This window comes from Electrophorus electricus, chromosome 20 (assembly GCF_013358815.1).
Source record: "Electrophorus electricus isolate fEleEle1 chromosome 20, fEleEle1.pri, whole genome shotgun sequence".
NCBI classification, from domain to species: domain Eukaryota; kingdom Metazoa; phylum Chordata; class Actinopteri; order Gymnotiformes; family Gymnotidae; genus Electrophorus; species Electrophorus electricus.
The window spans coordinates 15,763,267-15,893,337 of NC_049554.1; the positions used below are offsets into that span (position 1 = coordinate 15,763,267).

At 39.1% G+C, this 130,071-nt stretch overlaps 4 protein-coding genes, 1 long non-coding RNA gene and 9 other non-coding genes across 18 annotated transcripts; 2 read left to right on the forward strand and 12 right to left on the reverse strand.

Moving 5' to 3' along the window:
• Nucleotides 1-8,042: 8,042 nt before the first annotated feature.
• On the reverse strand, nt 8,043-8,824 carry LOC113582013. Its single transcript, XM_027017539.2, has 2 exons — nt 8,240-8,824; nt 8,043-8,142 (listed from the first exon to the last, which is right to left on the reverse strand). Exons 1-2 carry the CDS (start codon nt 8,804-8,806, stop codon nt 8,062-8,064), a joined length of 648 nt encoding a protein of 215 aa, XP_026873340.2. The 5' UTR covers nt 8,807-8,824; the 3' UTR covers nt 8,043-8,061.
• A 9,398-nt stretch (nt 8,825-18,222) lies between these two features.
• Nucleotides 18,223-57,648, forward strand: LOC113582002 (RNA-binding motif, single-stranded-interacting protein 2-like). Of its 2 annotated transcripts, XM_027017523.2 has the most exons (14): nt 18,224-18,429; nt 29,913-30,079; nt 39,954-40,012; nt 40,163-40,254; nt 43,051-43,208; nt 45,605-45,684; nt 45,957-46,066; nt 46,335-46,378; nt 46,843-46,936; nt 48,895-48,945; nt 51,897-52,007; nt 52,176-52,256; nt 52,358-52,445; nt 53,023-57,648. In XM_027017523.2, the coding sequence occupies exons 1-13, from the start codon at nt 18,358-18,360 to the stop codon at nt 52,436-52,438; spliced, it is 1,200 nt and encodes a 399-aa protein (XP_026873324.1). In that variant the 5' UTR covers nt 18,224-18,357; the 3' UTR covers nt 52,439-52,445; nt 53,023-57,648. The 2 variants fall into 2 exon arrangements, with proteins under 2 accessions (XP_026873325.1, XP_026873324.1); XM_027017524.2 differs by lacking the exon at nt 52,176-52,256 and having other exon boundaries at nt 18,223-18,429.
• A 564-nt stretch (nt 57,649-58,212) lies between these two features.
• On the reverse strand, nt 58,213-62,696 carry LOC113582018 (protein lifeguard 2-like). Its single transcript, XM_035520487.1, is given in 12 exon segments — nt 58,213-58,862; nt 58,864-58,893; nt 59,029-59,082; nt 59,274-59,369; nt 60,489-60,576; nt 61,021-61,058; nt 61,186-61,225; nt 61,507-61,557; nt 61,660-61,713; nt 61,850-61,914; nt 62,029-62,105; nt 62,337-62,696. Coding segments are annotated over 12 exon segments (741 nt in total). The 5' UTR covers nt 62,365-62,696; the 3' UTR covers nt 58,213-58,742.
• A 6,646-nt stretch (nt 62,697-69,342) lies between these two features.
• Nucleotides 69,343-83,623, reverse strand: nr1d4b (nuclear receptor subfamily 1, group D, member 4b). 3 transcript variants are annotated; one of them, XR_004775393.1, is made up of 9 exons: nt 82,350-83,623; nt 76,804-77,145; nt 76,458-76,546; nt 75,759-75,903; nt 71,908-72,455; nt 71,606-71,791; nt 71,038-71,248; nt 69,854-70,428; nt 69,343-69,766 (listed from the first exon to the last, which is right to left on the reverse strand). XR_004775393.1 is itself a non-coding variant. In XM_027017547.2 (8 exons), the coding sequence occupies exons 1-8, from the start codon at nt 82,447-82,449 to the stop codon at nt 70,232-70,234; spliced, it is 1,818 nt and encodes a 605-aa protein (XP_026873348.2). In that variant the 5' UTR covers nt 82,450-83,623; the 3' UTR covers nt 69,343-70,231. The 3 variants fall into 3 exon arrangements, 2 of the variants coding, with proteins under 2 accessions (XP_026873348.2, XP_026873349.2); XM_027017547.2 differs by having other exon boundaries at nt 69,343-70,428; XM_027017548.2 differs by lacking the exon at nt 76,804-77,145 and having other exon boundaries at nt 69,343-70,428.
• LOC118240393 lies at nt 81,475-84,273 on the forward strand. 2 transcript variants are annotated; one of them, XR_004775394.1, is made up of 2 exons: nt 81,475-81,863; nt 83,630-84,273. It is a non-coding gene; the product is annotated as an uncharacterized LOC118240393 (long non-coding RNA). The 2 variants fall into 2 exon arrangements; XR_004775395.1 differs by having other exon boundaries at nt 81,475-81,646.
• A 4,589-nt stretch (nt 84,274-88,862) lies between these two features.
• On the reverse strand, nt 88,863-88,935 carry trnar-ucg. The gene has a single exon. It is a non-coding gene; the product is annotated as a tRNA-Arg (tRNA).
• A 3,885-nt stretch (nt 88,936-92,820) lies between these two features.
• Nucleotides 92,821-92,893, reverse strand: trnar-ucg. The gene has a single exon. It is a non-coding gene; the product is annotated as a tRNA-Arg (tRNA).
• A 3,886-nt stretch (nt 92,894-96,779) lies between these two features.
• On the reverse strand, nt 96,780-96,852 carry trnar-ucg. Its single transcript has one exon. It is a non-coding gene; the product is annotated as a tRNA-Arg (tRNA).
• A 5,833-nt stretch (nt 96,853-102,685) lies between these two features.
• Nucleotides 102,686-102,758, reverse strand: trnar-ucg. Its single transcript has one exon. It is a non-coding gene; the product is annotated as a tRNA-Arg (tRNA).
• Nucleotides 102,759-104,690: 1,932 nt separating this feature from the next.
• On the reverse strand, nt 104,691-104,763 carry trnar-ucg. Its single transcript has one exon. It is a non-coding gene; the product is annotated as a tRNA-Arg (tRNA).
• Nucleotides 104,764-106,696: 1,933 nt separating this feature from the next.
• trnar-ucg lies at nt 106,697-106,769 on the reverse strand. Its single transcript has one exon. It is a non-coding gene; the product is annotated as a tRNA-Arg (tRNA).
• Nucleotides 106,770-108,701: 1,932 nt separating this feature from the next.
• On the reverse strand, nt 108,702-108,774 carry trnar-ucg. The gene has a single exon. It is a non-coding gene; the product is annotated as a tRNA-Arg (tRNA).
• A 1,933-nt stretch (nt 108,775-110,707) lies between these two features.
• Nucleotides 110,708-110,780, reverse strand: trnar-ucg. Its single transcript has one exon. It is a non-coding gene; the product is annotated as a tRNA-Arg (tRNA).
• Nucleotides 110,781-112,713: 1,933 nt separating this feature from the next.
• On the reverse strand, nt 112,714-112,786 carry trnar-ucg. Its single transcript has one exon. It is a non-coding gene; the product is annotated as a tRNA-Arg (tRNA).
• Nucleotides 112,787-130,071: the final 17,285 nt, after the last annotated feature.

Sequence of the window (130,071 nt, forward strand, 5' to 3'; positions counted from 1 at the left end):
TTGGAGATGGTTTCAGTCCTATCTGGATGGACGGTCCTATCAGGTGACATGGAGAGGATCCACATCCAAACCATGTAGACTCTCCACTGGTGTTCCACAAGGCTCAGTATTGGGCCCCCTTCTCTTTGTATACTCGTTCTCTTGGTGATGTAATATTTTCTTATGGTTTCTCCTACCACTGCTATGCCGATGACGCTCAATTATTTCTTTCTTTTCCACCCTCTGTCCATCCCAGGTACTCCCAACCCTTACCATGACCTCACAGTTTTCTTTGAGAACTCCCTGGTATCACCATCCAAAGCTGCCCGTAGCCTGGGCGTAACTTTGGACAACCAATTGTCGTTCTCAACTCATGTTTCTAATCTAACCCGATCTTTCAGATTCCTCCTTTGTAACATACAAAGGATTTAACCCTTTCTTTCGCAGGAAGCTACCCAGCTGCTTGTGCAGTCTCTTGTGATCTCAAAGCTAGACTACTGCAACTCGCTACTTGCTGGTCTTCCTCTAAGATCCATCAAACCTCTACAACTTGTCCAGAATGCAGCAGTATGACTGGTCTTCAATCTTCTGAAGTTCACACATTACTCCACTGCTGCGCTCCCTTCATTCGCTCCCTGTAGCTGCACACATCAGATTTAAAACCTTGATGCTTGCCTACAAAGCCAAAATGGACCAGCCCCTTCATACATGAGGTCAATGGTCAAAGCCTGATCCGTACCTTGAGTACTTCGAACCTCAAGTACGGCTCGGCTTGAAGTACCTTGCTTCAGGTCTCATGGATGACAAGCATCGAGACTTTTTCTGTCCTGGCTCCAAGGTGGTGGAATGAACTCCCACTTGTTGTCTGGACAGCAGAGTCCCTTGCAGTCTTCAAATGCAGACTGAAGACCCATCTATTTCCAGAATATTTAAAGGACAACTGACCCTGCTCCCTTATTGACTGACTAATTTAGTACTTATTATAGGGCATTGTTTATATTGTTTAACAAACTCTAGCACTTATTGTTTATAGCACTTATCATTGTTTAAGATAGACCTTATGTATTTTGCACTTCTAGGTATCAGCATTCATCCCTGTATTTTAGTTCATTGGTATGTTTGTTTAATTCTGACCTACTGTACTTGGATGTATTCTATAAGTAAATGACACAGCACTTTTGTAAGTCGCTCTGGATAAGCGCGTCTGCTAAATGCCATAAATGTCATCGTTTTGGGGAAAGTGTCATATTTCTCAGTCTATATTGCAGCAAATACATCTTTACAAAAATGACTGATTAATTATGGTAAGTGTTTTAGCATCCCCATAAGAAGCGTGTCTGCTGCTCTTATAATTTAACAGTATTATATAGTCTAATTATTTAACATTTTCCAAAATAAATGGTTGCGTGACAATCTGAAGTGGTGCATTTTTTGACATTTGTAATATTTAATGGTATTACATTTAAGATCAAATAGCCTGTTCATGTATATATCATAATATGTATAAATCAGGCCAGGTTTTAAACCAAACCCATTTAATTTAATAAGCCATCATTTAGTACATTAAACATATTGTTCTATACATGTATGAATATAATCAATAATTTTCTCCACCTACAATGACAATCTAAGTCAGCCTGCCTAGTACATCAAATACAAACCTAATAGTTTACTGAAACAACAGTGCTCGAGCCACCACATCTGTTAATTTTTATTTTTTTTTTACAGTTTACTTCAAACTCTCAAAGTTCCCACAGCCTTGCCATGTGAAACAAATGACACAACGCCAGTACAATTCAACAGTGCTTCTTTACCTAAGTTGTGGAAAATTAACAGTTTTGGGGAGCCAAAATCATGGGTGCAGTCATACATTAGTAAACACTCAAAATGATCATAAGATGAACATGCCCATTAAGAAACAGCTATCATAATTATCATTCTACCCACCCTCAAATATATCAAACTACTGACTCTGTAGAAAACACATGCCATTAATTGTGCCTGGGCTCCCGTCACAATGATCCCATATGGTGGTTAGGGTTTTGTACATGGGATTGTTAGACCACCAGACAAGCAGGAATCTCACTGTTTGTATGAAGTTCATTCCCAGAACATGAGGGCCAACTCATCTTGTAACATATCCACCTACATGTGCCTTACTTTTTGTTTCATGAGTTTATCTCATAAATCTCAGACAGCAGAGCTTCATGGCTTCTGCAGGAACCAGCGGAGAACACCCTTGATGAGTTATGGATATGGTTGATAATTTTTTTCATCTAGAAGCCACAGTGTATCAGCATAAACAAAGGCATAATCCCCTGAAAAACTGCATGAAAACTCTGCAAGTACTTATATAGAAAAAGATAAACTTGTAAATGAAGTACTCCAGTAAGAGAGGAATGAATAAAGTCTTTATTTTCAGAACAACACTGTATTCCAGGTTGAGGCTGCCTCTCAGGGACCAATGCTCAGAGTCTGATGAGATTGTGTTGTTGTTTTTGTTTTATTTATTTATTTATTTTTAATGAAATGAGCTTTGGGTTTTTGTGAGTTAATACTGGCAGACACAGTCTAAAATAAAATCCCCTATGACTGGATTTCCATGTTTTTACAGAGGAATATCATACATACAGTCTATTACACAATTTTGAGCAATGTATTTTTATTTTTACACTGGTACATGTAACATTTGATAAACAAAACAAAACAGTATCTTGTTACCTAGGCACCCAGGGAGAAATAAACATTTGTATGTTTCTTTTTAATGATTTATTCTATTGTGTTATAAACTTACATTATACTGCTTATCATTCTGCTCTGGACTGCTTAGAGCTACTGTATAGTATAGAATATAATCATGAAGCCAGTTGTTTTAATGTACTGGAAATCAGTTTGTGTTGTTCCATGCCTGCCTACCTGCTGCTATATTAAGTTCATCAATATGCTCACTGAGCCATTAATTCTTACATAAAGCTAGATGGTCCTATTAGTGAGGAAAACAGTAAAGTCTACGTAACTTTTTGCTCTATGCTTCTTCCTCTTTTTTTGTAATTCAAACCATCAATAGAAAATCAAGCATGAAAATGCACAATGCTGTCATTGTCTCCATACAGCATGGAAAGAAAAATACTGGATTCAAACAACCTAACATTTAGATCCTCTTGATGGGTGTTGTTGGTTTTGGAAAGAGCCTGTATCAAGATTTTATGACTTCCTGTCAAAACAGGACAGACACTCAATGAGATGTAACAAAAGCCAGTCAGTATCTTTGAAGTCAGTTCAATATAAAGGACTCGCTTTTGAATTTCTCAGACTAAGGAAGTCTCTGCTAGAGGTTTAAGCATTCAAGCTTATGCAACGGTCTGGGTAGAAAACCTTTCCTGTATGTTCATTTTTAATCCAAGTTCAAGGAAAAAAGTCTGAATTATGATAGTCTACATAATGAAAGAATACTGACAGTTCACTTGATGATGGTAACCTTTTGAAACTTTGAATTTAACAAAACATGGTTTTGTTCCTACTGCCACCCAGTGGAAGGGAGAGGTAAACAAGAACTTTAAACGTTTTGCATGTAATTATTTGATTATGTATTTATTTATGTGGAACAAGTAAAAGCAGTCATGAAACAGGCACACATACTCGTGAATATATTAATATATTTCATGAAAAAGAAGAATAGTGTCTCCATATTTGTACAATGAAACCAATTATTTCTGCACAGTTATTGTGATGGTTGGATCACCGTGCTTGGATACGATAGGCTTAATTTATGCTGGGGACACTGGGGACATGTTCCCACCACTTTGTCAAATGACTGATTTTGTTCCCATCGCATTTTGAAATCGCACTCTGAAAATATTAGCGTTTCCTCTGCAAGGTGTGTTTGCTTCATTTATTAAATGATAATATTGTGCAATATGATAGTTTTTGTCAATATGTGTCTAATGAAGGTTTTCTAAGAATCATAAAACCTTTTATTAAACTGTTTATATTTTGTGGGAGGTAGAAGACTTAATTGAAAGGGTCCCTTTTCTTTCCATCTGACCTCACTGCTGTCCAGTAGAGACTATGCACACATTAAGATTTTCAGTTCCTCTTCCTATGGGTGATTATCTAGAAAGCAGTGAATTTGGCCACAATGTTTCCACTAGGCTTTGAGGATGCTGGCTAACAGTAGTTGTAGTTTTCACCCTTAGTGTACTTTAACACTAACCCTAACTATAAATCTATCCATAACTCTAACCCTATCCCTAAATCTAATCCTAACTTTAATCCTATATCTAAATCTAATCCTAACTTTAACCCTATACCTAAATCTAATCCTAACTTAAACCCTATCTACTCCAAACAGCAGCATGGAAGGTCTGTTGCTAGACAAGGCAGGGTATAGGTTGGTAAGATGAGGTCAAATCTTAGGCAAGGTTAACTTCACACACACACACAATGTAATTGCACTTATCTGGCCCTTGAGCTGTTGGTTCAGCAGGCTGCATGCTAAAAAGATCTCATAAGATCTCATCTTGAAATCACAATTCATACATTGTCAGTATTAAATGGCAGTATAAAACCTCAAAAGCACAAACTGCCAAACCTTCTCTTCCTGTACCTTCTACAGGATTCCCGTAAATAGTTGTTCCACAGCTGGTCCAGTCATGTGTCTAACCAAGTCTAGACACAGTGCTCACCTGGTCTGTCCATAAACAAGCAGTTTAAACACACCGAGAGACAGAGTGACGCACTCAAGACACTTCCAACGTCCCTCACATAGTTGTTATCTGATGAGGTGTGAGTTGCGGTCAGCTGTTTTTATCCCACTTCAGTTTGGAGAGTTCATCCTGAATCAGGAAAACAGGGATGAAAATAGCCACTACCCTTTGATGGCTATCTCCAAGAACAAAGTGCTTCCTGTCTCCCTTGCTTGGCCACAAGACGCTTTCACTTTGTTCTTATAATTTGGCTGCACATTACTAGATTGAAGCAGAGGGGACAGGCCTCAGCAGACATGTAATTTTCCAACATTTATCAAATAGTTCTCAAACTGGAGAATCATCAGAACAATAGTAGGAGCATAACATAATTGCTGTTCATTTTATAACTTAGGTTGTGTCTGACCAATGTGCAGTAATAGCACATCATAGAATCTAAACAAAGCACTCATTGTGTCAGTTTTGTATAAAATAACTTGTGTAAATAAAATAACTAGAAGGTTAATATTTCACTAGTATATACTCACTCACACAGAAACACACCTTGCACAGATACAGAAGTAAATCAGTAACCTGATACAGATATATGGAGTGATTCCCAAAGTTCTACATTAATAGCCAATAAACCTGTCAATGCATTCTTTCTCCAACACAAGGTGGCACCATCTAACTTTTCATCATAGCATAAAACTGTTGGCATGTTGAATGCATAGGTTGGGGCCACAATCTCTACCAAACTGAAAATGTTGGCATGTGTTCTTGTTAGACAAAAATACGTCATACCCAGGTTTGTGGTCTCCAGGTTGTTAGAAAACTGCTTCTACAGTCAGTGGCTTGTTTCATTTCTTGTATGGGGAACACATTTAAACTGCATCAGTCATTGTAGTTGATGCCTGGTCAGTGGTGAAGTTTGGCCAGACATACTGCCTAGCAATGAGAGAAAAAGCATAGCTGGGAGAAGTTTGTGTGGGTGTGTGGACTGACATTAAGGTTGTTTAAATCCAGTTTATTAGGAAAAACAGTACATGGCATTTGATTCATTACAAGGACATGTCACCTGTGGAAAGTTAACACTAAAAACATTTTAAGTATTAAAGAATCCCATGTCAACAGCTAAAGAGCCAATAACATTTCTCTTCCTCACCCTCACTTCCATGGACACAGAGTCCAGAATGACCTAAAACTACCTGCAAAGAGTGGCCAACCCCAATTCATTCTAACAGGGGAATGACATCAATTATAATCCACTGTAATCCCCCCCCAAATGTGTTATGGTATCTAAGGGCATATGGTCTGGCATACATTTACAACAGTATAGAACAGATGTAATTTCTTACCAGCATATTTCATCCCTTTGTTATGCTTTTATAATACCAGTTATTTGAAGCAATTTCATAGCAAATCCTAAAAGTGATGGGTGGGGTCCAAGAGTTTGATTCGTTCTGGAATTTACCAAACAATTTTTTTTTTTTTTTTATTTAATTGAATCGTTAAAGAAAAGCATGGGGGGGGGGTGTGGATGGATGGAGATATCCATCTATATCTCAGTTTTATTTTAGCAATCAAACCAATCCATGGAATCACAGGCAAGTGTGGTCAGGGTCACATGCAGGTGTTATCCAAGGGTCAGGCAGGAGATGAGGTCTAGAAAGCAGGCAGGAATAAGTAACCAGGAAAAGACATAGGATAAGGAAATGCTCGGTAGAGCACACAGGTAAAGCAATATTTCATGACTAGTAGATAGGGAGGAGAAATGGGAATCCGGTCACACAGACACAGAGAGAGAGAACAGGGAGTCGTGGGACTACCATGGCTCCTAGGGCCCAGACGATCTGGATGAGCAGCATGGAAGTCCGCAAGCAAAGAGGGGTCCAGGTCATCAGCCCTGAGAACCCACAATTGACTGGTAGGGCTATGGACTTGAGGAGCAATGAGCTACTGAAGGGTTCTCCACAGGGGCAGGAGGGTTGATGGGGGTTGTGGCTGCAGACACAGGACTATAGTGCACAGGTTAACAGACACATGGAAGGTGGGATTTATTCTATACCCACAGGAGGAGGGCTGGCTGATAACCGTAGACACATTGGAGTGAGCCAAGTGGAGGAGTGTACGAGTTGTGGGCATATTCTGCCCATGGGAGGAATTTGTGGCAGTCAGTTTGTGAGGTACAGTACTGGTGGCAGAACCTTCCAACCTCTTGATTTACACATTCGACCTTCCCGTTGGACTGAGGACGGTGACCAGAGGAGGTTGGAAAGGGGGAGCAGCCATGTCACCAAACCCCCAAATTAACCTTCTGTAGAAGTTTGCAAAACCCAAGAATTGTTGCAACTCCTTGACAGTGGTGGGTTTAGGCCAATTTTGGATTGCAGTCACCTTATCCGGGTCCATGGAGAGGACTCCAGGTTTGACGGTACACCCTAGAGAAGTGATGCAGCTCTTGGACTTCGCTTATATGCCATGTCGGAGACGTGTCAGGACGGCCGTTACGTGATCCGCATGCTCCACTTCGGATTGGGAAAACACAAGGATGTCGTCTACGTATGTGATCAGGAACTCAATGCTCATTATCTCGAAGTTATCCATAAAAGCTTGGAAAACTGAGGGACTATTAGATAACCCATACAGCATTACTAAGTGCTCATAGTGGCCTCACTTCATGATGAAGGCCGTATTCCCCCTCATCCTCACATATGCATATGTGGTTGTAAGCGCTACCGAGTCCAATTTCATGATGGTTGCTCCTAGCAGTCATTCATGGGTTAAAGAGATGAGGGGAAGAGGGTAGGAATACTTTACTGTCACCTTGTTAAGAGCCCAATAATCTATGCATGGCCTTAAACCTCCTTTCTTCCCCATGTAGAAGAATCCAGCAGCAACTGGAGAAGTGGAGGGCCAAATGAAACCATGTTGTAGTGCCTCAGCAACATACACCTCCATAGCAGCCCCCTCTGGCCAGGAAAGAGGGCAAGGCTTAGCCCTTCGGGGTAGGGGAGCCCCAGGAAGGGAGTTCTACAGCAGTCACAAGGCCGATGAGGTGGGAGTTTAGTCGGTCCAACCTTCGAGAACACGTCCGAGAAGGGTCTATAGAGTGGAGGAATAGACTGGAGTGCTAGCATCTCTGGGCTCTTGACAGTAGTGGAGAAGACTGGCAAAGACATGCAGTTCTGAAAGCAGTGTTTACGCCATGATAGTAGTTCAGCCTTGGACCAAGAGATAATAGGGTCATGGGTAGACAGCCAGGGAAAGCCCAGTATAATGGAGTCACAGTACATGGGTAAAAGCATAAACTGAATTGACTCTCAATGAAACAAGCCGGTCTTTAGTGTGACCGAGACAGTTGTGTAGGACTACACCCTCACCTATAGGTTGGCCATTAACACGCCGCGGGGGATCTAAGGCGAGTGTAAGGATTCCTAGTCGTGTAGCGAAGCAAAAAAAAAATTCCCTGCTGCACCTGAATCCACACAGAGCGAGAGAGACTTGCCGTCGGCCCTAAGGACTACAGGGAGTGTAAGCGGACGATTAACATAAGATAACGAAGACGTTCTTACGTGTCTGCCGAACGTAGAAGTCCTCTCGTTCTCTTCACGGGGCCGGACTGGGCAGTAGTCGCGGAAGTGACCGTTAGCGCCACAGCACAGGCACAACCCACGGGCGAATCGTCTGGCACGTTCTTGCGTGTGAGGCGCGAGCGACCCACTTGCATCGGCTCGGGGATTCACCGTTAGAGTTCTCCAGAACGAAAGCACTGGGCGAGATGCGCGCTGTAAGGGCTGATGCGTCCATCGAAGGAATTCCACGGTAATAGCGAGTTGGATCAGTTCAGACAGCGTAGTTGACTCCCCTCGGCACAACACCGTTTTGCTCCAGCCACTGCCAGCGGCGACTCCACGGAACTCGTATCTCTTCCACTTGCAGGATGATCGAAAACAGCCTTGAAAAGATTGTAGAATTCCGTCTCTGACTGTACTGCAGGGTCCTGGCCATCCCAGAGGGCGGTTCCCCACGCACCTGCCTCGCCAGTCAGTAGTGATGAGACGAATTGTACACGGTCCTTGTCGGTGATAAACTGCATAGCATAATGGGAGAAGTACAGGGAACACTACAAGTTTTTGCATCGATCCGGAGAGCCATTAAACCACTCAGGGACGGCGACGGGAATGCAATGAGCAACCGCGGGAGACGGTGAGGGAGTCACAGTAGTCATGGTAAGAACCACCTGTGAAAGTCTTTGAACGGTTTCACGTAGCTCGGCCATGGAGACCTCCTGCTGGATCCATGAGTGGCGAAGTATTCTGTAATGTTTGCACACACACAGAAGAGGGTCCAATTGCTAGAGGTTTTATTTTAGCAAACAAACTAATTCGTGGAATCAGACAGGGAAGCGTGGTCTTGTCGGTCTGGTGCTAAAACACGGGGTACTGTCCGAGGGTCAGGCAGGAGTCAATAACCGGGAAACCGCTTAGTACGTTACATACGTAAAGCAATACTTCGCGATGTGTACACAGGGAAGTTTATAAAGCGGGGTGGTAATGAGGGGAATGGAAATCAGGTGTGTGCTAGAATGAGGTGAGTCAGATGGGGTGATGGGGATGGGGGGTGCAAGTGGGCGTGGCTGTGCGGGACTGAGGGTTGTTCCTGGGGTTCGTAAAAGTATATGGGGAGGGGTATATATGGGGAGGGGTATATGTGGGGGGTGTATATGGGCAGGGGTATATATGGGGAGGAGTATATGGGGAGGGGTATATGTGGGGGGGTATATGTGGGGGGTGTATATATTGGGAGGGGTATATGTGGGGGGTGTATATATAGGGAGGAGTATATGTGAGGGTGTATATGTGGGGGTGTATATGTGGTGGTATATGTGGGGATGGGCAGTTCTACTTATAAAACAGTGACTCGGGCATCTGATAACAGGTTGCATGTTTGATACTAACATGTAATCCAAGCACATTTCACAGAGCATAACACTGGTTATTTTGGCCAGAGAAGGACATACACCACACAGCCTATCAGAGTGTATATTATTACCTAAGCTCATAATGGTAATATAGGACATATAATATAAATATAGGACATCATTTAAAATACTGAAAATATGTTTGCGCAATGTATTTACCACAGAAAATATCAAGAGATAAAACAACAGTTATCAAATGGATAAGTGTAGCAGTTTTAACACTTTTAATACATTATCAGTTACAGTTGATAAAATTAATTAACAGAGAGAAATGATTAACAGAGAAATATGTATTCATTACTCAACTCATGAAAGACACCAATTCGATATGTGATTATTTCTCGTCTGCCAAACATTAGAATATCACTCTCGACTCACAGACGTAATAAGTAAGGTATGTTTATTGAATAAGTATAGAGAAGAAAACAGTCCTTGACTAAAATTCTACTAATGACCAGGAGTGTCGGGTTCAACAGAATAACAATCCTAACTTTGCAACCAAACAAAATTTATCACAAATAATTTGTGGTGGAGAAAGGTATATAACTAGGCTAATAAAGGAAAGAGAGAAACAAAAAAAAAAAACCCAAAGAAACAAAAAGAAAAAAGAAACTCTTTTGAGCAGCCTATGAGACTGATCAACCGGGTAATCTACTTATCACCCAAACAAGATCAACAAAGAAAATGTATTAACCAAATAAAGTTTGTAATGAACGCATACAGTATGGTAGGAGGATCAGGAGAGAAAGTGAACCGTTGTGACACAGTAGAAGGGGGAAACTAATTATAGGGCTGAGGAGAATGTATCACAGATGAGAGGAGAGGGTTAACTAATCGAATCTGATTAATAAACAATAAAGTTACTGTTGATACTAACTGGTAACGTAAAAGGAAATGCCAGTTCTTACAACTCAGAACCATCTGGGGGACAAAGGAGAAGCATGTGTCTCACTGGAGTCATCCTGATGGCGCTAGGAGAACGAGAGGGTATCAATCAATAAACTTTGGACCACCAGGTTGTCATACTAAGAGAGAGGGTCAGTCTTTCATCTGAACGCAGGAATGGCACTGAAAAATAGCATCCTTTCCTTGAAATTGTCTGATGGCTCTGAGAGAGAGAGTCTGCTTTTCTTTGAAATCGTTCTGGATGGCAGTGCATGAGTGATGAAGACCAATAACAGCGAGAAGACCAGGATTCTTGGACTGAGGGATTGGCTCTTCTGAGCTGACTCAGACAGAGAGCCATAGGCCTTCATAGGCAGGTCTTTCTGAAGCAGGAGTTTGGGTTCATCACTTGCAGTACAATGGAACTCCTGTCTTAATCAGCCCACCCAGACGGGTTTGCTTGATATAAGCTGTGATGAGCAACACACACTAATGATAAGAAACTAGTAAACTAATAAACAAAGAGGAAGAAAACATTAAAAATTCAAATATTGTAAAACATACTAAGACAACCTGAGATTCGAATCTTTCTAGCTGCTTAGCGAGAGGTTATTGACTTTATAAGATGAAAAGGTGAAGTCTTTGTCTTCCCCCATAGACATTCTGTGGGGAAGGGGGTCATGCCTAAGTCATGCATATTCAGTAGCCTTTGTTTTGTGATGGGAGGAAGAGTTTCCTTAGGACATAGGAATACATAGTATCCAGCACAAATCACCACAAATCAAGCACGAATCATACATTTACTACCAATTTCTACCTCCTGGTTTTAGAATGAAGTTTGTAAATCAAACCCTGGAATGGGTAGAGCAATCGGATAATCAACTTAATTACTTAAGTTACAAACTACTAGTTTTAATATATTGTCTAATTTGTTTATATAAGATTTCTTGTAAACATAACTAGGAGTGATTTAACAATTGGTTTACAACATGAGGTAAGCAACATACAAATTAGGTTATCTAGGAGAATAATGGAAATTAATAATGGGATTTGCACAAACTCACATGAAGAGTTTCATAGTGCTGTAGGCAGAAATCAGCGGGAGAGGCAGACATAATCATCATGCTTTATCATGCTTTCCTTACTTTGTTGTATGCAGAAAGTCTAACAATCATCCTTGCAAGTTATAATAATTTAGATTTGTTTTTTCATGAAACTGCATTGTCTGAAAGCATATTTATCCAAAAAATAAGCCCAAAATGGTTACTGAAGATTTATTTCATCTAATTGTTTTTAGTTGCATGTAGTTATTAGTTATCATGATTACTTAAACATACTGTAGCCCACTAAATTCTCTTGGGAAGGGGAAATCTCAAAGGAGCATATTTATGTTCAAATTCATTGTAGCTAGTTTTGTGACTGGATTAATTTTTCTTGAATTATAAGAAGTCAGCATATTTTTCTTATTTTGCCACTGGTACGCTGGTTCAGTAAAATGCTATTTCTCTTTTTTCTCTCTGAAAGGGCAATCACAAAACTGGCTATGCAGATAAGGCCTAAGGAATGGTCAGCATGTACAAACACCCTCCTCCCCTCCTCCCTCTCCCCACTCCTCCTCCTCCCTCTCCCCCTCACACTCCCCCTCCTCCTTTCTCCCCCACTCTCTCTCCCTTCTGCTCTCTCCTCTCTCTGTCTCCTTGTTCCTATTTTGCTCTCTCTCTCTCTCTCTCTCTCTCTCTCTCTCTCTCTCTCTCTCCCCTGACAGGAATCTATTTCTCCAAATGACTCCCAGCTGGAATGTGAAGTCCATATTCTTTTAGTGTAATACTCCAGCTGGTCTCCTGTGTTCACCAATCTGCTGCCTTTGGTCTTGCTTCACCTGTAGTGTGATACCAAGCTAATGCACCAAAGTGAAATAAAAAGTAACATTTTCTGTGATTTTTAACAAAGTATTATGGTTTGGAGAAATGCCTATGGAGAAATCACTGTGTATCACAGAAATTGTTTAGTTGGTCTAATATAAAGTAGCAACTCAATGCTGCTTTGTCAACAAATTTCCAAGATGAACTAAGAGAACCTTTTTAATAATAGCACAACACAGTTGTGAGCTCAAAGCATAAGATTTAATTTGTGCCACAAATCTTGACCATGGACATCCAGCTTTTCTGTTAATTACACATTTAATGAGTGGTTCTATTTGAATATACATTCTAATTTCATGAAGCCTGATGCTCATATGAATTGCTAACATTCACACTATAACTCTTTGTGGGCCACTGTGTAAAATTTTCAAACTGCTGTAAAACATAACAATGGCCTTTACAAAGTACAACATATATTCATAGAATAAATATAAAATAGAAATAGGCTTGTAAATATTTGTAATAAATTGATATATATATGCTTAAGTATTAAACATGTGTCAAGTTGAAAATAAATTTGTCTGCATTCTTTGTGCATTCTATTCTATGTAAGACTTTACTTTCATAAACAAATTATTCAAAAGATGAATTTAGTGGCTGACTTTACATGCTATCAATTCAAAATATATTTGTCTTTATTCCTTTATAACCCACTCTCTGTTTCTTAATGAGACTCCAGGATTAGCACATCTATATCACCCTTTGGGGTTCTTTGAGGCTAGTGCCTGTATGCCATACACAGAGACACTCAGACTGGTCCTTACATCTGAACATTTACAAGGGCAAAAACTGACCAACACTATTTACTACACATTTAATTATTTACAAATATCTTTATATTTTAAGTTGACAAGCAGTAAGCATAAATAACAAGACAATCTAAAATTATTGACATGTTTGTTTTATTAATTCCTTTTTTTATGTGCTGTATCTTATGTGCATAGATTTCCTCCTTATTTAAAATGAAAGGAAACCCTTTTGCCAAGGCTTTGTCACTGTATTTAATACATCATGCATGAGCATATATCATAATATTTTGTATTATACCCTAATAACCCTTTAAATGCTATGTATTTAATATTTATAGTTATATTCTAGAAGCTATTTTGTTGCATATGTTTGTTGTTATTATCATTATTATTATTAATACACAGTACAGAGTCATGATTAGTCCCTCCCAGCTTCCGTGTGCCATGTTTTCCCTGTCTTGTGTATTTTAGTACCATGTCATAGTTTCATTTTCTCCACCCCACCTGTTCATTGTTTGGTTGTATTGTTTATTTGAATGGTTGTGTTTATTTGAATCTGTGCGTTTATGTGTTTAGTAAATGTTTTTGAAAGCCTGTCTCGGTATACCTGTAAGTTTGTACTCCGTGTATCCTAGCCTTCGTGTTTCTTAGCCCCGAGTTTTCTCTAGTCTTTGTTATAGCCTGCTACCCCTGTTTGCCTTTGTGTGTTTTGTTTGTTTGCTCATGTATGCACATACTCTCCATGTTGGCTCTATGACCCTGGACTACTACAACAACTCTGATTTTGGATTTGCCCCTAATCTTGCTGTTCTCCGCATATGGGTCCACCTCCTTATCTCTCACCGTTACACCGCTTTTTAGTTTATTTGTACTTTTGGTTATCCATTGGGAAGGCCTCAGAAATAGGATGTGTAGAGTATCAGAAAAATCAGAATTTAACTGTTCAACTTTTGATCAGTTGAAGTGGTAGCAAAGTGGTAGCAAATGTTCCACCAACCATTTATATGGTCCATGAATTACATGTGCAGGATAATCACTAACTTAAAGGCTCCTAGTGGCATTGCCAATTGCTCACTGGGTTATACCACTGAACTTGGTATAGGAGATCACAGGTTCAAATCCTGACCTGGAGTTGTCTCCAGTTAAAGATGTTAATGCTACCTGCCTGCCTCCCTAACAATGAGAGTTGGAAATCAAGCTGGTTGTGGAGAGTTGTTGACCTGGACATGAATATCACCAAGGTCTGTGTCAGATGCTGGCAGACAGGATAATCTACTGGAACAAATGCAAGACAATATTAGAGGACTATTGGAATGCTGGTGCTCCATTGCTGATCTTGCTCCATCTTCTTGTCTCTAGCAGTTTGGTCCTATATGTGCTCCTGGAGCATCTTTTTACCTCTTTGAGTGATATATCTACAGAATAAACAGGGTGTTCTTACATGAGCCATTGGCAGGTTAATATAGCAGAGCAATAGTATAAGAACTGACGCACCAAAGCTGGAGACTGAACAATACTGAAAAACATATGGGAGAAGGAGGCATCACACAACGATGCCAGGACCCAGTAACCATCTTGTTAGCAGATGTCCAGGGAATTGTGAAGTAACTGAAGGCTAGACAGTCCTGAGCCTGAAGGACCCCCAGAAAGTGGCAAGTACCAGCTGATAACCTGTCTCTACACAGCATCAAAGCTCCCTGTCAGAAATAATTGTGGCTATGATGAGTAGGAACATGGCTCAGTACATGAGCTGGGCCCAGAAAGACATTGGCAAGAACACGAGCAGCCTAACACCAGTTGAGACCGTAAGACTAGACAGACCAACCGGTGCACTGCCTGGACTGATTACAATAAAGTCTATGATTCATTGCCCACACATGGATCCTGGAATGCTTGAGGCTGTATAACATCAACAGACTCTAAGAGCCTTCATCAAGAACTCAGTGGGTCTGTGGAAGATGACCCCAGGGGCCAACTTTACACCAAAAGCACAATTTACCAAGCAGATGCCCTGTCCCCACTGCTGTTCTGCATAAACTCCCTTAGTGAAATCATCACCAAAAGTGGCTTTGGATACCAGCTACAAAACAGAACAACTACCAGCCACTTCCTGTACATGAATGACATCAAGCTGTATGCCAGAAGTTAACGGGCCATTGACTCACTAATCCATCTCACCAGGATATCCAACAATGACATTGTAATGTCATTTGGACTGGTTTTGTGTAGTTGGATAGCTACAAAGTGATGGAAGGTGGCTAGAACAGAGGGGATCACACTACCAGAAGGTAACGTAACAGATGTTTATGGCAGCTAAAAGAACCTTGGAATCCCATATGGAAAGGGTATCATGAAGAGGACACAATGAAAGCAGCTACAGATGAACACCAAATCCTGAGAAGTCAGCTTAATGGAGAGCTTGAGTTTTGGGCTATCAAGACCTACGCTGTACCAGCCATCAGATACCCCACTGGCATAATCAGCTGGCCAAAGGAGGAGGTAGAAACCACTGACATAAAGACAAGGAAACTCCTCACAATGCACAGTGTTTCATCCCAAATCTGGCACTCTGAGACTGTACCAAGATCCAGGAGTACACCAGGATGATGACATTACGGAGTGCTTAATGAGTACCTCAGATAGTAGAAACCCAAGGACATTAGGAATGAGGAGGAACAGGAACCAAGGGAGGAAAATGGGACAAAAATCCCCTGCAAGGTATGTACCACCAGCAGATAGTGAAGGTGACTAATATGGAGAAATCCTACCAAAGGCTGGACTGAAAAACAGCACAGACGCACTAATCATGGCAGCAAAGGAACAAACTCTGAATACAAGATCAGGCTGGAATCTACCACATTAGACAGGACCCCAGATGCAAGCTGTGCAAAGATGTCCTTGAGACAATCCGGCACATAACAGTAGAATGCAAGATGCTAGCATACAGAGTGTACATGGCACAACGTAACCAAGTGGCTGGAATAGTATATAGAAATATCTGTGCCAAGTACGGGCTGGAGGTTCAGAGGTCAAAGTGAGATATACCTGCGAAGGTGGTGGAAAATGGCCAAGCTAAGATTCTGTGTGACTTCCAGATCCAGACTGACAAAATGGTAATGGCTAACCGACTGGACATAGTAATGATGGACAAACAGCAGAAGAGGGCTATAGTGATAGATGTGGCAATACAGAGTGATAGTAACAGGAAGAAGGAAAATGAAAATACCAAGGGCTGAAAGAAGAGCTAGAAAAGATGTGGAAGGAGAAAGCAACAGTGGTTCCTGTGGTAATTGGAGCACTAGGGCTGTGACCCCCAAACGGGGAGAGTGATTCCCAGGAACACCATCCATGATCTCCGTCCACAAGAGAGCAATGCTGGGAAAAGCTAAGATTCTACGCAGGACCCTCAAGCTCCCAGGCCTCTGATAGATGACCCGAGGTTGTAGGAAGAAGAGACCATCTGGAGGAGGGAGAGTGGGGAATTTACATACCCCCCCCCACACACATATATACAGTACATTGAGAGTAGAGAGAGGAGGCCACCATTAGATTTGTTGTTTTATTAAAAATATAATGATTTAATGACCATATGCAATTATTTATCTTTATTAGAATACAACCAGAAAATATAGGAAATGTGTATGCAGTGTATGCTTCTTAATATCTTATTGAAACAGATCAAGAATTAATCTGAAGACAGTAGTGGAACTGTTGTCCAAGCTTAGCTTGACAGGAAACATTATTTGTGCTTCTTTACTTTTTATTTTATTTATTATTGTCTCTGTGTTTTGGGCCATATATTCATTCTTTAAGGTGCTAAAAGCAAACCTAGCAGTGTTTAGAAAGAGGTATCCAACTAGAATAACCCCTCACAGTCACACACAAGCAGATACATATAAACATAATGCCCTGGCACGCAACTAATCGGTGTAGATTTACGAATCAAAATGCCTTAGACAGACAGAGTATGTTGCCTGACAACAGACCTGTTGCTATCCAAACAGTATTACAGTAGCCACAATGATGGGCCAATAGACTGGGTTCCATACAGTATTACAGTAGCCACGGTGACGGGCTGATAGAGTGGGTTCCATACAACATTATAGTAGCCACGGTTATGGGCCGATAGAGTTGGTTCCATCATGTTATGGCACAATGTCACTTTGTGTCTCAGGCTGCAGGCCATTTTAGTAGCTGCTCCAAGATGTCTAAGCTCATATTTGTTTACTAGATAACTATCTCATATCTGTTTACCAGATATCTATCTCACATCTGTTTCATGCCCAATTACTAAGTAATTCTAAAGGTAATAAATAACACAAACGTCACTTTAGCAAGATTAGATAAGCAGCTCTAAATGAAAGTAGTACTCTAATTATTTTGCTGACCTTAATAAGGAATGTAATGGTGCACAAACTATAAAAAATGGGTCACAGGGTGGACACAGAGGTGCAGACCTAACCCTGACCCTAATCCTAACCCTTGATAAAAGAAATAGATAATAAAAGCTTAATAACAATTTAATAACAATTAAATTGAAGCATGATAGTCAAATTTTATTATCTTAGATTATAATAGATTACAATAGACTATAGACTTCAATTTTATTCTTAAAAAAAATCTAAATTCTTCTCACTGAAAATTAAAATATTCGAAGTAAGAATGTCAGATTTAAACACAAGAAGAAATATAAGAGCATGAATTAAGTATTAGGTCGAATGTTCGTGCCCAAACCGCGCTCGGTTTAGTCTGTTGGCTATTGCATACTTACCATTTTTAAAACTGTATACCATACTTATTTAAAATAATGACCACTAGATGTGGTTAAGCATTTCAAAAAGAATGATACATCTGGGTAAGACATGATTGTTTTGTTTGTTACATCAGACTCAAGCTTCAGTTTTCAATATTGGAAAGATGCGCACACGTATTGTTTATTTTACAATGGAAATTCATAAACTGCTCGTTTCTAGGTTGTGTAAAGACTGTAATCGTCGGCGCTAGGATCCAGAGGAGCTAAAGCGACTCAACGCAAGCAGCAGTTCGGGCGGCGGGACTCGACTCGCTCCCCTCGGGTCCAAGCTTAACTTCCCCAGCTGACGTCAGCTGGCAGCCTTGGCACTACTCGCCGCTCCGGACATAGCGTTGAGAAAATGCTCCTCTCCGTACCGCCAAGGACAGGAATCAATCCATACAACGGATACAACAGCAGAAACAGTAAAAAGGTAATGCTAATGCGAGCTTTTAACTTACACCGGACGGGGTTGCCCATATGAGCGTTTTCTTATCTTTCGCGATAGAAACCAATTTTATGCTTGACAATAAGCTGCAGTGTCCTTGAGGGCGAAGCGTTCAAAAACGGAGAAGTTGAGCTTTCCTGAACAAACCTCCTGTGTTCTTCTTCATCTATCTCGTTATGTGTGTAAAAAGTCACCGTTTCTCTGTAGGTTGGATTTATCAGCAACAACCCTCTCAAAGGCCTTAAGTTTTAAGAGCGCTTGTGTTGTTGGACTCGACAAAGAGGCATTGGAAGGCAGAAACTTTGCTAGGAACGCTGGAAAACGACGTGAGAGAGAGAGAGAGAGAGAGAGAGAGAGAGAGAGAGAGAGAGAGAGAGAGTGTGTGTGTGTGTGAGAGAGAGAGAGAGAGAGAGGGGGGGGGAGAGAGAGAGAGTGTGCGTGCGCGTTTCTGCACCTCGGATATAGTAGAAAGGAAGGTGAAGTAGAAGATAGAGATGTTCTATTAGTTATTATAAAGTTACCTTTACTCAAATTTAGGGCGGTAAAGACAACCATAAATTGGATCGCCCGAATCATTTTTATATTACTGGAATCCGCCGAGTTTGGCAGACTTTTCTGCGAGGGCAGATTGCCCCACCCCTTGAAAGAGCACACTGTGTCGGCGCTGCCTCTGTGGCAACATGAGGAAACGGGCTGCGCTAGCGTTCGACTAAATCCGGAGGTGTTACGATGGCTCTGTATTGTCCTCATTTCTACCTTTTTTGCGGCACTGTTCACGCCTGCTTTACACGATTTACATAATGCAGGATGTGAGTTGTGCCACACATTTCGAGGCTAAAATGTATATCTGAGATCATGACTCACGAACACTTAGTTTCGAAATGTCCGTCCTTACACATCCGTGACACATCTGTAGCGAAGACAAAGTTACACTCGAGAGTTCGTTGTGAATGTTGGTCGAGAGTATAATAAATGCTGTGATTGAGAAGATTTAAAGTAGGACCAATGAAAATGAACATTTTAGTTTTTTTGTAAATATAGGTGCTGTTTAAATATGTAAAAACCTTTGCGCATCAGTGCATGACCAAACTGATTGTCTTAACATCTGCGATCCGTATTGTTTTGACGTGTTGGTTTGGGCTGCAGGAGTGTGTACGATGGATTAAAATGTGTCCGTCCTTAATCACGCAACTGTCCAGGACTAACGAGGCTTTTGAACGTCATGGGTAAATAAAGCTTCTCTGGAAACGGTGGTTACAGTCATTTATTTCTCTGCACAGCCAAAGCTATTTGTGTAAGGAAAGTTAATCTCGTAGAAGTCTTTACGTGAAACTTATCTGACAGCTGTATGGACATTTTTATTAGTCGTACGAAATCCGAAGCCAACTTTGTACTTTTAAAGCAATAGGCTGAGGGTGTAATTCAGAGCTCATTTTATTTATTATTTTACACTGATATTATATTCCTATTCTGTTAAAATCAAAACGCCAGTGAATTGTACTGCTAGTTTTTCTCAAGAACAAACATTCATCACTCAGTAAAAAGGGCTGGATTCTGAGGCTCTGATGTGCTGTTAATTTCCCCATAACAGGAAGGCCTTAAAACACCAATGGAAGCCTAGCTGAAAGAATTAGACAGCAGACAATAACAGCCATCTAATCAAGCACTATAGTTATTTTATTTATTTAGATTTTACAAAATAATGAAGAACTGTTTAGGAAGCGGTTAATGTAACTTGTGGAAAGCTGAGTGTAATTTTTCTCCCACCCTGTTTCTTACCAACTGTGGTGGTGATCACTGGCTTCCTGGTTTTTAAATAACAAGCTTTAAACATGGTCTCCCTTATGATTTCATAATTGTCAATATATTAATATATTATCATTTCTTTAAATCATATAGTTACATGTTTTTAAGTTGATATGAGCAATGACCAAATAATTCACTAACAACCTAAAGCCACAAACAGGATGTTTTCAAAGAAAGTATACTATATTTGATTGTAAAATTTTGGAAGTCCATCCATGTATACTATGTGTCTGCTTAAGTTATCCAATATAAGTAAAAGGAGACCAAGATGAACTATTTCAATAATATTGATTATATAGCAAAAGAAAATACTGTTGCACTTATCAATCTTGCTATATACAACTTGCCCATGACACTAAAAACCTCACTCCATAAGTGATAATGGAGCTATGAGTGTGGTATGCATGTCAACACAGGTTAAAATCTGAAAAAGTAGTTTATATAGGAACCTCACCACAGTGTTACCAGGTTAATATTACTGACCAGAATAAAAATGTAACTATTATGTTAAAACATGGCATATATAAGAATGAAGAATTTAAATTATTCTTGTAGTTTTTTTGAGATTACGTTTGTAGTATTTACCTGTCTCTATACTGAGTATATGTTTAACACCTATAATACTCTAGCAGTGCTATTATTCACAGAATGATTCTGATGAAGTATGGTCCCCTGTGTGCATGAAAAACAAACCGAAACCTGCTCATTCCAACCCAGCTGCCACAACCCGACATGTGACGGGGTTCACAGTGACACACAGGGCACACATAGAGCGTTCATCTGTTAGCCCTCATGATTTATAGAGGCTGATCTGAAGAATCAGCAATCCATAAATGTATCAGTTATATGTTGCATCACATTACCATTGTCAAAAAGATTGGCTTGCAGCTTTAAACCATTACTGGACGTATAAAACTACAGAAGGAGTGATAGGGCTGTGTTATGCTTCACAAAGAGAAAATCCTAGAACAATGTAAAACCTAGAACACTGATCACAGAAATAGAAGACGTGATTATGTCTGCGATGATGGTATTGCTCACGCTGTGTACCTAAATATTTTCAAGAGATGAACACTGAAGAGGATGTTATAATATGATATTACATCTCTCTTTGCTAGAGAAAAGGGGTGTCCTTGACCAAATATCCAAAGCTACATTTTTACATTAATGGCACTGAAAAAGTATCCTCCATGGCGGTGTAAAGTTTGGCTGTGGTGTGGAGTTCATCTAGAGGTCAAGTGCACATGTGGAGAATTCCGGACATATCTCTGTTGCCATCTCTCTTTTCTCTCCTTCCTTTTGACCTGCTGCCTAGTTTCTGTACCTGGGCCATGAGGATAAACAAAGGCACGAACACAAAATAAATGAAGGGTGATGGATGAAAAAAGGCCCTTTGTGAGCGGGTGGCGATTGTAGAACCAGATGGCACAGGGTTTTGGGTTACCACATTGCCTTCAAAATGACGTTACTTAATACTACACTTCCCAGACATCCTGGCTATAATTCCCTAACTGCTGTGCCATGTTAAAGATAGCTTAGGCTCTATAACCTAAAGAAAATATTGTTTTGTAGCCTTCCTGAGAATCCAAGAAAGATAGTAAAATGTGTGATTTTTAATTTACTGATGCAAAAAGTAATGAGGTACTTGAATATAGAGAAATATTAATTTCCAATTTCTCTGACATGATTGTTTTATTTGCTGTACCTAATTTCATTCTTCATGTATTTATGGGTTTCCCACTATGGCACTGCTTGTGCACCCAGCAGTCTACAGTACTATTGTTTTCTTTACTAGTTTGGTTTTGGAAAGAACCCTTTCTGCCACTTGAAACTCATGGTTTAATAGTGGAACTATCATTAGTGCTAGTTCATTCATGTTTAAGTCTCTGTCTCTCTCTTTCTATGCATTCTAGTATTACTGTTAGAGGATGGATCTTGTTTGGTCACTTGTAAATGTTTCTTTTTGATTCAGCAAATTAAAGTGTGTGGCTATTTGGTATTTTAGACTAATGGCTCGGACTAATCATAGACTAATGACAAATATCATTCTGGCCAGGTCTTTGTGAATGTTTGTACGAGTGTGAAGAGCGCGAGTCTCTGAGTGTTCTGTCCGAAGAGTGTTTTGTCCGAATACTCTCATAGAACACTTGTCATAGCTGCAGTTCTTGGCAGCATGTTGTACAGTTATTTCACTCATTACCAATAGACAGCAAACAATACCACATTTGACTTTTCTGTACTCTGAACAGCAACCTAGCGAGCACAGGCTGAAGGCAGAAGTTACATAGAAATGACAGAGAAGGGACGTGAGGGACGGAGCAAGTCTGTACTAGATCCTGATGTCGCCCGTCATCCAGCAGGAATGTGGCAAGGTTCGCAAAAATAGCTCTCTGGCATAATATCACACATTGACATTGGGAGGAAAAAAGAGGGAAGTCCTATGATCCTTTGCTCTACTGCAGTGATCTTGCGTTGCAGTCATCAGCACGGGGTCCCTCTTCATACCAAAAATAAACCAAATAATCTAGACTGAAGCTGGGAAGTGATGTATGTGACAGAGATGAGCATGGTTTAGATGGGTTTTGTTTTCTTTCTATGATCTGTTTCCATTTCTGAACCCTTTATAGCACTTATACAAATTATCAAAATCCAAATGTATTTATATAGCACTTTTTACAATAGATGTTGTCACAAAGCAGCTTTACAAATGTCCAAGTCCAAGCCCCCAGTGAGCAAGCCAAGGGCAGCAGTGGCAAGGAAAAACTCCCCAGAGCCTGAGGAAGAAACCTTGAGAGGAACCGACACTCAAAGGGGGGGGGGGGGGGGCATCCTCCTCTTGTTGACAACAGACACCTTAATAATAACATCTTAAAGAGAAAAATAAATACAAAATTAAATTCATGTCTAGTCTAACTTTCTAGAGGTCCTATTCTTCTTCCAATAATGTGCATGTGTCCGAGACCCATCCCGCAAGAGAACGTCTGTTAAAAGCAATGGAGAAGCAGTTGGCTAGGGTGGAGGTGTGGTGGGCTATAGCAGGGGACATCAGGGGGTGGGGACACTTATGTGGATGTCTAGAGATTTTATGCGCCCCATGTGAACTCTAAGACTTACACTGATCAATTTTAGCTACCCAGTTATAAGAAGCTATGATCCTACGTGCTTAACCTCTTGCATTATAAGAACAAGCAAAGAAAAGGTACAGCTCCTGTTTAAAGCTTTAGATTAACTTTAGATTTACTTTAGATTGCCTCCAAATATATGTAGCTTTAAACTGCATTGTGCCCACACGTTAAAAACAAAACAACAATAAAAACACATGATTCTAACAGGAATGACCCATAGCATGGGGCAACAACATTTTAATATTTTTTTGGCCAACCAACTAAAATAGGTGAACCAATGTACTTTGTATGCTAAATTTAATTCTGTTTTTAGTATTTTTTTAGTATATTTAGTATTTTTAATCAGGTATGGTTTTTAAGTGACAGTGCCTTTAAACTCTATAGACATATAATAAATATTATATGTCTATAATATTTATTCAGAAATAATGCTGTTATTACACTTATGATATGTGCAAACTTACTTCTAAATGTACAGGTGAGTTTTGTCTATATTTGGCCTCAGGAAGGTCCCTCTTCAGTGTCCAGCAGTAGTTTGCCAACACAGAGGGGATCCACTTTCCTTGGTATCACTTTTCCATACTGTACATAATGACATATGAGTATTTTGGAACAAAAAAGTTGGTTCTAGAACTCACCTTTTCCCTCTCAAGTCAGGCTTTTAGTCTGCGTTCCAGAGCCTTATATGCTGTGTAGTAAGCCACTATTTATTGTCACTGTCAAACCAGTACAAAGTGGGTCAGATATGGGTTTGCATAGCTATAGAAATGTTCTGTCTGCTTTCTTCATCTATCATCAAGTTGCAGGATTGTCAGCCACTGTGTCAGTCTGTCTTTCAGTTTGGAAGTTTCCCAAATAGTGAGTCTCCATGCTTGTCCTTCTGTCTGCTTTCTTTTGGGCTCATTTACATTTTCTTCCAACAATGTATTTTTGCGTGTGCGACTATATGTGACCTATACATATTACTATAGGCACCCTTTTCTTTATTTCTTGTTTATTGCTGTTTTCAAATGATTTTTAATGACACTTTTGATTGTAATAGTGAGAGGCCTTGAAGTGAAGAGCCATGGTTAGATTTAGGGCTAGAGGTAGAGGTAGGCTTTACTTGAGCCTGTTTCTGTCCTCTTAGATCTGTTATCAAGTTAGAAACAGCTGCAGAGTAGGTGTTGTCTACAAAGTTCAGCAAAGACAAGTCAAAGAGAAGTCCTTTAAGAACATCCAGGAAATCTTCGAACTATAGGGTTCCTCATGGTCTCCTCAGATTAAAGAACATATATGGAGATGTGTAGATGTTTAATTGAACGCTCTGCTCTTTGCTATCCACAGTCTTAAATAAGACCAGAGGAGCCATTGATGCACTTTATAGGAAATGCCTTATTCATTCATTCACAGGTATGCTGGTGAATCAATAATTGTGTTGCACAGAGAGGTTCCAGGTCTGACGGCTCACTGAACTGTGAAATTGAGGGAAAACAGCCATTTTGAATTCTCTGACTTAGTTAGGGAATCTGGATTAGGGTTAGGGTTGTTTGAACTGTGATTATTTGGGGAAACTGGGTTAGGGTAGTTTGAACTGTATGATTTAGTTGGGAAAATTGGGTTAGGATAAATTGAACTGTTTGATATAGTGGGGGAAACTGGGTTAGTATGGTTTGAACAGTCTGATTTAGTTGGGGAAACTGGGTTAAGGTAAGTTGAACTGTCTGATATAGCTGGGGAAATTGCTCCACTGCTGCACTTTTCACCAGGATCATGTTGTCAGTTTAGTTCTCCCTCATCCTGTTCAACTTAATGGACATCTGAAGTGGAAATAGTAATGTGGAAACAAGTAGAACTAATAATGAAGTGGAAATCAAAAGCAATAGAAATAATGCTTGTGGCCTTTTATTCATTTTTTACAATGACAGGGTTAAGGTTAGGGTTAGTGAGCCACAGATTAACGACAGCCACTGATTAGAGTGGTTAGGGTTAGGGTTAGTTGGCTACAGATTAATGTGGTTTTCAAATGTTCAAGCACATTTGGATGGCTGCCAAAGTTTTCATGTTACTGAGTACTCTGATTGAATCACCAATAGTCCTGCATCATACACTGCTACACCTTTACATGTACATAATACATGCACATGATCTTTACTCATTCTACATCATTCTACATTCATGCTGTGATTGTTAGAGACCTGTCCTTGCTTAATCTTCATCTAAGAATATCATAAGATCTTGCCTGCATGTGAAAGCAAGATTCTGCCTGTGTGTGTGTGTGTGTGTGTGTGTGTGTGTGTGTGTGTGTGTGTGTGTGTGTGTAAAAATGTGCGCCACTGTGCACTCTGGACATTGTCAGTGAGTGTGAACGGTGTAAATATAAATTGTTTTTCCATCATGAGCTACCATCATAAAGAAATGACGACTCCTCACTTCAAATGTCTTTCAGGCTTAAATGCCGTTTGAATGTGCAACGTCCTTGTACACCTGAAAGAGACTAGCTGGATCTTGTAATAGTATACAAAATAAATACTGTGATACTGTGCCTTCTGGATGCACTTGTATTTAGTGAGATTGGACCTGTTTTCTGGTGCGTCCCTGCTGAGGGCATCACTACACTAGCAGAGTGACACTTGACACCTTACGCCACCTGTCTTGGAAGAGATTTATATATTGTCCACCAGAGGTCTGATCACCTGCCCTAACTTGATATTTCATCCTTCCCTGAACCTCTTTAAGAGCCTAAATAAGGAGCAGGAGGTTCCCTCAGAAACAAAAAAGAAGGAGTCTTATTATAAGGTTAAAGTAGAAAAGCAAAATTCGATCTGCTTAATGTTTTGCTCTTTGTCAGTTGTTTTCATGATGCTAACATTAATATGTGCAGGTCAAAAGGCAAGCAATGCTACATCACATTACTTGTCATAGTAAATATCACAGTTTAAGACTTTTTTGTTGATCAGAAATTTTTCATTCATTATGTTCTTGGGAGTTAAAATCCAATATAAGAACTATATGGGTTAAACAGTACATTTTCTTCATTTTTTATTGCCTCTGCAAATACATTAAATTTGAATTGGGCAGTTGTACTTGTTTTTATACAAATGCTGAGTAATCATGATTATAAATATTTGTTTTAGAAATGAAGAATTTGCTGAGGCTATGCAGAAGCCTTGCTTAAATTGAGAACTTTGTCACAAAGAGAAAAATGTGTTCCCTTTAGTCAAGAAACGTTCCTTACAAAAAATAAAAGGTTTTAAAACCCGAATTTGCTGTGTGCTTCTAATATTCATAGCTTTTCATGTATAATATTCTTAATATAATAGCTTTGTTAAATAATGTTGTACCCGTCCCAGTCACTGTCTGTCCCCGTCACGTTGTTTGTACCAGTCGTTTTGTCCCCTTTGGTGTCCGTCCCTGTGCCTGTTAGCGTGTCCGTCCCTGTGCCTGTTAGCGTGTCCGTCCCTGTGTCTTGTGTCTGTTGTCGTCTTGGTGCCTGTCCTTCCCCCTCTGTCTTGCTTGCGCTGGCCCGTGTCTGGTCGTTCGGTCCTCTGGCCTCACCGTTGGGGGCCGCGGCCCAATAGGCTGGCGTGCTGGGAGTCACGCTGTTGGGGAGGGGCTCTGTCACGGTACAGCCCCTCCCCCCAAACGCCTCCGTGTGTGTGTGTGTGTGTTTGTCAAAGTGGCCACGCCCCCCTGTGTCTCACACCTGCTCCTCATTGTGTCATTAGCATACGTGAATAAAAGTCTATCATTTTACGCGTTTGTGTTGTCGGTGTTTAACCCCATTAGCCTGCGTGCTAAGTGTTATATGTTATGTGTGAAAATAAACGTATATTCTTGTGTCTGCCACTTGTCCCCGCATCCTGCTTTAACCTCCACGTTACAGTAAATGATTTTTCTGTTTATCCTGCACATACCCATTTCCACACATGGAGAGAGGGAAGGCTGAAACAAAAACAAGCAGCCAGTTTGGAATATAAGGATCTGGATCTTGTAGACATCTCTTCATCAATCCATTATAATTTAAATAGATTTTTTAATCTGTGCTTTTGTTACTGAAAGTGTGATTTTTGCTGGTGTTAAAAAAACTAATGAGAGAGGGTCAACGTCATTCTTATGGTTAGGGTCAGTGTTAAGGTTAACCTCACCATTTCGGCATGTTTAACCAGAAGATTACTCATTATACTCCAACATTTTCAGTCTGCTGAGCACTAACATGATGAGGATGTGGCAGTCTGTTATTGGCCATCTGTACAATGGTAGTGGGAATCTCAGATGCATAGTCAACACCTTCTCATCTTCACCCTTCTAGCCCACTGAGCATCAGGTGCATATCAGACGCTAGAAAGGTACTCTCCACATTGCTATCAATATTTCAATAATGGCAAATTTTATTTATTCATTCATTCATTCATTCATTTATTTTGCAAATAAACACTACATAGTACATAACTTGTTTGTTCTTATTTTCCATTCTTAAAAATATTTTTCATGTTTTATTCACATAGCATCCTTCTGACATCCAAGGTCTCTTTAAAACGTACGTTCTAGAAAAATAAATACTTTATAAAAAAAAAGGGAAGGAAGCTTTTGAAAGAAGGAGATGAATAACTCTACATGAATAGGATCAACTTAGGTTTGAAAGCAGAAATAGAGACATTGGGGTAATATTTAGGCCTTTGGCACTGAAAGACCTGCCATCCAATTACACAGCCTGGTGTGTGGCACCACAAGTGGTCTGCTGCCTGAGGACCTAAAGGATGCAAGATGGGATGTAAGGGTGGAAAGGTTCAGAAAGAACCAAAACAAGACCATGGGTGGGGCTTGCTATATTTAAGGGAGGTAGAGAGAGTGCTCTCCTTTATTGATTGTCTGCAGATGTCCTACTATCAACCTGATTTTGGAATGGCACTGAAGTTAAATACCGTGGTTATAGTTAAGACTGCTTACTAATGCTTACTAAACATGTTTATTTTCCTTTTCAGTTTATTTTCACCTTTATATTAATAAATTGAGCATGTTGAACTTACCTGGAGTCATCCCTTGTGACGGTGTTGCAAACCCCGGATTCCGTCCTTGCCACAAAACCACATGTAAATCTGTAAGTTCCTGGGGATTCTATCATCTTCCAACAGGGGATGTTCACACCTTACCAGCAGATTTTAATTGTTATGGTATGCTTACCATGTGTCTGAAATAAGTGTTTCTCTCATCCAAGTGTTCAACGATGGAGTGAAAAACTAGTGTGCATGTGATTAGAAGTCACTAAGGATGGCTTGGATATTAAGAGTGCTAAAGATGCAATACAACACCAGAGTCTCAAAGTGCTTTATGCTTTGATGCATTCGTGAAAGCTTCAGGAGTGGCTTCTGAAAATGTTTCCCAGAAAAAAAGCCTGCAACAAATTGTCCGTATATTTGGACTCTTTATATAAAGACATTTAAAGGAAGGATCTTTGAAAGTAATTTACTATCACGTATAGGATAAAATTGGTTCTACTTTAGAGAAATAAATGGTACTTAAGTGTGAGTATAACTTCACTGTGATATGTATCTTGACGTAACCTATTTGATGCATGGTGTATGTGGTGGTGTTAGTGGGTGGGTTGTCAGAGAGTGCTTTGGTACTTAGGACTGTGTATCCCTTCATTTCCCATTGTGCAGCAATGATTCACACTGCCACCAAACAGCTGACAAATAACCCTGGAATATTTCTTTACATTTCAATGAGGTTTCTCTATTATGCATGCTTGAAGGTTGTACAGTGTTATTATTAGAAAACAAAGACAATGGACTGAACCATTGAAGCGAGGAAGTGGGGTGGAGTTGATTCTAAGAGCTTTGGGTGGTATTAATGATAGCAAAGCTCCATACAGCTCCATATAGCCCCTTTCTGGTATTTCGTAGTATAACCCTTACCACAGAGAGTTATTTAAATTTCATACCAGCTTTATGTTTACATGTTTACAGTCATCAGCTTTCACTATATACAGTCCAGGTTTCACTGTTTATAATCACATGCTTTCAGTGTTTACAATCACCAGGATTTACTGTTTATAGTTCAGGTTTCACTGTTTACAGCAACAAGCCTTTTCTGATTACAATCACCAGCTTTCACTGTTTACAGTGCAGGATGAATACAGTCCAGTAATGCAGCTTCATTCTAATTTTAAAGACTCTATTGTTAATTATGTCTATATAATCAGAACTCTAGAAGACTACTTTGAGATAATTACTTTGAAAAAAAATACATACAGTTAGAGGTTTGACAGCTCTTGTTTGACAGTTCTTTTACTGGCTGATTGAATTGATTGGTTTTATTATTTTTTTCAGTGATTTAATGACACAATTCATGCTTCAATAAATAATAATATAGGTGATTTGGTATGTACAGATACTAAAATTCTATACAAGTAACCTTAGAGGAAGCTGGTTTGTTAGATAAGTATGAATGCATTGATGTGGGAGATACTTGATTATTATTATGGTAATAATGATGAGAAATGAAATGTTTTTATCCACTTCCTGACCTTATATGGGTTTTCTTTGTGTTTTGCAGCAGGCATATGTGTCCTCCAGCCACCAGATGGCTCCCCCGAGTCCCAACACCAACAGCAGCAGTGCCAGTAGTGCAGCGGGTGGAGAACAGCTGAGCAAAACGAATCTCTATATTCGAGGCCTCCACCCAGGAACCACTGACCAGGACTTGGTCAAGCTCTGTCAGCCGTAAGTCAATGTGATGCTTGTGCTTTGTAGTGATGAATGATTTGTTCCTTTTGACTGACCCTTGTGTAGATTGAAGTGCAAAGACAGATAAAGCAAAAGGGGTTTTGTTCTAACATTACCTAAAATCTGCCTTGATAATTTAGTTTTTTTAATTCTGTCATACACAGTATAACTCGCAGTGAAATGGTTGAGAGTGCTCTGTCCAAACTGAGGAAAAACAAAAACCGGGATGCATAGAGAAAAAAATAAAAAAATAAATTATTATTATATATATATATATATATATATATATATATATATATATATATATATATATATACACACAAAATATATTAACAATGTATGTACAATATATGTATATTATTAATATATACACAATGTACAATGTATATGGTTGTGTGTGTATATATATGTACACAATGTACAGAATGTACAGATCCATTCTTCTAGACAAGAGGCTTTTTTTAGTCTAGTCTAAATAGCCAGTCTAAATAGAATTACATAGAATAACAAAGTTGGACCTTACTGCCAGAGGAAATGTTAATATTGTGTTGGGCACAGGTTTAAAAATGGTTATATGCACACTACCACCAGTGTACACATACATTTATAAACTGGCAGACTTCAAGGTAAATGTAGTAAATGTAGCAATAGAATGCACTTGCAGGTTAGCTTTAAGTCTAAGCAAAAGGGACACATTCTCTTCCCATATTTACTTAATACAGACAATTTTCAAGGTGATATTGGGCAAGCTGTTGTTTCGTTACAAGTTATGTGTGCTTGAATTTTGTTAACTTACCACTAGCTAAAGTAGCTAATGGCTAACTGTCTGTACCTTGGATCAGGCACAGGTAACCCTAACCTTTCCCTCTCATACAGGTGGAAATGAGCAGCTAAAAATGAGACTGTGGAAAGACAAATTGTCCATAGTGTTCAATGAATCACCAGTAAAACTGTTAAGGGCATACACATTAACAAAACATTTGGCCTAATCAGTGTTCATATGTGCTTTCATCAGTTGCCAGCACAAGCCAAAGAAACAAAGAGGAAAGTGACAGTAGCAAGAATAAATTCAGGGTGTGTGGGTAACTTAGACCCTACTGCTGCTTCTCAGTGACGATTGAAGACTACTGTGTTACTTTTCCACTGGCTAGATTCCCAGACCCAGATGAATCAGAGGTCTAGATTTAAAAAAAGAAAACTGTATTGGTACTCAGATTTGGTTCAGTAGGTTTAATGCATGTCCAGGAAATGGGTGTGTTTGAAGGTATTGGGGGAGGTCTTCAGGGCTTAATCCCCAAGTGTTTTGAAGCTCCAAATGATGTTTTCAGTTTCAGATTTATTGCTTTAGTGCTTTAGAACTACTGACACTTTGAGTTACGGTTCAGTACCTGCCAGTCCCAGGTGACTACTGACACTTTGAGTTACGGTTCAGTACCTGCCAGTCCCAGGTGACTACTGACACTTTGAGTTATGGTTCAGTACCTGCCAGTCCCAGGTGTCCCCCCCCCGCCAACAGTCATGAAGACCGAAGATCAACCAGATGGACATACATGCTGTCTTATGGAAGCAGGATCAAGAGGAGGGTGTGGTGCAGATATTACACATTTCAGGTTAATGAAGGATGAGCAAAGCAGCTAATTTATAGATAGGTAACTTGGATAAAATTATTTTTTACTGTTAGACAATGTAAAGACATGAACCCTTACCATTATTATGCTGCCGGCTCACAGCCTCAGCTAACTAGCTAAATGTACTGATATACTTTTTTTTATAATTAAATTTATATATATATATATATATATATATATATATATATATATATATATATATATATATATATATATATATTGGTATAATGTTACCCCAAAAATGGTGTAGGGGTGTGGAAAAAACTGATTTAGTGACAAATCACTATTCTTGAGCAGTAAGATTCTTAGTAATGTAACGAGTGCCGAAGGGTGTGGAGCAGGACGCACAGACTCTCTCGACGGAGTGAAACATTTAATGACACAAAAACATAGACGATGGTGGCACTCACAAGTAACATTAACGATGTACACACGACACACTTAACACTAAAGCATTTAACATTTAACACAGGCTAGACAAATATGATTATGGGTATTACATTCAGACGCAAACAAACAAACAATGACCAACGGTGAGGCACACACTGACGGGGGTTTAAATAGACACACACACACTAACACTTAACCCCGTACAGGTGCGTGCCTTCACGGAGGTGTGGCTACAAACACGAGTGAACCCCCCTGCATGCGGCAGGCCGTACGACATGACTCGTGGGGGGGTGCATCCCGTGACAAGTAATTTTAGATCTCCAATCACCACCTGACACAGAACAGCTTAAAGAAACATTTCTAAGCACGGTTTCTGTGTAAAAAGTCCCCAAAAATATCACATCATTCATCATTACACAGTCCAGTGCTTTAAAACTCACAACCTATATCAAATCAGCAACCAAATATAAATGTAATATTGAATCAGGGGGTAATATTGTAATACTGAATCATTAATCTCTAATTAAATGAATATGACAAATTATTGTGGTGATACTTTTTAGGCTGCAGGACTGATGTCAGAAATAGCTAGCTGTACTTATAATAGCTAGCTTATTAAAGTCTGGGCTAAGCATAGTGATAGCAGCTTTATATAGTGACCTGCACTGTTGTAACAATAGCTCATACAGATAGGAGTGCCAATATCATGTGAATGCCTTTATCTGGACATTTTTAGCAGGCTCTCTGACCAGTTAGTGTGCTCACTGGTTTAATATTGCTCATGTAGCTATGTTAATGTTGTCTTTAGCAGTGAACGGTATTGCTTTCATTAGCAATGCCATCTGGTTGCTGAGTATACATTTCAACAGAGTGAAATTGATTTTCACTGTGTTGTTGTACTTGACATCACTTTTCTTGTGCTGTATCCTACAGTTGACCCTGTGGAGCGTTGCTAGCAGCCATTTTATAAATAATTCACCAAATGCTATTAACACAAAGGATAAATACAACTGTTAGAATGTAAAAGAAGGTATAATATTGTTTTAGTCTTTATATTTAAGTTTGTAGGTTGATAGAGATGTGCTCCATTTGCTTTTAAGACCGTAAACTTTGTGCTATATTTACATTATAACAAGCTATGCATTGCTGTGCATTGTAATGAGCTGATTCCAAGCTACAGTAAACATTAACATAAACAAGTGGATTTCCTCTGTGCCACAGGATTGCTCCCCACCCCATATATACACACCCCTCCCTCCAAACAAATGGAAGTGTACAACCTTCTGAGCATGTGCAGTCCACGTAGGGCAGTGCAGTACAAATGTAATGCAATGCAGTACAAATTTTTTATTTTTAATGAGCACCCAGACACAAATAAATGCTGAGGCTATTATTGGATGCTTTAAGGTAACTTCAAGTTATCTTAGCTATCGTTATCCCTTTTGGCTCTTAGCCCAAGAATAGGATAATAAACATTTATCACGATAGTGATAGTTTAATGAGACACCTTGTTAAATGTTTCAGTGATATTGAAAACGGGAGCAGTCCTTAGCCTCTTGGAGCTCTCTGTACAGGTCACCTGCTCCTTCAGATGTTTGGCCACATATGATGTGTTAGTACCCTTAAGCCCATAACTGGTTATTCAACAACAATAATGGAAACCTCCACAAAAGTCTAGACTTTAACTCATTTTTTTTTTTACTATTCATCAGTATTTGTAACTTTTTGAAGGAAAAATATGACAAAAAAACAATTAAAGAACAAAAGCCATTTTAGATTAAACCATGCAGGTAAAATGCAGTCATCTTTACTGAGATGTCAGCAGATATTTTATCATCGTTACCACGAGGACGAGGCTAAGATAAAGCTAACACACAATCCGATTGTCACTGCAGGAATAGTTTTTATTGTGTGCATTGTGTCCGGTGTAAAAGTGTTGCAGAGGCACTTCTGGTGTAAAATGGGCTTTAGCCGGAGATGTGCTGAAGTTCCATTTACATATTGGCTTGTTCATGTCCTTTGCCTTTCCATCCTTATTCGCTTCAAAGCCAAAGTATATCACAGCACTCTTGCTGTTTCCTTTTTGAAACCATGTCTCCAAACATGTATGAAGGAAAATGTAGTTCTCATCATGTAGCCTACTCAAAAGACACATGAAATAAGACAGAAAAGAGTTTAGACACAGAGCAAAAAGGTGTGTAGAAAGTAAAGAGCTGTCAGAAACAGAGCCATGGGAAAGAGTTACAGAGAAAACACAAGGGCAAATGAGGTAAGGAGCACATGAGAGACTGAAAGCAAAAGGAGAAGAGGCCACAGGGCTGGAAAAAGGTTGAGCACCCCATGTCCTCAGGTAAACTTCCCCAAGGAGAAAAGCATCGAAAACTCTCTCTGCAAGTCATACCAAGTTCTGTTACTTGTGTTGTTTCACATAAACATATTATTAAAAAGATTATAATAATGATTCTTTCATTATTTTATTATTTTCATTATTTTCATTATTATGTATGTGTGAAAAATAATGTGGCGTTGTTTCATGTTCCATGTCCCATATATAATCCAGCATAAGTGTCACCGTAAATGTTGTATACTTCAGTCCTACATGGGGTATGACCCCACAGTACCAAATTTGATATTTTTCTGTAGATTCATAGAAACAGGGAAGTCATTTAACACTTGCAAGTGCAGGCTCAGTTACCACTAATCATTTATTTTTAAACAAAACCCTGGGAGTCCATCTTAAAGTGGCGAGCACCTCCACATGGTGGCAGTCCTCGGGACAGCAAGATGCAAGTGGCTTGAGCTCTTTTTAATCTGGAATGGAAATTGTAATTGTAAGGCTTTTATAATCTTTCTAAATAATTTGTATGGCAGTGATTCTGCTATTTCCACAGACACCAAGCAGATGCAATTGAAAGACTCAACCTAATGGTATTTAATATATAGAAAGACTCAACATGATGTTAGTTAACATATGGAAAGACCACCTGATGTCTATTCTTGGCAGCAGCTATATCATACAGTCCCTCATAGACATAAGTCTGGAATGTCTGCTGTGGAAAAAATTGCTCTGCAAATAACATGCTAACAAGCTGTAGAGTAGGATTTGTCCAGATGTGTTTCACCTGCATATGTAGAGAGCACTAAACAATATTCATGCTAATATTATATCTACCTTCTTATTAAAGCATCTCCACCCTAGCCAACTACTTCTCCGTTGCCCTTAACGGACGTTCTCTTGCGGGTTGGGTCTTGGACACATGCGCACCTCGGGACAAGACTAGGACCTCTAGAAAGTTGGACTAAACATTAATTGCTTATTTCATTTATTTATTTGTTTTTCTCTTTAAACTGTTATTATTGTGCCCGTTGTTGGCCAGAGGAGGTTAGGCCCCCCCTTTGAGTCTTGGTTACTCTCAAGGTTTCTCCCTCATGCTCTAGAGAGTTTTTCCTTGCCACTGTCACCCTTGGCTTGCTCACTGGGTGCTTGGACTTGGACATTTGTAAAGATGCTTTGTGACATCTGTTGTAAAAAGCACTATATAAATAAATTTTGAATTGAATTTTTGAATCTACATCACTAGTAATGTTCTCACAGCCAAGACAGTGGTGGAAGTGTTTCCTGGTGTCACACATCCACCCATGGCATCCATGCATAGCTTGACCCTCAGGTGTATTCGCACAGGCCTCTTCCATCTCCTGGTGAAGGGGCATGTGTCTGTAGGGCTGGTGATCATCCACCTCCATGATGAAATAAACTCTTCACTGGGGTTTAGGAATGTTGAGTACGGTGGAAGATACAGAACAAAATATCATGGATGGTTTTGATGAACCAAGTTCAGACAAGAGCAGCTTGGTTGAAAATTCTGTTCTCCCATATGATGACAAACCTGAAGTGTTCTTGTCTGTTCCAATAGTCTTCAGGATTCAATATGTGTAGGGTGTCAGGAATTGTGATGATGTGAGCAGAATTTTATGAGACAAGGATGGCATGGTGATGCAAGTTGACGAAGCTGGTTTAGTGATTGTTGATATGAACCTGTGCAGTGATGCTAAGTAATTATTGAGATGAAGCTGTGTAGCAATGCTAACTGATTGTTGATATGAAGTAATTTACCATTTGCTACTTTCCCTAATCTTTACAGTGCACTCAGTGGACCGCAACATTTTACGTGAAAGCAGAGATTTTGAAAACAGTAGCTAGATTTCTCAGAACACAGAGCAGGTTATTACTTCCCAAGTGTACAAAAGGTGATTTCCCACCAGTATATTTGTTCATTCATTCAGTTCATTAATTCATGTGAAATATGATTGTATGTAACAGCTTACTTGAGATAGTACTGGTCCTCATTCAGACAGAATTGGTCCTATCCTACATTACCATCATTGAGTCAGTGCTTAATGCTACATTGTCTGAAATGGTATGGTTTCGAGATGCTTATACTCAATCTGTATCATACATTTTGAGAAGATCAGTAGGAGCCTTTGATCATGAAGGGAAGATCACTGTAGAGCCTTTTTATCCAGGCCATCACCTTTGTGAGTGATTACACTCTGGAAAAATGCTTCAGAGCAGCCAAAATTAAGACATCTTGACCAAGGAAAGGTTTTTCCTACAACCAGCTCTAATCTAATCTACAACCAGCTCTAATCTACTTTCTCCTCAGTGTGTATCTGCAATGTGCATTTTAGATATTCCTAAACAAGGTGAATATGTAATTCCATATTGTATTTCTTACATTCATTCAGTTAGTTTAGCAATCTACCTTATATATTTTACACATGTGTGTGCATGTGTCTTATTTGGAGAAAAACATTAGAGATATTCATCATGAAATAGCCTACTGCAAACATAAAAGTTCATTGATGTACTTTGTTGGTTTGTTTAATATTTGTTTAACACCTATTAGGAAAATGCGAAATATTATAATTAATTAATAGTTAATAAAAAATAATTATCCATTAATTATAATTAAGAATATTTTAAAAATCTGCTACTGTGTCCATGAAACGACTAACTTCTAATATGATATTTCTTTTAACGAAAATTAAAATATTAAATGCTGAATATGTTTTACAGGTTAAAATACAAAATATTGTAGTTTTTGTTTTTCATACTTCATACTTGTTTGTTCATATCCCACTAATAAGACCTAGGATTCCTGTAATGCGTAATCCTAAAATACAATGTTAAAGGTCATGTCAAGTTGGAGTTGTAGCAGCTAAATAGTCTGCACTGTTAACAGTTATACTTCTGTAACATAATAAAGTTCTGCTTCACATAAATACTTCCACCACTCACTGGTGCCAAATGGCCTACAGACAGACTTATACGTGTCAGTTTGAGTGGAAATCAGCAGGACACACACAGGAATGTCGGTACATGCTCACAGCCAGGTCTGTAGAGGTTAGTTACTAGCATGGAGCAAGGATGTAAGGTGGGCTTGAATGCAGGTCAGCTAGGTGATGACACTGACAGCCTACTGGGTGAGCAACCACACTCTAATAATGGCAGGCCTGTGTGCAGAACAGTTAGATCTCGGATCAGGTAAAACAAAAGGAAAAACTAAACACCATGCCGAGCATGGAAAAAAGGTAGAACAAAGGACGCCATGGGAAGAATGGCAATCCCTATGCACTGGGGAAACAAAACTAAAACTTCCCAAACAAAACCAGAAAATGGAGCGGAACTTGAATGGCTAAGGGAAGCCTTGGGAGAGAGACAGAGAGGAAAGCTGGAGAGGAGAGGGGACGTGTAAAAACACTGACACCCTCACAGGGAAGAAATGAGGTGTAGCACACAGGCTCGCAGATCTCAATACCTGAAGTTACTGGCTAGGCACCTGGCTCACTGAATGACCGGGTCACTGGGCTTTTATAGAGCTAGCCCAACTGTTGGGCATCAAGTCTGATTAGTAGTGTTGTGTTGACTCGAGGCCTCCCTCTGGTGGCCAGAGGGGACCTCGGCCTGGTGCCAACCCTTACAAGGGATCTCTTTGATCTGTATATCTCCCTATTTTTGTGACAATTTGTAGACAAATGGCAAAAATGCTCTTTTGATGTGAAAACATAAAAATATCAAACTTTAATGAAATTATGCCTGCAGCAACTTTCATGGCTAAATTTCTGCAAGTTAACACCATTACCAGTTCAGTACTATCATATAGTATTCAGTCGTTGTTTATTATGTACCCAGCCCTCTCGATTATTCATAACTACAAAATTGTAACATGTAGTCATGTAATAGGGCTTTTCTCAGGTTGAAACCTGTATGTTTCTGATAATGTACATAAAGCTTTCCACATCTTTTGGATCTAACGTACTAGCCACTCAACAAAACATTTCTGCAAATGTTTCAAGTGCTCAAATTTACCATAGCACAGAGAGAGGGATCCTGCCTTTCCTACTTATGATCTGTGTTCTTAGTGACATCACAGCTGAGATTCAAAGCTGACATAGAGTTTACTGAGTGTGCCACTTGGTAGCCCAAACTAGATGGGCAAATACATCACCAGATATAATTACATCATCAGGTCTGAAGTGCTGTAAAGTGCAATAGATACCCCTCCTGTTGCTGCTTAGACAGACACAGTGCACTAGGACCCTGAAGAGAAAGGCCATGTAAGAAACAGAGGGAGGAGTGAGGACAGGAACAGAGGGCAGGGGAATCGGGTTACATCGCCTGCCCTTACAGGAGCAGCAGTGAGGAAGAGTTCACACAGGAGCAGCAGTGAGGGAGAGTTCACTCCTGTGCAGAACAAGAACACACAAAGAGTCATTTAGAGAGGGAGACTGAATCCCACCTTACAACACCTATACACGTGCGCTTTATAGAATATTTCAGCAACACATCATTGTACTTGCTAATTACCATGTATAATAATAAATAAAAATGTTTTTTTGCACTGAGCTGACAGCATGTCTTTAATATAGTTATTGCCCTCTAATTAAAACACTTTCTCACATTGTGAATTATAGATGAAAAAGTTTTGGGACAGTTGGCTTTATTTAAATAAGACTGTGGTAGCTTTATTTAAATAAGACTGTGGTAATTTACCTGTTGGCTTTCATTCCTTGTGAATTTGAATAACATTTTCCAATAATACCATAGATTCAGTTATTAGATTGTGTGAATGTCAGGATATGCCATTAACATGAAATAATTAATGCATCAGTAGATGCATACTCATCATAATGACTAAGTGCACCTATACATTACAATAATTATTGAGTCCTTTCTGAGTATTGCAAGACACATATTGAATAGTTTTATTGACATCTTCATCAGGGACTGTTCATAGGTACTTTATATAAATAATTTTGCAGATTATGTCCAAAATAGAATAGAATGACTGAAGCAAGGCATTTTTAAACTTTGGGGCATTTGGCTATTTTTAGAGACAGAACAGACAGACAGACAGAAAGACAGGTGGGAAAAACAAATAACTTTTGTCACTGGGCGGTTAGGGGTTAGGGTTATGGTAGGGTTACGGTTAGGGTTGGGTTAAGGTTAGGGTTAGGTTAGGATTAGGGTCTCAACCTGTCTAAAAACAACACTGCAGAGGCCAGATGCTGTATTGAGACAGGGACACCTGTGCGCACACACGCACATGCACACACACACACACACACACACACACACATACACACACACACAGACGTGCACATAAAACAACAAAATGGTGAGTACATGGATATCAGAAGTGCTTGGCATTTGAATAGTGTGTGTGTGTGTGTGTGTGTGTGTGTGTGTGTGTGTGTGTGTGTGTGTGTGTGTGTGTGTGTGTGCATGTGTGTGTGGTGTGTGTGTGAAAGTGGTTCACATTGCACATTACCTTTCTGTGCTGTTTTTAAAGGTATGGGAAGATTGTGTCCACCAAGGCCATTCTGGACAAAACTACTAATAAATGCAAAGGTAAGATGCTAAAAGAATTATTTTATTCTACCTACTTTTCACATTATTATTATTATTATTATTATTAGTAGTAGTAGTAGTAGTAATAATATCATCACCATCGTTCACATAATAAATCCGACGTGTGTGTGTGTGTGTGTGTGTGTGTAGGCTATGGCTTTGTTGACTTTGACAGTCCTGCAGCTGCACAAAAAGCTGTAACTGCCCTAAAGTCTAATGGGGTTCAAGCTCAGATGGCTAAGGTAACTCATTTTCAACTATAATCCATTTTATAAAAATAAACATATTTCCAGTGTAAGGCATGATCACTGTGTCCCCATTATAATGTCAGTACTCGCAGACCACACACACACACACACAAACACACGTGCACAAATAATCACAAACCTTGTTCTGACAGTGATGTAATACATGCCTCATATTTTATGATAGGGTTTCATCAGCTTGGTTGTATAATCACTGGCACACCCAAAGACATGCAGGCAAATCCATGCACCCTGTGTTTCTGTGTGTGTGTGTGTGTGTGTGTGTGTGTGTGTGTGTGTGTGTGTGTGTGTGTGTGTGTGTGTGTGTGTGTGCGTGCACATGTATGTGTGCGTATGTGTGTGCATGTGTATGTGTGTTTATATGTGTGTATGTGTGTGTTTGTGTATGTGAGTGTATTTATATGTATGTGTGTGTGTGCATGTATATATGTGTTTATATGTGTGTATGTGTATGTTTGTGTGAGTTTTGTATGTGCATGTATGTGTATGTGTGTTTATATGTGTGTATGTGTGTGTTTGTGTGAGTTTTGTATGTGCATGTATGTGTATGTGTGTTTATAAGTGTGTATGTGTGTGTTTGTGTGAGTTTTGTATGTGCATGTATGTGTATGTGTGTTTATATGTGTGTATGTGTGTGTTTGTGTGAGTTTTGTATGTGCATGTATGTGTATGTGTGTCTATATGTGTATGTGTGTGTTTGTTGGGGAGGTTGGGGTAGGGCAGAAAAAGCAAGACAACAGGCTGTGCAATCACACTTGTAACCCCCCAGTTCCACATTTTGTGATTTCTTTGGATCTGCTGCGTCCTTTGTCTGTGTGTGTGTGTGTGTGTGTCTGTCTGTGTGTGTGTGTGTGTGTGTGTGTGTGTGTGTGTGTGTGTGTGTGTGTGTCTGTGTGTGTGTGTGTGTGTGTGTGTGTGTGTGTGTGTGTGTGTGTGTGTGTGTGTGTTGTTTATACCTTTGCTAGCTTGTGTGTCTGGGTGCACTCCATTGCTACACACGTGTCTGTCTTTTGTGTGCCTGTGTGCTTGGTGAATAGTTCTGTTGTAGTCCTATTAAGCTGATCCCTCTGTGCCCTTCAGACATCCCACTGTGAGACTCCCAGAGAGTATGCTGAAGACAGTGCTCAGCGACACACCTGCCCACACACAATCAGATTAGCAGATACGACTTGTGCATACATTCAGGCATAGCACACAGTGTGGTCTAATACTGAATTGTAACTGAGGCATGGTACTTACATGGACGTTACATCAACCAAAATAAGTAAAGAAATAAATAAGTAAAGAAAATAAATAAAAGTTGCTATCCAGGCAGTCTTATTCTTTTCTTACATGTGCATTTTAAGTTCAGTCCTATTCAACTGCAGTCTCCCTTGTGTGCTTGTGTAGGGCCAATTAGCGAAAAAAAAACCTTGCATGGTCGTTGGTCTCTCTCTCCCTCTCTCTCTCTCTCTCTCTCTCTCTCTCTCTCTCTATCTATCCCTGTCTCTGTCTCTCTCCCTCTGTCTCTCTTTGTGTGTCTCTGTCTCTGTCTCTCTCTAAAGGGTCCTACCGTCTGTGGAGCTGTGCTCTGCAGGACCCACATGATTACGGGCTTTCACTGGCTCGCCATGTCTCTCTTTGAATCTGACTTTGATTCTGCCAAATAAATCTGTCAAAAAAACCCAGTCTGCCCAGTGCAGAAAGAACTCACTCTTACACTGTTACCTCTCACTCTCAAAGGGCAAAATAAAGTATAATCAACAGAGCAGTCACCCTTTCGTTATATTTAAAGTCAGCCATGTATGATTCAGTTGTTTCCACTTTCCTTGTTTGTCCATATATGTGGCACACTTAAATTTGTTATCTTGAGATGTAAAAGGGGTGTTAAGTATGGCAGTTGATTGATAAGGTGTGTGAAACTTTGAAGAATGAGCAGAATTTAGTGTGTTGACTCTATAATGGGCCATTTATATTGCATGGTCACTGGTATTTTGATATTTTCTGGGCCATGATAATTAAATGATCAATTCTCCCATTTGCCATTAACAACTGTGTTATTCTTCAATATTGCTACATTATTAAACATGTTTATACTTATGGATAAGAATGGTGAGACAGTTGATGAGCTTATTGTAACTCAGCATGTAGAAAAGGATATGTGTGTTTTCCTATTGAAAATGTAAAAAAGTTTTCTTTGGACATATGGTACAAGACACAATATAATTCCACCAATTTAACATATAAAGTACATATCAGATAAATGATCAGTGTTAGAATAGTTATTTAGCAATAATAGTAATATCTTAAATATTACTAATTACTTTAATTCAAAGTAATGATTTAGTATATTTTAATGGCTGATCAATGATATATTACTCTTAGTAATATATTAATTAAAAAAATACTAAGAAATGCAGTTTATATAGCACCTTTCACAACTCCAGTGATATTCATTATGAGAAAAAACAACAAAAGAAACACAAAAAACAACTTACGAAGAGGAAAAATGTGCAGCCTTTATTAAGCTTTAAGAGAGAGTAGAGCAGTTACGAAGCGATTGAGGGATGGAGTTCCAAAGCTTAGGAGCAGGAGACCTCTATCTGACGAAAGTCTTGCATTTGGGATTGCAAGAAGTAGTAATAGAACTTTTGCATTATGCCTAGAAAATCAAAGTATGCAGACCTTAAAGTTTATACTCTGATGTGTAACTATCATTTCACCATTTTTAAAAACTTTGTATTTTACATTCCCAGTAATTTTCTCTCCTCTCCTCAACTATCATCCTTACAGCAACAGGAACAGGACCCCACGAACCTCTACATCTCCAACCTCCCCGTGTCAATGGATGAGCAGGAACTGGAGGCCATGCTGAAGTCCTTTGGCCAGGTCATTTCCACACGTATCCTCCGCGATGCCAGCGGTACTAGCCGAGGTGTGGGTTTTGCAAGGTACGCTCTCCGGTCCTCTCTGCTGTTACTAAGACTGAGCACTTGCAGATCACGACAGATTTTGACTTTATTTGTAAGATGGAAAAATGAATCATTGGATGTGCATAAGTCAAGTGATGTATATAACATTTCAAAATAAATAAATTTTCCACTTTCACTATCATCTTCATTATGTCTTGCCTTAGTGAAAAGTCACTATACATGCAGAGGAAAACGGGTTACAGTGTTCATTTTCCTCAAAATCCTAAAACTAAATTCAAATGCTATTTACAACAATAATTCTAATCTTTTAATAATAATAAGTTTAATTTATATAGCGCCTTTCTCAAACTCAAGTTTGCTTTGCAGTAACAATACACATGGAGAGAAAATAAACAAACACATGAATTAACACATTTAACACATGTAACACATTTAACATCGTTATTAACACATTTAACACATTAATTAACAATTTAATTATTAATGAAGGTGATTTATTAATTAATTAATGAAGGTGATGAAAATTGTTGAGAGAAGAGTTATGTTTTAAGTTGGGATTTGAAAGGAAAGTGAAGATCAGAGAAGGAGAGATTGAGGTTGACTGTTGCAGAGTTTTGGAGCCATGACACTAAGTGATAAAAGATCTGCCTCCTACAGAGAACTTCTGTTTTGTCAGGATTTAATTTTAGAAAGTTTATGTTCATCCACCGTTTGAAATATTGGATACAAGAGAGTAAAGGAAGAGGTTTAGTAGCCTTGGTGCTATTATAAATCCGACTGTCATCAGCATAACAGTGCTAGAGACCATGCCTGTGGAAATGGAGACCATGCCTGTGGATAATCTGACCAAGGGGTAGCATATAGATGAACAGTAGAGGACCAAGGACTGATCCCTGGAGAACACTTTGAGTGACTGTATCAGTGTATGATTTGTCTTTACCAAAGTTGACAAAATGTGATCTATTAGAAATATAGGAGATGAACCACTCAAGAACCATATTAGTGATTCCTATGATGTTGAGAGGCTCAACTTTTCTAATACCTTGGCTAAAAAGGGGAGATTGGAAATAGGCTGGGAATTATCAAGAAGTACAGCATTTAGTGCAGCATTTTAAGAATGGGAATGATAGCTGAGGTTTGAGAGCTGAAGTAACATATTCTGAAGTAAGGGATGCATTAATGAGATGACAGATGGGAGCAGAAATAGCAGAGGAACACTTCTTAAGAAGGGGAGAGGGTGTAGGATCAAGTTGGCAGGTAGAGGAGCTAGATTTAGTTATAAGCTCAGAAATTAAGGAAGTTTGGGTAAGAGAGAAGGCACAGAATTGTTCACCAGCAGGAGTGAGAAGGGTGACCTGGTAAGATGGGACTTGAGAAGGCATGTATGGGGACAGGGGGGCCTGAGTAATCATTCTGTTTGGGGCGATGTTGTAGGGAGATGAATAAAACCTGCGAAGGAAAACAATACAATCACAAAACCCACTGGAACATTTGCACAATTACAAAACTGTGGCATATAATAAATAGGATAATAAATTTAATCTAGATCTTTTTGCTTATTTTTTTCTTTAAAGAAATGTTAATATACCTAATGCTAAAATGCTAATATTCCTATTAAAGCTGCAGTTAGTAGGATTGAGAAGAGAGTGGATTTAGCATGAAAATTCAAACAAGTACAACTACCAGGCCCCTCCCCCTCCCTCTCCTCTGTGGTTCAGCTCTGCCTCCAAAGGCCTTCACCACAGAGGAAGCTTGAGTGCACATTGTGAAATGTCAACATTGCTGGCCAGCAAATAAGCAGAAATGAATCTTTTAGACACAGATGAACCATTACAGCAGTATCTGTTTGGTAAAAGCACTTACACACACTTATTTCAGTGCTTAGATGTTTGTTTGATAACAGAAACAGTCATGAATAGTGATGAGTAAGAAGTAAATAACGTTTGAGAATTTAGCTGTGAGAGCACAGGCACAGATAAAATATCAGGACAAGCAACAAACTGATCTGATTACCTGGGCACTTCACAAAGAGATTTTCAGCAACATCCAAACAGAACAAAGCTACGCAGTATCCTTAACATCAGAAACAAGCTAACGTTAGCCACCAAAAAAAACCCAAAAAACCACGCATTATGGAGTGTTACTGTAACCACTATCATCTTAGCTTTGTGGCTAAATTTTTGAAAACTCAAGTCAAAAAGAACTCAAGCAGGGTAATTAGCTATCTGTCAAACAGAACTGTGGCTAAATCAGCATTGGGTTTGAATCCTTTCAGGTCTCGAAGCTAGCTCTCTATGTCTGACAAGCTGCTCTGATGTTTATCCTTGTTTTATCTCATGCTTGCTCTTTGTTCAGCTATGTTAAACATGTGTAGTAAATCACTACATTTAGTAAGTAAAGACTTTGTTTTACAGGATGGAATCAACAGAAAAATGTGAATCCATCATTCAACATTTTAATGGCAAATATATAAAAACTCCACCAGGAGTACCAGGTATGTTTACTTTCAGTGTCTGTGCATCTGAAATTCAGGTGACTGATTCGTCTTTTTCTCATGACCAATAAATTTTGGTTCTGTTTTCATGTCTGTCTAAGCCCCTATTAAACTCAAGTCAAAAGAAAATAAGGTGTTGCAGAGACTGGCCTTAAGAATGCAGGTTTAGTTAGTTCTTTCTGCTGGTTTGTCACACTTTCACTTCTGTGTGTTCAGGTGCCTTAAGCCTCAGCTGGCCACAGGGCTTTAATACTTTTCCATCTCAATTTCAGTGCCGACGGAACCATTGTTATGCAAGTTTGCAGACGGGGGACAAAAAAAGCGGCAGAACCAGGGAAAGTACCTGCAAAATGGTCGACCTTGGGCAAGAGACCCTGACACGGTAATTTGTTTGGTGCTTCCAAACTCTTAGTCGACTGCATGTTCTTGTACCTATTAAGGGGAATTACAGGGTAATGTGTGTGGGTGTTTTACTTGCCTCAGTTTCATATTTGATATGATAGTTCAGGAACTACAGTTGTTCAGTTAAAAATAATTCTGCCTTGGAAAGCATTTAGTATCATTATTCATGATTTAATGAGTGCATGACATGTACATGGTAATTCTAATTCACATGAGAGTCTGAGCAACATGCTATCATTTCCTATTAGGGAGGAATGACACTAACATATGACCCAACAGCCTTACAGAATGGGTGAGTCAAAAGGACAGAAGCATTGTACAGACATCTTTTAAAAATACTTAAGGAACAGTCTTTTTCTGATAACAAGTTAGCAGTTATTAATAATGTGTTGTTAATATACAGAGTAGAATGTACATCCAGTTCTCATTTGTAGTATCTCTTATATCACATTTCATTTCTACCTGCATTTAATTAACTGGACATGGTTACTTTGAAGATTAGGTAAAAGCACATACTGAAATTGAACATATATAAGCAATGGCTGTCAACTGAAACAGGAAGCACTCAATTACACAATACTGTGAAACATTACAACAGATCTGAGGGACTTCAGTCATAATGAGACATTTATGTGATTCTGATTTAAAGATCTACATTCAATTTTTTATCCTACTTATTATATGCCACAGTTCTGTAATTGTGCAAATGTTCCAGTGTATTCATGAGTTTTGTGATTGTATTGTTTTCCTTCACAGGTTTTATTCATCTCCCTACAGCATTGCCCCAAACAGAATGATTACTCAGGCCTCCCTGTCCCCATACATGCCTTCTCAAGTCCCATCTTACCAGGTCAATGACCAGCTCCCTCTGGCCTCATGGGTTCAGGTGTCTAAAGTGGGTTTAACATTTTCATGTCTTCTAAAAAGACTTCTTACTTAGCACTGAAATTTCAGACCTGACACTCAGAGCTCATCAATTTAAAAAAAAAAATGCACAAAAGGTTTCAGGATCTTTTTAAAATACAGAACTTTATTAAATGTTGCAGTAAAGGACAATAGGTTCATTAGAGTCCAATTCTAGCCTGCATATGCAACATAACAATAAACTCACTCAACGTGTTCTCAGGCTATTAATATGCTTGTTTGTATGATGACAACCTTTAAGTAACCTCCATAGTAATTTAGATCAAGAAATTTCATTCAAATGTTTACATAGGTATCTGTTCCTCAAATGGAAAAACCAGAGACTCCACAAGATTGATAAACTTATACTAGGTGAATTGCATGCAGTTGTTAGGTATGGTAGACAAATTTTATACACATAAAATAGTCCAGTTTACTTCATAGTAACTTAACAGTCGGCATTTCTGAAGTTAGTAATTTTGTAACTGAACTTTCTTTAAGTGCATTTACATTACCAGAAATACATAGACCCAGATGTATTGCATTGCTATGAATGATTCATAGACCAGGTTGGCCATAGAACATCTTAAGACCATGATGGAAGGAGTTTAGAGACAGAGAAGCTCTGAGTTCAGAGGAATTTAGTTCCTCCACTGAGGTGCAAGGCTACTAATACATAGCTTTACTTAATTAAAGCTGCTCCTAGCATCTCCACATGGAGCTACAGCACCAGCGTATGTTTAAACCATAAGGCATCATAGAGCTAAGTCCTACTGAGGCTTCAAAAGCAAGGACAAGAATGTTGCTTTTCTTCCAGCTATGGGGGTGATCTCACTGAGAGAGTCGTGTGAGAGAACCTGGGAGGTTATTAGTCTAGGTGCCTTTTAGAAGAGTCGTGTGAGAGAACCAGGGATGTTGTTAATCTAGGTGCCTTTTAGAAGAGTCGTGTGAGAGAACCTGGGAGGTTATTAGTCTAGGTGCCTTTTAGAAGAGTCTTGTGAGAGAACCTGGGAGGTTATTAGTCTAGGTGCCTTTTAGAGGAGTCATGTGAGAGAACTTCGGAGGTTGGTAGTCTAAGTGCCTTTTAGAAGAATGGTAGCATATGAAGGAAGAGTAGATGTCCAGTCTAGAAATGACAAAAACTTAACCAAGAACTCTTGTCAGGAAAAGCTGTTGAGTAGGAATCTGCAGAATGCAGCAGTGTGTGTACATGTGCATGTGTTTGCGTGTGCATATGTGTGTGTGTGTGTGTGTGTGTGTGTGTGTGTGTGTGTGTGTGTGTGTGTGTGCATATGTCTGTACATGCATGTGTGTGTATGAATGTGTACTGCTTGTATATACATGTGTGTGCATGTTTGTGTGTGTGTTCAGTACAGTATAGGTGACCCCTCCCTATTGAGCTACAGGATCTATTTTACATTCAGACTGTCTGCTATTTCAAGTGTCTCGTGTTGCATGTTACAGTGTACACAGTCTAGTGCATGCATTCGGTGGCTATAAAGACCACATATTCTCAAAGCAATAAAACATTTATTTTGTTTTTTTTGGGGGGGGGTTTATTTGTAATTGTTTTTCTGTACCAGTAGTTATTGGTTATGGTTAGATTTGGGGTTAGCTCTATGAATATTTATCTTTATCTATGTGTGTCTTTGAAACATGCATAGAATCCACCTTTGCTCCATAATAGAGTTTCTAAACCAAGATAAATTTGTTACAGTTTTTGGAGGAGAGCATTGCTTTACAATACTTCAAAAACTGTTAAACCATAAGTGCAAATAAATTCAAATTTTCAGAAAAAATGACAAATTGGTAGTAACCTGTATAAGAAACCTGTCACAGGCACTTGAAATGTTATATTTTATTTTAATGATTTTGTAATTTAACGATTTTTCTCTCTGTCTGCAGGTGCACAGTCCCTCTTGGATGCATCATCAGTCATACCTCATGCAGCCAACAGTAAGTGTTAAATCATTTCCATTAATTACATTAGAAGATGTTAGTTGTTCTTAGGGTTGGACAATATGGTAAATAATATCACAATATTTTGGGATTCTTTTTGTATGCTGAGATTCACTAAAATATCATGAGGTCCATCATCAGGTTTCATGTACAGACTCCAGTTAATGCATTTCAATACATTAATACATTAATACATATTAATATTATTTACTGGACACGGTCTTGATGGGGCTCATGATATTGTGTAAATGTGTTGACCAATCTGTTTTGATTTTTAAAAAAACTTTGAACTTTGAAAATGAAATAAAACATTAACTGTTAAAGAAGGTCTTAGTTAAGTCACTGTGGTGAACTTGGGGTTAATAAAAATCCAGAGGATGAAAACATTATTTTATTGTACCTGAACACCGAAGCAAAGATGAGCAAAGCTGAAACTTAGCTCCTACGCATGGGTGACTCCAGCCTCTCACAGCCTAACAACTTCACCAGAATGGTATCGGTTGTCCAGAGTTGAGGCTGGAGGGCAGCTGGGTCAGCCCTCGAAAACTGAAAGTGACATATAGAAGAAAATCCCTGGGAACCCGCAGCACCTGGCCATAGATGAGTGCAGCTGAGGAGGCCTGGACATCTTCTAAAGGGCCGATCTAAAGCCCAGTAGATCCTGTCAACCCAGTCCTTGTCACAGAGCGATGGAACCATTCACACAGCCTGTTGGCCTAGGGGTTAGGTGTAACCAAAACCTATAGCCATGCTGTTCCTAAATGAACTGAGGGCCGTTGTCAAAGGAGATGTTCAGTGGTACACTGAACCGAGCAACCCATGACCTGGTGAATGCCTGGGCTACTTCCGAGGATGTCAATGAAAGTGGAATGGCCTGCAGCCACCATGTGGTTCTGTTGATGAGTGTGAGGAGGTGAGTTAACCTCCTGGATGTTAGAATGGGTTCCAACAGATCCACATGCAGGTCATCAAAGGTAGAGGAAAAATGCCAGAGGGGCTTTGACATGCACTGATGCATCTTGTCTGACCCATGAGTGGCCACACATGCATTAGTGCAATCATGAACATCCTTTTTAAGGCCATGCCAGATGAACGTAGTGGCCATCAGCCTTCTGTCTGCTGAGAGAAGTATGGTGTTAAAAGCATGTCAGGACAATAGGCTTGGCCTGGCCTGTGGAGACATCAGTGTAGAGTGTCTTCCCAGGATTGCTGAATGGGATATCCAGGCCAGAGATTGCGGTCCTGCAGTCTTGGAGCTCTAGGTCAGAAACCTCATCAGCTGCCATCCATAAGTTGTTGATGGCCAGGTGCTCAGCTGCCATGACTGAGCATTACTGCCACTGGATTGTCCTTCCTGGCAGCATGCTGACTGACTGTGGTGAACTCGGATTAAGTCCAGCTGGCATTGTTGGCAAGCAGACCACAGCACAGAAATCTTGGCCGTGGTGAAAACTAACAGTTTTGGTTCATGGGCTCCATGAATGGATGGCCCTCCAGAAGGAATCGGAAGTGTCAGATCACCAAGGAGGAGTAGTTAATGATCAAAGGTGCTATAATTGTGTTCATTAGAGTGGAGTTGGTGATTGAAGAAGGCAAGAGGATGCCATGTGCTTTTGGCCTATTGTTCACACACCACCCCCACTACATAGTCTGACAAATCTGTGGTGATCGCGATGTGCATGTCAGGTGAGGGGTGCACAAGCGTGGCATCAGCATGGCACAAGCATGGCATCAGCCAGCATGCGCTTTGCAGCATCAAACGCAAGGAATCTCTCACTGGTCTACTCCTGCTACTTTGGTAGCTTTGCCCTTTAGCACCTCATAGAGGGACACATAGAGGTACACATACGGTAGAAGTACACATAAAGGGCACACATAGAGGTACACATAGAAGGCACACAGAATGTTCAGTTAGACGGGGCACACAGAGGTTTACATAGAGGTTCACCAACATGGGTGCCAACGACCACCCGGTTTCTTGTCAGTGTGCAGTGGTGGGGCCCATGAAGTGTGGGACCTCTGCACAATGCCAAGGAGTTCTTGTCAAACTCAGTCTTAGCGACAGTGAGCTTGGCAGGGTCTGGGTACCTTGAGCAAGCGTGGATATATGGGCTGGTAGTAGTTATGTCGTGTTCGACCCCATGCTTGACACTGTCCAACAAGAACATAGTTTTTTTATAACCTGGGAAGTCCATGAAGAGGCATGAAAAGACATCAGAGCCAGAGGGTGCAATGGACAACTTGGAAGAGCCAGAGCATCTGAGCTCACGAGTGTCTGTCTCTCTGGATTGACAAGGCATCTGTTATTAACATCAAACATTATTGGCACACAAGTAGTTGGTACCCAGAGGGGGTTGGACACCTTCACTAGCACAAAGTTCCACTTCTACTGTTGGATAAATGTAACCAGTATATGTTCTTATCAAGTCTGAGGTGGCCACCCCACCTCTTCTGTGACCATAATGTGTTGTCGGCCATGTTGCATTTTGGACCATACTTATTACTTATTTATTGCTATGTGCCATGAAATACCGGTATTATACTTTAATTATGCTTACCTGAGTTTTCTAAAAGTGTTCATCCTCATAAGATGATTGAAAGATGGTGTTACTTCGATCACCCTGTTTGAAGTTTAAGAATGAAACTTTCATACTCTTTGGTGACAGGGCCCAGATTGTTAGAGACATGTATTGGGAAACTAACTGAGATAAAACAACCAACCAACCTCTCTCTCTCTCTCTCTCTCTCTCTCTCTCTCTCTCTATATATATATATATATATATATATATATATATATATATATATATATATAGAGAGAGAGAGAGAGAGAGAGAGAGAGAGAGAGAGAGAGCAAAATATATAGCACAAATAAAAATGCTATTTGACATGTGATGCATTGAAAACAAACACCTTAAGTCCCCCTCTAACCTATTGCTCTGACTCTTTAGGGGACCGTTCTGACCCCAGCTATGGACCACACCATGTCCATTCAGCCCACCTCCATGATGGGCCCTCTAACCCAGCAGCTCGGACACCTTTCCCTGGGGAGCACTGGCACGGTATCCCACTCCTTCCTCCTTACTTTTGTGTCTACACTGGAAAACTGTAACTCAGTCCACACTGGTAATGCCAACAACTACTAATAACTAATAACTGGATGTGTCGTTCAAGTAGGGAGAGTGAGAAAATACAACTGTCTGAAAACAAAAATTGTCTGATGTTCACAGTATATGCCTGCAAGTACAACTATGCAAGGGACTTACATCCCACAATACACCCCAGTGTCTCCCTCTAGTGTCCCACTAGAGGTAAGACATACATGTCAGCCTTGTAGGAAAACATGCATTCTTCATTCTCTTGCTCATTCACTGCTCGATTGTTTTGTTAAATGCTTTTTGTTTATTTGCAGGAAAACAGTGGACAACAACAACAGGTTCCCATGGAAACTCCCTCAGAACACACAAATTACTCGTACCAGCATAGCAAATGAAGCTAAGGTATAAAAAAAATATGCGTGTGTGAGAATTTGTCTTTGAGTAATAACAATATTTTTTGTAATTTCAAATGAAATGAAAAGAATACATCCAGAATTGTCTTTTGAAATGAAACTCCTGCACTTCAGAACTGAAAGGCACATTCCATAGTTGGAGAGCTTGTGAACAACCTAAAAAAAAAAATTCTTTGGCTTTGATGGATACTGATTAGTTTTTTTTGTCTCATTTTGATTAGCTTTAGTGGTATTGATACTTTTTTGGTTTTCACTTTGACAGCAGCAACACGCTTTGTCAAATGTGTGCCCTCTATATGTACATCTATGTGTACCTCTATGTGTGACCTCTATGTGTACCTCTATGTGTGACCTCTGTGCGTGACCTCTGTGTGATTCACATGACACATACAGAATAATTCATCTCTAGATCCATTATCAGCGCTCCTGTACATAAACTAATGATGCTACCACATTCAGCTGGACAAGACACATTTGATCAATCTATGGTTCCTTCAAATTGGGCAGGCTGTAAATGTTCACGCTGCCTATAACTGTGATACAGAACGTTTGGTCTTGTTTTTCAGGAAATGGAAAGATTGATACATGTGGCCTTGGATAATGGAAATGCCACAGAGATTGTAGGGTTTCCATTGAAGAGCAGTACCCAGAGATATACATGGATGACAAACGGAAAACATCTTTTTTTTTTTTGCAGAATAGAAAGTAAAATCACTCATCATTTGCTTGGCTCTTCAAGAGCCACTCAACCAAAGGTGGGAGATGTTGCAGAAAGAGCTTTAATCTATTTTGATAACAAAAAGTGAAAAAAATAAATAAAAATAGTAATGATAATTCATAAAAGGGTAAAGAAAGACACAGTGTGTTATATTTGGGCATGCAACAGAAATTCTTATTTTTAAGAAATAATTTTGACTACCAGTAGAACCGAGGTAAAGAAAGTTAAAACACAATGTGTCTTTATTTTATTTTATTTTTGGTAAAATATGCAAGCTTTGGTTTTCTATTTTTTGTTAATTTGTTTTCTTTCAATCAGAAGCAGTAAGGCATTTTTGTACAGATTAGGGTTAGGGTTCAGATTAGGGTTCAGACTTGAACAATGCATTTTATTTTGAATTTGATATTTTAATATTTTTGACAATATATCTTGAGCAAACCATTTAAAGCCACTTCTTCATCATCCCAGTTTTTCTAAAAACAGAATTTTAGAAAATGTGACTATATAACTAGTATCACAATTTTATTTATTATTTTTTAATTGCAAAAGACAATCATTATTTATTTATAATATTTGGTCGTTTTAATACAAATGATAGAATAATTTAATTGGCATTAAGTCTTCAGGTTGTCTTATATAATAAAGATTCCGAAGAGATAAACACATTCTCAGTCTGAAGCAGTCATCAGGTCAACAAACTAGAAAAATTCTGCAAACAAAAAATTAGCTCATATGATGAAGTAAATATATTAATTCCAATGTTTGAACCAACCTGCCCTACATTATAATTCACAAATACATACTTGCAATATAATTACACATTTAATTATCTGGAAAAACGTACCACATGATGCAAAACAGGTGTTTAAAGTTATTGAAAACAGCTGTGACTTGCTGTCACTCTAAATCAAAGTTGTTTATTTTGCAGAAAAGCAATATGAGCAGTGAATGATTGTCAGTAGACTCTTGGAGTGTGTGTTGTAACTGCAATACTAACACATTGTTTAATTAAACAAATTTGAATTAAAAATGCACAAACTCAAAAAGCTAAACAGAGGATCTAAAATCACTTTTATTCTCTGTTTAGAAGTGACTTTAAGTGGTTTTAATTTTTCTAGCTGCCCAAATGTCTCATAAAAGGTTCTGTTAACATATTATGATGAGGCCTTCACATCACCTTACTAGTACCATCATAGTGTTATATAAAATGTGTGTCACAATACGCTGCAACAGCAATGTGTTTGATTCTGATATATATGAGCCGACTGAGTTGTATTAGGCTTTTTGTGATTTTAGTATGCATAGGACAAATGGCCTCTGCAGGTAATGTGTTATCTGGACTTTATTTGTGTACATTATAGAAACGGAACTAGACATGTCTAAGATTTCGGTGCTGGGTTTTTCATTAATTGTGTGCAGAAAAAGAAACTTGGTTCAGGAAAAAAAGACCGTTAAGATATAGGAGGAGCTTTCCTTCAAAGCAAAACAGGGATATGACGGGATGGGAGTTAGCTTTCTTCACAGTGCTGCTGTTTTCTGTATTTTTGTACTGTTTTCTGGTGATTTTTAATATGTCTAGTATGTTTTTGTTTTCCAGTTGAAAATTTGGCTGTAATGTCACATTTGGGCAGACCTTTTAATTGTTTTTATCCTCTCTATTTTTAATAGATAATATTAACCTTAGAAAAGGAACTTCTAGGGCAGCGTTCCGTTTTCCTGAATGAATATGAATCTTTAAGAAATGTGTTTTCATTTGCATTATTTTTTGCCACCCAGACACATTTTGTTTATGTTCACTGGTCTTCCTGTGCTGTTATATTTGGCTGATTAGTCCCAGGTTTCCCTCAAAAGCTATGAAAAATAAAAGGCATCTATGATAATCAAAATTATGTGATATAATGCCTTCATAATGGCATCTAAATATGATGTAAGGGCTTACTGTATAAAACACTAAGAGCCACAGTATGTAGGTTCCCTTCAGAGCAGTGTCTTCAAAGTAACATCAAAGGCCATGCCTCTGTGTTACTGTTTATGAATGTAAATACCAATTATTTGCTTCTAAAAGCGAATCTAAGAAGTTTTGTATACAAAAAATAACTGTCAGCGGTCATCAGTAGTAGTAATAGTAACCCTTTCTTTTAGAACCAACTGAAAATTAAGCTCATAGAACAAAGTGTTTGGCATTAAAATTACACTGAAAACACAATGCTATAATTTGAATATTTGAACTCTCAGTGGTTGTGTGAGGAAAATGTTTTTGTTGTAGTTAACTATATTTCCTCTAGAATTTTATTTATATCTGTTACCAAAGATAAAGCCATCCACTAGAAAGCTGTATAGTGATTTCAGACAAGATTCTTTTGAAGAAAGCAGGACATAAGTTTTTAAAGTCAGTAGCTGATTTTAATCCAGTTAGAATTAAGCAGCCATTTGAATTTTTTAATGTGAGCCTGGTTTTCCAAAAGTACTACAAGTGGATCTTAACCTTATAACCCTTCTGGGAAATCTGTGTGTAACCTCAGACAGTGATCTTGGGTTGAAATCACCGCACAAGATCAGGCAGACCCCCCCTAATCTTGTTTTTGCGCTGTTTTACTTTTTTTTTCTTCTTTCTATTTCTATTCTTATTTTTATATTATTTGTCAATGTGACTTAGTTGTTTGTTCTGTGTGGAAAATACTAAACATATTCACAGGTTAAAACAAGGAGTTCACCTCATGAAGGAATGAATATGGGTTTTATCATATAAAAGCTGAAATGTATAAGTTGTCACTACAAATCCAAAACATAAAATATGGTTTTGAAACTATGAAATGACAAATTCTTACATTACAGTGTTGTTTTTAAATCATGTTTTTACATTTTTATACAAATTGTTATTTATTGTTTTCCACTTTGAAATAAGATATTAAAATATGTAAATTATCTGAGATTATAACTCATTTTTAATCTTTTTAAAAAGATAGATGTGCTTTGTAGGGTATATATTGTGTTCGCACAGAAGGCCTAGAAGCATAACGAAACATTTTTCCAAAGTTAAATTCTCTATGTTTAAAAGGAAATGTAAAAATACCATCATTTTAGTTTTTAGCCTCTAATGATCTTTTGCCCTGATCATTAGCCTCTTTTTTGTATGCATTTCCTGAGCAACAGTACCAAAATATTGTGTTGGTGAATGGTCAGATATAGACTTATAGAATTATAAATTTTCTTTAATTTAACTCAATACATCAGGAAAAGCCATGAGGCAGCACATATTATTTACAATTGAATACAGCTAAATTAAGCTATTTTTATTCTAGGTAACAGTGCATAGGATAGTATTGTTTAATTCAGTGTAGATTGAAACAAGTTTGTCCATTTATTAAGAATAGAAATCAGAAGTTTTTGTTTTGTTTAAACTATAAAATCACTGACATGTTATTTTTGTTCTTGCCTTGTACAGCTTATTTCATAGTTTCAAAACATTTGGCTGCTATAATGGGAGCAGTTCATTAGATAAAAGCCATGCAGTCCAGAACACCTAAAAGAATACTAACAAAATTATAATTCAAACCTGCAGAATTCAGAGTTTTAAAAATGTGCCTCAGAATAAATATATGGTGTATGACCTCCAAATCTATAAAACAAGGGTTAGGGTTAGGGTTAATGTGTATTTGTTTAAAGGGTTAGGTTAGGATTAGGATAAAGGTTAGATTAGGGTCAGGGTTAGGGTTAGGGTTAAAGTGTATTTCTGCAAGTTTTGTACTAGTATACTATTGCCTTTTTAGAGTTATAAAACAAGTTATAGAAAACAGACCAGTGTGAGTAAAATACATGCCTTAAGTTACTAGTCTTATAATGTCATGTCCTGTAGATCTCAATTTTTTAAATCATAAAAGTAATTTCCATATTAAAATTAAGTAAAATATTAGAATAAAGATAACATGTTTGTATTAAGATTGAATTCGGACATGTTTTGATTATGTATACAAATATGCAATTTCTGTGAAATCTCTAATCAATATATTTTCATAGCATAACTCACAAGTCTCTTCAGCTTAGTTGTATTGGGTTGGGAGATTTAAAAATGATTAAACACTTTCCCAAACCTTGGTAGCTGCCCATAAACTCAGAATTCATCAGGTTTGATTTATCTATCAATCCAGCATTTTGATTATTGAACAAATATTTGGCTTGTCTCTTGAACTGCTTTTTAACATATTCCTTATTTATAAATTAATTCATTTTGTACAGTTAGCGGGAGCAGAGGCGTTTTCACATATTGGTTTTGTAGGATGTTAGCTGGTGTAGCTAGCCAGCAAGTTTGTCTTCCTGTGCCACAATTGATGGTTTTCTGTTACTCAGTTTTTTATGAAAACTTCTTTCTTGGTTTTTCTCTTTTTTTGAATTTCATCTGTTAATTTTTCCCTTTTTTAATAAAAATGTTTCACTATGTAGATCTCAATCCATGACTTGTCAGCATAGATCTAGAACAGAGCAAGTAGTTTTAAAATATACTTTATTTGTATTTATTTGACTTATTTATTTGATTTATTTACTTGAATTTTGAAACAATATCTAGTTTCTTGACACAATATCTACAACAAAGCATAACAAAGTTGTTTACAAAGCTAAAAGCTAACTTATAATAATTTAGTGGAATTCTCTTACTACCAAAAATTATAATCTTGATGTGTTTCCTTGTACTTAGAAAAGAGCAGAGAATTTTTACATATAAAATGGGAGTCTAAAGCACATTTTATACCAGGCAGTGTATCTGGCCCGCTTACCATGTTGTGGCATGTTATGAGTAATGCGCTGCTGTGATCATCGTAACCTTACACCAGACATGCACTGTTCATGGTCACAGCAAGCAAAAAAATACAATTTGCCTCTGTTTTGGTCACTTGAGTTTTCTTAATTTTTTTTTTACTATTTGTCAGCATTTTAACTTTTCAAAGGAAACTATGACAAAACTCCTCAGAACAGAAGCTGTTTTAGAATAAGAAGAAGAGGAAATGTAGTCACTGTTATCAGGTTATTAACAGATATTTTATTAGTGGTCCAGGGGAGTAGGCCTTAAGGCACAACCCCCTTACCAATGACACCACTGGAATATGTTTCATTGTGTTCCAATACACATGGATTAATGCGGTGAGTCAGATCATCATTTTGAAGTACATTTCACAATATTCAAAGTGTTAGCACATTTTCAGAACTATATTACACAAAATATGGAGAATAACTGGGATAAAAAGGTGACAGTACAGAAATAATAATCAGATTAAAATACCGTCAGGATGAACTAGTAACGAATGCACAAATGGTTTGCAATTATTTAATTTTAAACAACAGCAATTATCTGTAGGATATTTATATTGATTGCAGTGGCTTTAATGTTGCATGATTGAAAGAAGGCTTTGAACATTCAGAGTAAATGCTATCAGCCTTTTCTTATATTTTCTTATCTGAAAGAATGAGGTGAGAATTATTCTCTTACCAATCGTTCCCCAGCATATTATAGGATTAACTTCAGTATGAGTGCAGAATGAGAACATTGATTTAGTATACAAAACTGTATTTGGCTTATTCCACATTGTCACCAAAAAGATGTAGAAGGAAGGAGAACAATTGGACAATATCCATGTACAGACTCAGGGTGGCAAAAATGTACTCCTCAGGGCTTATGGCATTATGCTTGTTTCCCCATCAAGAGTTGAGTGTCAAATGCCAGAAACTGTTGTGAGAGACCAAAAGAGAAGTAAGGCAAGTGGAGGAAGCCAAGCAAAGACAAAAGATAACACAGCAGTCACATCTTAAATGTTGGCTATTTAACATTTTAATCCCTTCTGGAAAGTTTTACATTTCATACCATAGTAAAGACGATTGCTCCTACACTGCCATAGAGTCCATGTAACCAGGGAACCTATGAAACGGTAAGATTACTAAAGATTCCTGAGGAGCAAGTATACTGTAATAAGAGTGGTTTTACCATGATAAGTCTAAATCTTTTGTTCTACTCAATCATGTTAAGGAGCTGGCCTTAAGGTATCTCTATAGCCTAAAGGGATATAAAGGGATTTACATTTTGTGGCCTAGTTATTACTAGAAACTTACATATCCAAATGGGACTACAAAACCCATAAGCACTGCACAGAAGAGCAGAACCATGCAAAGGATGATCAGAAGTCCCTGGTAAGAGGACACATCAATCTAGGAAATCATAAGAAAAAGAGTAAGAAAAGTTCTAAAAGATCTAAAAGAATGATCTAATATACCTGATCTGATGCATTTCAAGGAGAACAGATGTTATTGTAGGTTACTTGCAAAGGATACACAGTAATATGATGTTTTATGGAAATTATATGTATAATTATTCACTTTAAATGATGGAAATACTATATAGTCTGTAGGGGGGAAGTACATAAATCTATAATGTAAAATAAAAAATGCATTCTGAAAAAGATGTAGAAGGAAGGAGAACAGGTGGACAATATCCAGGTACAGACACAGAGTGACAAAAATGTGGCAAAATGCAGATTCATTTCAAATGTGTGGAAACACACCGACAAAACCATTTTTGTTATTTTGTCTGTGCATGGACCACACTGTATACTATAATATATATTTTGTTTAAATAAAATCTACTCAGTGATGCACTTTCAAAGTAACATAAGTAATATAAAACCCAAACCCTAACCCTAGTAATATAAAACCTTAAACTTAAACCTAATCCTAACCCTGCTAATATAAAACTTTAACCCTAACCCTAATCCTAGCCCTAGTAATATAAAACCTTAAATTTATCCCTAATCCTATTCCTAGTAATATAAAAGTGTAACCCTAACCCTAGTAATATAAAACCTTAATGTCATCTAAAACCTACGGGTTGACAAGGCATGCATCACCCACCATTATGAGGAGGGTGATCATGCTTTTAAAAACATAATGCAAAAAAAGCATAAAACAACTGAAAAAGTCACAATTTTAATGTCTAAATACATGGACAACACAATGTAAAATAATGCAGAAATGAATAGGTGAAAGTACAGCATTAACATGGTAATTACTTTTATTGTCTTTTTTTTTATTATCCCACTTGGTTATGTTGCCGTGCACACTAGCAAATTCAGCCATTCTGTTTTAGGATAAGGGAAAGAAATTGTGATTACAGACTACTCTCATCATTCATATGTATTAAGAGAATCAACAGTGAAATGAATATACCACACGTTCATTTACCAGTTCTTTTTTAGCTTGTGTTAAATCTTATTATTATCATTCATAGTGTAAGCCAGACATTTAGAGGTGGTTACCAGATCCTTTACTCACCTTACTTTGAAAGCTGAAGACAGTGACACAGAAGCACACCGTGGCAGTGATGACAAGGCAGAGCAATACAGACTTGGTGTTGTAGTAGCTGTGGATACACACAAGAGAATGTGGATACACACAAGAGAATGTGGATACACACAAGAGAATGTGTACACACACTATAGAAGCAACCTATGTGGTGCATTGGACAATACACAAATACAGGACACATATTAAAAAGTGAAATATATATGTTATGCTTTCTTCAGATTTAGAAAGAATGATTAGAAAGATTTTAGACATTGTATGAAACTGTCTTACATTAGTCGTTATTGAAGTTATTGACATGCTAACTAGTGCTAACCCTAACCTTAGGCCTAACCCTAACTCTAACCCTAACCCTAGGTCTAACCTTAACTCTAACCCTAACCCTAGGCCTAACTCTAAACCTAGTCCTAACCCTAAATCTAGACATGACCATAATAGTGTGTAATTTAGAAGGTGGTGTAATGCTAGGAGCAAAACAAGGCATGGATAAGCAGTCCTGTACCTGGACACAAAGCCTAAAGTCCCAGCCATGCACAGCGTCTTTTTGATCAGGTGGAAGGAAATTGTGCATGCAAAACCAATATAATGAACACACACCAAAAAATATAAAGTCAAATATAAAATCAAAAGGTAAACATACATAAACGTACATTTTCTAGATACTCACAAAGATAGTCAGCAGAATGAGATTCCAAGGGAACTGCCTCCTATAATGGAGATTGTTTATTTTTAAATGTAATACAGATCAAGTATATGTTAGAAACAGTTTATAAATCTTGCTTGCGTCAATGGTAAGCAAACTTTAGGCAGAGTCTAAGATTGTGAATTAATGCTGATGCCAGGCTGTGATCATCCTATCCTTACACAACTTCATATATATCCTGTCATATGTAATTTTGTAACAGCTCTATTGTTTAGCTCAACAAGAGTGTTGAAGTGTTGAAGATGTGTCAGTACTGGAGATATCAACATCAGACAAACAAGTTACCTCACATCTCCACAGCAAGCCAAGGTCAAATATGTCCCAAGGAACAGAAGACTGAAATAAAAAAAATAAAAAAATAGATTAGTTTGTAAATTTTTAACTACCAAGTGGCTGTCATATTGAGCATACTTTACGAATGTACAGTGACTTACTCACGTGCAGGCAGAGTATAACACAGGATGAGTTTGAATATAAAACTTCACAGGCGCACTGAAGAGCGAGAGAAACAGAACGTTACATATGGAGAAAATTCACAAACACCAAAATGAAGAAATACAAAAGTCTATCAAAAACACTGCTAAAATACTCCAGTAAGATACTATTTGAGGAAACAGGAATTACTTACTAAAATGTGCAAAGAGTCACAACAGCCACAGTCACAAACAGTTGAAGCATCAGAATAAAATACACCTTGCAAAGTAAAGACATTTGTTCAGAATAAGTTTATGATCTGTTGTTTAATTTTTAATGTTCTTTTTTTCTTGAGGTTTTCCCTGTTCTTGAGTGCTGTGTTAGAATCACTACCTTATGGACAAAGACACATCTGATGTTCTTGTCATCCCAGGTGAATGCTTTATCAGTATAACAGTAGGCAGGACATCCTGGTCAAAAGAGCAAAAAACTGAAAACCTGACCAGACTAACTTACTGTTTGAACACGTTATAATGGAGACTAACAACTTTCAATTACATGCAGATTTTCTTTGATATGTAAATTTTGGGAGGTTTACAAGGAAAATCGAGATATTGAGCCATTTGTCAAAATATTTCTCTAATAGTTGCCAAAATTAATAGAAGGTCTTTAGAGACAGAATAATGGTTAATTGTTATTACCTGCATGTACCTCCACAGTGTCGACCATTGGGGTGACCTGTAACCAAAAATGTATGCTATGATTTTATTTCAAGTAGAAGTCCATTAAGACACCTTTCTTTTTTCATGAACAAATGGAGGAATGAACAACCTGTAGCTCACCTGGCAGTGAAGGTAAACATTCTCATTGGGAACTGGGAGGGAGTGTAACAAAGGTTATGGGCTCAATTCCCAATGAGAACATTCACTTTGTGCTCTATACTCATGAACATATGCAGGGCCCTATGTTTAAGATTATTTGCCAAGTTCCATAAATGGTAGCTCAGTGGTTAAGGTATTTGAGTAGTAAGTAGAAGGTTGTCTTTTCAAGCCCCACCACTGCTAAGCTCTTAACCCTCAATTGCTTAGATTGTGTTCAGTCTGAATTGTAAATTGCTTTGGATAAAAGTGTCAGGTGAATGCAATGTTGAATTGTGTGTACACTCTAATCTAATTTTCTACAAAATTCTTCTAATACACATTTATCAAAAAGATTTAAACTCATCTTGCCCAGTGAGGTTTTAGCCTCCCCATTAAACAAGTAATTAGAATACTTTCAAAATTTAATCCAATTATAGATAAAAACCCACCAAAAAACTATGATTACTGTTACTATTAAAAAATATTCTGACCACAGAATCTCTCTCTCTCTCTCTCTCTCTCTCTCTCTCTCTCTCTCTCTCTCTCTCTCTCTCTCTATATATATATATATATATATATATATATATATATATATATATATATATATATATATATATATATCCAGCAAAATAACTTATATTTATCTGACACTTTTATCCAAAGCAACTTACAGTCATGACTGAGTACAACTTGAGAGTTAAGGGTTTTGCACAGGGGCCCAACAGTGGCAACTTGGCAGTGGTGGGGCTTGAAACCTTCCAATTACAATAAATACTTTAACCACTGAGCTACCACTGAACACTTTCACTGATAATTAAAGGCAAATTCTCAAACTCTGTATCACATGGCTGAATTTTTTCCACAGAATTATTCACCTACTTCACTTACTCCCTTTTTTGGTGTTTTATCTTGCATATTATCTTCCTTTACATGATATTTACATTAAAAGACCCATACCTTGTTTTGTGTCATGTTTCCTTGGTTATTTTCCTTCTTAGGGTCCTTTTCCTTTCTTAGATTTTCCAATAATTCCTCAAAGCAAATTAGTAAATGTCCTAATGTCCAAAGAAGTGTAAGTTGTGCTGTTTAGTATGTCTGAAGGCAGTCTAATGTTTATGGTTCCAAAACATAGTGTGAGTGTGTGACTGTCATTCGAGTGTGAGATTGTCCTTTGTGTGTTCTTGCCCTGCCAGATTACACTAACTGCTTGGTCTTCTGCCTCCAGGTTAATCTCTCAGTCACTCATTATTACTCTCCTCCCCATTCTAGCAGCTTCCCAGCCCTGGATAAAGCACTGGTAGCTGTAAGAGAAACATACTGCCTACACTAATAGATTGTTTCTCTATCAGTCTTGGAATACAACCTGAATTTCCTAATGTATTGAATGCATGTAAGTATAATTGTGAAGTAAGTATCTTAATTTTTGTTAGTGTTGGAAAAATACCCAGAATATTGTGGAGTTATATATTGCCTGTCTTGGGAAAAGAAATGTCAAACAAATAACACTATATTGTTTTGTAATATAAGAGATGGCTCGCAGGTGGGAAGATGCTTTAATTGATAATGGTTCTAAACAAATGTTTGTATTTCGTTATGATTATTTAATCTTGCATAATACACAGAGTTCATAAATGTGTCTGTATATTAAGACCAGACTATTTTCAATTAAGGTCTGGATTTGGCCAGTAGAGGGCAGCAATGTGCTACTAAGACGGTAATAAATGGACTAGCATTCACTGTACAATATATTAAACTTCTAAGAAGTGTTAAACCCAGATCCTAAAAATCTTACATGCACTGTAAACATGCAAAATGGGTAAAAAACATAAAACAACATAGGCATCAATTTTGCATCTGGCTATTTTCTTTATATATATATATATATATATATATATATATATATATATATATATATATATATATGTATTGCTCATATATGAAATTTTGTCTGGTATAGATTATCACAACTACTGTCACAATGAGCAACATGACAACACTAGTACTTTCCAGAAACTTTGTCACCTTTGGTAAGCATGAGCAAGTATGACCCTGAAAAAATGTTTTCATTGTTTATTGAAGACGATCCCTGAGCCCAATCCTCCTTACAAAATCTCTCCATGACCTTCACACTTGGTTATCCTTATCTTAGCTCACAGGTTGAAGTCAAGAGAAATGGCTGACCACAGTGAAACCTTATTTCAGTCAGGGAACCTTTGTTGTTTTGGAAGTATGCTTTGGATCTCTGAACTGTTGTATGACCCAGTAATGACCTAGTCTTAGCCTTTTACCTCATATGTATATGTGCATTACTTCATATGTATATAAGACCTTGTGAGATATTCTATATGCTTGGGTCTGCAAAAATGTTTAAATATGACTGAAATCAGTGTCAGATTTGTTTAATTAAAATGCTTATAATTATGATATATTTATAACAAATTCTGATGTACTTAGGGTTAGGGTAATATGTAATTTTGTCAGTGAACAGAGTTCTATCATATTTTCTCAGTGATTCTACTTTAAAGAATTATTTTAAAAGAATTATTGTATTTATTAATGAAGTGGCTTTTGGGTCCAGATAAAACCTTTGAATTAATACAACTGATATTATGCAGTGGTAACTCCTAAAAGAAACCACTAATACTAACATTAATACTAATTAATACTAACATTAATTTTTGTTAGAATGTAGAATTTTTGTTGTTCTGTACTGTAGGGGATCATCAAAATAATAAGAGGAGGAGGAAAAAGAAGAATATAGAATAAACATTTGATGGCTTTTTTTGTTATCATACCTGTCTGTATCATTGATGAGCTGTTTTTAGTATTTGCCCTAAAATGCAATGGTGGATAACTAGAAATCCTATCAATGTGCCCCTTCCTTTGTCTTTCATATAATTTTCGCTAACCCTCCTTACCCTGGTTGCCAGCAGCAGAAAGAGTAAGCTTTCCTTATTTGCTGTGCATAGACCTCTGGGTACGAGAGGATATACAGACCAAGTTGGCTTCTTGAGATCAATCCTGTTCCATTCTATCTCTGTCTTCTCTATGACTGAATAATGTCTTGTAAAAAAGACAAAAACACTTCTCTAATTACTGCAGTTGAGTGTATTTGGAACTTCTGTGTATGGCAAGATCTCTAAATAAGTAAATGAGAAGGACTCTATTTCCTGCCATGAGTGAAAATGACACAGTATAAGGTCCTAGGCAGCCTTTGGCCACAAGGAGGAGCCACAGAGTTGCTCTCAAGTAATTATGTGCAATCAGTCAAACCTGTGCTCCCAGCTTCTTAAATCCCAGTTTCTCAGATGTTGGGATATCTCTGTATAGCTCTCTCTAAGAGATCTGTTTATCTTTCTCCTTTGAAAATGTTTGCAAACTAAAATAGGTGTGCCTTATAGTACTTTTATGCTGAATTTGAATCTGTTTTTAGAATTTTCTTATAACATAAGATTTTTAAGTGATAGTAATTAAAATTTATATTAAATATATATTATGTATTCATAAAAAGTACAATTATATGATTGTACAAAAATGTATCTCTGCAGCAGTAGTCTGCCAACGTGGAGGGGCTGCGCCTTCCTTGATACCAATTTTCCAAACTATACATAAAGACATATGAGTATATTGGAACCAAAAACTATGGCTATGAAACTATAAAAAAAAATATCAGAATTTGGATTCACCGTGCAAAAAATACATAATTAATACATAATAAATACTGTACATAATAAACTGTATTTTTGTTTGTGTTTGTTTTTTTGAATGAAGCAAATTAACAGTGTAATTAGTCTCATAAACTACTTTATTTTACTATAATAAAATTAATATAATTTTAATTAATAATTAAATTAAGACCAATTTAAATTAATCCTAGTTTCTAATTGAAAATGATAGTAATGACTCACCAAGTTCTGAAAGTTAAGAATTCAATGATGATTCGATTTGATTAACAAAACAAAAAATAGGATCAACAAAATTACAATTACAGTAGGAATAAAAGGAAGGGAAAAAAATCAATAAAAAAATGGCTAAACAGGTTAAGTTGATAAGGTGGAATGGGACCATATATGCTTGTGTGATGTGTGACACAGATTTGTCATCTGGATGGCAGTACAAATAACAAAAACACACTGAATCTGATATTTTCTGAATCTGTTTTCGTATTTGGTACTGAAATCCTATATGTATACTCTCATATTGTTCTCATAACTCCAACCCTAACTCTCCTCACACTCACTAACCATAACCCTTCTCACAGTCACTAACCCTAACCTTAACCCTCCTCACACTCACTTACCCTAACCCTTCGCACACTCACTAACCCTAACCATTCTCACACTAACCCTAACCCTTCTCACACTCACTAACCCTAACCCTAACCTCTCACACTCACTAACCCTAACCTTCCTCACACTCTCTTACCCTAACCCTAACCATTCTCACACTCACTAACCCTAACCATAACCTCACTCACTAACCCTAACCCTTCTCACACTAACCCTAACCCTTCTCACAGTCACTAACCCTAACCCTCCTCACACTCACTAACCCTAACCATAACCTCTCACACACTAGCCCTAACCATAATCATTCTCACACTCATTAACCCTAATCCCTAATCATTCTCACACTCATTAACCCTAATCCCTAATCATTCTCACACTCACTAACCCTAACCATAACCTCTCACACTCACTAACCCTAACCCTTCTCACACTCACTAACCCTAAGACTAACCCTTCTCACCCTCACTAACCCTAACCATAACCCTCCTCATACTCTCTTACCCTAACCCTAACCATTCTCACTCACTAACCCTAACCATAACCTCTCACACTCACTAACCCTAACCCTTCTCACACTCACTAACCCTAACCCTAACCCTTCTCACACTAACCCTAACCCTCCTCACACTTACTAACCTTAACCATAACCTCTCACACTCACTAATCCTAACCTCTCACACTCACTAACCCTAACCCTTCTCACACTAACCCTAACCCTTCTCACAGTCACTAACCCTAACCCTCCTCACACTCACTAATCCTAACCATAACCTCTCACACTCACTAATCCTAACCATAACCTCTCACACTCACTAACCCTAACCATAACCTCTCACACTCACCAACCCTAACCATAATCTCTCACTCACTAACCCTAACCATAACCTCTCACACTCACTAACCCTAACCCTTCTCACACTCATTAACCCTAACCATAACCTCTCACACTAACTAACCCTAACACTCCTCACACTCACTAACCCTAACCTCTCACACTCACTAACCCTAACCCTTCTCACACTCATTAACCCTAACCATAATCTCTCACTCACTAACCATAACCTCTCACACTCACTAACCCTAACCATAACCTCTCACACTCACTAACCCTAACCCTTCTCACACTCACTAACCCTAACCCTAACCATTCTCACACTCACTAACCCTAACCATAACCTCTCACACTCACTAACCCTAACCATAACCTCTCACACTCACTAACCCTAACCCTTCTCACACTAACCCTAACCCTTCTCACAGTCACTAACCCTAACCCTCCTCACACTCACTAACCCTACTGACTGTACTTGAGTCACTTTTTAGCCAACTCGGTGACTGCAGTGGTTTGTTTCCTACCTGAGGCAATATTAGGCCACAATCACCTCATTGACTAGTTTATTTGTTTAGCTTCCTCTTCCTTGTTCAAAGTTCAAGTAAAAGAAATCCTATTGCTTCTCTTCTCCTAACCTTAAAATAAAAATATGACCTATGCAAGAGGGAATGTTCACTGTTTACATTTTATATTTTACTGCAGGCTGTACCAACTACCTCAGGGAGGATTATACAACAGTACATGGAACCAACTGTAACTTGCACTACCCTCTGTTCAAAATAAATGAAAACAAAATGTAGCCTTATGCATCTGGGGTTTTTGTTGCTTTTTTTCCAAACCACAATGTCCAAACTGTGGTGTGAAACAAACCGATACTTCCCTGTACTGTTACACCCCGTGTTTATAGATATAGTTCAGTCGCACTGCCGGTGTATGGGCAGAACACACATTGTTCTGCATGCTGGCGGTGCCAATTTTCCAGTGCATGAGCGATGGTTGCCAGGCAACCACTGTGCACCGGCAGCATGAAGAACAATTGAGCATGGCGAGCTGCAACAGCAATAGTCCACTGTTGAAATATGCAGCGCCTAACACAGAAGGAAAGCCACCCATATGTGATCTCCCTTTATTAGATTAGAATGACACCCATACGTGATCTCCCTTTATTAGATTAGAATGACACCCATACGTGATCTCCCTTTATTAGATTAGAATGACACCCATACGTGATCTCCCTTTATTAGATTAGAATGACACCCATACGTGATCTCCCTTTATTAGATTAGAATGACACCCATACGTGATCTCCCTTTATTAGATTAGAATGACACCCATACGTGATCTCCCTTTATTAGATTAGAATGACACCCATACGTGATCTCCCTTTATTAGATTAGAATGACACCCATACGTGATCTCCCTTTATTAGATTAGAATGACACCCATACGTGATCTCCCTTTATTAGATTTCATTTCTATGGTATATGATAAACATTATACGTTTACAAAATATACATTAGAAAGGTGTGTCACTGGTACATACATGGTGTATCACTGATGAAATACACCATGTGTGTACCATTTAATACATGATTTGCTTTTTGATATGCTGATTTTATATATATATATATATATATATATATATATATATATATATATATATATATATATATATATATATATATATATATATATATAGAATAAATATGGAAATAGTGTAGTTCAATTAAAGGAAGAACTGTACCCCACTTACTCTTCTCTCCCCCACAAAAGAGACTCCTAAGAAAATTAGGATTTTTTTGTGATTTTATAACTGCAAATTATATCACAAACTATTGTATATCCATTCAGAGTAGTTGAAAATAACATAATTACAACATGTACAATATGAGAACATCTTCAAACACACTTAACTGTGCCTGGTGCAGAACCATTGTCCTGGTAAAAAAAGTCCTATAGTAATATTAAGTGATAAACAATCAAGCAAACTGATAATAATACACTTCCTAATACTTGAACTGACAGACTACTATCATGACTTCAATCAATAACTATATCTGTAATAATGTATACATAGATTGTATCTAAGTACAGTATGTATGAAACCCCATCATGGCTGCAGGGTTGGGAGCCAGCTGAAGACTGCATATCTGTGATAACAGAACACATTTTTCATTCAGGTATGATGTGAAGACATCAAATCTCAAGTCTTTTCTCAAAAGTCAAACTAATGTTACCTGTAATATCCTGTCTGGGTCCACTAAGGGTTTATTCCCATCATTATAACACCTCCTTCTACTCACTTAGATCCCGTTTACCGTTTCCACAGTTCCAGCTATATTCTCTTCAGAAGAGTCCAAAACTGTATTTTCTGAAAATTTGCTCTCCAGAGCCAGTGCTGTCACTCTAAAAGTGGAATGATGTCTTGCAGTCTTCGCTGGGCAAGTTTCAAGTGCCCAATGTAATTCGACTTAAGAATCAGCACTCCTCTCTTAAGCTTTTCAAAGTTAGCTTTATGCATGACTGATACTGTGTGCTTACCCTTATCAAGGCAAGAGTATTATGGGTTTTTTTTTTTTTTACATAAAATCCAGCTCTTGCTTCCTGTCCCTCATTCAGGGGTCAATGCGGAAGGCTATCAGCTTGTCGGAGTGCAGGCTGTTGAGTGTACGGAGGTCAGGCAGACGCAGGAGCAGTTTGGGAAAGAGTGTAATGTCGTCTGGCCGCCTGTGATTGAGGAGATTCCTCAGAGCACTGATCAGGCCCTCCTGCAGCTGTTCCACGGCTGCCACATTGGAGATCCCCCAGCGGTCTGTTAGGAGGGGGAATTAAGCAGTTGATTATGTTTGAACCAGCCAACCAATCATGCCTGAATTGGTTTGACTGTTTATTACTATATTCCTTAGGGTTTTTTTTATTATTATTATTTGGCATATATCTGTGTGCTCCTGGAGGCTAAAATCATAAATCTGAGAAGCTTCATATTTAAAACTCCTTCTGCTTTAGCATGCTTGCTGGTGAGTATTTATAATAATTATTTACAGAAAGAAAGAGAGCTTAGAGGTCTCCCTGTGTGGATGGAGATAATATGTTCTGAAACCACAGTGTTCAAAAGATGGGCTCCACTTTTCACTGTTAAACAGAACAATTATTGTCTAGTCAGCAAGCATTAGCAGCACACACCAGCAGACACCAGCACTACAGCCATGAAGAGTGCGCACACCAGCACTACAGCCATGAAGAGTGCGCACACCAGCACTACAGCCATGAAGAGTGCACACACCAGCACTATAGCCATGGAGTGCACACACCAGCAGACACCAGCACTACAGCCATGAAGAGTGCACACACCAGCACTACAGCCATGAAGAGTGCACACACCTGCAGACACCAGCACTACAGCCATGAAGAGTGCACACACCTGCAGACACCAGCACTACAGCCATGAAGAGTGCCATTTCATCAGGCTCCAGACCCATGTTCCCCAGCTTCTCGCTAAACTCAAACATGGCATCCAAGAGACAGCCCATGCCCAGACCGCGCAATGAATCCAGGGTGTACGTCTGTCCATTCAGGAAGGTCAACGTCCGTTCTTTTGCATCAAACAGTGAACAGAAACGCACCATCAGGACCTGCAGACAACACAGTCAACTGGGTTAGAAAATATTTAAACAAAGCTCAGTAAAGAAACTGACATCAGTCTATGCACACTGTTAAAAATAACAGTAAGGATATTTTTCCATGGTCAAGTTCCATTTGTAATATTTTTAACACCATGTTAAGGAGTCATGGCACCTAACACATACAAGTAGTTAAACCTAACCCTAACCCCACCCCTAACCCTAATCCCAACCCCAACCATAACCTTAACCCCAACCCTAGCCATAACTATAACCTGAACACAGGTAGCACACAAAGGCATGTTCAGAACATAATGAGATAGCTGCCTGATTCTGCGTTGATCTTAAGTGCATCACCAGGTTCCCTACCTGAAAAGTGCCTGCCTTCAGAAGCATGACCTGGTCATGCTGGCTGAGAGCACAGAATCCTGGAATGCTTTTGGCAAACTCAACCACTTCTTTAACAGCAGGAGTGAAGCACTGAGAGAAAGCCTCCCACACCTGCTGGCTGGAGCGACCAGCTGGAGACACAGGACATGCGTTCAGAGGACACGCCTGTAGAACACAGACAGAGAGAGACAGAAAAATTAGGAAAGTCAAACTAAGAAATGTTACAAAACAAATTTAAAGTTACTGGGTGAATACAAATTGCATAAATAAAAAACACATACCAGAACTTTAGCCCCAGTGTGCAATAACCAGGGGCAGGACATCTGACCTCTTGTTTCACTGTCAGAATAGCTGCTGTTATTGGCAGGGTAGCTCTGAGAATGCTGGGGTTCCTGTGTGCAATGGTAGCAGCTGTTGTCAGTGGCTTGGGTTGTTGGGTTACTACCATGATCCGTAACCAGGGAACTGGTCTGGGTATTGTGGTTTACTGTGGATGTGGAGTGAGCGAGGTACACTTGCGGTGTGACTTGGACAATAGACTGAGAAAAGCCAGAGTCCTTAGGCTGCATATTCCGGAAGGAAGAGGGATTGCAGTCCTTATTTATCTTCACCACTTTCTCCTTCCCACTGACAAAGAAGTTGCAATAGGCTCCAGACATGGCACCAATGGCTTCATCTGAATGGGCCTCTTGAGGACTCGGTGGGACCTCGGTGGGTGTGATAGAGTCAATGTCTATGGATGCTGATTTGCTGAGTCTGTTTATATAGCTCTGCATCTCATCCAATAGTCGTTGCTTCTCCCGCTTAGGAATGCGGCCAAAACGCACAGCTAGGAAAAGTGCAAAAAATAACAGCACAAATGTGAAATGTCACTTTACATAAACAACACATTAAATCCTTAGTCTAATGTTAATGTTTATGGATAAATACTGCAGGATTTCACTGTGTAATGTTCTGAACAGTGTATAGTCTACTGTATTATGCCCAAATAACACTCCACAAAGCAAAATCTCTTAAAATTGCAAAAGATGTAATTTAAAAAAAGGAACAGAGTGGTTAACTTTAGTTCACTCTGGAGGATACATCTCCAGCCTTTCCTATTCCCCACTGCTCTCTCTCTCCACTGCTTTACCTCCACTGGCATTGCTATTTATACTGCCTGCACATGCATACTTCATATCCACCTCCTCTCCTACTCTCTCCCTCTCCTTTGGGGAAATACATCACTGGGTCAGTAAGAGTTAAGGTAACATCCCTGAGGAGGATGAGCAACAGGCTGAGAGAAACATCTAATTCAAGGCAAAAAGACAAGGGACTGGTGCCTACAACATTTACATTTATGGTATTTGGCAGATGCTCTTATCCAGAGCAACTTACAAAAGTGCTTTGTCATTTACTCATAGAACACATCCTAGTACAGTACAGTAGGTTAGAGTCCAACATACCAATGAACTAGAATACCGTTGAAATACAGGGATCACTGCTGATGCCTAGAAGTGCAAAATACATAAGCGCCATCTCAGGCAACAATCAGTGCAATAAGCAATAAGTACTAGAGTTTTAGTTAGTCAACACCCTACAGAAGGGTAAAGATGACAGATTAGGTGTTAGTTTAGGGTTAGGTTAAAAAAGCAAGTATGGAGAAGGAGCTGGTGAATTGTGCGGAATAGGCAGGAGGCTGATTAGGACTTGGGGGACAGATGATTCACATAAAGAACATGAACATGGTGCCAATGCAAAGTTGTGCAAATGTATGAATACCTTTGTACACAGATTATCTACATCTCAGTGGTATACAATTGTTATACAGGCTCACATCAAGACCTTGTTGTACACAAGGAGATTTTGTACATCTCCCTTGTGTCACAATTGTCTGCAGATCAGATCACTTTGTGAATATATGTTTCAGGAGTCACACAGATGTAGATTTTGCAATAATTATATGCTTTCAGAAAAGCATCTCAAGTGTTTTTATTTATCTATTTTATATATTTTTTGGAAAATATAAAGAAACTCCACATAATGGTATCAAATGCAAGGAATGAGATGGCAGGGTGCATGAGTCATGGAGCAGCTGCCTGCCAGGGAAGAGAAACAAGGTTATGAGCTTAGTTGATATCAGCAGAAGAGGAATCTCCACTATGCAAGTTTGAGACTCAAGTATACTCACTGGGCTGCAATAGGTGGCAATAGCTTTGAGAACAGGGTTGGTAATAATATATTACTATGTATTAATATAGTATTAATATCTGCACGTACTTAAATGTAAGTTAAACACTTTTGTACACTGCAATGAGACACACTAGAAACATCTGTAAAATGGTAAACCCAGCTTTAATGTTGACATAGAAGACTGCAGAAAACAGATATGGGTCCTGTGATGTTGATAAATGATTGTACACATCATTCCCCACTTTTTTAGTGACCCAAATGTGTGTGCAAACTCTTGAAAAAAATGATTTATTACCAGCACACTTTACATTACTATCAGGAGACTGCATGTCCTAGAGGGACTGGAAGACATAATGAAGAAAGCAAACAACCACTTCTGCATTTACTGGATGGACTTGCAGTAAATAAATGGCTTGCAATACTTCCCCCACACTAGAGAAACACTTCATGCATTGGTTGTACTTGGCTTCTTAATTAATTCTAAAAGGTTTACAAAAATGAGCAAGCTTTGGAAATATATTAAACCAAGATATGTGAGGTGTGCAGGCAGGTGGGAGACACACTGTGCACTGTGCATTCCCAATTTCCAAAATAAAAATGATTCATTTTAGTTGGTTATGTGAATGATGGCTTGTGTGAGTTCTAAGTGGACACTATCATCAATCAGTATCTAACGATGCAAGGGAAGGAAAATAAAATGAAAGAAAAAGAGGAAAGAAGGCATGAAAAAGAAGGAAGAATAGAGGATGGAGTCAGTGAATCAGGATGGAATCAGTGGATTAGGAACAGATCATGGAAATGAATGGATCAGATTGGAATGAATAAGTAGGTAGGTGAAGCCAGTTCTACATCTTTGTATAAAGGTAAGTTGTGCAGGTAGTGTTCTAGTAATGTTGAGCCCTGCTTTAAGAAAACATTATTTCAACAATCAAGGAAGGTCTCCACAGACCATGATCCTTAATTTATGAAAAATACTATTTGATAATTCACATAATTTAGACACTTAAAACTTCACACAAAGAATGATTACATGGTTTAAATAGAAGCTATAATTGATTCTCATTCAAGTTTTTTGTTTTAGGGTGTGTCCTTTGGAATCAGTATGAACATTGTGAACATAAGTTAAAGTTGTGAACGTCAATTAAAAGGTTTTTTAATGACATGCTATTCGAATACGCTGGAAAGTTCTTGGAACAACATGGGAGTGGCATATAGCTGGGCCAAAGCGGATAAAAAAAATCCTCCCAACCACTTCAGGGGAACAAAATGTTCCAAAGGCACATTACTTTGAAATGTCAAATGTCCATTTTGTCTTTAAGTGCTATGGGTGCTGTGTGCTTCATTCTTCTTGAGCTCGATTTTGTTCTTACTCTTTAAATGACTGCTTGATAGACAAAGTTGAGTTTAGGATCTGGGTATATATAACTGGCCTTATGTACAAGGGAATGTTCTACAAGTAGAGTAGAACAGTAGTAATCTTGGGCCATACTTTAGGAGAAAAAAAAAAAGATTGAATCAAGGAAGGTCTCTACAGTCCATGAGCTTTGATTTATAAAAATGCAAATTCGGTTAATTTAAGCAGTTCAATTTTCACTTAAAATAATTAGAAGTTTAGAATAAAAAACATCGTAAACTCTCATTTTACCTAAGTGGAATATTTATCAGAATATTTCTTAACAAACAAATTCATTTGATGACTAGGACACTTGGAATGAAGAGATGGTGAATCTCTTTGCTTGACCACTCCACATCTCTTTTGCTAAAGTATAGATGAATCAGACCAATGTCTAATCATCAAACAGATACATTAACTGAGATTGGATGATTCTAAGTGCTTTAAATGCATAACACTGCGTATGGAGCTCTGATCCTCTTGATCTATCTAAAATGTCATTATTCTTCTTACTTTTCATATTACAGCATTGTACATAGTATATAAATGGGGTCTGAAAACTCTTACCATCTCTAGACATGCCAACAGACAGGCACTTCTTAAAGCGACAGTGCTGGCATCGGTTGCGGTTCATCCGTATGATCAGACAACTCTCATTCTTCACACACATCTTATAATAAATGTTCTGTTGTATGCTGCGCCTAAAGAATCCCTGGGGAGAAAAAGCAGAGGAGAGAGAGTGTCAGTGAGTGTGTCTGTGAGCATGTCCCTGACTATGTCCCCCCATGAGGGCAGTGGTAGCCTAGTGGATGTGAACTTGGGCTAACAGTTGGAAGGTTGTTGGTTCAAATCCTGGCTCTGCTGTTTGGTCCTTGAGCAAAATCCTCAACCCTCTCTGCTCCAAGGGTGACATACAATGGCTGACTCTGTGCTCTGACTGCAGCTCTCAAAGAAGCTGGGATATACAAAGACTGCATTTTGTGGCCTTGTACTGAGCAATGACAAGAAACTGTATCATAAACTTAACAGGTGGGTCCATGTGTATGTCAATAAGTGTGTGTTCATAGTTGTGTCAAATACCCAAGATAATTAGAAGCCATCTCAAATCAAGATCAGGATGCTCAAACTGATAATCAACTGATAGTGTAACCCTTGGAATGTCTACTCTTCAAGTGAGATAACAAAATTTACCATGTGTATTTTGAGCAGTGTACTACATGTGAACATGTGTAATTTGAGCAGTGTCCAGTGTGGGAGAGCACATACCTTGCAACCCTCACACGCATGGACTCCGTAGTGGAATCCAGACGCAATATCACCACAGACTTTGCACAGGAGCACCATGCCATCTGTTTCTGCTCATACAAATACAACACAAATTCAAAAGAAATGATTAGAAATTTCAACAGCATGTACTCAATCATTCTCAAGTTGGCACTGAACATATTTTCATATGATATGCAGTATCTTTTATTAGCTGAACATGTAAATGAGGTATACCACCGTAACTAAGTATAAGTAACTAAGTACCAGAACAACAGAAAAAGAGAGAAAAAGCCAAAGCTGTAAAATGGTAAGCGCAAAGTGAAAAGATTTCCTCTTAATGTCTTACTTGTAAAGGTTCCAGTAAATCCACATGGTTTCTTGCCCAATAGTGGATGGGAGTGTGTGCTTTGGCCTGATGAGGTCACAGGCAGGTTAACCGAGTTAACTGCAGGCATACTGCTCATTTCAGGGAACTGGAAGACCAGCTTGGGTGAGGGTGGCGTACCCACTGCACTGGCATTGCTGCCAGTCCCTCTTTGCTTGAGGTGCCCAACCTCAGTGAAAAAGATGTCCTCTGGTGAAGAAGGCTGGGAGTGAGAGGAGGGTGACTGTGTCTGGTACCCACTTGAAGGGCTGCCAGGGTTGGGGCTGGCACTGCCTGTTGAGCTAGCGTATAAGATGACTCCACCTGTGGTGTGGTGTGGTGTGGTACAGACAGACAGACGGACAGACAGAAATCCAAGTTTGCTTTTGTTTGTTGCAGGGTGTTTCCTTTGGAAACAGGATGAATATCGAGAACATAATTTTAAACGCTTGCTTTTAGTCAAAGGCTACTAAACTATTCTGGAATGTTCTTAGAACAACATAGGTGTGGCACATATCTGGAACAAAGCGGGAATTTTTCCGGACCTGTTCAAGATGTTCCAAAGGCACATGACTGGGAAATGCCTTATTACACATGTTTCGCCCCTCCCCTACCGTACTCTACGCATGCATCAGAACGTTACTACCTCACATGTATGCGGAGCCGAACTAGCCGCATCCTCCGTCTCCATAGCGAAGTCTCGCCTAGCACGTGCCCGACGGCTGCCAGTCACCTGACCGACGACTCACGTGGACACAGATGACGTCCTAACTCACGAGGCTCCTTCCGCAGTCCCGTGTAGGACACAGTTAACGCTACAGTACTTAGATAAAATCACTTCTCACCTTTGTCGAAGAATTATTTAAGACCTTGGAAAGAAGGGAGGGGACGAGAACGGTCACATTTGCTCAGCATACGAGGTTGATTTCTTAAAGGGGTTTTGGACAAGATGGGTTTTAAAGAATGGCGCTGTAATGAGTTTTTAGATTTGGTCAAATCTGCGTCAAAATAGTATAACTGGCACGCATTTTTATCGCCTGACCGCGTGGGGTCAAGGCAAATTCAGCTCGTTGAAATGTTACCGCCCGCATTGCCCTGGCTATTTCCATGGACTGTCCTGTAGAGGTAAAGGACAGCTCACAAATAATTAGTATATACTTTCCAGTTCAATCTCAAAATCAATGAATAAGAGACTATGCCAGATATACATCAGAACGGGGCTATTTCTTTTTTAAATACTTCCAGGCTGTGCTGCCTATATGTTGCCTTATTCTGAGTTCATAATTTGAGAACATGGTTTCATTATTAATGGTCTTGATGCATAAGCATTGATTTTTGTTCTTTGTGTTCCCCCTTTCAGAAGTGTATAAACAGCTGAAAGCTGACATGAGAAAGTGCGGTAGAATTACTGTCATGAAGCACAGCTCATTAGGTGCTGCACCACTACGTTCAGTGTGTATAGGTAATAGCGATTTGTATAATATCTGGTCATTTCCATTCATTTAACATTTACATTTACGGCACTTGGCAGACGCTCTTATCTAGAGCGACTTACAAAAGTCCTTTGTCATTTACTCAGAATATATCCTAGTACAGTACAGTAGGTTAGAGTCCAACATACCCATGAACTAGAACACTAGAATACAGGGATCAATGCTGATACAGAAAATGGTCTCAATGCTTGTCCATGAGGCCGAAAGTATGGTATTTCAAGACAAGCCATACTTGAGGTTCGAAGTACTTGAGGTACGGCTCGGGCTTTGACCTTGTTCTTGTTTTTTCCTTGTTCTTGCCAATTCTCATCAGATTTGCATGCTATTTGAATAAAGCTCTATTATTGTAGCAAAATTCTGGTTGTTCTAACGAAGACCCTTGAGCATCCGGTTATTTGTCCATCTCGTTAACCTAACCTACTTTACGTTGGTCTTTAAGTTAGTCTTTAGTTTAAAGAGTGTGATGTCACAGGTAATGTACAGTACTGTAAATGATTTAGAGTGAGAACTCAGTTCAAAATCAGTAACCAAGCAGCAGCAAGACTGAGGCCAACATGTAAATCCACATGCACACAAGCTAGATGTTATTCATCCACAGTTTAATGTAGCACTCATCGGCAAAACCCCAGCATAGTATGCAGATATCAGCATGATCGCTGAGATTTTAATTGGGGAGAAAAGGTAAGTCGGTTATCACTATTTGAAAACATCTCAATGTCTGCGTTACTGTCATAAAAATAATGCATGATTTGTAAATAACCTACCACATTTGCTTACAATATAGACCACAAAATTAATAACTTATGACGATTATTAATACGATGTCAATAATGCCGGTTAGAACGTAGAATAGCGTGGATTGCCAAGATGTTTACCATCATCCGCCATGTGTAGGATTTAATGGGTAGGCTACATGTTTATGCAGAAACATTTCGACATTTTATACAGCAACAAAACCAAACTCTTTAATTTGCAATTGTACAATGAATAATTGTGTTTTACCCTGACCATCAGTGACGGTCAAAACGACAAATGGATCTTAACTCTGATACAGATTTATTAGCCTACATAAACTACTTAATGTCCATAACCGTTCTCACGTGTTCAAGCTCATCATTTGATGTCACCAACAGTCGACACGCGTAAAAGAACGAAGGGGACGAAGAGGATCAGATGTTGCATTTAGCAGCCTAGAATAAAAGTAGTCACCTGCGAAGGAGCGTGGCTTGGCATAAAAAACAAGCAAAGTGTAGGCTAATAAAGGCATCCAAAATCAGAGGAGCGACTTTGAAGTTACAGCCTGCAAGATTTGAGCCGAGTAGTAGACATTATCTTATACAAACACTGCATGGCTAAAAATGTGGATATGAGATCAGAAAGCTTACTATAGTCTACCATCAAGGTCAGTGTGGGGGAAAAGAATCAATGCAATGCCCACAGCATGTCAGTACCACTACAGATAAAGAAGGTAGACAATGCCAAAAATGGCAACTACCACACAAGTAAAAGTCTATCACTAGAAGTGTGTGTGTGTGTGTGTATATATATATATATATATATATATATATATATATATATGAGAGAGTCAATCTCACCAAAGAAACACAAAAACCTGTTTATCACTTGGCAATTGCTCACATTTTAAGATGGCAAAGGTGTGGTCTCATTTCCTCATCAAAGAAAAGTGTGTTCTTTAAAAGCCTAAACAGGGTCAGTCAGAGATACAAATCTGAGGATTTGTTGAACAAGAATGAGATGGGTGAATTTAATGTTCACAGGCCAGAGGAAGTGTTACAGGACGATGTGATAAACAAATTGGTTCTCCCACTTTTGCAGAAAGTGGAACATTGGTTACAGTTGTTTGAGCTGCATCAACAGTGCTGCATTGCAAACTGCCACTGAAAGTAGCAATGCCACTCCAGCCAACAGCAAAGCACTACCTGCCATAAAAGTAGTGCAGGACCACTGTCCAGTAAAAGCAGTCAATGCCAAACACCTGAGTGGAACATCTCGGGACATTCCAAAAAGCTGGTGCAAGGAAAGCTGTTAAACAATAAAGAAAATATATATATAGTGAGCAAACAATTGGGGCAAGAGAGGTGAAAATAATTTTATATGTATTAACGTGTAAAATAGGGCTTGGGGAAAAAGAAAACATTTTTGCTGAGTTAGAAAAAGATGAATATGTTTGAATGGTATGCTTTAAACCATCCTACTACAATTACCAGAACTGGTCCCATGAAGCCTGCACAGAATGCTATCTGCCACAACTATAATTAATTTGGTGATTATTCAGATTACTAAGATGTTTTAGAAGCTACACTCCAAAACATTTCAATGGCTCAGTTTTGCTATGATGCTTTTTTTGCTTCTGTGTCTACTGTGCTTCAGTATGTAAGGGTTTAACATGCACTTTACAAGGTACATTTTATTTGTAACATTTATACTGTTATTTGGATCATGGATATTTTATATACATTCTTTATGAAGAAAACGGTGAAAAGTGTTGCCCCCATCCCGTGCTTCCTATACGTAAAGTAAAACAAACAGGCTATACGGTAACGGTAATAACTTAATGGCCGCATGTACCTTCTGAATAACCACACGTAACATGAGACACAGCCTACAGTATGGGGGGGGCTTGGAAAATCACGCGTGGCACGTGGCATTCGGATCTTATCCACGTGACTACAGGCAACCCGACAGACGGACTATTTGAGATGCCTACTACGGCGCTCCGGCAGTTATTTTAAATCATGGGTGACTGCGTCCTAAACACACTGTAGTGAGGAAAGTAAATACCACATTTGCTAACACTCAAACGATAATAAAGGTCTGTTGGAACTCACGACACCAGCCTCATAGTTCAGGTTACTGCTGAGTGCTGGAAATTCACAAACGCGGATTCGATGGTCTATTATTAATAGTTAATCTTTAGAGGCAATACTGTTAATTTTGAGGGCCCATGTCTAAAATGAACAGGAGGTAAAATGTACAGTATACTAAACATGTACTACTGTGTGAATAACAGTGAAGTCACCAGTGAAGGAGCGTGCAAAATTAATCCCACGCGAACAGGGCGCAGAAGCGAAACAGCCAAACTAAGCGCGATAGTTCTCAACCACGCCCCTCTTGCTCAAGGTCGACGACAGAACGCGCTTTTCAGAGTTCTATAAACATTACTATCACTCAGTTTAAGAATAATTTAGAGAAACGAACAGTGTATGAATATAAATTAGTTGTGAAACGAAAAGTAATATGACCACGAAAAACGTAAAAAATATATAAAACCGCTGGCAACTGAGGAACTCCAGATGAGCAGAAAGATACACGTGAGTTTGTTTACGAGTAGTGACGCAGGAAGTGACGGATCAGAAATAACAGCGACACAACAAGGGGCACAATCCCTACACAACCCCAAAGATCCCAATGTACCACACACCTTTTATATAGAAAAAGAGTACCCTGGGTTTTGCGTATAACGATCTCGTCTGTTTGATACTACGTACGCGTGCCTTCATGACAAGCAATGAGTCGTCTGACCGTGAGGTAAAGTTTGCAACTTAGGTTATGCAACAAAGAATTCCGAAAGGGCTTTCTTTGTTTTTGTTTGGTTAAAGGTTAAAGGTGATATCGTTCAGAAAATAATAAACGTATACTCTAATACATACTAAGCGAAACCGGTACGTTATAAATTTAACCAACATTTTTGTTGCCTGAATGACAGACCGATTCACATCATTCACAATAACGAACGAATTAGACAATTAATTATTTCTTAAAATGGACAGTACGATCAAATACGATTGACGTATTACCCTCTGTGTTCTACTAGACAACATTAAACAACCCACAGAACACATACAATAAACCAACGTGGAAAAGGAAGAAAGACATATCTGTGCCATGTATGGGGAGAGTTCGAGTCCTCACCCGGAACACAGGGACAGCACAACTCTAGTATCACCCCTATAACCTTACCTATGTGTGTGCAGCAAATATACTGCCGGAATAAATACGATAATAATCACTTACCCGGACTATTGTCCATCGTTTCTTCGCGGATGGTCAAAAGAGTTAGGAATTCTGAATCTGTGTTAGTATTCTCTGTGCGTCGCTGTAAAATATAATCCATTCAGGTGATATCGTCATGATGTCCATTTGAAAACAAACGATTATTGAAAATTCAAACCCGAAGAGAAATGCTCGAAGATAATTGTGGTCATCACTGAATTTTTATGTCCTTCAGGTGAATTGGGCAATATTGTGCCGTCACTGCTTGTTCCCGTTAAAAGAGCGTGATGTATATTAAAATAACTACATGTATCCTTAGAAGAGTGAAATGTATAGTAGAACACCTCTTCCATTCAAGAGAAAATCCCACAAAATCTCCACTGGTTCCAGTGCAGGCTACTCTCACTATATGCATCTACGAAGTAGGAACGACTGTTCAGTCTACTGTAAGCGCACTATCAGTAACATATGCTCGCACAACAGGACGTCTTCAGGTATTTCTTGGCCTCGATTTTCGTGCTATGTCCTTTCATCCTCTCTTTTCGTATTTTACTGTCACGCTCCTCTAGGGTATCTCTTCTGCTTTTCGGCACTGTATGCTTTCTTACGTTTTCATTGGCTGATGACTAGCGTAGTAGGTGAGACAGCTGGACTGATCTGACTTTGAAATGCCTCGTTAAATCTCCGCTGCATGTGAGCAGTAGCGATTGCTGGCCTACTGACACACATTTTATGCAAATACATGGGCTTGTGATAAGCGGGGGAGGAAGCACATGTGACACGTGCTCGCCCTTCAATTGATCTCCCTCTAGTGGCTTTCGTTGGGTGAGGCAATCCCATCATTGTAACATAATTGTTAAAATGGTTAAATATTTGATGCCAAGAAGAGTTACACAAATTAAGTCCTCATTAAGAAGCCTACTTTCTGGAAGACACGAGGGGATCTGTTCTGAAAAAAAGGCATCATCAGGTTTTTGGCCTAACTCACACTTATGTGAATGTAAATCTATATTAGAGACCTATATTTTGCTTCTATTAATTTTTACAGTGTAAACAGAGCACTAGTCAATAATGAAAACAAACTGTTGTCATATGATGGAATTCTTTTCTCATGTATATTGTAGTCAATGCCTAATCCACAGTCTAACTATATTAAATAATTAAAAATGTTTCTTAATTAGGAAAAAACAAAATAGCTCCAGCAGCATTCTAATACTGGCAAACCAAATGATACTATTGTCCACTGAAGAGTCTATGGCTGGAAAAAAAAATGCATTGTACGTGTTCTTTGTGTATTGCAGTATATTCAACCTTCATGAGTATTTTGGCACCTAAAGGATCATTTAGGATACCCAGGACCAACAGGAGGTAAATGTTCCAGGAGAGCAGTTCCCTGGCATAGCAGGCAGTGCACCCAAACCTACCTAAGTGATGGTCTCTGTCACACCATCCTCCCCTTTGGAGAGTGACAGTCTCTGTCACAATGCCTTCACCTACAGGAAGTACCCCTGCGCATGATACTGTCCACATGCCCCTAAGCACATAACTGCCCTTTCCACCAGGGCCACATGTATGCCCCTCATCAGGGGTCCTCACACTGGGCTATATCATCTCCTCACAGCAGGGGTGGGTTTATCAACCTGGGGCACACTCCTGATGGGTTTGTCACCATCACACTTCTGATACCATGTGCAGCGAAGGCTGAAGGCAGCCACCCTACCCAGGACTCAAAGCTAGCAATGACAGGAGATGCATGTGAGCTCTGACCACTTTACCAAGAGCTAGCTCTCTGGCATAGCAGGCAGAGCACCCATTTAACCTTCCTAAGTGACCGTCTCCAGCACAATTCACAACTGTTCCACACCTGTGCATAATGCCATGGTCATAACCTTGGTTCTAATGGACCATTATCCTATTGTGCATAAATAAAACAAAATAAGACATGTCCAATTTCCTGAGAAATTCCTTTTTTGTCTTCATGATGCCCCCTGCTGACAACTCCACTGGGCGCTTTCATCAAACCTGGAAACCTGCTTTGGACTGCTGGAAACTAATTGGTGATCTGGAAAATAACACCTAAGGTTAGAAATTGGGGTTTGCTATTAACCATTATATAAACAAGTGCACAATTGTGAAACACTGTTTTGGCTTAAAAACAAAAGAGGATAGAGGGATTTCTGTGCTTAGAATCTAAATTCAATATTCAAAACAATTACATAAAAATTAAGCAAATTCTTCAGGCCACTGTGGCAGATTGACTTGGACCAATTTGTTCTCTGATTCCAGAGACTAACTTTCTGACTTTGATCAAAATTCCAGAAAATTAATCAGACTTCTAGTACATGATTGTATTTGTCTAAAGAAACAGGTATAGGACCATAACCCTTTTTATTAGTGAAACATTAATACTCCAAATGGAGTTCAGGCAAAAAACTCTTGGATCGTTGTAACACAAGGTCAGACATTTACTGAAACACAGGGTTAGAGAGTTAGTCAGTTACTGTAATACTTGTACCCTAATTCACATTATGAACATGCAGCATGGTATTGCACCTGGTTATTGCAGTAAGCTTAAGACGATCCACTAATATAAGCTTGTATGGAGTTGTATTAATATATTATCTATTGTGATTTTCTCGTGGTAGTGTACTTTAAAAACTTACCTATCCTTCTGCTGCATTAAAATCATGTTCTTCGATTCTGCTACTATATTTATTATCTTACAAGTTGTCTTAGAAGACAGTTTCTATGAGGACTAGTTTCTGCATATGCGCCATCTGCTGTCTGTCATTGAAAATACATTATACACAAATCTTAATTTCTGAATTTGAGCTAAAAGATTTTACATAGAACATTGCACATTGTTTTGTGTTTAGACAACCATATAGATGGAACTAGAACCCACAATCTTCAGCTCTGAAGACTGATGTCTTCACATGAAAGGAACAAATTGAAAAGATGTCATTTCAGACAATCATTTATTCAAAAACAAACCCCAATCAGTGATATTTTCTGATAATGTAAATTGTTAACACGGTTGCTAGTCATATTCATAAATGCTCCAATTCTAATCATGTTGATATAGCAGAGCTATAAAGTCTTTAAAGTCATCTAGAATGAAGCTGAGAAAATATTTGCACAAATACTAAACCTTGACAAGTCATGTTTGGTGAAGATGAGAAACCTTCCTGTTACCAAATGACTGCAGATAGAATAGAAGACAAAGCAAAGTCTTGACTAGCCAATTTCAATTTTTCACAATTATAACGACCGTATTAACGTGGACATTGCATTTTGATATACGCAAATACTTTCTCCATTAAATCAGTGAAGAGTAAGAAAAAAAGGTTTTATACTGTCTCAGATGCTGGTACACAATAAGGATAAGTTCATCTAAATTTAAATAATAACCCAAAAACTTGTGTGAGTGGTGTTGTGCTATCATAAAAGGTTCCTGTTCTTGTGCTCTGGGATAAATTCCCAACTGGGACAGAACAAGTAAAGAAAGCTATCCAAATGATTTCTACCAAATATGCCTCTGAGCTTTTTTAAGATTTTTGATGTGGTGCTTGGAGTCCTCAGCTCTAGAGGGTGATGCCTTATCCATTAGGCCACTGGGCCAGGAAAGGTAGTGGTTGTGTACACTCTTGGAAGGTCTTCTCCATAAGACAAGTCCATTTTGTTTGTTTTTTTCACATAAAGAAAAGCCAGCAGTCTGGCAAGTAAAAGCAAAATGACGCACTTTTGCTGGCTACTAATTTGTCATATGAGGGGTTCCTTAAGTGAGAATCAGTGCATTTTCAAAAGAAAAAAATCTCCCAGAAAACAGCATAGTTTTGACGGTAAAATTGAAATGATGTTCAGCCACTGGTTCCTTGACTCGTCAAGATTTTGCTTTGTCTTCTGTTTAATCTACAATCATTTGGCAACAGGAAGCGTTCTCATGCTCACCAAACATGATTTGACAAGGTTTAATATTTGTCCATATATTATCTCAGCTTCATTCTAGATGGCTTTAAAGGTTTTATAGCTTTGCAGTATCAACATGATTAGACTTGGATCCTTTATGAATATGACTAGCAAACACGCGACGCAAGAGACTTGTTTTCTCTGCACCAGTCAAGTATTCAACCTGGTTTACTAGACTGGAAAACTTGCTGCTTTCCACTTCACAAAAATCTAACCCCAATCAGTGCTCGTTTCTGATATTGTAAAATTTTAATGCCTTTTCAAGCAAGTTCACAAAGGCAAAAAGTTAATTTTGCATTATAGCCAACACTATGAGTAAAATAAACCAGGCACTTTTGCTCGCTGCTTGTGTGTCATATCATGGGTTCCATAATTGAGAATCAGCCTACTTTCAAAAGCAAAAATCACACACATTTGAAAGAGTGTTGTTTGCTTCTCAGATGGAACCTGCATGCCACATAAAAAGCCTTGGAAAAGCTCAGAAGTCCTCAAGATACCACAAATAGAAGTCTATAAAATATCTTGCTTCAATGACTGTGCACCAGCCGAGAAACAAACGCGGTTCACAAGACTTGGAATTTTGCATGATACCACTACGACACTGGCATGTTACAACAATGGCTTTTTAAAAGCCCTAAAAATGAAAATTTAATCAGAGCGCTATTCCATGAGTATACATTCAAAACATTTTTTTCAAGCAAGCTTTGAGGCACTGTTTAAATTTGAGACGGACCTATCCTGCTTGTGTGCAACAACCATTTGAGACAGTACAAACACATTTTTTCGTTAATCTTTTCGCTCATTTAATGGAGAAAATCTTTGCAGATATCAAAATGCAATGTCCAAGATAATTTGGTCTTTAGCATTGTGTAAAATTGAAATTGGCTATTCAAGACTTTGCTTTGTTTTTTGCTTAGTCTCCAATCATTTGGCAACAGGAAGCGTTCTCATGCTCACCAAACATGATTTGACTAGGTTTAATATTTGTCCATATATTATCTCAGCTTCATTCTAGATGGCTTTAAAGGTTTTATAGCTTTGCAGTATCAACATGATTAGACTTGGATCCTTTATGAATATGACTAGCAAACACGCGACGCAAGAGACTTGTTTTCTCTGCACCAGTCAAGTATTCAACCTGGTTTACTAGACTGGAAAACTTGCTGCTTTCCACTTCACAAAAATCTAACCCCAATCAGTGCTCGTTTCTGATAATGTAAAATTTTAATGCCTTTTCAAGCAAGTTCACAAAGGCAAAAAGTTAATTTTGCATTATAGCCAACACTATGAGTAAAATAAACCAGGCACTTTTGCTCGCTGCTTGTGTTTCATATCATGGGTTCCATAATTGAGAATCAGCCTACTTTCAAAAGCAAAAATCACACACATTTGAAAGAGTGTTGTTTGCTTCTCAGATGGAACCTGCATGCCACATAAAAAGCCTTGGAAAAGCTCAGAAGTCCTCAAGATACCACAAATAGAAGTCTATAAAATATCTTGCTTCAATGACTGTGCACCAACCGAGAAACAAACGCGGTTCACAAGACTTGGAATTTTGCATGATACAACTACGACACTGGCATGTTACAACAATGGCTTTTTAAAAGCCCTAAAAATGAAAATTTAATCAGCGCGCTATTCCATGAGTATACATTCAAAACATTTTTTTCAAGCAAGCTTTGAGGCACTGTTTAAATTTGAGACGGACCTATCCTGCTTGTGTGCAACAACCATTTGAGACAGTACAAACACATTTTTTCGTTAATCTTTTCGCTCATTTAATGGAGAAAATCTTTGCAGATATCAAAATGCAATGTCCAAGATAATTTGGTCTTTAGCATTGTGTAAAATTGAAATTGGCTATTCAAGACTTTGCTTTGTTTTTTGTTTAGTCTCCAATCATTTGGCAACAGGAAGCGTTCTCATGCTCACCAAACATGATTTGACTAGGTTTAATATTTGTCCATATATTATCTCAGCTTCATTCTAGATGGCTTTAAAGGTTTTATAGCTTTGCAGTATCAACATGATTAGACTTGGATCCTTTATGAATATGACTAGCAAAACCATGCAGAGGAACACACTTGTTTTCTCTGCACCAGCCCTGAATCCAACCTGGATGGGAACCATGAATGGGAACCTTGCTGGTTTCCACTTTACAAAACTGTAAACAATTCCACCTTACAAAACTGTGATAATTTAATTTTTAAAAATCTTTTCAGCAAGTTCACATTTATAACCAGAACTACAAATAAAATAAAGAAGATACTCATTTTAAGAGCCTCAATGTATGCATCACTCATCTGCCAACATGGAACAGTTATGGGACTCTAGCAAATGTACACCATGGTGCAAAGCAAGCTTTTGAGTGATGCAGAAAAGTGGATCAAGATTGGGGACATGAGTGGTAACAGAAGTGGGGTGGGCCACTTCTTGCTGTTGGCACATTTATTGAGTCAATTTTAAGAGGTTTTCATTTTGTTTCCCATCTTCACTTTTTGGCCAAAGCAAGGGTGGATGACTGCAATCTCTTAAAGGGCTAAGCAAGAGTAGTACTGATATAAGTGACCCAGATGGGACTTGAACCCACAATCCTCAGCTCCGAAGGCTGATGCCTTATCCATTAGGCCACTGAGCCACATAACATAGTCATTGTGCACACTCTTGGAAGGTCTTCTCCATAAGACAAGTCCATTTTGTTTGTTTTTTTCACATAAAGAAAAGCCAGCAGTCTGGCAAGTAAAAGCAAAATGACGCACTTTTGCTGGCTACTAATTTGTCATATGAGGGGTTCCTTAACTGAGAATCAGTGCATTTTCAAAAGAAAAAAATCTCCCAGAAAACAGCATAGTTTTGACGGTAAAATTGAAATGATGTTCAGCCACTGGTTCCTTGACTCGTCAAGATTTTGCTTTGTCTTCTGTTTAATCTACAATCATTTGGCAACAGGAAGCGTTCTCATGCTCACCAAACATGATTTGACAAGGTTTAATATTTGTCCATATATTATCTCAGCTTCATTCTAGATGGCTTTAAAGGTTTTATAGCTTTGCAGTATCAACATGATTAGACTTGGATCATTTATGAATATGACTAGCAAACACGCGACGCAAGAGACTTGTTTTCTCTGCACCAGTCAAGTATTCAACCTGGTTTACTAGACTGGAAAACTTGCTGCTTTGCACTTCACAAAAATCTAACCCCAATCAGTGCTCGTTTCTGATATTGTAAAATTTTAATGCCTTTTCAAGCAAGTTCACAAAGGCAAAAAGTTAATTTTGCATTATAGCCAACACTATGAGTAAAATAAACCAGGCACTTTTGCTCGCTGCTTGTGTGTCATATCATGGGTTCCATAATTGAGAATCAGCCTACTTTCAAAAGCAAAAATCACACACATTTGAAAGAGTGTTGTTTGCTTCTCAGATGGAACCTGCATGCCACATAAAAAGCCTTGGAAAAGCTCAGAAGTCCTCAAGATACCACAAATAGAAGTCTATAAAATATCTTGCTTCAATGACTGTGCACCAGCCGAGAAACAAACGCGGTTCACAAGACTTGGAATTTTGCATGATACCACTACGACACTGGCATGTTACAACAATGGCTTTTTAAAAGCCCTAAAAATGAAAATTTAATCAGAGCGCTATTCCATGAGTATACATTCAAAACATTTTTTCAAGCAAGCTTTGAGGCACTGTTTAAATTTGAGATGGACCTATCCTGCTTGTGTGCAACAACCATTTGAGACAGTACAAACACATTTTTTCGTTAATCTTTTCGCTCATTTAATGGAGAAAATCTTTGCAGATATCAAAATGCAATGTCCAAGATAATTTGGTCTTTAGCATTGTGTAAAATTGAAATTGGCTATTCAAGACTTTGCTTTGTTTTTTGCTTAGTCTCCAATCATTTGGCAACAGGAAGCGTTCTCATGCTCACCAAACATGATTTGACTAGGTTTAATATTTGTCCATATATTATCTCAGCTTCATTCTAGATGGCTTTAAAGGTTTTATAGCTTTGCAGTATCAACATGATTAGACTTGGATCCTTTATGAATATGACTAGCAAACACGCGACGCAAGAGACTTGTTTTCTCTGCACCAGTCAAGTATTCAACCTGGTTTACTAGACTGGAAAACTTGCTGCTTTCCACTTCCCAAAAATCTAACCCCAATCAGTGCTCGTTTCTGATAATGTAAAATTTTAACGCCTTTTCAAGCAAGTTCACAAAGGCAAAAAGTTAATTTTGCATTATAGCCAACACTATGAGTAAAATAAACCAGGCACTTTTGCTCGCTGCTTGTGTGTCATATCATGGGTTCCATAACTGAGAATCAGCCTACTTTCAAAAGCAAAAATCACACACATTTGAAAGAGTGTTGTTTGCTTCTCAGATGGAACCTGCATGCCACATAAAAAGCCTTGGAAAAGCTCAGAAGTCCTCAAGATACCACAAATAGAAGTCTATAAAATATCTTGCTTCAATGACTGTGCACCAGCCGAGAAACAAACGCGGTTCACAAGACTTGGAATTTTGCATGATACCACTATGACACTGGCATGTTACAACAATGGCTTTTTAAAAGCCCTAAAAATGAAAATTTAATCAGAGCGCTATTCCATGAGTATACATTCAAAACATTTTTTCAAGCAAGCTTTGAGGCACTGTTTAAATTTGAGATGGACCTATCCTGCTTGTGTGCAACAACCATTTGAGACAGTACAAACACATTTTTTCGTTAATCTTTTCGCTCATTTAATGGAGAAAATCTTTGCAGATATCAAAATGCAATGTCCAAGATAATTTGGTCTTTAGCATTGTGTAAAATTGAATTTGGCTATTCAAGACTTTGCTTTGTTTTTTGCTTAGTCTCCAATCATTTGGCAACAGGAAGCGTTCTCATGCTCACCAAACATGATTTGACTAGGTTTAATATTTGTCCATATATTATCTCAGCTTCATTCTAGATGGCTTTAAAGGTTTTATAGCTTTGCAGTATCAACATGATTAGACTTGGATCCTTTATGAATATGACTAGCAAACACGCGACGCAAGAGACTTGTTTTCTCTGCACCAGTCAAGTATTCAACCTGGTTTACTAGACTGGAAAACTTGCTGCTTTCCACTTCACAAAAATCTAACCCCAATCAGTGCTCGTTTCTGATAATGTAAAATTTTAATGCCTTTTCAAGCAAGTTCACAAAGGCAAAAAGTTAATTTTGCATTATAGCCAACACTATGAGTAAAATAAACCAGGCACTTTTGCTCGCTGCTTGTGTTTCATATCATGGGTTCCATAATTGAGAATCAGCCTACTTTCAAAAGCAAAAATCACACACATTTGAAAGAGTGTTGTTTGCTTCTCAGATGGAACCTGCATGCCACATAAAAAGCCTTGGAAAAGCTCAGAAGTCCTCAAGATACCACAAATAGAAGTCTATAAAATATCTTGCTTCAATGACTGTGCACCAACCGAGAAACAAACGCGGTTCACAAGACTTGGAATTTTGCATGATACAACTACGACACTGGCATGTTACAACAATGGCTTTTTAAAAGCCCTAAAAATGAAAATTTAATCAGCGCGCTATTCCATGAGTATACATTCAAAACATTTTTTTCAAGCAAGCTTTGAGGCACTGTTTAAATTTGAGACGGACCTATCCTGCTTGTGTGCAACAACCATTTGAGACAGTACAAACACATTTTTTCGTTAATCTTTTCGCTCATTTAATGGAGAAAATCTTTGCAGATATCAAAATGCAATGTCCAAGATAATTTGGTCTTTAGCATTGTGTAAAATTGAAATTGGCTATTCAAGACTTTGCTTTGTTTTTTGTTTAGTCTCCAATCATTTGGCAACAGGAAGCGTTCTCATGCTCACCAAACATGATTTGACTAGGTTTAATATTTGTCCATATATTATCTCAGCTTCATTCTAGATGGCTTTAAAGGTTTTATAGCTTTGCAGTATCAACATGATTAGACTTGGATCCTTTATGAATATGACTAGCAAAACCATGCAGAGGAACACACTTGTTTTCTCTGCACCAGCCCTGAATCCAACCTGGATGGGAACCATGAATGGGAACCTTGCTGGTTTCCACTTTACAAAACTGTAAACAATTCCACCTTACAAAACTGTGATAATTTAATTTTTAAAATCTTTTCAGCAAGTTCACATTTATAACCAGAACTACAAATAAAATAAAGAAGATACTCATTTTAAGAGCCTCAATGTATGCATCACTCATCTGCCAACATGGAACAGTTATGGGACTCTAGCAAATGTACACCATGGTGCAAAGCAAGCTTTTGAGTGATGCAGAAAAGTGGATCAAGATTGGGGACATGAGTGGTAACAGAAGTGGGGTGGGCCACTTCTTGCTGTTGGCACATTTATTGAGTCAATTTTAAGAGGTTTTCATTTTGTTTCCCATCTTCACTTTTTGGCCAAAGCAAGGGTGGATGACTGCAATCTCTTAAAGGGCTAAGCAAGAGTAGTACTGATATAAGTGACCCAGATGGGACTTGAACCCACAATCCTCAGCTCCGAAGGCTGATGCCTTATCCATTAGGCCACTGAGCCACATAACATAGTCATTGTGCACACTCTTGGAAGGTCTTCTCCATAAGACAAGTCCATTTTGTTTGTTTTTTTCACATAAAGAAAAGCCAGCAGTCTGGCAAGTAAAAGCAAAATGACGCACTTTTGCTGGCTACTAATTTGTCATATGAGGGGTTCCTTAACTGAGAATCAGTGCATTTTCAAAAGAAAAAAATCTCCCAGAAAACAGCATAGTTTTGACGGTAAAATTGAAATGATGTTCAGCCACTGGTTCCTTGACTCGTCAAGATTTTGCTTTGTCTTCTGTTTAATCTACAATCATTTGGCAACAGGAAGCGTTCTCATGCTCACCAAACATGATTTGACAAGGTTTAATATTTGTCCATATATTATCTCAGCTTCATTCTAGATGGCTTTAAAGGTTTTATAGCTTTGCAGTATCAACATGATTAGACTTGGATCCTTTATGAATATGACTAGCAAACACGCGACGCAAGAGACTTGTTTTCTCTGCACCAGTCAAGTATTCAACCTGGTTTACTAGACTGGAAAACTTGCTGCTTTGCACTTCACAAAAATCTAACCCCAATCAGTGCTCGTTTCTGATATTGTAAAATTTTAATGCCTTTTCAAGCAAGTTCACAAAGGCAAAAAGTTAATTTTGCATTATAGCCAACACTATGAGTAAAATAAACCAGGCACTTTTGCTCGCTGCTTGTGTGTCATATCATGGGTTCCATAATTGAGAATCAGCCTACTTTCAAAAGCAAAAATCACACACATTTGAAAGAGTGTTGTTTGCTTCTCAGATGGAACCTGCATGCCACATAAAAAGCCTTGGAAAAGCTCAGAAGTCCTCAAGATACCACAAATAGAAGTCTATAAAATATCTTGCTTCAATGACTGTGCACCAGCCGAGAAACAAACGCGGTTCACAAGACTTGGAATTTTGCATGATACCACTATGACACTGGCATGTTACAACAATGGCTTTTTAAAAGCCCTAAAAATGAAAATTTAATCAGAGCGCTATTCCATGAGTATACATTCAAAACATTTTTTCAAGCAAGCTTTGAGGCACTGTTTAAATTTGAGATGGACCTATCCTGTTTGTGTGCAACAACCATTTGAGACAGTACAAACACATTTTTTTCGTTAATCTTTTCGCTCATTTAATGGAGAAAATCTTTGCAGATATCAAAATGCAATGTCCAAGATAATTTGGTCTTTAGCATTGTGTAAAATTGAAATTGGCTATTCAAGACTTTGCTTTGTTTTTTGCTTAGTCTCCAATCGTTTGGCAACAGGAAGCGTTCTCATGCTCACCAAACATGATTTGACTAGGTTTAATATTTGTCCATATATTATCTCAGCTTCATTCTAGATGGCTTTAAAGGTTTTATAGCTTTGCAGTATCAACATGATTAGACTTGGATCCTTTATGAATATGACTAGCAAACACGCGACGCAAGAGACTTGTTTTCTCTGCACCAGTCAAGTATTCAACCTGGTTTACTAGACTGGAAAACTTGCTGCTTTCCACTTCCCAAAAATCTAACCCCAATCAGTGCTCGTTTCTGATAATGTAAAATTTTAACGCCTTTTCAAGCAAGTTCACAAAGGCAAAAAGTTAATTTTGCATTATAGCCAACACTATGAGTAAAATAAACCAGGCACTTTTGCTCGCTGCTTGTGTGTCATATCATGGGTTCCATAATTGAGAATCAGCCTACTTTCAAAAGCAAAAATCACACACATTTGAAAGAGTGTTGTTTGCTTCTCAGATGGAACCTGCATGCCACATAAAAAGCCTTGGAAAAGCTCAGAAGTCCTCAAGATACCACAAATAGAAGTCTATAAAATATCTTGCTTCAATGACTGTGCACCAGCCGAGAAACAAACGCGGTTCACAAGACTTGGAATTTTGCATGATACCACTATGACACTGGCATGTTACAACAATGGCTTTTTAAAAGCCCTAAAAATGAAAATTTAATCAGAGCGCTATTCCATGAGTATACATTCAAAACATTTTTTCAAGCAAGCTTTGAGGCACTGTTTAAATTTGAGATGGACCTATCCTGCTTGTGTGCAACAACCATTTGAGACAGTACAAACACATTTTTTCGTTAATCTTTTCGCTCATTTAATGGAGAAAATCTTTGCAGATATCAAAATGCAATGTCCAAGATAATTTGGTCTTTAGCATTGTGTAAAATTGAATTTGGCTATTCAAGACTTTGCTTTGTTTTTTGCTTAGTCTCCAATCATTTGGCAACAGGAAGCGTTCTCATGCTCACCAAACATGATTTGACTAGGTTTAATATTTGTCCATATATTATCTCAGCTTCATTCTAGATGGCTTTAAAGGTTTTATAGCTTTGCAGTATCAACATGATTAGACTTGGATCCTTTATGAATATGACTAGCAAACACGCGACGCAAGAGACTTGTTTTCTCTGCACCAGTCAAGTATTCAACCTGGTTTACTAGACTGGAAAACTTGCTGCTTTCCACTTCACAAAAATCTAACCCCAATCAGTGCTCGTTTCTGATAATGTAAAATTTTAATGCCTTTTCAAGCAAGTTCACAAAGGCAAAAAGTTAATTTTGCATTATAGCCAACACTATGAGTAAAATAAACCAGGCACTTTTGCTCGCTGCTTGTGTTTCATATCATGGGTTCCATAATTGAGAATCAGCCTACTTTCAAAAGCAAAAATCACACACATTTGAAAGAGTGTTGTTTGCTTCTCAGATGGAACCTGCATGCCACATAAAAAGCCTTGGAAAAGCTCAGAAGTCCTCAAGATACCACAAATAGAAGTCTATAAAATATCTTGCTTCAATGACTGTGCACCAACCGAGAAACAAACGCGGTTCACAAGACTTGGAATTTTGCATGATACAACTACGACACTGGCATGTTACAACAATGGCTTTTTAAAAGCCCTAAAAATGAAAATTTAATCAGCGCGCTATTCCATGAGTATACATTCAAAACATTTTTTCAAGCAAGCTTTGAGGCACTGTTTAAATTTGAGACGGACCTATCCTGCTTGTGTGCAACAACCATTTGAGACAGTACAAACACATTTTTTCGTTAATCTTTTCGCTCATTTAATGGAGAAAATCTTTGCAGATATCAAAATGCAATGTCCAAGATAATTTGGTCTTTAGCATTGTGTAAAATTGAAATTGGCTATTCAAGACTTTGCTTTGTTTTTTGTTTAGTCTCCAATCATTTGGCAACAGGAAGCGTTCTCATGCTCACCAAACATGATTTGACTAGGTTTAATATTTGTCCATATATTATCTCAGCTTCATTCTAGATGGCTTTAAAGGTTTTATAGCTTTGCAGTATCAACATGATTAGACTTGGATCCTTTATGAATATGACTAGCAAAACCATGCAGAGGAACACACTTGTTTTCTCTGCACCAGCCCTGAATCCAACCTGGATGGGAACCATGAATGGGAACCTTGCTGGTTTCCACTTTACAAAACTGTAAACAATTCCACCTTACAAAACTGTGATAATTTAATTTTTAAAAATCTTTTCAGCAAGTTCACATTTATAACCAGAACTACAAATAAAATAAAGAAGATACTCATTTTAAGAGCCTCAATGTATGCATCACTCATCTGCCAACATGGAACAGTTATGGGACTCTAGCAAATGTACACCATGGTGCAAAGCAAGCTTTTGAGTGATGCAGAAAAGTGGATCAAGATTGGGGACATGAGTGGTAACAGAAGTGGGGTGGGCCACTTCTTGCTGTTGGCACATTTATTGAGTCAATTTTAAGAGGTTTTCATTTTGTTTCCCATCTTCACTTTTTGGCCAAAGCAAGGGTGGATGACTGCAATCTCTTAAAGGGCTAAGCAAGAGTAGTACTGATATAAGTGACCCAGATGGGACTTGAACCCACAATCCTCAGCTCCGAAGGCTGATGCCTTATCCATTAGGCCACTGAGCCACATAACATAGTCATTGTGCACACTCTTGGAAGGTCTTCTCCATAAGACAAGTCCATTTTGTTTGTTTTTTTCACATAAAGAAAAGCCAGCAGTCTGGCAAGTAAAAGCAAAATGACGCACTTTTGCTGGCTACTAATTTGTCATATGAGGGGTTCCTTAACTGAGAATCAGTGCATTTTCAAAAGAAAAAAATCTCCCAGAAAACAGCATAGTTTTGACGGTAAAATTGAAATGATGTTCAGCCACTGGTTCCTTGACTCGTCAAGATTTTGCTTTGTCTTCTGTTTAATCTACAATCATTTGGCAACAGGAAGCGTTCTCATGCTCACCAAACATGATTTGACAAGGTTTAATATTTGTCCATATATTATCTCAGCTTCATTCTAGATGGCTTTAAAGGTTTTATAGCTTTGCAGTATCAACATGATTAGACTTGGATCCTTTATGAATATGACTAGCAAACACGCGACGCAAGAGACTTGTTTTCTCTGCACCAGTCAAGTATTCAACCTGGTTTACTAGACTGGAAAACTTGCTGCTTTGCACTTCACAAAAATCTAACCCCAATCAGTGCTCGTTTCTGATATTGTAAAATTTTAATGCCTTTTCAAGCAAGTTCACAAAGGCAAAAAGTTAATTTTGCATTATAGCCAACACTATGAGTAAAATAAACCAGGCACTTTTGCTCGCTGCTTGTGTGTCATATCATGGGTTCCATAATTGAGAATCAGCCTACTTTCAAAAGCAAAAATCACACACATTTGAAAGAGTGTTGTTTGCTTCTCAGATGGAACCTGCATGCCACATAAAAAGCCTTGGAAAAGCTCAGAAGTCCTCAAGATACCACAAATAGAAGTCTATAAAATATCTTGCTTCAATGACTGTGCACCAGCCGAGAAACAAACGCGGTTCACAAGACTTGGAATTTTGCATGATACCACTATGACACTGGCATGTTACAACAATGGCTTTTTAAAAGCCCTAAAAATGAAAATTTAATCAGAGCGCTATTCCATGAGTATACATTCAAAACATTTTTTCAAGCAAGCTTTGAGGCACTGTTTAAATTTGAGATGGACCTATCCTGTTTGTGTGCAACAACCATTTGAGACAGTACAAACACATTTTTTCGTTAATCTTTTCGCTCATTTAATGGAGAAAATCTTTGCAGATATCAAAATGCAATGTCCAAGATAATTTGGTCTTTAGCATTGTGTAAAATTGAAATTGGCTATTCAAGACTTTGCTTTGTTTTTTGCTTAGTCTCCAATCATTTGGCAACAGGAAGCGTTCTCATGCTCACCAAACATGATTTGACTAGGTTTAATATTTGTCCATATATTATCTCAGCTTCATTCTAGATGGCTTTAAAGGTTTTATAGCTTTGCAGTATCAACATGATTAGACTTGGATCCTTTATGAATATGACTAGCAAACACGCGACGCAAGAGACTTGTTTTCTCTGCACCAGTCAAGTATTCAACCTGGTTTACTAGACTGGAAAACTTGCTGCTTTCCACTTCCCAAAAATCTAACCCCAATCAGTGCTCGTTTCTGATAATGCAAAATTTTAACGCCTTTTCAAGCAAGTTCACAAAGGCAAAAAGTTAATTTTGCATTATAGCCAACACTATGAGTAAAATAAACCAGGCACTTTTGCTCGCTGCTTGTGTGTCATATCATGGGTTCCATAATTGAGAATCAGCCTACTTTCAAAAGCAAAAATCACACACATTTGAAAGAGTGTTGTTTGCTTCTCAGATGGAACCTGCATGCCACATAAAAAGCCTTGGAAAAGCTCAGAAGTCCTCAAGATACCACAAATAGAAGTCTATAAAATATCTTGCTTCAATGACTGTGCACCAGCCGAGAAACAAACGCGGTTCACAAGACTTGGAATTTTGCATGATACCACTATGACACTGGCATGTTACAACAATGGCTTTTTAAAAGCCCTAAAAATGAAAATTTAATCAGAGCGCTATTCCATGAGTATACATTCAAAACATTTTTTCAAGCAAGCTTTGAGGCACTGTTTAAATTTGAGATGGACCTATCCTGCTTGTGTGCAACAACCATTTGAGACAGTACAAACACATTTTTTCGTTAATCTTTTCGCTCATTTAATGGAGAAAATCTTTGCAGATATCAAAATGCAATGTCCAAGATAATTTGGTCTTTAGCATTGTGTAAAATTGAATTTGGCTATTCAAGACTTTGCTTTGTTTTTTGCTTAGTCTCCAATCATTTGGCAACAGGAAGTGTTCTCATGCTCACCAAACATGATTTGACTAGGTTTAATATTTGTCCATATATTATCTCAGCTTCATTCTAGATGGCTTTAAAGGTTTATAGCTTTGCAGTATCAACATGATTAGACTTGGATCCTTTATGAATATGACTAGCAAACACGCGACGCAAGAGACTTGTTTTCTCTGCACCAGTCAAGTATTCAACCTGGTTTACTAGACTGGAAAACTTGCTGCTTTCCACTTCACAAAAATCTAACCCCAATCAGTGCTCGTTTCTGATAATGTAAAATTTTAATGCCTTTTCAAGCAAGTTCACAAAGGCAAAAAGTTAATTTTGCATTATAGCCAACACTATGAGTAAAATAAACCAGGCACTTTTGCTCGCTGCTTGTGTTTCATATCATGGGTTCCATAATTGAGAATCAGCCTACTTTCAAAAGCAAAAATCACACACATTTGAAAGAGTGTTGTTTGCTTCTCAGATGGAACCTGCATGCCACATAAAAAGCCTTGGAAAAGCTCAGAAGTCCTCAAGATACCACAAATAGAAGTCTATAAAATATCTTGCTTCAATGACTGTGCACCAACCGAGAAACAAACGCGGTTCACAAGACTTGGAATTTTGCATGATACAACTACGACACTGGCATGTTACAACAATGGCTTTTTAAAAGCCCTAAAAATGAAAATTTAATCAGCGCGCTATTCCATGAGTATACATTCAAAACATTTTTTTCAAGCAAGCTTTGAGGCACTGTTTAAATTTGAGACGGACCTATCCTGCTTGTGTGCAACAACCATTTGAGACAGTACAAACACATTTTTTCGTTAATCTTTTCGCTCATTTAATGGAGAAAATCTTTGCAGATATCAAAATGCAATGTCCAAGATAATTTGGTCTTTAGCATTGTGTAAAATTGAAATTGGCTATTCAAGACTTTGCTTTGTTTTTTGCTTAGTCTCCAATCATTTGGCAACAGGAAGCGTTCTCATGCTCACCAAACATGATTTGACTAGGTTTAATATTTGTCCATATATTAGCTCAGCTTCATTCTAGATGGCTTTAAAGGTTTTATAGCTTTGCAGTATCAACATGATTAGACTTGGATCCTTTATGAATATGACTAGCAAACACGCGACGCAAGAGACTTGTTTTCTCTGCACCAGTCAAGTATTCAACCTGGTTTACTAGACTGGAAAACTTGCTGCTTTCCACTTCCCAAAAATCTAACCCCAATCAGTGCTCGTTTCTGATAATGTAAAATTTTAACGCCTTTTCAAGCAAGTTCACAAAGGCAAAAAGTTAATTTTGCATTATAGCCAACACTATGAGTAAAATAAACCAGGCACTTTTGCTCGCTGCTTGTGTGTCATATCATGGGTTCCATAATTGAGAATCAGCCTACTTTCAAAAGCAAAAATCACACACATTTGAAAGAGTGTTGTTTGCTTCTCAGATGGAACCTGCATGCCACATAAAAAGCCTTGGAAAAGCTCAGAAGTCCTCAAGATACCACAAATAGAAGTCTATAAAATATCTTGCTTCAATGACTGTGCACCAGCCGAGAAACAAACGCGGTTCACAAGACTTGGAATTTTGCATGATACCACTATGACACTGGCATGTTACAACAATGGCTTTTTAAAAGCCCTAAAAATGAAAATTTAATCAGAGCGCTATTCCATGAGTATACATTCAAAACATTTTTTCAAGCAAGCTTTGAGGCACTGTTTAAATTTGAGATGGACCTATCCTGCTTGTGTGCAACAACCATTTGAGACAGTACAAACACATTTTTTCGTTAATCTTTTCGCTCATTTAATGGAGAAAATCTTTGCAGATATCAAAATGCAATGTCCAAGATAATTTGGTCTTTAGCATTGTGTAAAATTGAATTTGGCTATTCAAGACTTTGCTTTGTTTTTGCTTAGTCTCCAATCATTTGGCAACAGGAAGTGTTCTCATGCTCACCAAACATGATTTGACTAGGTTTAATATTTGTCCATATATTATCTCAGCTTCATTCTAGATGGCTTTAAAGGTTTTATAGCTTTGCAGTATCAACATGATTAGACTTGGATCCTTTATGAATATGACTAGCAAACACGCGACGCAAGAGACTTGTTTTCTCTGCACCAGTCAAGTATTCAACCTGGTTTACTAGACTGGAAAACTTGCTGCTTTCCACTTCCCAAAAATCTAACCCCAATCAGTGCTCGTTTCTGATAATGTAAAATTTTAACTGCCTTTTCAAGCAAGTTCACAAAGGCAAAAAGTTAATTTTGCATTATAGCCAACACTATGAGTAAAATAAACCAGGCACTTTTGCTCGCTGCTTGTGTGTCATATCATGGGTTCCATAATTGAGAATCAGCCTACTTTCAAAAGCAAAAATCACACACATTTGAAAGAGTGTTGTTTGCTTCTCAGATGGAACCTGCATGCCACATAAAAAGCCTTGGAAAAGCTCAGAAGTCCTCAAGATACCACAAATAGAAGTCTATAAAATATCTTGCTTCAATGACTGTGCACCAGCCGAGAAACAAACGCGGTTCACAAGACTTGGAATTTTGCATGATACCACTACGACACTGGCATGTTACAACAATGGCTTTTTAAAAGCCCTAAAAATGAAAATTTAATCAGAGCGCTATTCCATGAGTATACATTCAAAACATTTTTTCAAGCAAGCTTTGAGGCACTGTTTAAATTTGAGATGGACCTATCCTGCTTGTGTGCAACAACCATTTGAGACAGTACAAACACATTTTTTCGTTAATCTTTTCGCTCATTTAATGGAGAAAATCTTTGCAGATATCAAAATGCAATGTCCAAGATAATTTGGTCTTTAGCATTGTGTAAAATTGAAATTGGCTATTCAAGACTTTGCTTTGTTTTTTGTTTAGTCTCCAATCATTTGGCAACAGGAAGCGTTCTCATGCTCAACCAACACGACTTGTCACGGTTTAGGATTTCTCAAATATTCTTTCCGCTTCATTCTAGATGGCTTTAAAGGTTTTATAGCTTTGCAGTATCAACATGATTAGACTTGGATCCTTTATGAATATGACTAGCAAAACCATGCAGAGGAACACACTTGTTTTCTCTGCACCACCCCTGAATCCAATCCTGGATGGGAACCATGAATGGGAACCTTGCTGGTTTCCACTTTACAAAACTGTAAACAATTCCACTTTACAAAACTGTGATAATTTAATTTTTAAAAATCTTTTCAGCAAGTTCACATTTATAACCAGAACTACAAATAAAATAAAGAAGATACTCATTTTAAGAGCCTCAATGTATGCATCACTCATCTGCCAACATGGAACAGTTATGGGACTCTAGCAAATGTACACCATGGTGCAAAGCAAGCTTTTGAGTGATGCAGAAAGGTGGATCAAGATTGGGGACATGAGTGGTAACAGAAGTGGGGTGGGCCACTTCTTGCTGTTGGCACATTTATTCAGTCAATTTTAAGAGGTTTTCATTTTGTTTCCCATCTTCACTTTTTGGCCAAAGCAAGGGTGGATGACTGCAACCTCTTAAAGGGCTAAGCAAGAGTAGTACTGATATAAGTGACCCAGATGGGACTTGAACCCACAATCCTCAGCTCCGAAGGCTGATGCCTTATCCATTAGGCCACTGAGCCAAACGACAAACTGATTGTGCACACTCTTGGAAGGTCTTCTCCATAAGACAAGTCCATTTTGTTTGTTTTTTTCACATAAAGAATAGCCAGCAGTCTGGCAAGTAAAAGCAAAATGACGCACTTTTGCTGGCTACTCGTTTGTCATATGAGGGGTTCCTTAAGTGAGAATCAGTGTATTTTCAAAAGAAAAAAATCTCCCAGAGCATAGTTTTGACGGTAAAATTGAAATGATGTTCAGCCACTGGTTCCTTGGCTCGTCAAGACTTTGCTTTGTCTTTTGTTTAATCTACAATCATTTGGCAACAGGAAGCGTTCTCATGCTCACCAAACATGATTTGACTAGGTTTAATATTTGTCCATATATTATCTCAGCTTCATTCTAGATGGCTTTAAAGGTTTTATAGCTTTGCAGTATCAACATGATTAGACTTGGATCCTTTATGAATATGACTAGCAAACACGCGACGCAAGAGACTTGTTTTCTCTGCACCAGTCAAGTATTCAACCTGGTTTACTAGACTGGAAAACTTGCTGCTTTCCACTTCCCAAAACTCTAACCCCAATCAGTGCTCGTTTCTGATAATGTAAAATTTTAACGCCTTTTCAAGCAAGTTCACAAAGGCAAAAAGTTAATTTTGCATTATAGCCAACACTATGAGTAAAATAAACCAGGCACTTTTGCTCGCTGCTTGTGTGTCATATCATGGGTTCCATAACTGAGAATCAGCCTACTTTCAAAAGCAAAAATCACACACATTTGAAAGAGTGTTGTTTGCTTCTCAGATGGAACCTGCATGCCACATAAAAAGCCTTGGAAAAGCTCAGAAGTCCTCAAGATACCACAAATAGAAGTCTATAAAATATCTTGCTTCAATGACTGTGCACCAGCCGAGAAACAAACGCGGTTCACAAGACTTGGAATTTTGCATGATACCACTACGACACTGGCATGTTACAACAATGGCTTTTTAAAAGCCCTAAAAATGAAAATTTAATCAGAGCGCTATTCCATGAGTATACATTCAAAACATTTTTTCAAGCAAGCTTTGAGGCACTGTTTAAATTTGAGATGGACCTATCCTGCTTGTGTGCAACAACCATTTGAGACAGTACAAACACATTTTTTCGTTAATCTTTTCGCTCATTTAATGGAGAAAATCTTTGCAGATATCAAAATGCAATGTCCAAGATAATTTGGTCTTTAGCATTGTGTAAAATTGAAATTGGCTATTCAAGACTTTGCTTTGTTTTTTGTTTAGTCTCCAATCATTTGGCAACAGGAAGCGTTCTCATGCTCAACCAACACGACTTGTCACGGTTTCGGATTTCTCAAAATATTCTTTCCGCTTCATTCTAGATGGCTTTAAAGGTTTTATAGCTTTGCAGTATCAACATGATTAGACTTGGATCCTTTATGAATATGACTAGCAAAACCATGCAGAGGAACACACTTGTTTTCTCTGCACCACCCCTGAATCCAATCTGGATGGGAACCATGAATGGGAACCTTGCTGGTTTCCACTTTACAAAACTGTAAACAATTCCACTTTACAAAACTGTGATAATTTAATTTTTAAAAATCTTTTCAGCAAGTTCACATTTATAACCAGAACTACAAATAAAATAAAGAAGATACTCATTTTAAGAGCCTCAATGTATGCATCACTCATCTGCCAACATGGAACAGTTATGGGACTCTAGCAAATGTACACCATGGTGCAAAGCAAGCTTTTGAGTGATGCAGAAAGGTGGATCAAGATTGGGGACATGAGTGGTAACAGAAGTGGGGTGGGCCACTTCTTGCTGTTGGCACATTTATTCAGTCAATTTTAAGAGGTTTTCATTTTGTTTCCCATCTTCACTTTTTGGCCAAAGCAAGGGTGGATGACTGCAACCTCTTAAAGGGCTAAGCAAGAGTAGTACTGATATAAGTGACCCAGATGGGACTTGAACCCACAATCCTCAGCTCCGAAGGCTGATGCCTTATCCATTAGGCCACTGAGCCAAACGACACACTGATTGTGCACACTCTTGGAAGGTCCTCTCCATAAGACAAGTCCATTTTGTTTGTTTTTTTTCACATAAAGAACAGCCAGCAGTCTGGCAAGTAAAAGCAAAATGACGCACTTTTGCTGGCTACTCGTTTGTCATATGAGGGGTTCCTTAAGTGAGAATCAGTGTATTTTCAAAAGAAAAAAATCTCCCAGAGCATAGTTTTGACGGTAAAATTGAAATGATGTTCAGCCACTGGTTCCTTGGCTCGTCAAGACTTTGCTTTGTCTTTTGTTTAATCTACAATCATTTGGCAACAGGAAGCGTTCTCATGCTCACCAAACATGATTTGACTAGGTTTAATATTTGTCCATATATTATCTCAGCTTCATTCTAGATGGCTTTAAAGGTTTTATAGCTTTGCAGTATCAACATGATTAGACTTGGATCCTTTATGAATATGACTAGCAAACACGCGACGCAAGAGACTTGTTTTCTCTGCACCAGTCAAGTATTCAACCTGGTTTACTAGACTGGAAAACTTGCTGCTTTCCACTTCCCAAAAATCTAACCCCAATCAGTGCTCGTTTCTGATAATGTAAAATTTTAACGCCTTTTCAAGCAAGTTCACAAAGGCAAAAAGTTAATTTTGCATTATAGCCAACACTATGAGTAAAATAAACCAGGCACTTTTGCTCGCTGCTTGTGTGTCATATCATGGGTTCCATAATTGAGAATCAGCCTACTTTCAAAAGCAAAAATCACACACATTTGAAAGAGTGTTGTTTGCTTCTCAGATGGAACCTGCATGCCACATAAAAAGCCTTGGAAAAGCTCAGAAGTCCTCAAGATACCACAAATAGAAGTCTATAAAATATCTTGCTTCAATGACTGTGCACCAGCCGAGAAACAAACGCGGTTCACAAGACTTGGAATTTTGCATGATACCACTACGACACTGGCATGTTACAACAATGGCTTTTTAAAAGCCCTAAAAATGAAAATTTAATCAGAGCGCTATTCCATGAGTATACATTCAAAACATTTTTTCAAGCAAGCTTTGAGGCACTGTTTAAATTTGAGATGGACCTATCCTGCTTGTGTGCAACAACCATTTGAGACAGTACAAACACATTTTTTCGTTAATCTTTTCGCTCATTTAATGGAGAAAATCTTTGCAGATATCAAAATGCAATGTCCAAGATAATTTGGTCTTTAGCATTGTGTAAAATTGAAATTGGCTATTCAAGACTTTGCTTTGTTTTTTGTTTAGTCTCCAATCATTTGGCAACAGGAAGCGTTCTCATGCTCAACCAACACGACTTGTCACGGTTTCGGATTTCTCAAAATATTCTTTCCGCTTCATTCTAGATGGCTTTAAAGGTTTTATAGCTTTGCAGTATCAACATGATTAGACTTGGATCCTTTATGAATATGACTAGCAAAACCATGCAGAGGAACACACTTGTTTTCTCTGCACCACCCCTGAATCCAATCTGGATGGGAACCATGAATGGGAACCTTGCTGGTTTCCACTTTACAAAACTGTAAACAATTCCACTTTACAAAACTGTGATAATTTAATTTTTAAAAATCTTTTCAGCAAGTTCACATTTATAACCAGAACTACAAATAAAATAAAGAAGATACTCATTTTAAGAGCCTCAATGTATGCATCACTCATCTGCCAACATGGAACAGTTATGGGACTCTAGCAAATGTACACCATGGTGCAAAGCAAGCTTTTGAGTGATGCAGAAAGGTGGATCAAGATTGGGGACATGAGTGGTAACAGAAGTGGGGTGGGCCACTTCTTGCTGTTGGCACATTTATTCAGTCAATTTTAAGAGGTTTTCATTTTGTTTCCCATCTTCACTTTTTGGCCAAAGCAAGGGTGGATGACTGCAACCTCTTAAAGGGCTAAGCAAGAGTAGTACTGATATAAGTGACCCAGATGGGACTTGAACCCACAATCCTCAGCTCCGAAGGCTGATGCCTTATCCATTAGGCCACTGAGCCAAACGACACACTGATTGTGCACACTCTTGGAAGGTCTTCTCCATAAGACAAGTCCATTTTGTTTGTTTTTTTCACATAAAGAACAGCCAGCAGTCTGGCAAGTAAAAGCAAAATGACGCACTTTTGCTGGCTACTCGTTTGTCATATGAGGGGTTCCTTAAGTGAGAATCAGTGTATTTTCAAAAGAAAAAAATCTCCCAGAGCATAGTTTTGACGGTAAAATTGAAATGATGTTCAGCCACTGGTTCCTTGGCTCGTCAAGACTTTGCTTTGTCTTTTGTTTAATCTACAATCATTTGGCAACAGGAAGCGTTCTCATGCTCACCAAACATGATTTGACTAGGTTTAATATTTGTCCATATATTATCTCAGCTTCATTCTAGATGGCTTTAAAGGTTTTATAGCTTTGCAGTATCAACATGATTAGACTTGGATCCTTTATGAATATGACTAGCAAACACGCGACGCAAGAGACTTGTTTTCTCTGCACCAGTCAAGTATTCAACCTGGTTTACTAGACTGGAAAACTTGCTGCTTTCCACTTCCCAAAAATCTAACCCCAATCAGTGCTCGTTTCTGATAATGTAAAATTTTAACGCCTTTTCAAGCAAGTTCACAAAGGCAAAAAGTTAATTTTGCATTATAGCCAACACTATGAGTAAAATAAACCAGGCACTTTTGCTCGCTGCTTGTGTGTCATATCATGGGTTCCATAATTGAGAATCAGCCTACTTTCAAAAGCAAAAATCACACACATTTGAAAGAGTGTTGTTTGCTTCTCAGATGGAACCTGCATGCCACATAAAAAGCCTTGGAAAAGCTCAGAAGTCCTCAAGATACCACAAATAGAAGTCTATAAAATATCTTGCTTCAATGACTGTGCACCAGCCGAGAAACAAACGCGGTTCACAAGACTTGGAATTTTGCATGATACCACTACGACACTGGCATGTTACAACAATGGCTTTTTAAAAGCCCTAAAAATGAAAATTTAATCAGAGCGCTATTCCATGAGTATACATTCAAAACATTTTTTCAAGCAAGCTTTGAGGCACTGTTTAAATTTGAGATGGACCTATCCTGCTTGTGTGCAACAACCATTTGAGACAGTACAAACACATTTTTTCGTTAATCTTTTCGCTCATTTAATGGAGAAAATCTTTGCAGATATCAAAATGCAATGTCCAAGATAATTTGGTCTTTAGCATTGTGTAAAATTGAAATTGGCTATTCAAGACTTTGCTTTGTTTTTTGTTTAGTCTCCAATCATTTGGCAACAGGAAGCGTTCTCATGCTCAACCAACACGACTTGTCACGGTTTCGGATTTCTCAAAATATTCTTTCCGCTTCATTCTAGATGGCTTTAAAGGTTTTATAGCTTTGCAGTATCAACATGATTAGACTTGGATCCTTTATGAATATGACTAGCAAAACCATGCAGAGGAACACACTTGTTTTCTCTGCACCACCCCTGAATCCAATCTGGATGGGAACCATGAATGGGAACCTTGCTGGTTTCCACTTTACAAAACTGTAAACAATTCCACTTTACAAAACTGTGATAATTTAATTTTTAAAAATCTTTTCAGCAAGTTCACATTTATAACCAGAACTACAAATAAAATAAAGAAGATACTCATTTTAAGAGCCTCAATGTATGCATCACTCATCTGCCAACATGGAACAGTTATGGGACTCTAGCAAATGTACACCATGGTGCAAAGCAAGCTTTTGAGTGATGCAGAAAGGTGGATCAAGATTGGGGACATGAGTGGTAACAGAAGTGGGGTGGGCCACTTCTTGCTGTTGGCACATTTATTCAGTCAATTTTAAGAGGTTTTCATTTTGTTTCCCATCTTCACTTTTTGGCCAAAGCAAGGGTGGATGACTGCAACCTCTTAAAGGGCTAAGCAAGAGTAGTACTGATATAAGTGACCCAGATGGGACTTGAACCCACAATCCTCAGCTCCGAAGGCTGATGCCTTATCCATTAGGCCACTGAGCCAAACGACACACTGATTGTGCACACTCTTGGAAGGTCTTCTCCATAAGACAAGTCCATTTTGTTTGTTTTTTTTCACATAAAGAACAGCCAGCAGTCTGGCAAGTAAAAGCAAAATGACGCACTTTTGCTGGCTACTCGTTTGTCATATGAGGGGTTCCTTAAGTGAGAATCAGTGTATTTTCAAAAGAAAAAAATCTCCCAGAGCATAGTTTTGACGGTAAAATTGAAATGATGTTCAGCCACTGGTTCCTTGGCTCGTCAAGACTTTGCTTTGTCTTTTGTTTAATCTACAATCATTTGGCAACAGGAAGCGTTCTCATGCTCACCAAACATGATTTGACTAGGTTTAATATTTGTCCATATATTATCTCAGCTTCATTCTAGATGGCTTTAAAGGTTTTATAGCTTTGCAGTATCAACATGATTAGACTTGGATCCTTTATGAATATGACTAGCAAACACGCGACGCAAGAGACTTGTTTTCTCTGCACCAGTCAAGTATTCAACCTGGTTTACTAGACTGGAAAACTTGCTGCTTTCCACTTCCCAAAAATCTAACCCCAATCAGTGCTCGTTTCTGATAATGTAAAATTTTAACGCCTTTTCAAGCAAGTTCACAAAGGCAAAAAGTTAATTTTGCATTATAGCCAACACTATGAGTAAAATAAACCAGGCACTTTTGCTCGCTGCTTGTGTTTCATATCATGGGTTCCATAATTGAGAATCAGCCTACTTTCAAAAGCAAAAATCACACACATTTGAAAGAGTGTTGTTTGCTTCTCAGATGGAACCTGCATGCCACATAAAAAGCCTTGGAAAAGCTCAGAAGTCCTCAAGATACCACAAATAGAAGTCTATAAAATATCTTGCTTCAATGACTGTGCACCAGCCGAGAAACAAACGCGGTTCACAAGACTTGGAATTTTGCATGATACCACTACGACACTGGCATGTTACAACAATGGCTTTTTAAAAGCCCTAAAAATGAAAATTTAATCAGAGCGCTATTCCATGAGTATACATTCAAAACATTTTTTCAAGCAAGCTTTGAGGCACTGTTTAAATTTGAGATGGACCTATCCTGCTTGTGTGCAACAACCATTTGAGACAGTACAAACACATTTTTTCGTTAATCTTTTCGCTCATTTAATGGAGAAAATCTTTGCAGATATCAAAATGCAATGTCCAAGATAATTTGGTCTTTAGCATTGTGTAAAATTGAAATGGGCTATTCAAGACTTTGCTTTGTTTTTTGTTTAGTCTCCAATCATTTGGCAACAGGAAGCGTTCTCATGCTCAACCAACACGACTTGTCACGGTTTCGGATTTCTCAAAATATTCTTTCCGCTTCATTCTAGATGGCTTTAAAGGTTTTATAGCTTTGCAGTATCAACATGATTAGACTTGGATCCTTTATGAATATGACTAGCAAAACCATGCAGAGGAACACACTTGTTTTCTCTGCACCACCCCTGAATCCAATCTGGATGGGAACCATGAATGGGAACCTTGCTGGTTTCCACTTTACAAAACTGTAAACAATTCCACTTTACAAAACTGTGATAATTTAATTTTTAAAAATCTTTTCAGCAAGTTCACATTTATAACCAGAACTACAAATAAAATAAAGAAGATACTCATTTTAAGAGCCTCAATGTATGCATCACTCATCTGCCAACATGGAACAGTTATGGGACTCTAGCAAATGTACACCATGGTGCAAAGCAAGCTTTTGAGTGATGCAGAAAGGTGGATCAAGATTGGGGACATGAGTGGTAACAGAAGTGGGGTGGGCCACTTCTTGCTGTTGGCACATTTATTCAGTCAATTTTAAGAGGTTTTCATTTTGTTTCCCATCTTCACTTTTTGGCCAAAGCAAGGGTGGATGACTGCAACCTCTTAAAGGGCTAAGCAAGAGTAGTACTGATATAAGCAACCCAGATGGGACTTGAACCCACAATCCTCAGCTCCGAAGGCTGATGCCTTATCCATTAGGCCACTGAGCCAAACGACACACTGATTGTGCACACTCTTGGAAGGTCTTCTCCATAAGACAAGTCCATTTTGTTTGTTTTTTTTCACATAAAGAACAGCCAGCAGTCTGGCAAGTAAAAGCAAAATGACGCACTTTTGCTGGCTACTCGTTTGTCATATGAGGGGTTCCTTAAGTGAGAATCAGTGTATTTTCAAAAGAAAAAAATCTCCCAGAGCATAGTTTTGACGGTAAAATTGAAATGATGTTCAGCCACTGGTTCCTTGGCTCGTCAAGACTTTGCTTTGTCTTTTGTTTAATCTACAATCATTTGGCAACAGGAAGCGTTCTCATGCTCACCAAACATGATTTGACTAGGTTTAATATTTGTCCATATATTATCTCAGCTTCATTCTAGATGGCTTTAAAGGTTTTATAGCTTTGCAGTATCAACATGATTAGACTTGGATCCTTTATGAATATGACTAGCAAACACGCGACGCAAGAGACTTGTTTTCTCTGCACCAGTCAAGTATTCAACCTGGTTTACTAGACTGGAAAACTTGCTGCTTTCCACTTCCCAAAAATCTAACCCCAATCAGTGCTCGTTTCTGATAATGTAAAATTTTAACGCCTTTTCAAGCAAGTTCACAAAGGCAAAAAGTTAATTTTGCATTATAGCCAACACTATGAGTAAAATAAACCAGGCACTTTTGCTCGCTGCTTGTGTGTCATATCATGGGTTCCATAATTGAGAATCAGCCTACTTTCAAAAGCAAAAATCACACACATTTGAAAGAGTGTTGTTTGCTTCTCAGATGGAACCTGCATGCCACATAAAAAGCCTTGGAAAAGCTCAGAAGTCCTCAAGATACCACAAATAGAAGTCTATAAAATATCTTGCTTCAATGACTGTGCACCAGCCGAGAAACAAACGCGGTTCACAAGACTTGGAATTTTGCATGATACCACTACGACACTGGCATGTTACAACAATGGCTTTTTAAAAGCCCTAAAAATGAAAATTTAATCAGAGCGCTATTCCATGAGTATACATTCAAAACATTTTTTCAAGCAAGCTTTGAGGCACTGTTTAAATTTGAGATGGACCTATCCTGCTTGTGTGCAACAACCATTTGAGACAGTACAAACACATTTTTTCGTTAATCTTTTCGCTCATTTAATGGAGAAAATCTTTGCAGATATCAAAATGCAATGTCCAAGATAATTTGGTCTTTAGCATTGTGTAAAATTGAAATTGGCTATTCAAGACTTTGCTTTGTTTTTTGTTTAGTCTCCAATCATTTGGCAACAGGAAGCGTTCTCATGCTCAACCAACACGACTTGTCACGGTTTCGGATTTCTCAAAATATTCTTTCCGCTTCATTCTAGATGGCTTTAAAGGTTTTATAGCTTTGCAGTATCAACATGATTAGACTTGGATCCTTTATGAATATGACTAGCAAAACCATGCAGAGGAACACACTTGTTTTCTCTGCACCACCCCTGAATCCAATCTGGATGGGAACCATGAATGGGAACCTTGCTGGTTTCCACTTTACAAAACTGTAAACAATTCCACTTTACAAAACTGTGATAATTTAATTTTTAAAAATCTTTTCAGCAAGTTCACATTTATAACCAGAACTACAAATAAAATAAAGAAGATACTCATTTTAAGAGCCTCAATGTATGCATCACTCATCTGCCAACATGGAACAGTTATGGGACTCTAGCAAATGTACACCATGGTGCAAAGCAAGCTTTTGAGTGATGCAGAAAGGTGGATCAAGATTGGGGACATGAGTGGTAACAGAAGTGGGGTGGGCCACTTCTTGCTGTTGGCACATTTATTCAGTCAATTTTAAGAGGTTTTCATTTTGTTTCCCATCTTCACTTTTTGGCCAAAGCAAGGGTGGATGACTGCAACCTCTTAAAGGGCTAAGCAAGAGTAGTACTGATATAAGTGACCCAGATGGGACTTGAACCCACAATCCTCAGCTCCGAAGGCTGATGCCTTATCCATTAGGCCACTGAGCCAAACGACATACTGATTGTGCATACTCTTGGAAGGTCTTCTCCATAAGACAAGTCCATTTTGTTTGTTTTTTTTTCACATAAAGAACAGCCAGCAGTCTGGCAAGTAAAAGCAAAATGACGCACTTTTGCTGGCTACTCGTTTGTCATATGAGGGGTTCCTTAAGTGAGAATCAGTGTATTTTCAAAAGAAAAAAATCTCCCAGAGCATAGTTTTGACGGTAAAATTGAAATGATGTTCAGCCACTGGTTCCTTGGCTCGTCAAGACTTTGCTTTGTCTTTTGTTTAATCTACAATCATTTGGCAACAGGAAGCGTTCTCATGCTCACCAAACATGATTTGACTAGGTTTAATATTTGTCCATATATTATCTCAGCTTCATTCTAGATGGCTTTAAAGGTTTTATACCTTTGCAGTATCAACATGATTAGACTTGGATCCTTTATGAATATGACTAGCAAACACGCGACGCAAGAGACTTGTTTTCTCTGCACCAGTCAAGTATTCAACCTGGTTTACTAGACTGGAAAACTTCCTGCTTTCCACTTCACAAAAATCTAACCCCAATCATTGCTCGTTTCTGATAATGTAAAATTTTAATGCCTTTTCAAGCAAGTTCACAAAGGCAAAAAGTTAATTTTGCATTATAGCCACACTATGAGTAAAATAAACCAGGCACTTTTGCTTTTTGGCCAAAGCAAGGGTGGATGACTGCAACCTCTTAAAGGGCTAAGCAAGAGTAGTACTGATATAAGTGACCCAGATGGGACTTGAACCCACAATCCTAAACTCTGAAGGCTGATGTCTTATCCTTTGTTTAGCACACAGGGATAGCCAAAACTCTTTGAATATTTTTCACTTTTACAAGAATTCGAAAAGAAATACAACTCATAAGACAGCACACTGACATTGCTAAAAGAGGACAATGAAGACTTCGTCAACATCTCCAGAATGTATTTTAAAAACATTTTGTTGCAGGCGCATGACTGTGTGACCTCTTGGGCCTGGAGGTCTGGTGTTTCCATTATATAAAAGGTCAAATGGCCTGAAGTGTGCCCAGGCCCAGAGCTTCTGTCCTAGCTAGCTAAGCTAACTAGTTTAACAATCATAAGCAGTACTTAAAGCTAGGCCTGCTCTTTTGCCCTTCAACTTCACTTGCCGAATCTTCACATTCACACATGTCCAAACTATAGTGATATAGCTGAGAATTTCTTAATAAAGTCAAGCAACCTGAAACGAGTACAAGTCTCGACAGCATGCCTGCAGTAAAATCGGGCGAAACACTGGTCGAAACGTATACCAAGGAGTCCACTCCTTACGCTGTTTGGCCGCACTGTGCCCTTCTGCAAAGAACAAAGATGGTAAGGAAATCTCACAATTAATATCGCAATATGTCATCAGCCTGACAAATTTCACATCCGGGTCACCCCAACACCATCTTAGCCTGCAGATGGCGTAGGTTTACACGACGGATTCTTTTATTCTCTTCGACGACAAAACTCAGGCCTGTACACCAAAAATGTGGCTGATAAAAATGCACGTAAATTAAATTTAGAGTCAATAAAATGCATATGAATTGATGCTTTGTTTGATGAGTAGTTTTATTTGACTCAAGTTTAATCAACTTATCTTTCAACTTTATCAATTTTTATTACTTGCCTTATTTATCGTTTATTTGAAGTTTGCGGGCGCAACGTTCTGATTGACATTTTTGCCTCGAGAGGCGGAAGTAACGAAAATTGCTTGGGTTAAACCATTGATTAATTAATGAATGTAATTGGATAAACAAGGCAACTAAAACAGTTACTAATATTAAGTGATAAAAGAGTCCGGTAACACAAACGGCTTGAGTTAAACGTTAAATGACGTGACACAAAGTTATTCAAATTATTTAATTATATACCACTGTAGTATTTAGTTCACATGCATTTGTTGTTTACACCCTCATAGAAACTCCCCTGGTCATGAATGATCAAACTTGATATTTGATTTTTTAAAAATATATCAAATCAAGACTGTTTTAATCCTTTCTTTTCCAGATAACTATCACTTACATTTTCAATTCACAAGCATTTTTTCATGACCAGTTTAAATTTTCATGGATTTTTATCAGCTTCGATTTCATCATTTAGAATTTGCTAGTTCCTCCACTCATGTGCCTGAAATGTTACTAAACCGTGTTGTAAATTAGTAGATTCATTCCTGTTTGAGGAATTCTGGCTTGTGTTTATTGTCTGTGGGCAGAAAGGCTTTCCTAGATGCCAACTGGCAAAATGTTCCAAGATTTCTAAGAAATTATTGAACTTCCCTAAAAAAAACCACACACACAAAAAACAAATAAGTAAGCTGAGAGAACTAAAACGAAAGCTATAAATACAACTTGACAGTTTTCAGCAGCAGGCGAATTTGTACGGTTACTGAGCTGCCAGCTAGCTACTGTAGCTAGCTAGCTAGCTACTGACTTTGCACTGTTAAAAGTGCTTCCGGTAGCTAGCTAGCTAGCTAGGTAGCTTGGTAATGGCTTTGCACTGTTAACCGTGCAGCCGGTAACTAGCTGTATCTACTGGTTTAAATGCTTGCGGTTTAAATGCTTGGTGGACATTTGATTGTATGGTTTACTGAGCTGAAAGCTAGCTAGCTACTTTACTGGGTATGATTCTGTGACCTCCTGGGCTTGGAGGTCTGTTTCTAGTTTTGGTTAAAGGGTCAAACTGCATGGTCTGCCCAGGCCCAGAGCTCCTTTGCTGGGCATGACTGTGTGACCTCTTGTGCCTGGAAGTCTGGTTGTAGTATTATTTAAAGGGTCAAACTGCATGAAGTGTGCCCAGGCCCAGAGCTACTTTGCTGGGCATGACTGTGTGACCTCTTGTGCCTGGAAGTCTGGTTGTAGTATAATTTAAAGGGTCAAACTGCATGAAGTGTGCCCAGGCCCAGAGCTACTTTGCTGGGCATGATTCTGTGACCTCTTGGGCCTTGAAATGTGGTGCTTTGAACGATTTAAAGAGTGAAACGGTCTGAAGTGTGCCCACGTTTAAAGCAACCTTGCTGGGCATGACTGTGTGACCTCTTGTGCCTGGAAGTCTGGTTGTAGTATTATTTAAAGGGTCAAACTGCATGGTCTGCCCAGGCCCAGAGCTCCTTTGCTGGGCATGACTGTGTGACCTGGTGGGCCTGGAAGTCTGGTTGTAGTATGATTTAAAGGATCAAATGGTCTCCATTGTGTGTCCAGGTTTAAGGCTACTTTGCTGGGCATGTGATTTAGAGAGCGTTGGAAGTCTGGATCCTGTATTATTTAAAGGCTCAAATCACAAGAAAGTGTGCCCAGGGACGAAGCCACTTTGCCCTGCATGGTCGATGTGACACGGTGGGCCTGGAAGTATGGTTTCCCCCCATCTATCCATTCACTTGAAGGGGGTCAAAGTGCCCGAATTGTGCCCAGGCACGGAGCTAGGTCGCCGGTCATCAGCACGTGCGCACTTAGACCCTTGAAAACGTGAGCCCCAGGGGCCGCGCGGCATCGAATGTGCACGGCCTTCGAGCTACCGACTGGCCACGAGAGCTGGACCCATCGGGTACGGAAGCCTTTCCGTCACGTGCTCGTTTTCCACTCCAGCCTGCGAATTTAAAACCGACGCGCATTTTATTCTTTTCCCCTTTTATCCTTTCATATCTCTCCGCTACTTTGGAGAAGAGAGACCTCTGTATATATACTATATACTGTTTATGTAGTACCTGGTTTAACACTATACCCTCAGCTTACTCTAGTCTGCAGATGTGAAGAAATTAAACAGAATGTGTATCTGTGTATATGTGCGCACCTGTGTGTGTGTGTGTGTGTGTGTGTGTGTGTGGAGAAGCATGTTCTGGTTCTCCTGCAGCAGAATGCAGCACGAATTGCCAGGAAAGACCTGCATGTCGCCAAGTCCAGGTCTCTACACCTCTGCACTGTTTCACTCACACGTCATCATGTGATATGAGCAGGACTAAGACCTTTAAGGGAGACTCCTTTAAACCTTTAAGGGACTAACCCAGTACTTGTTTTCTTCATATCGCTGGGTTTGTCACCTTTCATCACAAGAATCTGTAGCACTCAATCTGGTAAAACTATTCACTCTCTATGTATACTATATACTCTGTACCTGTCAAGTTGAAATCAAGTGTGTGTGTGTGTGTGTGTGTGTGTGTGTGTGTGTGTGTGTGTGTGTGTGTGTGTGTTATACCAGCCCATAGAGCAGGACATGAGTCTGAAAGTGGCGCTGGAGATGAAGAACCAGGAGATCAAAGATCAGCACGATCTTTTGGTAAAACTAGATACTCTGTATGTAGTACCTGGTTTAACACTATATCCTCTGTATATATACTATATACTGTTTATGTAGTACCTGGTTTAACACTATACCCTCAGCTTACTCTAGTCTGCAGATGTAAAGAAATTAAACAGAATGTGTATCTGTGTATATGTGCGCACCTGTATGTGTCTGGTTGTAGTATTATTTAAAGGGTCAAACTGCGTGAAGTGTGCCCAGGCCCAGAGCTACTTTGCTGGGCATGACTGTGTGACCTGGTGGGCCTGGAAGTCTGGTTGTAGTATGATTTAAAGGGTCAAATGGTCTCCATTGTGGGTCCAGGTTTAAGGCTACTTTGCTGGGCATGTGATTTAGAGAGCGTTGGAAGTCTGGATCCTGTATTATTTAAAGGCTCAAATCACAAGAAAGTGTGCCCAGGGACGAAGCCACTTTGCCCTGCATGGTCGATGTGACACGGTGGGCCTGGAAGTATGGTTTCCCCCCATCTATCCACTTCAGTTGAAGGGGGTCAAAGTGCCCGAATTGTGCCCAGGCACGGAGCTAGGTCGCCGGTCATCAGCACGTGCGCACTTCGACCCTTGAAAACGTGAGCCCCAGGGGCCGCGCGGCATCGAATGTGCACGGCCTTCGAGCTACCGACTGGCCACGAGAGCTGGACCCATCGGATACGGAAGCCTTTCCGTCACGTGCTCGTTTTCCACTCCAGCCTGCGAATTTAAAACCGACGCGCATTTTATTCTTTTCCCCTTTTATCCTTTCATATCTCTCCACTACTTTGGAGAAGAGAGACCTCTGTATATATACTATATACTGTTTATGTAGTACCTGGTTTAACACTATACCCTCAGCTTACTCTAGTCTGCAGATGTGAAGAAATTAAACAGAATGTGTATCTGTATATATGTGCGCACCTGTATGTGTGTGTGTGTGTGTGTGTGTGTGTGTGTGTGTGTGTGTGTGGAGAAGCATGTTCTGGTTCTCCTGCAGCAGAATGCAGCACGAATTGCCAGGAAAGACCTGCATGTCGCCAAGTCCAGGTCTCTACACCTCTGCACTGTTTCACTCACACGTCATCATGTGATATGAGCAGGACTAAGACCTTTAAGGGAGACTCCTTTAAACCTTTAAGGGACTAACCCAGTACTTGTTTTCTTCATATCGCTGGGTTTGTCACCTTTCATCACAAGAATCTGTAGCACTCAATCTGGTAAAACTATGCACTCTCTATGTATACTATATACTCTGTACCTGTCAAGTTGAAATCAGCTCATAATCAAACTCATAAACGTATATATCAACTTATGCTAGTGTATCTACAGATGTGAAGAAATTAAACAGCATCTGTATGTCTGTACGTGTGCCCGTGTGTGTGCGTGTGCGTGTGCATGTGTGTGCGCGTTGTCATCAGGCCCAGAAGAACGTGCTGTTGGAGAAGCGTGTTCAGGTCCTCTAGTAACAGAATAGCACCAGACTGAGAGGATAGGCCTGCATCTCGCCAAGTCCAGGTCTCTACACCTATGCACTGTTTCACTCACACATCAGCATGTGGGATGAGCAGGACTAAGACCTGCAAGGGATTTAACCTTTAAGAGAGAATCTGTTCAGAACATCCTAAAACATTTTAGGAAAGTTCTTGAGGGCTATGGTCGTGTTATTCAAATGAGTTGATGAAAGTTTGTAAGGGTTACATTAGGGTTGATCGAATGAGATCATTCCATATGACCTCTGTAAGGCTTCATATAATAAGTGCGGTTAGCCTCACAGATGTACTATATCTGTAGCCTTTAACAGCGGGCTACGCTTCACACCACGTCTCTTCTGCCCTCAGGCGGTTGGCGGAGGAGATGCCTAACCTGCAGGAGTACCTGGAGAAAGAGAACATCGAAAAGAAGCTTCTGAGCCAAACCAGTGAGGAGCTGCTCTGTAAGTAAAATATAAATATCTGTATAATATGTAAATAAAAGGAAGATGTGGTTGTATAGTGTAGTCGTTTGATTAGAAATAATCTCATAATAATCTTATCCACAAATTCTTATACATTTACATAGTAACATTCACTCATATACTCAAATTCCATATGATCCATAGAAAACATCCACTTCATCTATTTTATAGTTTTTTCCTGATCGATAATACAAAAAAGAAAAAGAAAAAAAAAGATGAACAGCACCCTCTAGCGATGAACCTCAATTATTTCAAGATAACTGTAAAACATGGCTAGGTTAAGTCGGCATTAAAACAAAAAATGCTCAGATTAACTTGTGTCTCGTGGCACGCAGCTGAGTTTAAAATTAAACACAATGAAATCAAATTAAATTGACCCAGCTGCGACAGGCTCAGCAACCACATTTAATTTCACCGATTGGTCAGTTAGCCAGGCTATACAAAACAGGCTATTGTTAGAAATTCTGCACATGTGCTTCACTTAGCTTCACATCTCACACTGCTTATAATTATAAGATAACGTATCCACGTTCGTAATAACGTGGTGAAATCTGCCAAAAATGGTCAATATGTCTGTGTGTCTTTCTGTTTGTCTCTCTCTGTGTGTGTGTGTGTGTGTGTGTGTGTGTGTGTGTGTGTGTGTGTGTGTGTGTGTGTGTGTGTGTGTGTGTGTGTGTGTGTGTGTGTTATACCAGCCCATAGAGCAGGACATGAGTCTGAAAGTGGCGCTGGAGATGAAGAACCAGGAGATCAAAGATCAGCACGATCTTTTGGTAAAACTATATACTCTGTATGTAGTACCTGGTTTAACACTATATCCTCTGTATATATACTATATACTGTTTATGTAGTACCTGGTTTAACACTATACCCTCAGCTTACTCTAGTCTGCAGATGTAAAGAAATTAAACAGAATGTGTATCTGTGTATATGTGCGCACCTGTATGTGTCTGGTTGTAGTATTATTTAAAGGGTCAAACTGCGTGAAGTGTGCCCAGGCCCAGAGCTCCTTTGCTGGGCATGACTGTGTGACCTGGTGGGCCTGGAAGTCTGGTTGTAGTATGATTTAAAGGATCAAATGGTCTCCATTGTGTGTCCAGGTTTAAGGCTACTTTGCTGGGCATGTGATTTAGAGAGCGTTGGAAGTCTGGATCCTGTATTATTTAAAGGCTCAAATCACAAGAAAGTGTGCCCAGGGACGAAGCCACTTTGCCCTGCATGGTCGATGTGACACGGTGGGCCTGGAAGTATGGTTTCCCCCCATCTATCCATTCACTTGAAGGGGGTCAAAGTGCCCGAATTGTGCCCAGGCACGGAGCTAGGTCGCCGGTCATCAGCACGTGCGCACTTAGACCCTTGAAAACGTGAGCCCCAGGGGCCGCGCGGCATCGAATGTGCACGGCCTTCGAGCTACCGACTGGCCACGAGAGCTGGACCCATCGGGTACGGAAGCCTTTCCGTCACGTGCTCGTTTTCCACTCCAGCCTGCGAATTTAAAACCGACGCGCATTTTATTCTTTTCCCCTTTTATCCTTTCATATCTCTCCGCTACTTTGGAGAAGAGAGACCTCTGTATATATACTATATACTGTTTATGTAGTACCTGGTTTAACACTATACCCTCAGCTTACTCTAGTCTGCAGATGTGAAGAAATTAAACAGAATGTGTATCTGTGTATATGTGCGCACCTGTATGTGTGTGTGTGTGTGTGTGTGTGTGTGTGTGTGTGTGTGTGGAGAAGCATGTTCTGGTTCTCCTGCAGCAGAATGCAGCACGAATTGCCAGGAAAGACCTGCATGTCGCCAAGTCCAGGTCTCTACACCTCTGCACTGTTTCACTCACACGTCATCATGTGATATGAGCAGGACTAAGACCTTTAAGGGAGACTCCTTTAAACCTTTAAGGGACTAACCCAGTACTTGTTTTCTTCATATCGCTGGGTTTGTCACCTTTCATCACAAGAATCTGTAGCACTCAATCTGGTAAAACTATTCACTCTCTATGTATACTATATACTCTGTACCTGTCAAGTTGAAATCAAGTGTGTGTGTGTGTGTGTGTGTGTGTGTGTGTGTGTGTGTGTGTGTGTGTGTGTTATACCAGCCCATAGAGCAGGACATGAGTCTGAAAGTGGCGCTGGAGATGAAGAACCAGGAGATCAAAGATCAGCACGATCTTTTGGTAAAACTAGATACTCTGTATGTAGTACCTGGTTTAACACTATATCCTCTGTATATATACTATATACTGTTTATGTAGTACCTGGTTTAACACTATACCCTCAGCTTACTCTAGTCTGCAGATGTAAAGAAATTAAACAGAATGTGTATCTGTGTATATGTGCGCACCTGTATGTGTCTGGTTGTAGTATTATTTAAAGGGTCAAACTGCGTGAAGTGTGCCCAGGCCCAGAGCTCCTTTGCTGGGCATGACTGTGTGACCTGGTGGGCCTGGAAGTCTGGTTGTAGTATGATTTAAAGGATCAAATGGTCTCCATTGTGTGTCCAGGTTTAAGGCTACTTTGCTGGGCATGTGATTTAGAGAGCGTTGGAAGTCTGGATCCTGTATTATTTAAAGGCTCAAATCACAAGAAAGTGTGCCCAGGGACGAAGCCACTTTGCCCTGCATGGTCGATGTGACACGGTGGGCCTGGAAGTATGGTTTCCCCCCATCTATCCATTCACTTGAAGGGGGTCAAAGTGCCCGAATTGTGCCCAGGCACGGAGCTAGGTCGCCGGTCATCAGCACGTGCGCACTTAGACCCTTGAAAACGTGAGCCCCAGGGGCCGCGCGGCATCGAATGTGCACGGCCTTCGAGCTACCGACTGGCCACGAGAGCTGGACCCATCGGGTACGGAAGCCTTTCCGTCACGTGCTCGTTTTCCACTCCAGCCTGCGAATTTAAAACCGACGCGCATTTTATTCTTTTCCCCTTTTATCCTTTCATATCTCTCCGCTACTTTGGAGAAGAGAGACCTCTGTATATATACTATATACTGTTTATGTAGTACCTGGTTTAACACTATACCCTCAGCTTACTCTAGTCTGCAGATGTGAAGAAATTAAACAGAATGTGTATCTGTGTATATGTGCGCACCTGTGTGTGTGTGTGTGTGTGTGTGTGTGTGTGTGTGTGTGTGGAGAAGCATGTTCTGGTTCTCCTGCAGCAGAATGCAGCACGAATTGCCAGGAAAGACCTGCATGTCGCCAAGTCCAGGTCTCTACACCTCTGCACTGTTTCACTCACACGTCATCATGTGATATGAGCAGGACTAAGACCTTTAAGGGAGACTCCTTTAAACCTTTAAGGGACTAACCCAGTACTTGTTTTCTTCATATCGCTGGGTTTGTCACCTTTCATCACAAGAATCTGTAGCACTCAATCTGGTAAAACTATTCACTCTCTATGTATACTATATACTCTGTACCTGTCAAGTTGAAATCAAGTGTGTGTGTGTGTGTGTGTGTGTGTGTGTGTGTGTGTGTGTGTGTGTGTTATACCAGCCCATAGAGCAGGACATGAGTCTGAAAGTGGCGCTGGAGATGAAGAACCAGGAGATCAAAGATCAGCACGATCTTTTGGTAAAACTAGATACTCTGTATGTAGTACCTGGTTTAACACTATATCCTCTGTATATATACTATATACTGTTTATGTAGTACCTGGTTTAACACTATACCCTCAGCTTACTCTAGTCTGCAGATGTAAAGAAATTAAACAGAATGTGTATCTGTGTATATGTGCGCACCTGTATGTGTCTGGTTGTAGTATTATTTAAAGGGTCAAACTGCGTGAAGTGTGCCCAGGCCCAGAGCTCCTTTGCTGGGCATGACTGTGTGACCTGGTGGGCCTGGAAGTCTGGTTGTAGTATGATTTAAAGGATCAAATGGTCTCCATTGTGTGTCCAGGTTTAAGGCTACTTTGCTGGGCATGTGATTTAGAGAGCGTTGGAAGTCTGGATCCTGTATTATTTAAAGGCTCAAATCACAAGAAAGTGTGCCCAGGGACGAAGCCACTTTGCCCTGCATGGTCGATGTGACACGGTGGGCCTGGAAGTATGGTTTCCCCCCATCTATCCATTCACTTGAAGGGGGTCAAAGTGCCCGAATTGTGCCCAGGCACGGAGCTAGGTCGCCGGTCATCAGCACGTGCGCACTTAGACCCTTGAAAACGTGAGCCCCAGGGGCCGCGCGGCATCGAATGTGCACGGCCTTCGAGCTACCGACTGGCCACGAGAGCTGGACCCATCGGATACGGAAGCCTTTCCGTCACGTGCTCGTTTTCCACTCCAGCCTGCGAATTTAAAACCGATGCGCATTTTATTCTTTTCCCCTTTTATCCTTTCATATCTCTCCACTACTTTGGAGAAGAGAGACCTCTGTATATATACTATATACTGTTTATGTAGTACCTGGTTTAACACTATACCCTCAGCTTACTCTAGTCTGCAGATGTGAAGAAATTAAACAGAATGTGTATCTGTATATATGTGCGCACCTGTATGTGTGTGTGTGTGTGTGTGTGTGTGTGTGTGTGTGTGTGTGTGTGTGTGTGTGTGGAGAAGCATGTTCTGGTTCTCCTGCAGCAGAATGCAGCACGAATTGCCAGGAAAGACCTGCATGTCGCCAAGTCCAGGTCTCTACACCTCTGCACTGTTTCACTCACACGTCATCATGTGATATGAGCAGGACTAAGACCTTTAAGGGAGACTCCTTTAAACCTTTAAGGGACTAACCCAGTACTTGTTTTCTTCATATCGCTGGGTTTGTCACCTTTCATCACAAGAATCTGTAGCACTCAATCTGGTAAAACTATGCACTCTCTATGTATACTATATACTCTGTACCTGTCAAGTTGAAATCAGCTCATAATCAAACTCATAAACGTATATATCAACTTATGCTAGTGTATCTACAGATGTGAAGAAATTAAACAGCATCTGTATGTCTGTACGTGTGCCCGTGTGTGTGCGTGTGCGTGTGCATGTGTGTGCGCGTTGTCATCAGGCCCAGAAGAACGTGCTGTTGGAGAAGCGTGTTCAGGTCCTCTAGTAACAGAATAGCACCAGACTGAGAGGATAGGCCTGCATCTCGCCAAGTCCAGTTCTCTACACCTATGCACTGTTTCACTCACACATCAGCATGTGGGATGAGCAGGACTAACACCTGCAAGGGATTTAACCTTTAAGAGAGAATCTGTTCAGAACATCCTAAAACATTTTAGGAAAGTTCTTGAGGGCTATGGTCGTGTTATTCAAATGAGTTGATGAAAGTTTGTAAGGGTTACATTAGGGTTGATCGAATGAGATCATTCCATATGACCTCTGTAAGGCTTCATATAATAAGTGCGGTTAGCCTCACAGATGTACTATATCTGTAGCCTTTAACAGCGGGCTACGCTTCACACCACGTCTCTTCTGCCCTCAGGCGGTTGGCGGAGGAGATGCCTAACCTGCAGGAGTACCTGGAGAAAGAGAACATCGAAAAGAAGCTTCTGAGCCAAACCAGTGAGGAGCTGCTCTGTAAGTAAAATATAAATATCTGTATAATATGTAAATAAAAGGAAGATGTGGTTGTATAGTGTAGTCGTTTGATTAGAAATAATCTCATAATAATCTTATCCACAAATTCTTATACATTTACATAGTAACATTCACTCATATACTCAAATTCCATATGATCCATAGAAAACATCCACTTCATCTATTTTATAGTTTTTTCCTGATCGATAATACAAAAAAGAAAAAGAAAAAAAGAAAAAAAAAGATGAACAGCACCCTCTAGCCATGAACCTCAATTATTTCAAGATAACTGTAAAACATGGCTAGGTTAAGTCGGCATTAAAACAAAAAATGCTCAGATTAACTTGTGTCTCGTGGCACGCAGCTGAGTTTAAAATTAAACACAATGAAATCAAATTAAATTGACCCAGCTGCGACAGGCTCAGCAACCACATTTAATTTCACCGATTGGTCAGTTAGCCAGGCTATACAAAACAGGCTATTGTTAGAAATTCTGCACATGTGCTTCACTTAGCTTCACATCTCACACTGCTTATAATTATAAGATAACGTATCCACGTTCGTAATAACGTGGTGAAATCTGCCAAAAATGGTCAATATGTCTGTGTGTCTTTCTGTTTGTCTCTCTCTGTGTGTGTGTCTGTGTGTGTGTGTGTGTGTGTGTGTGTGTGTGTGTGTTTTACCAGCCCATAGAGCAGGACATGAGTCTGAAAGTGGCGCTGGAGATAAAGAACCAGGAGATCAAAGATCAGCACGATCTTTTGGTAAAACTATATACTCTGTATGTAGTACCTGGTTTAACACTATATCCTCTGTATATATACTATATACTGTTTATGTAGTACCTGGTTTAACACTATACCCTCAGCTTACTCTAGTCTGCAGATGTAAAGAAATTAAACAGAATGTGTATCTGTGTATATGTGCGCACCTGTATGTGTCTGGTTGTAGTATTATTTAAAGGGTCAAACTGCGTGGTGTGCCCAGGCCCAGAGCTCCTTTGCTGGGCATGACTGTGTGACCTGGTGGGCCTGGAAGTCTGGTTGTAGTATGATTTAAAGGATCAAATGGTCTCCATTGTGTGTCCAGGTTTAAGGCTACTTTGCTGGGCATGTGATTTAGAGAGCGTTGGAAGTCTGGATCCTGTATTATTTAAAGGCTCAAATCACAAGAAAGTGTGCCCAGGGACGAAGCCACTTTGCCCTGCATGGTCGATGTGACACGGTGGGCCTGGAAGTATGGTTTCCCCCCATCTATCCATTCACTTGAAGGGGGTCAAAGTGCCCGAATTGTGCCCAGGCACGGAGCTAGGTCGCCGGTCATCAGCACGTGCGCACTTAGACCCTTGAAAACGTGAGCCCCAGGGGCCGCGCGGCATCGAATGTGCACGGCCTTCGAGCTACCGACTGGCCACGAGAGCTGGACCCATCGGGTACGGAAGCCTTTCCGTCACGTGCTCGTTTTCCACTCCAGCCTGCGAATTTAAAACCGACGCGCATTTTATTCTTTTCCCCTTTTATCCTTTCATATCTCTCCGCTACTTTGGAGAAGAGAGACCTCTGTATATATACTATATACTGTTTATGTAGTACCTGGTTTAACACTATACCCTCAGCTTACTCTAGTCTGCAGATGTGAAGAAATTAAACAGAATGTGTATCTGTGTATATGTGCGCACCTGTGTGTGTGTGTGTGTGTGTGTGTGTGTGTGTGTGTGTGGAGAAGCATGTTCTGGTTCTCCTGCAGCAGAATGCAGCACGAATTGCCAGGAAAGACCTGCATGTCGCCAAGTCCAGGTCTCTACACCTCTGCACTGTTTCACTCACACGTCATCATGTGATATGAGCAGGACTAAGACCTTTAAGGGAGACTCCTTTAAACCTTTAAGGGACTAACCCAGTACTTGTTTTCTTCATATCGCTGGGTTTGTCACCTTTCATCACAAGAATCTGTAGCACTCAATCTGGTAAAACTATTCACTCTCTATGTATACTATATACTCTGTACCTGTCTAGTTGAAATCAAGTGTGTGTGTGTGTGTGTGTGTGTGTGTGTGTGTGTGTGTGTGTGTGTGTGTGTTATACCAGCCCATAGAGCAGGACATGAGTCTGAAAGTGGCGCTGGAGATGAAGAACCAGGAGATCAAAGATCAGCACGATCTTTTGGTAAAACTAGATACTCTGTATGTAGTACCTGGTTTAACACTATATCCTCTGTATATATACTATATACTGTTTATGTAGTACCTGGTTTAACACTATACCCTCAGCTTACTCTAGTCTGCAGATGTAAAGAAATTAAACAGAATGTGTATCTGTGTATATGTGCGCACCTGTATGTGTCTGGTTGTAGTATTATTTAAAGGGTCAAACTGCGTGAAGTGTGCCCAGGCCCAGAGCTCCTTTGCTGGGCATGACTGTGTGACCTGGTGGGCCTGGAAGTCTGGTTGTAGTATGATTTAAAGGATCAAATGGTCTCCATTGTGTGTCCAGGTTTAAGGCTACTTTGCTGGGCATGTGATTTAGAGAGCGTTGGAAGTCTGGATCCTGTATTATTTAAAGGCTCAAATCACAAGAAAGTGTGCCCAGGGACGAAGCCACTTTGCCCTGCATGGTCGATGTGACACGGTGGGCCTGGAAGTATGGTTTCCCCCCATCTATCCATTCACTTGAAGGGGGTCAAAGTGCCCGAATTGTGCCCAGGCACGGAGCTAGGTCGCCGGTCATCAGCACGTGCGCACTTAGACCCTTGAAAACGTGAGCCCCAGGGGCCGCGCGGCATCGAATGTGCACGGCCTTCGAGCTACCGACTGGCCACGAGAGCTGGACCCATCGGGTACGGAAGCCTTTCCGTCACGTGCTCGTTTTCCACTCCAGCCTGCGAATTTAAAACCGACGCGCATTTTATTCTTTTCCCCTTTTATCCTTTCATATCTCTCCGCTACTTTGGAGAAGAGAGACCTCTGTATATATACTATATACTGTTTATGTAGTACCTGGTTTAACACTATACCCTCAGCTTACTCTAGTCTGCAGATGTGAAGAAATTAAACAGAATGTGTATCTGTGTATATGTGCGCACCTGTGTGTGTGTGTGTGTGTGTGTGTGTGTGTGTGTGTGTGTGTGGAGAAGCATGTTCTGGTTCTCCTGCAGCAGAATGCAGCACGAATTGCCAGGAAAGACCTGCATGTCGCCAAGTCCAGATCTCTACACCTCTGCACTGTTTCACTCACACGTCATCATGTGATATGAGCAGGACTAAGACCTTTAAGGGAGACTCCTTTAAACCTTTAAGGGACTAACCCAGTACTTGTTTTCTTCATATCGCTGGGTTTGTCACCTTTCATCACAAGAATCTGTAGCACTCAATCTGGTAAAACTATTCACTCTCTATGTATACTATATACTCTGTACCTGTCAAGTTGAAATCAAGTGTGTGTGTGTGTGTGTGTGTGTGTGTGTGTGTGTGTGTGTGTGTGTGTTATACCAGCCCATAGAGCAGGACATGAGTCTGAAAGTGGCGCTGGAGATGAAGAACCAGGAGATCAAAGATCAGCACGATCTTTTGGTAAAACTAGATACTCTGTATGTAGTACCTGGTTTAACACTATATCCTCTGTATATATACTATATACTGTTTATGTAGTACCTGGTTTAACACTATACCCTCAGCTTACTCTAGTCTGCAGATGTAAAGAAATTAAACAGAATGTGTATCTGTGTATATGTGCGCACCTGTATGTGTCTGGTTGTAGTATTATTTAAAGGGTCAAACTGCGTGAAGTGTGCCCAGGCCCAGAGCTCCTTTGCTGGGCATGACTGTGTGACCTGGTGGGCCTGGAAGTCTGGTTGTAGTATGATTTAAAGGATCAAATGGTCTCCATTGTGTGTCCAGGTTTAAGGCTACTTTGCTGGGCATGTGATTTAGAGAGCGTTGGAAGTCTGGATCCTGTATTATTTAAAGGCTCAAATCACAAGAAAGTGTGCCCAGGGACGAAGCCACTTTGCCCTGCATGGTCGATGTGACACGGTGGGCCTGGAAGTATGGTTTCCCCCCATCTATCCATTCACTTGAAGGGGGTCAAAGTGCCCGAATTGTGCCCAGGCACGGAGCTAGGTCGCCGGTCATCAGCACGTGCGCACTTAGACCCTTGAAAACGTGAGCCCCAGGGGCCGCGCGGCATCGAATGTGCACGGCCTTCGAGCTACCGACTGGCCACGAGAGCTGGACCCATCGGGTACGGAAGCCTTTCCGTCACGTGCTCGTTTTCCACTCCAGCCTGCGAATTTAAAACCGACGCGCATTTTATTCTTTTCCCCTTTTATCCTTTCATATCTCTCCGCTACTTTGGAGAAGAGAGACCTCTGTATATATACTATATACTGTTTATGTAGTACCTGGTTTAACACTATACCCTCAGCTTACTCTAGTCTGCAGATGTGAAGAAATTAAACAGAATGTGTATCTGTGTATATGTGCGCACCTGTGTGTGTGTGTGTGTGTGTGTGTGTGTGTGTGTGTGTGTGTGTGGAGAAGCATGTTCTGGTTCTCCTGCAGCAGAATGCAGCACGAATTGCCAGGAAAGACCTGCATGTCGCCAAGTCCAGGTCTCTACACCTCTGCACTGTTTCACTCACACGTCATCATGTGATATGAGCAGGACTAAGACCTTTAAGGGAGACTCCTTTAAACCTTTAAGGGACTAACCCAGTACTTGTTTTCTTCATATCGCTGGGTTTGTCACCTTTCATCACAAGAATCTGTAGCACTCAATCTGGTAAAACTATTCACTCTCTATGTATACTATATACTCTGTACCTGTCAAGTTGAAATCTAGTGTGTGTGTGTGTGTGTGTGTGTGTGTGTGTGTGTGTGTGTGTGTGTGTTATACCAGCCCATAGAGCAGGACATGAGTCTGAAAGTGGCGCTGGAGATGAAGAACCAGGAGATCAAAGATCAGCACGATCTTTTGGTAAAACTAGATACTCTGTATGTAGTACCTGGTTTAACACTATATCCTCTGTATATATACTATATACTGTTTATGTAGTACCTGGTTTAACACTATACCCTCAGCTTACTCTAGTCTGCAGATGTAAAGAAATTAAACAGAATGTGTATCTGTGTATATGTGCGCACCTGTATGTGTCTGGTTGTAGTATTATTTAAAGGGTCAAACTGCGTGAAGTGTGCCCAGGCCCAGAGCTCCTTTGCTGGGCATGACTGTGTGACCTGGTGGGCCTGGAAGTCTGGTTGTAGTATGATTTAAAGGATCAAATGGTCTCCATTGTGTGTCCAGGTTTAAGGCTACTTTGCTGGGCATGTGATTTAGAGAGCGTTGGAAGTCTGGATCCTGTATTATTTAAAGGCTCAAATCACAAGAAAGTGTGCCCAGGGACGAAGCCACTTTGCCCTGCATGGTCGATGTGACACGGTGGGCCTGGAAGTATGGTTTCCCCCCATCTATCCACTCAGTTGAAGGGGGTCAAAGTGCCCGAATTGTGCCCAGGCA

Coding starts and splice junctions, on each gene's coding strand:
- LOC113582013 (XM_027017539.2), bottom strand. CDS start 8,806: ATGCAAAAACTTGTAGTGTTCCCTGTACTTCTCCCATTATGCTATGCA. Junction 8,143..8,239: donor CTTCTACGTTCGGCAGACAC/GTAAGAACGTCT, acceptor GTGTGGATTCAG/GTGCAGCAGGGAATTTTTTT.
- LOC113582002 (XM_027017523.2), top strand. CDS start 18,358: ATGCTCCTCTCCGTACCGCCAAGGACAGGAATCAATCCATACAACGGA. Junction 46,379..46,842: donor CCAACAGCCTTACAGAATGG/GTGAGTCAAAAG, acceptor TTTCCTTCACAG/GTTTTATTCATCTCCCTACA. Junction 48,946..51,896: donor CATACCTCATGCAGCCAACA/GTAAGTGTTAAA, acceptor CTGACTCTTTAG/GGGACCGTTCTGACCCCAGC.
- nr1d4b (XM_027017547.2), bottom strand. CDS start 82,449: ATGGATTATATTTTACAGCGACGCACAGAGAATACTAACACAGATTCA. Junction 75,904..76,457: donor ATGCGTGTGAGGGTTGCAAG/GTATGTGCTCTC, acceptor TTTTCTCCCCAG/GGATTCTTTAGGCGCAGCAT. Junction 71,249..71,605: donor TGAAGGCAGGCACTTTTCAG/GTAGGGAACCTG, acceptor TGTTGTCTGCAG/GTCCTGATGGTGCGTTTCTG.